This window comes from Oncorhynchus gorbuscha, linkage group LG18 (genome assembly GCF_021184085.1).
Source record: "Oncorhynchus gorbuscha isolate QuinsamMale2020 ecotype Even-year linkage group LG18, OgorEven_v1.0, whole genome shotgun sequence".
Classification (NCBI taxonomy): Eukaryota; Metazoa; Chordata; class Actinopteri; order Salmoniformes; family Salmonidae; genus Oncorhynchus; species Oncorhynchus gorbuscha.
In genome coordinates this window covers 48,707,008-48,820,509 of record NC_060190.1, presented here as the reverse complement: position 1 = coordinate 48,820,509, position 113,502 = coordinate 48,707,008, and the positions used below count along the sequence as shown (strand labels likewise).

The 113,502-nt window shown below is 44.2% G+C and overlaps 3 protein-coding genes across 7 annotated transcripts; 1 reads left to right on the top strand and 2 right to left on the bottom strand.

Moving 5' to 3' along the window:
• Nucleotides 1-10,313: 10,313 nt before the first annotated feature.
• cdkn1a (cyclin-dependent kinase inhibitor 1A) lies at nt 10,314-16,073 on the bottom strand. Of its 4 annotated transcripts, none has more exons than XM_046311772.1 (3): nt 15,973-16,073; nt 11,862-12,310; nt 10,314-11,699 (listed from the first exon to the last, which is right to left on the bottom strand). In XM_046311772.1, the coding sequence occupies exons 1-3, from the start codon at nt 16,041-16,043 to the stop codon at nt 11,644-11,646; spliced, it is 576 nt and encodes a 191-aa protein (XP_046167728.1). In that variant the 5' UTR covers nt 16,044-16,073; the 3' UTR covers nt 10,314-11,643. The 4 variants fall into 4 exon arrangements, with proteins under 4 accessions (XP_046167728.1, XP_046167730.1, XP_046167729.1 ...); XM_046311774.1 differs by lacking the exon at nt 15,973-16,073 and adding an exon at nt 14,753-15,067; XM_046311773.1 differs by lacking the exon at nt 15,973-16,073 and adding an exon at nt 12,915-12,993.
• A 7,635-nt stretch (nt 16,074-23,708) lies between these two features.
• srsf3b (serine and arginine rich splicing factor 3b) lies at nt 23,709-28,565 on the bottom strand. Its single transcript, XM_046312201.1, has 7 exons — nt 28,426-28,565; nt 27,635-27,699; nt 27,187-27,397; nt 26,589-26,729; nt 24,850-24,888; nt 24,492-24,578; nt 23,709-24,302 (listed from the first exon to the last, which is right to left on the bottom strand). Exons 2-7 carry the CDS (start codon nt 27,639-27,641, stop codon nt 24,275-24,277), a joined length of 513 nt encoding a protein of 170 aa, XP_046168157.1. The 5' UTR covers nt 27,642-27,699; nt 28,426-28,565; the 3' UTR covers nt 23,709-24,274.
• A 6,625-nt stretch (nt 28,566-35,190) lies between these two features.
• LOC124003344 (S-adenosylhomocysteine hydrolase-like protein 1) lies at nt 35,191-112,488 on the top strand. 2 transcript variants are annotated; one of them, XM_046311512.1, is made up of 17 exons: nt 35,191-35,651; nt 90,036-90,147; nt 90,243-90,386; nt 92,641-92,741; nt 98,208-98,310; nt 102,559-102,653; nt 102,795-102,901; nt 103,006-103,122; nt 106,149-106,212; nt 107,138-107,226; nt 107,592-107,662; nt 107,890-107,984; nt 108,163-108,261; nt 108,439-108,507; nt 110,876-110,954; nt 111,337-111,457; nt 111,708-112,488. In XM_046311512.1, the coding sequence occupies exons 1-17, from the start codon at nt 35,463-35,465 to the stop codon at nt 111,712-111,714; spliced, it is 1,662 nt and encodes a 553-aa protein (XP_046167468.1). In that variant the 5' UTR covers nt 35,191-35,462; the 3' UTR covers nt 111,715-112,488. The 2 variants fall into 2 exon arrangements, with proteins under 2 accessions (XP_046167468.1, XP_046167469.1); XM_046311513.1 differs by lacking the exon at nt 35,191-35,651 and adding an exon at nt 63,472-63,718.
• Nucleotides 112,489-113,502: the final 1,014 nt, after the last annotated feature.

Below are 113,502 nucleotides of genomic sequence, written 5' to 3'. Positions count from 1 at the left end.
TTGGCCATGTTCTGTTATGATCTCCACCCGGCACAGCCAGGGGAGGACTGGCCACCCCACATATGCTCTCTCTAATTCTCTCTTTCTTTCTCTCTCTCTCTCGGAGGACCTGAGCCCAAGGACCGTGCCCCAGGACGACCTGACATGATGACTCCTTGCTGTCCCCAGTCCACCTGACTGTGCTGCTGCTCCAGTTTCAACTGTTCTGCCTTGTTATTATTCGACCATGCTGGTCATTTATGAACATTTGAACATCTTGGCCATGTTCTGTTATAATCTCCACCCGGCACAGCCAGAAGAGGACTGGCCACCCCACATAGCCTGGTTCCTCTCTAGGTTTCTTCCTAGGTTTTGGCCTTTCTAGGGAGTTTTTCCTAGCCACCGTGCTTCTACACCTGCATTGCTTGCTGTTTGGGGTTTTAGGCTGGGTTTCTGTACAGCACTTTGAGATATCAGCTGATGTACGAAGGGCTATATAAATAAATTTGATTTAATTTGATTTGATCTATCCTGCCTAGTCTCCCAGTCCCTGCCACTGAAAAACATCCTCACAGCATGATGCTGCCACCACCATGCTTCATCGTAGGGATGGTAACAGGTTTCCTCCAGATGTGACGCTTAAGATGTGTCTTTTATTGAGGAGTGGCTTCCGTCTGGCCACTCTACCACAAAGGCATGATTGGTTGAGTGGTGAAGAGATGGTTGTCCTTCTCGAAGGTTCTCCCTCTGTGGAGAACCTTCGAGAGCTCTGGAGCTCTGTCACATTGACCATCGGGTTCTTGGTCACCTCCCTGACCAAGGCCCTTCTCCCCCGATTGCTGAGTTTGGTCAGGCAGCCAGCCAGCTCTCGGAAGAGTAAGAATGATGGAGGCAACTGTGTTCTTGGGGACCTTCAAAGCTGCAGAAATGTTTTGGTACCCTTGCCCAGATCTGTGCCTCGGCACAATCCTGTCTCTGAGCTTTATAGACAATTCCTTTGATCTCATGGCTTGGTTTTTGCTCTGACATGCACTGTCAACTGTGGGATCTTATATAGACAAATATTTCCAAATTTCCAAATCATGTCCAGTGAATTTAATATTCCACAGGTTGGGGTCTACCTGATAGTTTTCAGTCTGGTGTTTTCTGTAACGACCTTAGTGATCACAGTTTTACAGCCTGTGTTCGTAATGACTGGTCAGTCAAACGACCTGTCCTGATTTGTTATAGTCGCTTGCTAAAATGAGCAATCCTTCCTTCATGTCCTGGCCTCATGGCAATATTTTCAATGATATTGTTAACAAACACGCCACCATAAAGGAAATGAGAATTAAAAACAGATTTATCCCCTGCTTCGACCGTGATCTTGCAGAGTTCCTCAACCTCAAGAATTTTCTTTGGCAAAAGGCTCGGCACACACATACTCAGGCTGACTGGCTCGCATTCAGGCAAATGAGAAATAAGTGCACTCAGGCTTTCCGGAAGGCCAAAGTTAAAGTAACTATCTCTCTTTGTGGGGCTAAGCCCAAGAAGTTCTGGAAAATGTTTAAAGACCTGGAGAATAAACCCTCCTCCTCACAGCTGCCCATGTCCCTTAAAGTTGATGATGTGGTTTTTACTGACAAGAAACACATGGCTGAGCTTTTTAATCACCACTTCATTAAATTCCTATTTGACTCAGCTATGCCTCCTTGCCCGTCCAACATTTCCTCATCTCCCACCCCCTTCTTATTCTAATAATCGCGAAGCCTATCTCTGACCTTTTTAACATGTCTCTCCTCTTTGGGGAGGTTCCCATTGCTTGGAAGGCAGTCACGGTTTGTCCTTTATTTAAAGGGGAGATCAAGCTGATCCTAACTGTTATAGGCCTATTTCTATTTTTCCCTGTTTATCAAAAGTGTTGGAAAAACTGACTGGCTTTCTTGATGTCTATAGTATTCTCTCTGGTATGCAATCTGGTTTACACACAGGTTATGGATGTGTCACTGCAACCTTAAAGGTCCTCACTGATGTCACCATTGCCCTTGATTCATACAATGTGGTGCTGCTGTTTTTATTGACTTGGCCAAAGCTTTTGATACGGTAGACCATTCCATTCTTGTGGGCCGACTAAGGAGTATTGGTGTCTCTAAGGGGTCTTTGGCCTGGTTTGCTAACTACCTCTCAAAGAGTGCAGTGTATAAAGTCAGAACATCTGCTGTCTCAGCCACTGCCTGTTACCAAGGGTATACCACAATGGCCTGATCCTAGGCCCCACGCTCTTCACAATTTACATCAACAACATAGCTCAGGCAGTAGAAAACTCTCTCATCCATTTATATGCAGATTATACAGTTTTATACTCAGCTGGCCCCTCCCCAGATTTTGTGTTAAAAGCTCTACAACAAAGCTTTCTTAGTGTCCAACAAGCTTTCTCTGCCCTTAACCTTGTAATGAACACCTCCAAAACAAAGGTCATGTGGTTTGGTAAGAAGAATGCCCCTCTCCCCACAGGTGTGAGTACTACCTCTGAGGGATTAGGGCTTGACCTCATATAAGTACTTGAGAGTATGGCTAGATGGTACACTGCCCTTTTCTCCCTCCTCTTTCACCCCAGCTGACAAACTCCCTCACGACGCCAGGACAGCGGAGTCAATCACCACCTTCCGGAGACACCTGAAACCCCACCTCTTTAAGGAATACCTAGGATAGGATAAGTAATCCCTCTCACCCCCCCCCTTTAAGATTTAGATGCACTATTGTAAAGTGACTGTTCCACTCGATGTCATAAGGTGAATGCACCAATTTGTAAGTCGCTCTGGATAAGAGCGTCTGCTAAATGATTTAAATGTAAATGTAAACTAACCCTGATTCAGATGACCATCCTACCCATGCTAGATTATGGAGACATAATTTATAGATCGGCAGGTAAGGGTGCTCTCGAGCGGCTAGATGTTCTTTACCATTCGGCCATCAGATTTGCCACCAATGCTTCTTATAGGACACATCTCTGCACTCTATACACTTGTGTAAAACTGGTAATCTCTGTATAACCGTCACAAGACCCACTGGTTGATGACTATTTATAAAACCCTCCTAGGCCTCACTCCCCCTATCTGAGATACCTACTGCAGCCCTCATCCTCCACATACAACACCCGTTCTGCCAGTCACATTCTGTTAAAGGTCCCCAAAGCACACACATCCGTGGGTAGATCCTCTGTTCAGTTCGCTGCAGCTAGTGACTGGAACGAGCTGCAACAAACACTTAAACTGGACAGTTTCATCTCAATCTCTTCATTCAAATACTCAACCATGGACACTCTTAATGACAGTTGTGGCTGCTTTGCGTGATGTATTGTTGTCTCTACCTTCTTGCCCTTTGTGCTGTTATCTCTGCCCAATACTGTTTATACCTGTCATGCAGGTGAAAGAGGACCCAAACGCGACTTAACAGAAACAGAGTTTATTAATGTTCAAAACGGAATAACTGAAATCCTCTAGATTTGTAGAGGGGAAAACAACTGGAGAAGCTGCCACAGACTGCAGGTCCTTTTGGCGCAGGCCGTAGTCGACTGAGACACCTGCTCTTAACGCAGCGTCTGATGAAGGCACAAAACACGACAGGACAGGGTGATACACAATCACGAAAAAAACACGACAGGACAGGGCGAAACGCAATCACAGCATGGTGAATACAATACAAGGAACCGACGGAACAGGAACGGATCACAAAGGAATAAATAGGGAGTCTAATCAGGGGAAAGGATCGGGAACAGGTGGGGAAGACTAAATGATGATTAGGGGAATAGGAACAGCTGGGAGCAGGAACTTTGACAGAGAGAAGAATGAGCGAGAGAGTGAGAGAGGGAGGGGGAGAGAAGGATAGAACCAAACAAGACCAGCAGAGGGAAACGAATAGCATGGGGAGCACAGGGACAAGACATGACAATAAATGACAAACATGACAGTACCCCCCACTCACCGAGCGCCTCCTGGCGCATTCAAGGAACACTGGCGGCAACGGAGGAAATCATAGATCAAACGGTCCAGCACGTCCCAAAAGAACCCAACTCCTCTCCTCAGGACCGATAAAAACGATAAAAGGGAAACTAGGGTACTACTCTAAAAAAAAAAATGAGAACTAGGGACAGACTGAGACACAGCAAGGGCAGGGACAAGAACAGGAGAGATGCGATGGCAGGGAACAGACTGAGACCCAGCAAGACCAGGAGCAGAAGCAGAAAAAAAATTACCAGATTCTTCTGCGCGCAGTCTGAACACGCAGCCACGAAAGCGCGTGTCACGCTCCTGAGTCGGCCACCAAAAGCGCTGGCGATTTTGCATGAGTGCCTCGAACACCGGGATGACCAGCTAACTTGGCAGAGTGAGCCCACTGAAGAACAGCCAGACGAGTGGAAACAGGAATAAAACAAAAGGTTACTAGGACAACACATGCAAAAAGTGTGCGTGAGTGCTTGCTTAACCTGTCTTTCAATTCCCCAGACTGTCAACCCGACAACACGCCCATAAGGAAGAATCCCCTCGGGATCAGTAGAAGCCACAGAAGAACTAAACAGACGGGATAAGGCATCAGGCTTGGTGTTCTTGCTACCCGGACGGTAAGAAATCACAAACTCTTCGAGCGAAAAACAACGCCAACGAGCTTGACGGGCATTAAGTCGTTTGGCAGAACGGATGTACTCAAGGTTCTTATGGTCTGTCCAAACGACAAAGGAACGGTCGCCCCTCCAACCACTGTCGCCATTCGCCTAGGGCTAAGCGGATGGCGAGCAGTTCACGGTTACCCACATCATAGTTGCGCTCAGATGGCCTGGCGATGAGAAAAATAAGCGCACGGATGAACCTTATCGTCAGACTGGAAGCGCTGGGATAGAATGGCTCCCACGCCCTTTGAAGCGGTCGACAATGAATTGTCTAGTGACGTCAGGAGTAACGAGGATAGGATGGACGTTAAACGTTCTTTTAGAAGATCAAAAGCTCCCTGGGCGGAACCGGACCACTTAAAACACGTCTTGACAGAAGTAAGAGCTGTGAGAGGGGCAGCAACTTGACCGAAATTTTGAAACGCTCGATAGAAATTAGCTAAACCTAAAACCGCTGCAACTCGACACGTGACCTTGGAACGGGCCAATCACTGACAGCTTGGACCTTAGCGGAATCCATCTGAATGTTCATTGGCAAACTTCCTTATATGTGCTTTCTGAGCAGGGGGACCTTGCAGGCGCTGCAGGATATCAGTCAGCGGAAATAACGGAACCGAGAAAAGTAACGGAGGAGACATGAAAAGAGCACTTCTCAGCCTTTACGTAGAGACAATTCTCTTGGCGCTGTAGAACACGTCGAACGTGCTGAACATGAATCTCGAGTGACGGAGAAAAAATCAGGATATCGTCAAGATAGACAAAAACAAAAATGTTCAGCATGTCTCTCAGAACATCATTAACTAATGCCTGAAAAACAGCTGGCGCATTGGCTTGGACCGAACGGCAGAACCCGGTACTCAAAATGCCCTAACGGAGTGTTAAACGCCGTTTTCCACTCGTCCCCTCTCTGATGCGCACGAGATGGTAAGCGTTACAAGGTCCAACTTAGTAAAGCACCTGGCTCCCTGCAGAATCTCGAAGGCTGATGACATAAGGGGAAGCGGATAACGATTCTTAACCGTTATGTCATTCAGCCCTCGATAATCCACGCAGGGCGCAGAGTACCGTCCTTCTTCTTAACAAAAAGAACCCCGCCCCGGCCGGAGAAGAAGAAGGCACTATGGTACCGGCGCCAAGAGACACAGACAAATAATCCTCGAGAGCCTTACGTTCGGGAGCCGACAGAGAGTATAGTCTACCTCGAGGAGGCGTGGTCCCTGGAAGGAGATCAATACTACAATCATACGACCGGTGAGGAGGAAGGGAGTTGGCTCGGGACCGACTGAAGACCGTGCGCAGATCATGATATTCCTCCGGCACTCCTGTCAAATCGCCAGGTTCCTCCTGAGAAGTAGGGAGAGAAGAAACGGGAGGGATGGCAGACATTAAACACTTCACATGACAAGAAACGTTCCAGGATAGGATAGAATTACTAGACCAATTAATAGAAGGATTATGACATACTAGCCAGGGATGACCCAAAACAACAGGTGTAAACGGTGAACGGAAAATCAAAAAAGAAATAGTCTCACTGTGGTTACCAGATACTGTGAGAGTTAAAGGTAGTGTCTCAAATTTGATACTGGGAAGATGACTACCATCTAAGGCAAACATGGGCGTAGGCTTGTCTAACGGTCTGAAAGGAATGTTATGTTTCCGAACCCATGCTTCGTCCATGAAACAACCCTCAGCCCCAGAGTCAATCAAGGCACTGCATGTAGCACCCGAACCGGTCCAGCGTAGATGGACCGACATAGTAGTACAAGATCTAGATGAAGGGACCTGAGTAGTTTGCTCACCAGTAGCCCTCCGCTACTGATGGGCTCTGGCCTCTTACTGGACATGAATTAACAAAATGTCCAGCAACTTGGATAGAGGCACAGGCGGTTGGTGATCCTCCGTGTTCTCCTTAGTCGAGATGCTTTCAATCCTCCCAGCTGCATGGGCTCAGTCTCAAAGCCAGAGGAGGGAGATGGTTGCGATGCGGAGCAGGGAAACACCAAATGCGAGCTCTTTCCACGAGCCCGGTGACGAAGATCTACCCGTCGTTCTATGCGGATGGCGAGAGCAATCAAAGAGTCCACATCTGAAGGAACCTCCCGGGAGAGAATCTCATCCTTAACCACTGCGTGAGTCCCTCCAGAAAACGAATTGTAGCGCCGGCTCTACATGGATTCCACTCACTAGAGGCAGCAAGAGTGCGAAACTCAATGGAATAATCCGTTATGGACCGTTCACCTGGCATAAGGAAGCCAGGGCCCTAGAAGCCTCCCCACCAAAAACTGAACGGTCAAAAACCCGAATCATCTCCTTTTAAAGTTCTGGAATTTGTTAGAGCAATCAGCCCTTGCCTCCCAGATAGCTGTGCCCCATTCTCGAGCCCGGCCAGTAAGGAGTGAAATGACGTAAGCAACTCGAGCTCTCTCTCTAGAGTATGTGTTGGGTTGGAGAGAGAACACAATCTCACACTGCGTGAGAAAGGAGCGGCACTCAGTGGGCTGCCCGGAGTAGCAAGGTGGGTTATTAACCCTAGGTTCTGGAGACTCGGCAGGCCAGGAAGTAACAGGTGGCACGAGACGTAGCAGTTCAACCCTACTCTGGAACTGTCCAGAGAGGTCGGAAACCTGAGCGGCCAGGTTCTCCACGGCATGGCGAGCAGCAGACAATTCCTGCTCGTGTCTGCCGAGCATGGCTCCTTGGATCTTGACGGCAGTGTAAACAGCGTTCTGAAGTCGCTGGGTCCATTCCTTGGTCGGGATTCCTTCTGTCATGCAGGTGAAAGAGGACCCAAACGCGACTTAACAGAAACAGAGTTTATTAATGTTCAAAACGGAATAACTGAAATCCTCTAGATTTGTAGAGGGGAAAACAACTGGAGAAGCGGCCACAGACTGCAGGTCGCCTTGGTGGCGCAGGCCGTAGTTCGACTGAGACACCTGCTCACACGCAGCGTCTGATGAAGGCACAAAACACGACAGGACAGGGTGATACACAATCACGGCAAAAACACGACAGGACAGGGCGAAACGCAATCACAGCATGGTGAATACAATACAAGGAACCGACGGAACAGGAACGGATCACAAAGGAATAAATAGGGAGTCTAATCAGGGGAAAGGATCGGGAACAGGTGTGGGAAGACTAAATGATGATTAGGGGAATAGGAACAGCTGGGAGCAGGAACGGAACGACAGAGAGAAGAGAGAGCGAGAGAGTGAGAGAGGGAGGGGGAGAGAGAAGGATAGAACCAAACAAGACCAGCAGAGGGAAACGAATAGCATGGGGAGCACAGGGACAAGACATGACAATAAATGACAAACATGACAATACCCTGTTTTGTGCTGCTACCATGTTGTCACGTTGTGTAGCTGCCATGCTATCGTCTTAGGTCTTTATGTAGTGTTGTGTCGTCTCTCGTCTTGATGTGTGTTTTGTTCTATATTTTTAAATCCCAGCCTGTCCCCGCAGAAGGCCTTTTGGTAGGCCGTCACTGTAAATAATAATTTGTTCTTAACTGACTTGCCTAGTTATTAAAGGTTAAATAAAAGGTTGTAGAAAGATCAAGGATGATCAATGGAAACCTGTTTTCGCTTTGTCATTATGGGTAGATTGATGAGGGAAAACGCTTTAAAAATATATATATTTTAGAATAAGGCTGTAACGTAACAAAATGTGGAAAAAGTCAAGGGGTCTGAATACTTTCCAATTGCACTGTATGTATTTATTGTCAATTAACCAATTACACATATCTACTTTGTTTTACAATAAATAAGAATGTCTTAGTTGTAGCTATGAAAACACTATGTAAGCCTGTGCACCAACATCTATAAAAATAGGTGCACTTTTGGGGTAACGTATGCTGATATTTGCATAGCAGTGCATAAGGTGCTGTGAACATTAAGCAAAGCTATTAGTTAAGTTCGGAATGTTACCATACAGTGATGTTGTCTAACCACCATTCAAATTACCCATAGCAGCAGGATCAGCCATCATAACCATTATGCACCAATAGCTTACAGTTTGAGGCAGATAAAAACTTCAAATAGAATAGAGGCTATAGCTCAGTCAAAAATAGCTATGTTTTTGAGGACACAATCTCTCTGTTTAGATTCAAATACCATACAGGCACTTGTACCTGCTGTTGGCTACCTGAAAAAAATATTGTGCAATACTGCAAGAAAACTTTAAATGTTTCACTGCTTAACAGTGATATTAACATCAAGATAAAGCTGATACTTACAGTGAGGGGGAAAAGTATTTGATCCCCTGCTGATTTTGTATGTTTGCCCACTGACAAAGAAATTATCAGTCTATAATTTTAATGGTAGGTTTATTTGAACAGTGAGAGACAGAATAACAACAAAAAATCCAGAAAAACACATGTCAAAAATGTTATGAATTGATTTGCATTTTAAATGAGGGAAATACGTATTTGATACCCTCCGCAAAACATGACTTAGTACTTGGTGGCAAAACCCTGGTTTGCAATCACAGAGGTTAGACGTCTCTTGTAGTTGGCCACCAGGTTTGCACACATCTCAGGAGGGATTTTGTCCCACTCCTTTGCAGATCTTCTCCAAGTCATTAAGGTTGAGGCTGACGTTTGGCTCGAACCTTCAGCTCCCTCCACAGATTTTCTATGGGATTAAGGTCTGGAGACTGGCTAGGCCACTCCAGGACCTTAATGTGCTTCTTCTTGAGGAACTCCTTTGTTGCCTTGGCCGTGTGTTTTGGGTCATTGTCATGCTGGAATACCCATCCACGACCCATTTTCAATGCCCTGGCTGAGGGAAGGAGGTTCTCACCCAAGATTTGACGGTACATGGCCCGTCCATCGTCCCTTTGATGCGGTGAAGTTGTCCTGTCCACTTAGCAGAAAAACACCCCCAAAGCATGTTTTTACCTCCATGTTTTGACGGTGGCCATGGTGTTCTTGGGGTCATAGGCAGCATTCCTCCTCCTTCAAACACAGCAAGTTGAGTTGATGCCAAATAGCTCCATTTTGGTCTCATCTGACTACAACACTTTCACCCAGTTGTCTGAATCATTCAGATGTTCATTGGCAAACTTCAGACGGTCATGTATATGTGCTTTCTTGAGCAGGGGGACCTTGCAGAAACTCCTTCACGGCGTAGTGTGTTACCAATTGTTTTCTTGGTGACTATGGTCCCAGCTGCCTTGAGATCATTGACAAGATCCTCCCGTGTAGTTCTGGGCTGATTCCTCATTGTTCTCATGATCATTGCAAATCCACGAGGTGAGATCTTGCATGGAGCCCCAGGCCGAGGGAGATTGACAGTTCTTTTGTGTTTCTTCCATTTGTGAAAAATCGCACCAACTGTTGTCACCTTCTCACCAAGCTGCTTGGCAATGGTCTTGTAGCCCATTCCAGCCTTGTGTAGGTCTACAATCTTGTCCCTGACACCCTTGGAGAGCTCTTTGGTCTTGGCCATGGTGGAGAGTTTGGAATATGATTGATTGCTTCAGTGGACAGGTGTCTTTTATACAGGTAACAAACTGAGATTAGGAGCACTCCCTTTAAGAGTATGCTCCTAATCTCAGCTCGTTATCTGTATAAAAGACACCTGGGAGCCAGAAATCTTTCTGATTGAGAGGGGGTCAAATACTTATTTCCCTCATTAAAATGCAAATCAATTCATAACATTTTTGACATGTGTTTTTCTGGATTTTTTTGTTGTTATTCTGTCTCTCACTGTTCAAATAAACCTACCATTAAAATTATAGACGGATCATTTCTTTGTCAGTGGGCAAAAGAACAAAATCAGCAGGGGATTAACTACTTTTCCCCCTCACTGTATCTAAGGAAAGGTGAATGTCTGGCTTTGTGTTCAGATGTTAAATAGACTTTGTAAAAATACTTGAAAAGCTTGAAAGAACATAGCAGAGGTCCCTATCAACAAATTCCCAAGAGTATTATAGCAAGAAGCCCTAGTTAGGTAGAAAGGGGGGGACATTGGGTGGCAGGTAGCCTAGTGTTTAGAGCATTGGACTAGTAACCGGAAGTTTGCAAGATCAAAACCCTGAGCTGACAAGGTAAAAATCTGTAATTCTGCCCCTGAACAAGGCAGTTATAACCCACTGTTCCTAACCGTCATTGAAAATAAGAATTTGTTCTTAACTGACTTGCCTAAAATAAAAGGTGAAAAAAAAAAAGAGTGCCATTTCTATACAGGAGTTTGCATAATTTTATGCAGAGCAGTACCCTTCAAGTAGATTCCTATGTGTACATGTTGAGACACATATTTAAATAGTGAAATCTCATGTACAACAATACATACATTGGAAAGGAAGTGTTTGCAAATGACAGACAATAACATGATTCCTGGCCCTCTTCATGAGAGACACAGCATAATGAAAAAAACATCAATCCAAACATTTGGATATTTGAGCTGGAAAGACTGTTGAAGACTATTGTGTTGTTGTGGTCATTTCTTTCAAGCGTCCTCTCAATGTGACACCATATTATAGTAGATTCAAACTCAGCACCGTAAACAGTACGGTTTCATAATTTCAACATGTCATCAAAACAAGACGATTTATGTGTAGACCCAGAGGCATGGTTTCGATTGGTCTATGTCAGTGCTGTGGAATGCAGGACCTTAACTGTCCAGACTTAGATTTTTAAGTCTTCCTTACACTAAACGGTCATAAAGGTGCAGAGGATGTTCTTTCATGACTCACAAATGGTCATGGATGCACCATTAGAATGTCCCTCCTTACCACAGGGAGAACACAAGCCCCCTTACATTGAAATCAATTGTACATCGGTTAACCTACATGGATATAAAAATAAAACAGTATGCATCGGTAATGGATGCAATAAAATAGTTGGTTTCATTTTTCACTGCGTTTGTTTAGAGGATTGGTTATGTATTCCTCCTGGTAAGTGTACTGTATGCACTCAGTCTATTCAGCGTGTGGGTTCCTGAGAGAAGTAGTGCTTGCTGTGGTTTTGTCCGACTGTTGGCTCCCTGGCAGCTGTGACTGTGTCTCTGAAATCACCGGCCTGACTTAAGCGACATACCCACCACTCTCTTCTTGGCTTGGTAGAAATCTGCAGACACCAAACAATGTTTTATTAGCATTTGACTCGGTGTTCAAAACTTAATTGAAGTAAACCAGCAGTTCAACCCTAACAACTTATAAACCCTCCCCCCAAAATATCCCCTACCCAAAAAACATCCCCTACATCCACCCACCACACCAATCCTCCTACCTGTGAGGTTGGTCTGTTTTCTCTTCAGTTTGTTCTCGTTCTTGTCTTGCGGTTTCTCCAGGTTCTGGAGGTTGGCTCTGTACTTCTCAGGGGTGCAAGGGATGTTTTCCTTACCACGGTGCCATGGCCCCGCTCTGACTCTCCCTGTGGATGCTGCCGGCCCTCTGATCTTCTGTGCCTCCCCCTGACTCAACAGGCAGGGCAGGTAGAGGAGAGGCACCTTGGTGCCCGGTACCTCTTCCCACTGGAAGTCTCCCCCAGCCAGAGGCTTATCTGACAGGAAGTCGAAGCCCCAGCGGCGACAGGCGTCCTCCAGGTCTCTGCGCAGGGTGTCCTGGTACTCCTGCTGCAGCTGCTCACGGTCAACAGGGCCAAACAGGTTCTGCCTGGCAGGACTTTTCCCCAGAGAGATCAGGATGCGCTTACGACTGGCCATGGTTGTTCTGGTTCTAGATTGCAGGGGACACAGGGAGAGGATAGCATGGTTAGTTGACTGGGCACATAGAGCACAGCAAGAGGATAGTGGTCTGAGCCGCTGTCCAGGAAACAGTGACGTCATCAGTAAGATCATGTGAAAAGAAGTCATATCAAATGTATACACAGGATGTACTTTGAGTATGTCACACTATTGAGTCCCCTTCTTGAGTCTACTACAGAATAGCAAAACTATCTAAAAGCACTGAAGTGGTAAAAAAAACAAAAATCATGCAATGTTCCACTGCAACCAATCAGATACTTCTCTGAACATAGGTAAAGATGATAGCAAGAATGTATGTAAGACCAAGACTGTTTCTCACAGATTTAAACCTCAACTATTAAACTAACATAATGAAATTATCTTAATCACCCTATCACCAAAAACCATCAAACCAAAACAAATGAGTAAATGGCATCCTATAATTTGATATTCCAATATAAATTCAAAACCAACTATCAAACCATAATCACTTAAACAATACTAAATGTAACAAGTTGTATAGCCTACCACAACCAATAAAGAACTTACCATTTATGCACAAGTAAAACTCTCTCTCAAAAAAAATTGTAACTTACTTCATATGTGTAACTGAGGAACTGGACTGTGTATTGAGAACGCTGCAGTTGTATTTAACAGCCATCAGACAGTGATTCACAAAGCCTTCCTATTTTCCTGATCTAGTACATGTCTGGGCAAAGCTCTATGGACATGTAGAGACAAGTCCTGAACATCAACCCGTATGACTGTAGTACAATAACTACAAGGCACCAGTGTTCATCCATAATTTAAGAAAAACATATTTCATGTAATTACATAACTAGTCTGAATGTACCACTACTATCAACTGACACTATTGTCATGTTTCATAATTTTCTATCTATTTCCCTGTCAGACAATGGTTAAATAGGGGTTCAGGTGTGTTGAGTGTCAAATCCCAGCCCTCATATTCTTGCTCTATGACCACAGAGCACTCTCATGGTAAAGAACCTTCCCTTGCAATAACAAAGTCTACCCTAAGGGAAGCAGAGGCTTCTATTACTCCCTTAGGAGATAATTACACAAGCCGTATTTATGGAACTGTAAGCTAAATGTATACATTTTTGACAAGGAACCACATTCTTTACCATTCATTGCCATGCAAGAAAAATCAGTTCTATTATATTTTTTTTACACATACAGAGTTGCAAATGTATTATTTCCTTGAAGTGCATAATATGTAGGAAATGGGGGAAGATGGGATCACGGATATCTCCTACAATTACTCAATTGTAGGAGATATCCGGGATGGGGCCCTTTGAGACATGCAGGGGGAACTTTGCCAGATCAAACTGGAAGTAGATCTGGTACAGTCAGTCAAGTTATTTACACACAATTTCACTCAAAGCAAACTCAACCCCATCCCACAACATCCTCATGAGTTGGACTTTTCTGTTCTCATTTTGTTTTTAAAAAACCTGGGAGAGAAAATCATATCCCAAGGAGCTCCAAACTGCTGAGAAATCACCTGACAGGGTAGGCAGTCACACATGGGCAAGGCTGCAGAACACACTGGCCTGAAGTCATTACATGAGACATGTCTGAGAATTTGAAGGCATGCCCCATGACTAAGACATCAGTATAGTTAGAAGTTACATTACAAATCAGATTTAAGGCCTAGGCCTGTTTTTACATAACTAGACTCTGGGCGAGACATTAAAATCCCTGTATTATCCATTATCACATTACTGGGCATTTCTGTTATAAGTACTCAAAATCAAAAATACACTTTTCAAAATGTTAACTTATGTGAAGTGAACATATCAAACTGGGAGTTGAGTATGGGGTCGATGTGGGTCTAATCTTACAGTATCTTCATGATACCATGGCTGATGTCATTCAAAACAATACAAACAGAGTTAACTAGCTACAGTAAACGAATAGTCTACAAAAAAATGGTAAATATATGGAAACGTGACAGGAGAAACCCTTATTTCCTCTTTTCACGCAAAGAGCTCTCCGTTGACATCACTGAAAGGGGCGGATTCGAGTAAGTGGCGGGAGAAATACAGCAGACGCACATGACTTCAGAACCTGCCCACTTACTACTACACCCCACGTGAATCTGAAAATCGTTTGAACCCGTAACTGAGGAAATCAATACACACGGTTTCCAGTGGACAGATGTTGTTGACCCAGTGAAAAATGACAAAAATGTATGACTAATAAGCAAACACATTGTATCATTGACAAAAACGTATCTTATCAAACCATAGCCACCAACAGCAAGGTTAACTGTGAGGATGATTACAACTTGCATTCGTTCAGTTGTATGAAATAATACATTTCCATTGGTCTATAGCCTACAAATCGACAGGCCTTTTCAATTTACATTTAAAAAAAATAGCATGCATAGATATTTTAAGATTTTACTTACTAGCCGTCAGGCAAAGGTCCCTTTTTAGGTTTATGCGGGTTACTTTTTGAAGATCAAATGAAACAAACGACGTTAGCCAACGTTAAGTAAACTTTTTCTTAGCATACCAATTTTCTCAAAACGAAATCCTTGTTACACAACTAAATCAACTCAAACCCTCACGGATGGCTGCTTCTCTTTGCTCGATACCTTTCTCAGTGTTCTAGTGATGCAGAAGTGGGGTTTTATAGTAGAGAATGATAGAGGCCTCTAGTGGCCAAATGGCAAGTTTAACATCGGCAGCACCTTCCCCCATGCTTCAGCCATTTTAAAGTAGTCAAAGGCTGCGGTTCAGACTTATAAAAGACACACCCTCGTCCACTTTATTTATTTAATTTAACTAGGCACGTCAGTTAAGAACAAATTCTTATTTACAATGACGGCCTACAAAAAGGCCTCCTGCGGGACGGGGCTCGGATTAAAATATAAATATAGGACAAAAGAGGCAACACAACACTACATAAAGAGAGACCTAACACAACATAGCAAGGCAGCAACACATTACAATAACATGGTAGCGGCACAAAACATGGTACAAAAATTATTGTGCATAGACAACAGCACAAAGGGCAAGAAGGTAGAGACAACGATTCATCACGCAAAGCAGCCACAACTGTCAGGAAGAGTGTCCATGATTGAGTCTTTGAATGAAGAGATTGAGATGAAACTGTCCAGTTTTTATGCCCCTTGGGGGAATCCCCTTCACCATCTTGGCGGGCGGTTCAAATGATGAGACAAGCATGGTAAATTTGCAACGTAAGCCCCTCATCTTTAGTCGAATTTGTGAGTGTACTGTACAATTATCTTCACTTCGGGGCCTGAAACTCCTATTAATTCAATTCGCGACGATTGTACAACCGCTAAGAAAAGTCCGCCAAAATGTAACGTCAATGTCAATAGAGTCAACATACAAGTGTAAGTAAAAACGAATGTAAATAAATGAGAAATATGCTACCAATGCACATTACGGCACAAACACGTCTCGTAAAAGTAATGATGTTTTTGTTTGGTTAGCTTTTGGAAATTGTATAAATAAAACATGTTCCTTCTTCAGAAGTTCCAGCTAGGCAGGCTAACGTTATTTAGCTAGCTACCATACAGTGGGCGAATATTAATAATGATATATTTAATGTAAGTAGACATGCAATCATAATTGACTGTAGCGCATATAAAGCACTCACACGCTACCGGTGGCTGAAAACACAATCATCGCGTTGAACGATTGACGAATTTTTGGGAACGGGCGGTCCATTTAAAAATCTGTCCTTCCGTCCTTCCCTGCAAGTGTATACTCGTCAGACGTCATGATATGACAACAGAAGTGTACACTTAATTTGATGTCTGAGGGGATATGGTGTTTCTTTTAAGTGTTTTGACTGCAACCAAAGTAGTCAAATGGGTGGGGATTCATATGGGCCTCAATAGCGCTGCCCATGTTGTCATAGACGCTATAATGGCTGAGATCTAAAAATGAGTTTGGTTTTCACAAATTCGGGGGGAATGATCAGTGTTGCCAACTATTTTTCAGTGAGAATCGCATCTGGTTGCTTGATTTGGCGTTCGAAGTCGCTAGATGACCCAAATGCTGATCACACCGCCCGCGTCGGGTTCGCGAGCATTGCGAAAATACATTTAGAAATACATGTGGGTCATTCTATGAAAATGGTGCCTTTTTGAACAGCCAACTTTTACAAATAGTAATTCTTAAAAATAAAAAAAATCTTAGTCAGATAATAGTTAACCCCTTAACATTATAAATCAACATACATTACAGTTTGACATATTTATATTTTTTACCACATGACATAAAATGCTTGTGCTGTCTTTTTGTCACTGGTGTTACCTATATTTTAGATGACAATTCAGGCTTTCTGGAATCTAATTTCTGTTTTTCATTTTCATATATAATGAAAGACAGAAAATGTTAAAGATAATATTAAGAAATTGTTTGGATTAGTAATAATTTACTTTAAACATGCATCTGTAAAGTTCTATTGTCTGACACTTTTCCATTTATACTATAGTTTGTGTTGTAACATTAGAAATAGAGGTTGAGTCATCAAAATCGAATGATCATATCCTTAAAATGTTTACTAATGAATATAGCAACAGTTAGGTAGATACAAAAACCATATTTAATTAAATTGGGCAACTGATGCCAGATCACCAATATGCATACAGTATAATACCAATGACGTACCTTGTCAGCTCAGGGATTTGAACTTGCAACCTTCCGTTTACTAGTCCAACGCTCTAACCACTAGGCTACCCAGATATGTTTGTCTCTGCCATGTTATTGTGTCGTGTCCATCTCTTATCATCTCTGAGCCAATCTCCATTGCTTTCTAGCTACTGACAGCTTCTTTACTTGTAGCCAGTTCACATCTGCCACTTTCACACAGTCAGGTGCTCCTCCAAGTAATTCCAGATACTGTTGCAAATTTGAACTGATCTTTTGTTCAGTGGCTCTGGCATCAGACAGACAATCTGGTCATCCCCATACCAGTTGATATCATCTCTTGGGCTTGGCCAGTAGAACTTGTTGACACCATTTTTGTGCATGCACTTGACTTTGACATTATGTTCTTCAACCTCCAGTATAATGCCAGGGTATGGTTGTTCATTGTAGTTCACGATACACCATTGTCCCTGGGGTGAGACTTGATGACATCTGGGCGAAGTGGAGGTTTATACTTTTCCAACTTCTCTTCCAACTCCTGACGTTTTCTTCTGCCTAACTGTGCTTCTCTCCTGCGCACTCTCCGCCCTTGGATTCATTGTCTGTAAAGATGTAATATATAATTTGATTTGATTTCCAGTGTAAGATGCATGCAACATAGTACAAACATTAAATCCTACTCTGTCACGCCTATCCACAAAACTACGTAGCTTGTTAAAACAGTATATATCAATTCTCGTGCTATGTGACAAATATTATGTAGGCCTACTTAAAGGGATAGTTCATCTGAATTACGAAATTACATATTGGTTTCCTTACCGTGTAAGCAGTCTATGGACAAGGTATGACAGCAATCAATGCTTTGGTTTTGTGCCACAAATGTAAAAGATTTAGCATTTGAAACTGTGGCCAGATAAACAAAAGCATGGCTTGCTGTCATACCTTGTCCACGTGGACCCCACTTCACCATAGTTTTTCTACGCTTTATTCACCTCCGTGGCCTCTTAAGAGAGGCGACGCTCGCCGCCGACCTCGGACTGGGGACCCTAGCCACGGGTCCTGAATGGACGGGAGATTCCGGCAGCACCGGACGGATGGGAGATTCTGGCAGCACCAGACGGACAGGAGACTCCGGCAGCTCCGGAGTGAAGCAAGATTCTGGCATCGCTGGCATGACAGGCGATTCTGGCAGCTCCTGGCTGACTGACGGCTCTGGCAGCTCCTGGCTGACTGGTGGCTCTGGCAGCTCCTGGCTGACTGGCGGCGCTGGCAGCTCCTGGCTGACTGGCAGCTCCTGGCTGACTGGCGGCTCTGGCAGCTCCTGGCTGACCGGCGGCTCTGGCAACTCCTGACTGACCGGCGGCTCTGGCAGCTCCTGACTGGCGTGCGGCTCTGGCAGCTCCTGACTGGCGGGCGGCTCTGGCAGCTCCTGAGTGGCGGCCGGCTCTGGCAGTTTCTGACTGGTGGGCGGCTCTGGCAGCTCCTGAGGCGGGCGACTCTGGCAGCTCAGGACAGACGGGAGACTCTGGCAGCTCAGGACAGACGGGAGACTCTGGCAGCTCAGGACAGATGGGATACTCTGGCAGCGCTGGGCAGGAGGAAGGCTCTGGCAGCGCTGGACAGGCGGGAGCACCTGTAGGGAGGAGACGGAGAGACAGCCTGGTGCGGGGGGCTGCCACCGGAGGGCTGGTGCGTGGAGGCGGCACCAGATAGACCGGACCATGGAGGCGCACTGGAGGTCTCGAGCACCGAGCCTGCCCAACCCTACCTGGCTGAATGCTCCCCGTAGCCAGGCCAGTGCGGCGAAGTGGAATAGCCCGCACTGGGCTGTGCTGGCGAACCGGGGACACCATGCGTAGGGCTGGTGCCATGTACACCGGCCCGGGGAGACACACTGGAGACCAGATGCGCTGAGCCGGCTTCATGGCACCTGGCTCGATGCCCACTCTAGCCCAGCCGATACGAGGTGCTGCAATGTACCGCACCGGGCTATGCACACACACCGGGGACACTGTGCGCCTCACGGCATAACATGGTGCCTGCCCGGTCCATCTCTCTCCACGGTAAGCATGGGGAGTTGGCTCAGGTCTCCTACCTGACTTAGCCACACACCCCATGTGCCCCCCCCAAAACATTTTTGGGGCTGCCTCTCGGGCTTCCAACCACGCCGCCGTGCTGCCTCCTCATACCACCGCCTCTCGGCTTTCGCTGCCTCCAGCTCAGCCTGGGGGCGGCGATATTCTCCAGCCTGTGCCCAGGGTCCCTTGCCGTCCAGAATCTCCTCCCATGTCCAGGAGTCCTGCGATCGCTGCTGCTGCTGCCCGTTACCACGCTGCTTGGTCCTTTGGTGGTGGGTGTTTCTGTAACGGCTGTCGTCGGTGGAAGAAGGTGAGGACCAAGGTGCAGCGTGGTAAGTGTTCATGATTTTTAATAATCATCAAAACGGAACACTGAATAACAAATCAACAAAGAAACAACTGAAACAGTTCTGTCTGGTGCAGACACACAAAGACTGAAAACAAAGGAACTAAGGTCAGAATGTAACACCATCATTTTTGGCACCCTTGATAAAGATGAGTAAAAATGACTGTAAAATAAATAATTTAAATACTGAGCTATATTGCATGCTAAAAATTATTATTTTATATTAACACAATTGCTCAGAGAAAGAGATTTTGTGTAACATTGAATTTAAAAAACTCAAAAAGATAGGGGTCACAATTATTAGCACCTGTTTCAGTTCTCCAGCACTCTCCCCCTTGCGAGGATAACAACACAGCCTTTTTCAAACTGTTTTATGGGTTTGGAGAACACATGGGGAGGGATCTTAGACCATTCTTCCATTAAGAATATTTCCAGATCCTTGATATCCTTTGTTTATGAAATGCCCTCTTCAATTCAAACCACAGGTTTTCAATGGGGTTCAAATCTGGAAACTGAGGTTGCCATTGCAAAATGTAGATTTTGTGGTTAATTAACTTTTTATTTGTGGATTTTGATGTGTGCTTGGGGTTATTGTCTTGCTGGAAGATCCACTTGCGGCCAAGTGTCAGCCTCCGAGCAGAGGCAACCAGGTTCTTGGTAAAGTTGATGAAAATGTCCAGGTACTTGTCGTTGATGTTGTTGACTTTAACAAGGGCCACAGAACCAATGGAAGCAAAATAGCCCCCATAACATCAAAGATGTACCACCATATTTTACCACAGGCATATGCTTCTGTTTTTCAATGCCAAACCCAACACTGGTGTGCGTGGCCAAAGAGCTCAATTTACAGGTTGTCTGACCAAAGCACTGCCTGGAGTTTGGATTGGAACTGGTGCTATGGTCAGATGACATGAAAATAGAGCTCTTTGGCCAAATAAACATTACATTTTGGTATCTATGATGTACAATGTGTTCTCCATCACTTCAGACTTCCAGGTGGCTATTCTTAAAAATTGACAGTTTTTATAATAATGTATTGCACAAATGACTAGGCCACTTGGTCAAGTTATCATGAATGTTATCATGAATGGGTTAAACACTTACAACTCCACTAAATTCACATGATTTCGTAACAAAACTCTGAAACATAACTCTTTATGGACTCCCAGAAAGCCTGTAATACACTCCTGCTTTGTAATAATGGAGGGATTTCAACACAAGAACTTTGAACGTAACCACCAACTTTATGTATACACTATATACCTCTTGGGGATATCATTCAAAAACATAATGTTAACTTTCACTGCTATGCAGGTGACACGCAGCTGTACATTTTGATGAAACATGGTGAAGCCCCAAAATTGCCCTCACTGGAAGCCTGTTTTTCAGACATAAGGAAGTGGATGGCTGCAAACTTTCTACTTTTAAACTTGGACAAAACAGAGATGCTTGTTCTAGGTAACAAGAAACAAAAAGCTCTTCTGTTGTATCTGACAATTAATCTTGATGGTTGTACAGTCGTCTCAAATAAAACTGTGAAGGACCTCGGCATTACTCTGGACCCTGATCTCTCTTTTGACGAACATATCAAGACTGTTTCAAGGACAGCTTTTTTCCATCTACGTAACATTGCAGAAATCAGACATTTTCTGTCCAAAAATTATGCAGAAAAATTAATCCATGCTTTTGTCACTTCTAGTTTAGACTACTGCAATTCTCTACTTTCCGGCTACCAGGATAAAGCACTAAATAAACTTCAGTTAGTGCTAAATGTGGCTGCTAGAATCCTGACTAGAACCCAAAAAATTGATTATATTACTCCAGTGCTAGCCTCTCTACACTGGTTTCCTGTTAAGGCAAGGGCTGATGTCAAGTTGCTAATGCTAACCTACAAAGAATGACATGGGCTTGCTCCTACCTATCTTTCCGATCTGGTCCTGCCGTACATACCTACACGGACTATACGGTCACAAGACGCAGGCCTCCTAATTGTCCCTAAATTTCTAAGCAAACAGCTGGAGGCAGGGCTTTCTCCTATAGAGCTCAATTTTTATGGAATGGTCTGCCTACCCATGTGAGAGACGCAGACTCGGTCTCAACCTTTAAGTCTTTATTGAAGACTCATCTCTTCAGTAGGTCCTATGATTGCGTGTAGTCTGGCCCAGGAGTGTGAAGGTGAACTGAAAGGCACTGGAGTAACGAACCACCCTTGCTGTCTCTGCCTGGCCGGTTCCTCTCTCTCAACTGGGATTCTCTGCCTCTCACCCTATTACAGGGGCTGAGTCACTGGCTTACTGGTGCTCTTCCATGCCATCCCTAGGAGGGGTGCGTCACTTGAGTGGGTTAAGTCACTGATGTGATCTTCCCGTCTGGGTTGGTGCCCCTCTCAGGTTGTGCCATGGCGGAGATTTTTGTGGGCTATATTCGGCCTTGTCTCAGGATGGTAAGTTGGTGGTCGAAGATGTCCCTCTAGTGGTGTGGGGGCTGTGCTTTGGCAAAATGGGTGGGGTTGTATCCTGGCTGTTTTGCCCTGTCTGGAGGTATCATCGGATGGGGCCACAGTGTCTCCTGACCCCTCCTGTCTCAGCCTCCAGTATTTATGCTGCAGTAGTTTGTGTCGGGGGGCTAGGGTCAGTCTGTTATATCTGGAGTATTTCTCCGGTCTTATCCGGTGTCCTGTGTGAATTTAAGTATGCTCTCTAATTCTCTCTTTCTTTCTCTCTCTGAGGACCTGAGCCCTAGGACCATGTCTCAGGACTACCTGGCATGATGACTCTTTGCTGTCCCCAGTCCTCCTGGCCGTGCTGCTGCTCCAGTTTCAACTGTTCTGCCTGCGGCTATGGAACCCTGACCTGTTCACCAGACCTGCTGTTTCCAACTCTCTAGAGACAGTGGAAGCGGTAGAGATACTCTCAATGATTGGTTATGAAAAGCCAACTGACATTTACTCCTGAGGTGCTGACCTGTTGCACTCTTGACAACTGTGATTATTTGACCATGCTGGTCATTTATGAACATTTAAACATCTTGGCCATGTTGTTATAATCTCCACCCGGCACAGCCAGAAGAGGACTGGCCACCCCTCATAGCCTGGTTCCTCTCTAGGTTTCGGCCTTTCTATGGAGTTTTTCCCTAGCCACCATGCTTCTACACCTGCATTGCTTGCTGTTTGGGGGTTTTAGGCTGGGTTTCTATAAAACACTTTTGAGATATCAGCTGATATAAGATGGGCTATATAAATACATTTGATATATTATTTATATTCCAGACTCCGGTCCGGAATCCAATTTCCTGCAGTTCTATCCATTTTGCTATGGGGTTTTGTACTGTGTATTTACAGTAAACTGTATTCTCGACATAGTTCATCCTAATATGCAGTATATGAATGGTGTGTATAGACGGTATGTGAATAGACAAGGTTTGTATAGCAGTAGTTATATAGGATGAGCCATGACTAGAATACAGTATACAAAACATTAAGAACACCATCCCATTGAGTTGCGCGCACCCCCCCCCCCCCATTACAGCCTCAATCGGGGACTGGACTCTACAAGGTGTCTAGTGTTCCACAGGGATACTGGCCCATGTTGACACCAATGCTTCCCACTGCTGTCAAGTTGATTGGATGTCCTTTGGGTGGTGGACTATTCTTGATACACAGAGAAAACTGTTGAGCGTGAAAAACCCATCAGCATTGCAGTTCTTGACACACAAACTAGTGCGCCTGGAACCTAATACCATACCCTACCCTGTTCAAAGGCCCTTAAATCTGGTCTTGCCCATTTACCCTCTAAATGACACATAAGCAATCCTCATCTCAAGGCTTAAAATATATTTTACCTGTCTCCACCCCTTCATCTACACCGTTTGAAGTGGACTTTACAACTGGCATCAATAAGGGATCATAGCTTTCACCATTATTCACCTGGTCAGTATTTCATGGAAAGAGCATGTTTTGTACAATCAGTGTATGTGCAACTAGAGGCCATAAAGGCGAGCAGAAATGTATGCAATACAACAGTAAACTATTGTGGTGCATACAAAGAGCAACGGTTGTTCTAACAATGTTTGCTCAATTGTCTCATGTTTTCAGACCTCAAATTAAGGTTCACATAGCACATCAAATATACAGTAAGCACTGCCTAATGTCATGATGATGCTCAGCATTTCCCATTGATTTATGATTGAATAGTAGTCAGCGTTTTTCTTCTCTCTAGTTGCTTCAGGATGTCAACATGAGACCACCTTTGAGTTCAGTTTCATATTTTAGAATGAATCATTAATGAAAAAACTGCCACACAAGAAATGTAAGAAGCCTTTTTACAACTAGTTTAATTCAGAGAACATAAGTAGTACAAATATCAAGGAAAAGAAAAACAGTGGGCTATTGTAGTCAAAATAAGGGTGCCGTTATTTGCAAAGACAAACCTTTACCAACAGGAACTGGAAGAATAGTGGAAGTCCTAGAGGTCAATAGAAAACATATCGGTATATCAACCGACAATAGGATAGCTGACCATAGCCTTCCACCACATCCAGACACACTAATCTTGCTGACATGGAACATGACTTGAGCACTAGACTATTTAGAATGGTGTGTTCCCGTGAGCTGGTACTCATGGACAAATAGAGAACGCTTATAATGATTGATGAAATGGAATACTGCTTGTGGACAACTACGGTATGTCTTGGCATTAACAGGACTAACAACCATTTTAGTCATGCGTTACACCTGCATACCAACTTATTTACAAAATACAGAGGAATTGGATACCTTACATGTCACAGAGAAGCAAAAACGAAACCGCTAAAATATCCGTAAAAAAAAAAAAAAGTTCATTCATCTTCTTCGCCGTCAAACTCGACTGCCATGCATTTCCTTACTTTCTCTCCGTAGACCTGGAGCGGCTGCGAGGGGAAAAACAGTTAAGCCAGAGTGTTAATATAAACTTACCCTGGAGCATTCATGCACTTCCTCAGAAAGATGTTACACCATTGGCCTGTTACTGTTCCTTAAAAGCCACAACTAAAGTGGTTTCACTGTTGCTAAGATAATATTTTTTTGCTGTCTGTTAAACCCCCCCCCCCCCTGCTTACCTCCTTGATCGGGAAAATGATCTTGAGGGTTTGTGGTTCCTGTCCCGGGACAAAGATCTCTCCCTCTTCCTGTCTCTGGAGAGAGACCTGCATACAGAAGGAAAAAGAGAATTAACCAAATCAACCTGAATTTTACAGAGGCCCCTGTTGACAATGACAAGAGGATCTAATCATTGACAAGTTAGGAAAGCTGTGCTGGGTTGTGGTGTGTTAAGAGATCAAATACTTGTCAGAACCATACACAAGGTTCAAAATTGGGTCATTCAGTCCATGCTTCCATGAAAAGTAATCTGCCTTAATCTTACTTGCCCACAGTACGGCTGTTAACTTTTAGAATCTCTTATGGCTGTCAACATACCTGCTTCGGCTGCGGCTGAAGCTCCTCCTACGTGGGGATCTGGGGAGGGAGGAATAAGAGGATGTTAAAAGCAGAGTATGATACATTGGTGGCCCATTGATTCCAAACCCATCCAACCCCCAAATTACCCTGAACTCTACAGTCCCCACCAAAAACTGCCCCTCTGGGGGAACCAAGTTAATGTCTATTACACCCCCCCCCCCCCAAAAGGGATGGGAATGGGTGACTGCAGATAAGGCATTTGTAATCTGAAATTCAGTCATCGCCTCCCATAAAAGGCCATGGTTAGTTAATACTGCCAGCTGAGTGAATGACAAAAAAATGCTCCAGAAAGAGAAGTGCAATTATACCAAATGGGAAGGGGTAAGAAAATGGAGGGTTGTAACATAATTAATGAGCAAAAATTGGGTAAGAATGCTCTCAATGCTGCAGTAAATTCAAGGCTACATATTGAGCACAAGTGCAAAGCACACACAAGATGGGACCACTGCGACCTAAACCAGGGAAAGCACTGATCAGAAAAGCTCCTTTGAACAATTAGAAAGACCTTCACAGATTAATAATTAATGGTTTCTCAAAAATGTTCATTCCCCTTTAAATCAACGGATTACAGTAATGAGGGAGAAATATCAATCCTGTTTGATTCAAATAAAAAAGGATAACCTTTTTTAAAGCAGCTTTCTCTTCACTTTTAAATTTGTAATCAGCAGTGTACTGTATGAAGCAGGTAAAACTTACTAGTCGTTTGGTTTTCAACAAGCTAGAAATGACGAAGGGGAGGTAGACTGTAGGCCGGGTAGGCAGATTTGGCTGAAAAGGACTGGCCAGATGCTGCGAGGTGATTAGTTGGCTGGTGGATGGGGGCTGGCTGTGGATTTTTCCTGCTTTTATTGGTTAGCCGAGGGCTGCTGCTGGTAGGTTGCAGTGTAGACATTTGGGGACGTAAAACGCTGATTGGTCGGGAATGTGAGGAGGGCCGCTGCCGATTGGGTTAAAGTTGGAGGAGGAAGAGGCTGAGAACTGCATGCGCAGGAACCAATGGGCTGGTGCAACCTGACGACTGGCCATGTGACACGACATCAGCCAAGCTGATTGGGGCACGCTGGTCAATGGTCACATGATGCTGAAAGAGGACTAGTTGACTGACTCAGAGGGTGGTGAGAAGAGGCATGGTGATGACTCTGTAACGGGGTTCATTTTTATTAATATAAATGGTCAATAGAAAAAGCAACCTCAAATTGTAACAAAAACAACCAACCTAGCATCATTAAGCTTCCCTCCCACCCGGTTCATAGTGAGGTACTGGTTTGAAATATGAATCACCTACTTCCAAAACACGTTCAGTGCTTCAGGTAACAGTGAAAAGCTTGCAAGCCAAATTTAGAGAAAATGTGGTAGAGAAAACACAAATGTACTTATCACTTAAACTTGGCTTACAAATCAGCACACTTCACTTCACACTGTACCCACCCCCTGGATCTAAAGTACCCCGGAAGTCATTAAACAATGATAATGAAGATGAAAACTGCATGCCTTCAGCACCACATTACACTAACCACTGTAAAAGGGGTTATCAAACACTAGGTGCTAAACTATCAATATGGTGCAGCGAAACAGGAGATGCAGTTTGGAAAGAGGACAGGAACAAAACAAGTAGATTAACTAGTAAAAGGGACAGAAAGGGATTAGTAGTCTGTTGGGCATTGCTATCATAAAGCCCTGTATGGGAGATGGGTTACCTGCGCCTGGCGGGCGGGCTACCACGACGCCCACGATGGTCATCTCGAGGACGTCGGCTCCACGATGGAGGAGGACCCCGGTTGCGGGTGCGTTTCTCACCATTGGACAGCTCCACCCGCACACGGGAACCACTTAATGTCCTGTGCAGAGCAATACAGTGTTACCGCAGAGCATGCTGTTAAACAGTCACCAAAACATTATGTCATGCATGGCCTTGTTTCACCCCCTTTCAGGAAGTTAAATGGAGGCAAGTGGCAACAAAAATGAATAGGCAGTCCTTCCAAATATCAGAGTGGAAACAAATATCTCCAAGTAAACTAGGCTCTGTCATTAAGTTATTTTATACCAGAGTATAAAGCACATGTGGATCATTTGAATTCAGATGGACAAACCAGAAAAGCTACTTCAAACAGTTCTGGAACACACCTCTGAAATGATCTGCATTTATTTTTGTCAAATTATCAAGTGTATTGGCATGCAAATGATGCAAGGAACAAAAACGTGAAAAATGACCTCAATTTCCTGATTCTATCATTCAGTTATTTTTACACCAGAGGAACTTGTTCTTAATGTAAATGTAATGTTCTTAGGTTTTACCTTCCATCAAGTTCTCTCACTGCGTCGGTTGCATCCCTTGGATCTTCAAATTCCACAAAAGCAAAGCCTGGGGGGTTCCTAGCTACCCAGACACTGCGAAGTGGCCCATAATAGCCGAATGACCGCTCCAGCTCTGTCTTATTGCCATTGTTCCCCAGGTTTCCCACGTAGACCTTGCAGTCGAGAGGGCAATCTCGGTGCATGGCTGGATCTTAAAAAGAATATTAAACAGCATGTATGTTTTGCTTTCTAGGAATCATTATTCAAAAGGCAGCCTATCAGCAAATTTACTTAAGTTTAAAGGCATGCACCTGTAAAAAGAACCTGGGGCTCAATTGCATTCAGATAGACATGAACCAGAAAAGCTACTTCAAGCAGTTCTGGAACACACACCTCTAATTATGTGAATTGTATTGGCATGCAAGGAACAAAAATGTAAGTAAATTACCTCCCATTTCAACAGGCCTCAATTTTCAAAAGAAAAATTGATATTCCGCAAACGTGAATGAGAAACTGAAAGAAGATTTGTCCATTTAGATTTTCATGTCGTACACATTTCACACAACAACAATGTATATTCAAGTAGGCCAATAGTCTGTTCAAAACACCTAGATAAAAATAGTCCTCCACATACAATTAAACCCAGATTCAAACAGCCAGGTGTGTTTATAACAATCATTATGGTTGAATTTGAGGTAGGCAACAATAGGGCATAAATAAAGCCAGTGGTGTGGAAATGCATTGCGAGATTTCTTATTTCCGTGAAATCGCTAATTGGTTCTGCAATAACAAACTATAATAACAGGGTAAAACTACTAACTAACGTTAGTAAACGTCAATCACACCTCCAGCCTTTGTTCACATACGTTACTACGCAAAATGGAAGAAGGGGCCTTGCTGAGATAACCATAACCCTCAACATTTGCTGGCTCCCTCCCCAGTCCCTGTACTGACTAGTTCACCATTTGCACATGCCATGGCTACGTGTGAGAGAGTATAATTGCATAGAGTACAATTGCAAATGAACTGCAACATAATCAGTTACTTGCTGCGATACAGTTGGGTCTAGCCATTTCAGCTACTCGTTAGCTAACGTTAGCTACCTGAGAAACAAATGGCTAACTTGGGCCAGCTAGCTAATATGAATACAAGAGAAAGTTCGAATAACTATCAAAGAAACAATATTAACTGCTAAATAGAAATACGTGTCACATTTTGTATTATTTAGAGGTTATTTACCGTAACGTATTTTAAAACAAACACTGATAGTCGATTCGTTTCCCGTCCTTCGTCCAACCGCCTGTCTGTATCTGCAAGCTACAATAAAATGGAGACCGGAAATCTTTATGGATCGTGTGTACTATCTATCCGTCTTACGTAACTGACGGATATGACCTACTGATCAACTTTTTGACCTCAATCCCTCTGCCTCCCTTCACATTTTCGTTAATATCGTCTGTGGATATGGATATTGGGACGATGGGATATGTTGATTTACGGTATTGGTTCCACCCTGAGCTGTTTGGGGTTTCCACTAGTTATCACAGCGTTTTAGTCTTAATTTAAGGTTAGGCATAATGTTAGTAGTTTGGTAAACGTTAAGGTTAGGTTTAGATTAAAATTTTAAGAAGATCAATTGTAGAAATATGCAGGGTTTATGACTTTGTGGTTGTGGTAATTTGTGATTACCCCTGCATGGCCTTCTCCCCCATTGTTTAGTTCGCTTTCTCTGGTGAGATACATCCAGCCTCTTGCGAAGGACATTTACGAACCCAATACTTATTTTCCACCATAATTTGTAAATACATTCATTAAAAATCCTACAATGTGATTTTCTGGATTTTTTCTCTCTCATTTTGTCTGTCATAGTTGAAGTGTACCTATGATGAAAATTACAGGCCTCTCTCATCTTTTTAAGTGGGAGAACTTGAACAATTGGTGGCTGACTAAATACTTTTTGCCCCACTGTATATCACGTTGTCAAGGCATATGAACTAACAGGTTATAGAGCAAACAACATAATTATCACAACACATAGGTTGTAATATGGTTTGTTTTTCCTGGCTTGGCTTCCCTGGAGGTTTTACCCACACACCACTACTGAAGATCAGCCAAATTATCATCCTACCTGACTTCCAAAGGAATATAAAGACACATGTACAGTAGGATGTGACCTGCAGGACTTTTTGTCACATTCAAGAATTAAAAGAACTTCACCCACAGGTCAATTACACATTAGAAAGATCAAAAGGCAAGTCTGTTTGTGACAGCCCTTTCACATTCCAGTTAGTATGCAAGCTGCATCTGCTGACTGCCTATACTAAACTGTAGGAATGGAAACGGATCCACACTGCTTCTTGACACACTCCTCGCTTAACCCGGAAGCCAGCCACACCAATGTGTTGGAGGACACACTGTCGAACTGACGACCGCAGTCAGCTTGCCGGCGCCCTGCCCAACACAAGGAGTTGCTTGAGCACGATGAGTCCTCTAACCCGGATGACGCTGGGTCAATTGTGAACCATATGGGTCTCTCGGTCACAGCCGAGCTCAGACGGATGATATGCCTATTTGTTCAGCACTTTTGAAATGGACAAAGACAAAATTCAGAACATGGGCCGTTCTTACAGTTTTCTCCCTGTACACCAAGTCAGAAACGTAGAATAAATAACTGGGGCATATAAGCAAACAATGAAAGCTTTTACAATATTTGCTGATGAGATCTCTCCAAATCTGGCTATAGGCTACATGTGCACCACCAAGTCAGAATAGTAGACCTATAGTCTAAGTTCTGAGGGGGAGAGGGAACTAATTCTTAGGGTGAGACACATGGGCTACTAACAGCTTACTACACAACATACACTAATGATTACTTTCTTAGCTAAAGTATACATATATCCCTGGCATATTACATAATTTATGTAGCAGAATACAAGACATGGGCCTATTTTTGGACTCACAGTTGTTGTGCTGTGCTCACTTGTGGGCAAACTTTGTCATCATCTGGATTTATGGTGCTTTCAAGACAACTAGGAACTAGTTGAATCACAAGAAGAGGTTGAATCACAAGAAAAAGACCCGAGTTGCTGACTTGGAAATCCAAGTTGGATGACCGTTCAAAGCTTATTTTCCCAGTTGGAGCTACTTTTTTCCTCCATGTTCCCAGATATCTTGAACGCACTGAAGTCTGAGATTCCCAGTTGTTTTGAACCTGGCAGAAGTCATGCTGTATTGATAGCATGGCCAATGTATTCAACCTTTTCTGGCCCATGGTGTTTTGTGTGAATGTGTATCCTTTCAAGCTTGGAAAACAGACCCTTTCAGACAGATATTTTAAATCGTTAAACCCAAACTTGGACCACACACCCTCTCCACCGAATAGCAGGCAGTGAAAGCAAAATAGTGATTGCTTTGCATCGCAGTTAGCCACTGATTCCTTCCAAACCACTCATGGTTGAATTTGCCATTTCCGACTGGTTGTGTAATGTTTATGTCCAATGGCCTATTATTAGCACTAATACGTTTTATCTATAATTTCTCTTCATATGACAAGGATTGAAAATAATTTGCCAGTAGATTGTCAACGTGATTCATGATGACTGCTTGTCTAGCTAGCTAGCTAAGATTTTGATATAAGTGATTTGACATCATTTTATCTGTGGCCAATGACCTTGAGCCTTCTTGGACGGGCACTTCTAGTGTAAATCTATGGCAGGACCCAAGGGGACTTGAATTGCCTAGTTCTCCCTGAAGACCTCCACAAGTCTGGTTCATCCTTGGGAGCAATTTCCAAACGTCTGAAGGTACCACATTCATCTGTACAAACAATAGTATGAACGTATAAACACCATGGGACCACTCATCCGTCATACCTCTCAGGAAGGAGACGTGCTCTGTCTCCTAGAGATGAACGTACTTTGGTGCGAAAATTGCAAATCAATCCCAGAACAACAGCAAAGGACCTTGTGAAGGTGCTGGAGGAAACAACCACAAAAGCATCTATATCCACAGTAAAACGATTCCTATATCGACATAACCTGAAAGGCCGCTCAGCAAGGAAGAAGCCACTGCTCCAAAACCGCCATAAAAAAGCCAGACTACGGTTTGTAACTGCACATGGGGACAAAGATTGTACTTTTTTGAGAAATGTCCTCTGGTCTGATGAAACAAAAATAGAACTGTTTGGCCATAATTACCATCCTTATGTGTGGAGGAAAAAGGGGGAGGCTTGCAAACCAAAGAACCCCATCCCAATCATGAAGCATGGGGGTGGCATCATCATGCTGTGGGGGTGCTTTGGTGCAAGAGGGAATGGTGCACTTCACAAAATAGAGGGCATCATGAGGGAGAAAAAGTATGTGGATATATTGAAGCCACATCAAGACATCAGTCAGGAAGTTAGCTTGATCGAAAATGGGTCTTCCAAATGGACAATGACCCCAAGCATACTTCCAAAGCTGTGGTAAAATGGCTTAAGGACAACAAAGTCAAGGTATTGAAGTGGCCATCACAAAGTCCTGACCTCAATCCTATAGAACATTTGTGGGCAGACCTGAAAAAGCGTGTGTGAGCAAGGACCAAACCTGACTCAGTTACACCAGCTCTGTCAGGAGTATTGGGCCAAAATTCACCCAACATATTGTGGGAAGCTTGTGGAAGGCTACCCAAAACGTTTGACCCAAATTAAACAATTTAATGGCAATGCTACCAAATTCTAATTGAGTGTTTGTAAACTTCTGACCAATTTCTGACCCAGCTGAAGTAAATAATTCTCTTTACTCTTATTCTGACATTTCAAATTCTTAAAATAGGGTGGTGATCCTAACTGACCTAAAACCAGGAATTTTTACTACGATTAAATGTCAGGAATTGTGAAAATGCATTTGGCTAAGGTGTATGTAAACGTCCAACTTCAATTGTATGTGTATCAGACACACACCGTGTTTTCTCTTAGAGACTATTTTGAACTGAAGAAATGTGTTACCATGTTGTTTTATCCTATTGGGGATAGTCATATACTCTGTTATTTTGTAATGTATAATGTACACTGTAATTGTTTGTGTCAATTCTTTCATTATTAGTTAAATAGAGTAACTGCATTCCTTGTTTTACAGAGTAATTTGACTGACTAAATGCTTATAATTTAGAAGGTCTATTGGTAGTTGTTATTTACACTATACTGATACTGTTATGCAGGTGAATGAGGACCCAAAAGCGACTTGGCGAAAACAGAGTCTTTATTCCAGTAAAGGAAATATGCAATACTCCTAGACAAATCGGAGCGGTAAACAAAGCATAAAAAACTAATTCCACTCGTAGTGACGAGGACAGACTGGAGACTCGACCATAAACTGTAGGTTGCCTCGGGAAGGCACCGACCGTAGCAGACTCAGACACCTGCTCACACGCAGCATCTGAGGGAAACACGACACGACAGGGCGAGACAAAGACACAGCACGGTGAACAATATACAAGGATCCGACAGGACAGAAACGGAAGACAAGGGGAGAAATAGGGACTCTAATCAGAGGACAAGATAGGGAACAGGCGTGGAAAGACTAAATGAGTGAGTAGGAGAATAGGAACAGCTGGGAGCAGGAACGGAACGATAGAGAGAGGAGAGAGAGGGAGGGGGAGAGAGAGGGATAGAAAAAGGGAATGAACCTAATAAGACCAGCAGGGGGAAACGAACAGAAGGGAAAGCATAATGACAAGACAATATAAGACAAAACATGACAGATACTGTAGCATATTCTTGGATGCCACCTTGACATCTCTGATCTGCTTGCCTCAATGAATTAATGTGGGAACATTGGTCGCCAGAATTAGTCTCTTAATAATTGCATAACGGTGCAAGTTAGACATGTTCATTATAGTCATACTGAGTCAGTGATACAATTATTCGCTATCTTGCTAGATCCTCCAGCGACGCACAGGGCCTGTTACATTTATTTGTACAGAAAACCATGCAACCACCACTCTAATATAGGCCTACACTCAGAAAAAAAGGTGCTATCTACAACCTAAAAAGATTATTCCTCTGTCCCCATAGGAGAACCCTTTTTGGTTCCAGGTAGAAACCCTTCTGTGCCTAGGTAGAACCCTTTTGGGCCCCATTCCACAGAGGGTTTTACATGGAACCAAAACAAATTCTACTTGGAACCAAAAAGGGTTCTCCTTTGGTGACAGCAAAATAACTCTGTTGGAACCCCTTTCTCAAGTTTAGCCTGTAAGTTTACACCATTTCAGTCTGTACTCAAACATCTGCCTGGTATTCAATATAACATGCAACATAGTACCACCACCTTTAAAAGGTTTTCGTAAACCTCTGCTCAGACTTAAATAGCAGTGTTCCAAGAACCTCCACTATGGTTGACTGTAGTATCCTCAAACTGACAAAAAGGAGACACAAGAGGGTACCCCACACTCATTTTAGATCCCAATGGGTCTTTATTTTCATACTGCTCCCACTCTCATCACTATCTCCTTTGCCATCTTCTCACGTCTTTTCTTGGATATCCATCCACACACACACAACTGTAGGATCTTGTTTACATTTCTCACATTATAGGCATCCAGCTGAGGCCTTGGATGGATCATGTTGCACTGACATGGGCACAGGGGCATGTATATACAGTCATTTTTGTGTGGCTCCAAATTAGTTGAACAGGAGAAGAGGATTTGGTTGCTTGTGGAGGGAGATGTAATTTATCAATTAGATAAATAATACTAGCACATACAATCATATTATTGTAGAAGAGGCTATCCCAGACTATATTAGGATACCGTTATGATTTCGTTGGTCTTGTCAGGCATGATTTAAGGTCTTCATTTACATTTACATTTAAGTCATTTAGCAGACGTTGTATTGTTGACATCCAGTGGAACATCATTTCCCTTCTTCATTGAAATCATTTCCCTTCTTCATTGAAAAGTACTTATGCATCCCCCATTCAATTCAGCTCTAGTGTGAATGTGTAGGCCTAGTGACAGTGGAAAAAATGCACACAGTGGCATGTCGGGGTAGTGTATTACAAAGTAAAATATGTATATCCTAAAGCAATACGTGTGTATATTTTCATGTACAATTGAATTCATCCATGAAATGTTTTTATTAGCCTACTTGACACAGGAAATAATAATGTGCCTTCAACTCGTTAACAACAAAAAGTCATTATTTTCAAATAAATCACATTTGCTATATCAACACAGTAGGCCAAAATATATCCTTAAAAAAAAATATATATATTTTTTACCACAATTTCGTGGTATCCAATTGGTAGTAGTTACTGTCTTGTCTCATTGCTGCAACTCCCGTATGGACTCAGGAGAGGCGAAAGTCGAGAGCCATGCATCCTCAGAAACACAACCCAACCAAGCCGCACTGCTTCTTGACATAAAGCCCATCCAACCCGGAAACCAGCCGTACCAATGTGTCGGAGGAAACACCGTACACCTGGCGACCTGGTCATCGGGCACTGCGCCCGGCCCGCCACAGCAGTCACTAGTGCGCGATGAGACAAGGATATTCCTGCCGGCCAAACCCTCACTAACCCGGGCGACGCAATTGTGCACCGCCCCATTGACCTCCCGGTCACGGCCGGGAGTTGTTGATTGCAGGAGAGACATCCCAAGGTACCCGAATAGCACGGACCCTCTGGGAAAACGTATGAACTCCTCTATTCGACTGAAAGTCACGGTCACAACTCTTATTAGATACTATACCATCCCATGAGGTGTTGAGGGAAAGACAGATTATCTATAGATTGGACATAATATTTTCTAGGCCATTAGCGATAACATGAAATACACTTTATGACTTTCATTAACATGCAGGTTAGCCACAGGGTGGTACTGTTGCCTAGGTTTATTAACACGCAGCCGTCACGCAGACGTTAGCAAGGCGTTGGTCTCATGTCATGCCAGTTAGACTTTCAATGGCAGGCTATAGCCACACGGTGGTACGGTTGCATAGGCTTAATTTTGGCTCATATCACCCCCATAGCGCACATTTTCAGGTGACTGCTATGCAAAAAGACTGCAGCTTGGTGCACGCGAAGGAACTGCGCAGGCAACCAGCCGTTTTATGACAGCAATTGCTAAACTAGTTTGTAAAGATAAAATGGCCAACTAATATACCAAATGGTTTCTTCAGCTGCACAAATAATTCACTCTTCCTCAAAATACCGAACAGTTGGCAGCAACACTAATTCTGTAGCTAACTAGCTACTACCACGTTATAACTAATTTGTTGCACGTTTTCATTATTTATCGGAATGTCGGACACTCTAGGGGACGGAAAGTTGGAGCTGAAACAAGCCAGCAAAGAAGTAAAGGAGAGCGAGAACGTGGCGGAAAAATACTCAGCCATGACAGTGAGCAAGAACAGCGAAATTGTCATGGGTGAACTGTCAGTGTCGTCCGCTGCGTTTAGTGCGGTCCCTACTCACAAAACTGTCAAAAAGGTAAGACACATTAGCTATGTACGTATGTGTTTATTTTGCTACTTTTCTTATCTTCACATCATGTCCCATTCAGGATGTCCCATCTAAACATAACGTAATTCAATTATATTATTGACTTCGTTAGTAGCTTCTGCAATCCAACCATTTATTCTCAATGCACTTATAGTATTATTGCAGGTGTACACTTGGTGCAGTAACTTACGGTCTATGTCTGTCACCCACCCCCATAACCAGTGTTGATTTTAACATGTATATCTTGGTGGGGCAAACACATTTTTTAGATGCATGCCAGCAGAGCCACTACACGCGACACTAAACAATACATTAATTGCACTATAACGGTGACAAACGGTGCCCACAAACCGTTGGGGCCTACGTAAATCTGTCCCAACAGCAGAGCTTTCTTTTCAACACCATGGTGTGAATCATTACCACTGCTACATCTGGTTATCAGTGGAGCCTTGTCTGAGTGTATCAGCCTAATTTACTTCCTTTTTGCTTAAACAAATGTTGTTTCTAAGTGTAACAGAATCATTTTAAACCGTCCCCCCTCGCCCATGTGTGGGCCGTATGGGCCGTTCTTACGGTATTCTACCTGTACACCAAGTCAGAACCATAGGATAAATAAAGGGGGTATATAAACAGGCAATGAAAGCTCTTACAATATTCAATGTTTACATTTATCTATAACAGGATATAGGCTATGCACCACCAACAGTAGGCTAAGTTATGAGGGGGAAAGGGACCAAATTATTAGAGTGAGGCACATGGGCTTCTAACAGCTTACTACACAACATACTAGAGGTCGACCGAATATGATTTTTCAACGCCAATACCGATTATTGGAGGACCAAACAAAGTTGATACCGATTAATCAGCTGATTTATTTATTTGTAATAATGACAATTACAACAATACTGAACAAACACGTTTATTTCAACTTAATATAATACTTCAATAAAATCAATTTATCTTCAAATAAATAAGGAAACATGTTCAATTTGGTTTAAATAATGCAAAAACACAGTGTTGGAGAAGAAAGTAAAAGTGCAATATGTGCCATGTAAAAAAGCTAACGTTTAAGTTCCTTGCTCAGAACATGAGAACATATTAAAGGTGGTGGTTCCTTTTAACATGAGTCTTATATTCCCAGGTAAGAAGTTTTAGGTTGTAGTTATTATAGGAATTATAGGACTATTTCTCTCTATACCATTTGTATTTCATCAATCTTTGACTATTGGATGTTTTTATAGGCACTATGGTATTACCAGTGTAACAGTATAGCTCCCGTCCCTCTCCTCGCCCCTACCTGGGCTTGAACCAGGGACACATCGACAACAACCACCCTCGAATCATCGTTACCTATCGCTCCACAAAAGCCGCGGCCCTTGCAGAGCAAAGGGAACAACTACTTCAAGGTCTCAGAGTGAGTGACGTCACGATTGAAACGCTATTAGTGCGCACCCCGCTAACTAGCTAGCCAATTCACATCGGTTACACCAGCCTAATCTCGGGAGTTGATAGGCTTGAAGTCATAAACAGCTCAATGCTTGAAGCACAGCGAAGAGCTGCTGGCAAATAAAGGAAAGTGCTGTTTGAATGAATGAATACGAGCCTGCTGCTGCCTACCACCACTCAGTCAGACTGCTCTATCAAATATCTAATCATATACTTAATTATAACATAATAACACACAGAAATACGAGCCTTAGGTCATTAATATGGTAAAATCTGGAAACTATCATTTCGAAAACAAGACGTTAATTCTTTCAGTGAATCTAACGAGTGGCATTAGTCTAAATATTGCTGTTACATTGCACAACCTTCAATGTTGTGTCATAATTATGTACAATTCTGGCAAATTAATTACGGTCTTTGTAAGGAAGAAATGGTCTTCACACAGTTCGCAATGAGCCAGGCGGCCCAAACTGCTGCATATACCCTGACTCTGCTTGCACAGAAAGCAAGAGAAATGACACAATTTCCCTAGTTCAAATAAATTAATGTTAGCAGGCAATATTAACTAAATATGCAGGTTTAAAAATATATACTTATGTATTGATTTTAATGAAAGGCACTGATGTTTATGGTTAGGTACACATTGGTGCACCGACAGTGCTTTTTTCGTGAATGCGCTTGTTAAATCATCACCCGTTTGATGAGGTAGGCTGTGATTCGATGAGAAATTAACAGGCACCGCATCGATTATACGCAACGCAGGACAAGCTAGATAAACTAGTAATATCATCAACCATGTGTAGTTAACTAGTGATTATGATAAGATTGATTGTTTTTTATAAAGTAAGTTTAATGCTAGCTAGCAACATACCTTGGCTTCTTGCTGCACTCGTGTAACAGGTGGTCAGCCTGCCACGCAGTCTCCTCGTGGAGTGCAATGTAATCGGCCACAATCGGTGCCATTTGATTTGAATTTGATTTTCATTGTTTTTTGATTAAGATTGTTATGAAAACTTGAAATCGTCCCTAATTAATCGGCTATTGTTGTTGTTTTGTCACAAAACTGAAATTAGTCGAACTATTCGAATTTTAGCACCCAGGAATAGGCAAAGTGGAGAAACTTCACACACATACAAACACACCTTGAAAAAAACACAATTAAAGGGGAATTCCACCCTGGTTCTGCCACGGCATATAGTCATTACTTTAATAACAACATTACTTTTTTATCATTAACAAATACATGTATGCATATCTAGTCTGGGTGGGAAAGCCCCATGCCCATTTCATATTGGGTCCTACCTGCAACATCAGTAACACCTGCTGCAACATCACTGTACAGCTCTAATACTATATGGTCAGAAAGTGTGCAGGTGCCATGTCCTGTGTCACTAGTAACTTATTAAACAAGTGCCCTTTTTTATGTAGCTACTAAAACCTACTGACTTAGGTGTTTATCATCCATGGAAGGCAGAGGAAATATGGTAATAATAGTATTATATGAACTCAGAAAATCAGCTTGGATAGCATTAGAAAGACTACCCTGTACAATCTCACCTTCTCATGCGCTGAATAAACATTAGCTTGGAGTGCTCTCCTGCGTTAGCACCCAGAAGCAGCCTGGCATATTATGCAAGTCAGAGGTGCAATGTTACACTCAATGAATGCACACACACACGCACACTTGGTGGTTGTTATGCAACACTGGTTCGAATCAATGATTTATGTGTGCACTAGATGAATGACAGGGTTTTATGTATAAAAACCTTTAAGTACCTTTTTTAAATGATAATTATTTTTTTTGAAAGTATTAATGTCAATATCCCCACCAAAACAAAAAATACTTAAATGCATGTGATTTTGTCCTTTAAACATTTAAATTAAATACTGCAGAATTCCATTCATTCCTATGGAGGCCTGCTTTTCTGAGTGCCAGTATGGCTTCAAAGCCTCTCCATGGCCAAAACATAGCATCAGCAATCCAGGGTTTATACACATCATTGGTTGGAGTCCAGCAGGAAGTGAGTCTGAGAGCAATAGAAGTGGACTTACAATTTCAGAGTGAGAGCGAAAGGTTTTTGTTACATTTCAGTTTGTTCACACAGATTTATGGGCCTATTTGAAATGATAATTCCAATACAGTGTAGGCTTATTATTCTTTTGTAGAGAAAATGTAAGGACAGATACAGACAAGGAGCTATAGGTGAGCAGTTATGCTGGGACTTGACCGTAGCTCTGTGTGGGTGGTATTTGATATTTTATTAGGCTCCTCATTAGCTGTTGCAAAAGCAGCAGCTACTCTTCCTGGGGTCCACACAGAACATGAAACATAATACAGAATGACATAATACAGAACATCAATAGACAAGAACAGCTCAAGGACAGAACTACATAAAAACATTTTTAAAGGCACATGCAGCCTACATATCAATGCATACACCAAACTATCTAGGTCAAATAGGGGAGAAGCTTTTTGAGGTGTTTATCTGTTTTTTTTAAAAATCAGGTTGGCTGTTTATTTGAGCAATATGAGATGGAAGGAAGTAACATGCAAGGGCTCTATATAATATTGTACACTTTCTTGAATTTGTTCTGGATTTGGGGACTGTGAAAAGGCCCCTGGTGGCATGTCTGGTGGGATAAGTGTTTTTGCTAGTGTTCAGTGGGCAGTTATACAACACAACAGAGCCACTGTTGCACTTCTTAAAAAGAGCATACATCCACAAACTACCCCCTTTGACACTAGGGGGCACTATTTTTATTTTTGGAAAAATAACGTTCCCAAAGTAAACCGCCTATTTCTCAGCACCAGCCCGCTGGAATATGCATATAATTGACAGATTAGGATAGAACACTCTAAAGTTTCCAAAACGGTCAAAATATTGTCTGTGAGTATAACAGAACTGATATTGCAGGCAAAACCCTGATAAAAATCAAACCAGGAAGTGGCCTCTATTTTGAAAACTACATGTTCCATAGCCTCCCATTGCTCCATTTAAAGGGATATCAACCAGATTCCTTTTCCTATCGCTTCTTCAAGGTTTCAACAGTCTTCAGACATAGTTTCAGGCTTTTATTTTGAAGAATGAGTGTGAACGACCACATTGCGTAAGTGGATAGGTGGGGGCTCTCAGTGAGTTGTATGCAAAAGAGAAAGGCGGCCATTTAAACGTGTTAACCCTCGCAAGGCTGCAGGCCCAGACGGCATCCCCAGCCGCGCCCTCAGAGCATGCGCAGACCAGCTGGCCGGTGTGTTTACGGACATATTCAATCAATCCCTATACCAGTCTGCTGTTCCCACATGCTTCAAGAGGGCCACCATTGTTCCTGTTCCCAAGAAAGCTAAGGTAACTGAGCTAAACGACTACCGCCCCGTAGCACTCACTTCCGTCATCATGAAGTGCTTTGAGAGACTAGTCAAGGACCATATCACCTCCACCCTACCTGACACCCTAGACCCACTCCAATTTGCTTACCGCCCAAATAGGTCCACAGACGATGCAATCTCAACCACACTGCACACTGCCCTAACCCATCTGGACAAGAGGAATACCTATGTGAGAATGCTGTTCATCGACTACAGCTCGGCATTCAACACCATAGTACCCTCCAAGCTCGTCATCAAGCTCGAGACCCTGGGTCTCGACCCCGCCCTGTGCAACTGGGTACTGGACTTCCTGACGGGCCGCCCCCAGGTGGTGAGGGTAGGCAACAACATCTCCTCCCCGCTGATCCTCAACACGGGGGCCCCACAAGGGTGCGTTTTGAGCCCTCTCCTGTACTCCCTGTTCACCCACGACTGCGTGGTCACGCACGCCTCCAACTCAATCATCAAGTTTGCGGACGACACAACAGTGGTAGGCTTGATTACCAACAACGACGAGACGGCCTACAGGGAGGAGGTGAGGGCCCTCGGAGTGTGGTGTCAGGAAAATAACCTCACACTCAACGTCAACAAAACTAAGGAGATGATTGTGGACTTCAGGAAACAGCAGAGGGAACACCCCCCTATCCACATCGATGGAACAGTAGTGGAGAGGGTAGCTAGTTTTAAATTCCTCGGCATACACATCACAGACAAACTGAATTGGTCCACTCACACTGACAGCGTCGTGAAGAAGGCGCAGCAGCGCCTATTCAACCTCAGGAGGCTGAAGAAATTCGGCTTGTCACCAAAAGCACTCACAAACTTCTACAGATGCACAATCGAGAGCATCCTGGCGGGCTGTATCACCGCCTGGTACGGCAACTGCTCCGCCCTCAACCGTAAGGCTCTCCAGAGGGTAGTGAGGACTGCACAACGCATCACCGGGGGCAAACTACCTGCCCTCCAGGACACCTACACCACCCGTTGTTACAGGAAGGCCATAAAGATCATCAAGGACATCAACCACCCGAACCACTGCCTGTTCACCCCGCTATCATCCAGAAGGCGAGGTCAGTACAGGTGCATCAAAGCTGGGACCGAGAGACTGAAAAACAGCTTCTATCTCAAGGCCATCAGACTGTTAAACAGCCACCACTAACATTGAGTGGCTGCTGCCAACACACTGTCATTGACACTGACCCAACTCCAGCCATTTTAATAATGGGAATTGATGGGAAATGATGTAAATATATCACTAGCCACTTTAAACAATGCTACCTTATATAATGTTACTTACCCTACATTATTCATCTCATATGCATATGTATATACTGTACTCTACATCATCGACTGCATCCTTATGTAACACATGTATCACTAGCCACTTTAACTATGCCACTTTGTTTACTTTGTCTACACACTCATCTCATATGTCTGCTAAATGACTTAAATGTAAATGTATATACTGTACTCGATACCATCTACTGTATGCTGCTCTGTACCATCACTCATTCATATATCCTTATGTACATGTTCCTTATCCCCTTACACTGTGTATAAGACAGTAGTTTTGGAATTGTTAGTTAGATTACTTGTTGGTTATCACTGCATTGTCGGAACTAGAAGCACAATCATTTCGCTACACTCGCATTAACATCTGCTAACCATGTGTATGTGACAAATAAAATTTGATTTGGATTTGATTTGATTGTTACTCCCGGTCCTAGTGAAAAGCCAACTGTCCCGGTTGATATATTATCGAATAGATATTTGAAAAACACCCTGAGGCTTGATTATAAAAAACGTCTGACATGTTTCTGTGGACATTATGGATATAATTTGGAATGACCGCCCTTTCCGGTGGATTCCTGGGCATAACGCACCAAACTAACTGAGGTATTTGGATATAAAAAATGTCTTTATGGAACAAAAGGGACATTTGTTGACTAACTGGGAGTCTCGTGAGTGAAAACATCCGAAGATCATCAAAGGTAAACTATTAATTTGATTGCTTTTCTGATTTTCGTGACCAAGTTACCTGATGCTAAGTGTACTTATTGTTTTGTTGAGCGATCAATAAACTTACACAAACGCTTGTATTGCTTTCGCTGTAAAGCATAATTTCAAAATCCGAGACGACAGGTGGATCAACAAAAGGCTAAGCTGTGTTTTGCAATATTGCACTTGTGATTTCATGAATATTTTCTAGTAATATTATTTGACTGTGGCGCTATGCTATTCAGCGTTGCTGATGACAATTATCCCGGATCCGGTATGGGTGGTTAAGAGAGGTTAAAAGCGATACACTACTCTTGACACTTTGTCAGCCCGTCTGTTTTTTCTCTCTGCTGCACTAAATGTCACTGATCCCCTTAACCTATTTTCTCCAATCTTTCCATTCCCCTCTGCCCAAATCTCTCTAGTCTGTAGTTTATCCACTATGACGGCTTAGTTGTTGATTTTCCCTGCTGTAGTACCATTGGGAGAAATACATTCCACCTACCTGTAAATTGTTTCCATTCCTGAAAGCAGCAGTCTTTTTTGTTGTTGTTGTTGAATTTTATTTTTACGAATAGGGAGAGGAGCCACAGTACAGTACCCCCCCACCCTGACGCCGGCCTCGAGGACGACCCGGAAGGCGAGGCGCAGGGCGTTCAGAATGGAGGCGGTGGAACTCACCCAGCAGAGATGGGTCCAAGATGTCCCCCACCGGCACCCAACACCTCTCCTCCGGACCGTACCCCTCCCAATCCACGAGGTACTGCAGGCCCCCCAGGATGGACCGTACAGTGTACGCCAGACCCCCCTCGATGTCCAGGGGGGCGGAGGGACCTCCCGTACCTCAACGTCCTGCAGTGGACCAGCCACCACCGGCCTGAGGAGAGACACATGAAATGAGGGGTTAAGAGGGGAGCTGTAACCTATAACACACCTCGTTTATTCTCCTCTGGACTATAAATGGCCCAACAAACCACGGACCCAGCTTCCGGCAGGGCAGTCGGAGAGGCAGGTTTCGGGTCGAGAGCCAGACCCTGTCCCCTGGTGCGAACATGGGGGCCTCACTACAGTGGCGATCAGCGCTCAGCTTCTGTCGCCCACCGGCCTGTTTAAAGGATTCCTGGACGGCTCTCCAGGTCTCCTTTGAGCGCTGCACCCAATCCTCCACCGCAGGAGCCTCGGTCTGACTTTGATGCCACGGTACCAGGACCGACTGATAACCCAACGCACACTGAAACGGCGACAGGAGTGGCGAAGTGAATTCTGGGCCATCTCGGGCCATGGGACGAACCTTGCCCACTCTCTTTCGACTCTGTCACTACTTAGAGAACCGATCCACAACCACCAGGATCGTGTGTTCCCCTGTGACGGAGGAAGATCGGTAAGAAAGTCAACAGACAGGTGTGACCAAGGCCGCTGTGGAATGGGGAGGGGCTGTAACTTCCCTCTATGCAGGTGTCTAGGAGCCTTACACTGAGCGCACACCGAACAGGAGGAAACATAAACCCTCACATCCTTAGCCAAGGTGGGCCACCAGTACTTCCCCCTAAGAGCCCGCACTGTCCTCTCAATCCCCGGATGACCAGAGGAGGGTAGCATGTGGGCCCACCTGATCAATCTATCACAAACACCAAGCGGGACGTACTTCCGGCCCGCTGGACACTGCCTTAAGTGAAACAGCCGTTCACGCCCGCTCTGCCCTCGGGTGGGTGATCGAACACCGCCCGGAAGCGGCAGGTGAACTCTGGGTAATGGTCCCTCGCTGACTCCGGGCCCTCCCAGACCGCGTTGGCCCACTCCAGGGCTTTACCTGAAAGGCAGGAGACGAGGACGTTGACACTCTCCTCTCCCGAGGGAGTCGGGTGAACGGTCACCAGATACAGCTACAGCTGGAGCAGGAACCCCTTACACCCGGCAGCCGTCTCATCGTAGTCCCTCGGGAGAGCGAGTCGAATCCCGCTGGGGCCGGACGCCGCCAGAGAGGGTGGTGGTGCAGGATGGAGAGTGGCTGGAGACGGGGTAGGGAGGCCGCTCCTCTCCCATCTCTCCATTCTCGCCAACACCTGATCCATAGCTGTCCCCAAACGGTGTAATACCGCTGTATGTTGTTGCATGGACGGGGTGGGCGCGTCAGCTCCTGCTGACTCCATGATATCCGGTGCGGGATTCTGTCAAAACTCCCCAAGGAGATGTGGGTGTGGAGTCAGGCACAGTAGAAACAAGTACAGAATGAAAATGGTGTTTAATAAACCTGCTCAAAAATCACAGGACACCTGACTACAGCAGTAGCCATGAAACACACTCAGACACAGTCCAGGGAAAAACCACCTGTAAAACATGAACTAGCGAAAAACGCAACCCAAACTGACAGTAAACTAAAACAATCCCTCACAAAAACCCAAAGCAAATGTCGAAATGTCGAGATAAATAATTAACCAAAATGAAACCAGGTGAAAACAAAACAGACATAACCAAAAGAAAAGGAAAAAGGATCAGTTGATCTGTGGCAGCTAGTAGACCGGCGACGACGACCGCCGAGCGCCGCCCGGACAGGGAGAGGAGCCACCTTCGGTGGAAGTCGTGACAATATAATGCCTTGGATGACTAACAATGGAGAGACTATCAGAAACTGGGATTTCCTTGACTTTATATTTGCTGATGAAGTCACTATCTTAACATCCTTCTTGATCCTGTGACTTCCTTAGCTTCTCAACTCTTACCCTCTGGTGACTTATTGGTGCTGTTGGCTGTCAGCGACAGAAATATCATTACTTATCCATGAAAGAGTTGATACTGACTTCATCTGTCTTCTGTTAATCTAGCATTTCTTTCAAGAAACAGATGTTTTGTTGTTATTGGACCTTCATTTGTTTCTGTCGCTCAGTATGCTGGTCAGTGTTATCCATTAACAGATTTGAGCAATACACCAACTGAACCGTGTTACTAGCTTTTGTGGGAAAGTTTTTATATATGTGTGTGTGTGTGGTGTTCACATGTAGTGAGAGCAGCATAAGCTTGTTTGCCACAAATCAAATGTTATTTGTCACATGTGCTGAATAGAACAGGTGTAGTAGACCTTACAGTGAAATTCTTATTTACAAGCCTTTAATAACCAACAATGCAGTACCTAAATACCTAACAAATGTAAGAGTTAAGCATAACAAATAATTAGACAACACAGTAAATCACGATAGCGGGGCTATATACAGGGGGTACCGGTACAGAGTCAATGTGCGGGGGGGCACTGGTGTCGAGGTAATTATGTACATGTAGGTAGAGTTATTAAGGTGGCTATGTGTAGATCATAACAGAGTGGGGGTGGGGGCACAATGCAAATAGTCTGGGTAGTGCCGTGTCTTTGGCATCATTAAAAGTGAAGGCTGTTATTTTATCAAATCAATTCTCTGTAATTATTATTACGTGATTAAACTTGTCATGTTTTGTCTTATATTGTCTTGTCATTTTTGCTTTCCCTTCTGTTCGTTTTCCCCCTGCTGGTCTTTTTAGGTTCGTTCCCTTTTTTCTCTCTCCCTCCCTCTCTCTCTTCTCTCTATCGTTCCGTTCCTGCTCCCAGCTGTTCCTATTCCCCTAATCAATCATCTAATCTTTTCACACCTGTTCCGTATCTTGCCCTCTGATTAGAGTCCCTATTTCTCCCCTTGTCTTCCGTTTCTGTCCTGTCGGATCCTTGTATATTGTTCACCGTGCTGTGTCTTTGTCTCGCCCTGTCGTGTCGTGTTTCCCTCAGATGCTGCGTGTGAGCAGGTGTCTGAGTCTGCTACGGTCGGTGCCTTCCCGAGGCAACCTACAGTTTATGGTCGAGTCTCCAGTCTGTCCTCGTCACTACGAGTGGAATTAGTTTTTTATGCTTTGTTTACCGCTCCGATTTGTCTAGGAGTATTGCATATTTCCTTTACTGGAATAAAGACTCTGTTTTCGCCAAGTCGCTTTTGGGTCCTCATTCACCTGCATAACAGAAGGATCCGACCAAGGAATGGACCCAGCGACTACAGACGCTCGTAACACTGCCGTCGAGATCCAAGGAGCCATGCTCGGCAGACACGAGCAGGAATTGTCTGCTGCTCGTCATGCCGTGGAGAACCTGGCCGCTCAGGTTTCCGACCTCTCTGGACAGTTCCAGAGTCTTCGTCTCGTGCCACCTGTTACTTCCTGGTCTGCCGAGCCTCCGGAACCTAGGGTTAATAACCCACCTTGTTACTCCGGGCAGCCCACGGAGTGCCGCTCCTTTCTCACCCAGTGTGATATTGTGTTCTCTCTCAACCCAACACATACTCTAGAGAGAGAGCTCGGGTTGCTTACGTCATATCACTCCTTACTGGCCGGGCTCGAGAGTGGGGCACAGCTATCTGGGAGGCAAGGGCTGATTGTTCTAACAATTACCAGAACTTTAAAGAGGAGATGATTCGGGTTTTTGACCGTTCAGTTTTTGGTAGGGAGGCTTCTAGGGCCCTGGCTTCCCTATGTCAAGGTGATCGATCCATAACGGATTACTCTATAGAGTTTCGCACTCTTGCTGCCTCTAGTGACTGGAACGAGCCGGCGCTGCTCGCTCGTTTTCTGGAGGGACTCCACGCAGTGGTTAAAGATGAGATTCTCTCCCGGGAGGTTCCTTCCAGTGTGGACTCTTTGATTGCTCTCGCCATCCGCATAGAACGACGGGTAGATCTTCGTCACCAAGCTCGTGGAAGAGAGCTCGCGTCAACGGTGTTTCCCTGCTCCGCATCGCAACCATCTCCCTCCTCTGGCTCAGAGACTGAGCCCATGCAGCTGGGAGGTATTCGCATCTCGACCAAGGAGAGGGAACGGAGGATCACCAACCGCCTGTGCCTCTATTGCGGACTTGCTGGACATTTTGTCAATTCATGTCCAGTAAAAGCCAGAGCTCATCAGTAAGCGGAGGGCTACTGGTGAGCGCTACTACTCAGGTCTCTCCATCAAGATCCTGTACTACTATGTCAGTCCATCTACGCTGGACCGGTTCGGGTGCTACATGCAGTGCCTTGATAGACTCTGGGGCTGAGGGTTGTTTTATGGACGAAGCATGGGCTCGGAAACATGACATTCCTTTCAGACAATTAGAGAAGCCTACGCCCATGTTTGCCTTAGATGGTAGTCATCTCCCCAGTATCAGATATGAGACACTACCTTTAACCCTCACAGTATCTGGTAACCACAGTGAGACTATTTCCTTTTTGATTTTTCGTTCACCTTTTACACCTGTTGTTTTGGGTCATCCCTGGCTAGTATGTCATAATCCTTCTATTAATTGGTCTAGTAATTCTATCCTATCCTGGAACGTTTCTTGTCATGTGAAGTGTTTAATGTCTGCTATCCCTCCCGTTTCTTCTGTCCCCACTTCTCAGGAGGAACCTGGCGATTTGACAGGAGTGCCGGAGGAATATCATGATCTGCGCACGGTCTTCAGTCGGTCCCGAGCCAACTCCCTTCCTCCTCACCGGTCGTATGATTGTAGTATTGATCTCCTTCCGGGGACCACTCCTCCTCGGGGTAGACTATACTCTCTGTCGGCTCCCGAACGTAAGGCTCTCGAGGATTATTTGTCTGTGTCTCTTGACGCCGGTACCGTAGTGCTTTCTTCCTCTCCGGCCGGGGCGGGGTTTTTTTTTTTTAAGAAGAAGGACGGTACTCTGCGCCCCTGCGTGGATTATCGAGGGCTGAATGACATAACGGTTAAGAATCGTTATCCGCTTCCCCTTATGTCATCAGCCTTCGAGATTCTGCAGGGAGCCAGGTGCTTTACTAAGTTGGACCTTCGTAACGCTTACCATCTCGTGCGCATCAGAGAGGGGGACGAGTGGAAAACGGCGTTTAACACTCCGTTAGGGCATTTTGAGTACCGGGTTCTGCCGTTTGGTCTCGCCAATGCGCCAGCTGTTTTTCAGGCATTAGTTAGTGATGTTCTGAGAGACATGCTGAACATCTTTGTTTTTGTCTACCTTGACGATATCCTGATTTTTTCACCGTCACTCGAGATTCATGTTCAGCACGTTCGACGTGTACTCCAGCGCCTTTTAGAGAATTGTCTCTACGTGAAGGCTGAGAAGTGCTCTTTTCATGTCTCCTCCGTTACTTTTCTCGGTTCTGTTATTTCCGCTGAAGGCATTCAGATGGATCCCGCTAAGGTCCAAGCTGTCAGTGAGTGGCCCGTTCCAAGGTCACGTGTCGAGTTGCAGCGCTTTCTAGGTTTCGCTAATTTCTATCGGCGTTTCATTCGTAATTTCGGTCAAGTTGCTGCCCCTCTCACAGCTCTTACTTCTGTCAAGACCTGTTTTAAGTGGTCTGGTTCCGCCCAGGGAGCTTTTGATCTTCTCAAAGAACGTTTTACGTCCGCTCCTATCCTCGTTACTCCTGACGTCACTAGACAATTCATTGTCGAGGTTGACGCTTCAGAGGTAGGCGTGGGAGCCATTCTATCCCAGCGCTTCCAGTCTGACGATAAGGTCCATCCTTGCGCTTATTTTTCTCATCGCCTGTCGCCATCGGAACGCAACTATGATGTGGGTAACCGCGAACTGCTCGCCATCCGCTTAGCCCTAGGCGAATGGCGACAGTGGTTGGAGGGGGCGACCGTTCCTTTTGTCGTTTGGACAGACCATAAGAACCTTGAGTACATCCGTTCTGCCAAACGACTTAATGCACGTCAAGCTCGTTGGGCGTTGTTTTTCGCTCGTTTCGAGTTTGTGATTTCTTACCGTCCGGGTAGTAAGAACACCAAGCCTGATGCCTTATCCCGTCTCTTTAGTTCTTCTGTGGCTTCTACTGATCCCGAGGGGATTCTTCCTTATGGGCGTGTTGTCGGGTTGACAGTCTGGGGAATTGAAAGACAGGTTAAGCAAGCACTCACGCACACTGCGTCGCCGCGCGCTTGTCCTAGTAACCTTCTTTTCGTTCCTGTTTCTACTCGTCTGGCTGTTCTTCAGTGGGCTCACTCTGCCAAGTTAGCTGGTCATCCCGGCGTTCGAGGTACTCTTGCTTCTATTCGCCAGCGCTTTTGGTGGCCTACTCAGGAGCGTGACACGCGCCGTTTCGTGGCTGCTTGTTCGGACTGCGCGCAGACTAAGTCAGGTAACTCTCCTCCTGCCGGTCGTCTCAGACCGCTTCCCATTCCTTCTCGACCATGGTCTCACATCGCCTTAGACTTCATTACCGGTCTGCCTTTGTCTGCGGGGAAGACTGTGATTCTTACGGTTGTCGATAGGTTCTCTAAGGCGGCACATTTCATTCCCCTCGCTAAACTTCCTTCCGCTAAGGAGACGGCACAAATCATCATTGAGAATGTGTTCAGAATTCATGGCCTCCCGTTAGACGCCGTTTCAGACAGAGGCCCGCAATTCACGTCACAGTTTTGGAGGGAGTTCTGTCGTTTGATTGGTGCGTCCGTCAGTCTCTCTTCCGGGTTTCATCACCAGTCTAACGGTCAAGCAGAAAGGGCCAATCAGACGATTGGTCGCATACTACGCAGCCTTTCTTTTAGAAACCCTGCGTCTTGGGCAGAACAGCTCCCCTGGGCAGAATACGCTCACAACTCGCTTCCTTCGTCTGCTACCGGGTTATCTCCGTTTCAGAGTAGTCTGGGTTACCAGCCTCCTCTGTTCTCATCCCAGCTTGCCGAGTCCAGCGTTCCCTCCGCTCAAGCGTTTGTCCAACGTTGTGAGCGCACCTGGAGGAGGGTGAGGTCTGCACTTTGCCGTTACAGGGCACAGACTGTGAGAGCCGCCAATAAACGTAGGATTAAGAGTCCTAGGTATTGTTGCGGCCAGAGAGTGTGGCTTTCCACTCGCAACCTTCCCCTTACGACAGCTTCTCGTAAGTTGACTCCGCGGTTCATTGGTCCGTTCCGTGTCTCCCAGGTCGTCAATCCTGTCGCTGTGCGACTGCTTCTTCCGCGACATCTTCGTCGCGTCCATCCTGTCTTCCATGTCTCCTGTGTCAAGCCCTTTCTTCGCACCCCCGTTCGTCTTCCCTCCCCCTCACGTCCTTGTCGAGAGCGCACCTATTTACAAGGTACGTAGGATCATGGACATGCGTTCTCGGGGACGGGGTCACCAATACTTAGTGGATTGGGAGGGTTACGGTCCTGAGGAGAGGAGTTGGGTTCCGTCTCGGGACGTGCTGGACCGTTCGCTGATTGATGATTTCCTCCGTTGCCGCCAGGATTCCTCCTCGAGTGCGCCAGGAGGCGCTCGGTGAGTGGGGGGGTACTGTCATGTTTTGTCTTATATTGTCTTGTCATTTTTGCTTTCCCTTCTGTTCGTTTTCCCCCTGCTGGTCTTTTTAGGTTCGTTCCCTTTTTTCTCTCTCCCTCCCTCTCTCTCTTCTCTCTATCGTTCCGTTCCTGCTCCCAGCTGTTCCTATTCCCCTAATCAATCATCTAATCTTTTCACACCTGTTCCGTATCTTGCCCTCTGATTAGAGTCCCTATTTCTCCCCTTGTCTTCCGTTTCTGTCCTGTCGGATCATTGTATATTGTTCACCGTGCTGTGTCTTTGTCTCGCCCTGTCGTGTCGTGTTTCCCTCAGATGCTGCGTGTGAGCAGGTGTCTGAGTCTGCTACGGTCGGTGCCTTCCCGAGGCAACCTACAGTTTATGGTCGAGTCTCCAGTCTGTCCTCGTCACTACGAGTGGAATTCGTTTTTTATGCTTTGTTTACCGCTCCGATTTGTCTAGGAGTATTGAATCAAATCAAATCAAATCAAATTTATTTATATAGCCCTTCGTACATCAGCTGATATCTCAAAGTGCTGTACAGAAACCCAGCCTAAAACCCCAAACAGCAAACAATGCAGGTGTAAAAGCAATATTGCATATTTCCTTTACTGGAATAAAGACTCTGTTTTCGCCAAGTCGCTTTTGGGTCCTCATTCACCTGCATAACAAAACTAATCATGTAAATGGAATTAACTAGGAAGTCGGGGCACCAAGGAAAATCTTCAGATTACAAAGTTATAATTTTCCTAATATAACTCTTCAGATATTTTAAAATCTGATCAATCAGTCTTCTAATTAATGAATTATTCTCTACCTCAAGTTAGTCTCATTCCAAATGCCATTTGATTAGATGTTCAGGAGTCTTATGGCTTGGGGGTAGAAGCTGTTTAGAAGCCTCTTGGACCTAGACTTGGCGCTCCGGTACCGCTTGCCGTGCGGTAGCAGAGAGAACATTCTATGACTAGGGTGGCTGGAGTCTTTGTGTCATGTTTTGTCATTAATTATCATGTCTTGTCCCTGTGCTTCCCCTTCTATTCGTTTCCCTCTGCTGGTCTTATTAGGTTCTTTCCCTCTTTCTATCCCTCTCTCTCCCCCTCCCTCTCTCACTCTCTCGCTCTCTCTTCTCTCTATCGTTCCGTTCCTGCTCCCAGCTGTTCCTATTCCCCTAATCAATCATTTAGTCTTCCCACACCTGTTCCCGATCCTTTTCCCTGATTAGAGTCCCTATTTCTCTCCTTGTTTTCCGTACCTGCCCTGTCGGATCCTCATCTATAATTCACCGTGCTGTGTCTATGTTTTGCCCTGTCGTGTCGTGTTTCCCTCAGATGCTGCGTGGTGAGCAGGTGTCTGAGTCTGCTAGGTTCAAGTGCCTTCCCGAGGCAACCTGCAGTTCTCGATCAAGTCTCCAGTCTGTTCTCGTCTTTTCGAGTAGTATTATGCTTTTTGTTTTGTAAAGTTTCTTACTGGATTAAAAACTCTGTTTTCGCCAAGTCGCTGTTGGGTCCTCATTCACCTGCATAACAGAAGGATCCGACCAAGGAATGGACCCAGCGACTACAGACGCTCGTAACACTGCCGTCGAGATCCAAGGAGCCATGCTCGGCAGACACGAGCAGGAATTGTCTGCTGCTCGCCATGCCGTGGAGAACCTGGCCGCTCAGGTTTCCGACCTCTCTGGACAGTTCCAGAGTCTTCGTCTCGTGCCACCTGTTACTTCCTGGCCTGCCGAGCCTCCAGAACCTAGGGTTAATAACCCACCTTGCTACTCCGGGCAGCCCACTGAGTGCCGCTCCTTTCTCACCCAGTGTGAGATTGTGTTCTCTCTCCAACCCAACACATACTCTAGAGAGAGAGCTCGGGTTGCTTACGTCATTTCACTCCTTACTGGCCGAGCCCGAGAGTGGGGCACAGCTATCTGGGAGGCAAGGGCTGATTGTTCTAACAATTACCAGAACTTTAAAGAGGAGATGATTCGGGTTTTTGACCGTTCAGTTTTTGGTGGGGAGGCTTCTAGGGCCCTGGCTTCCCTATGCCAAGGTGATCGATCCATAACGGATTACTCTATAGAGTTTCGTACTCTTGCTGCCTCTAGTGACTGGAACGAGCCGGCGCTGCTCGCTCGTTTTCTGGAGGGACTCCACACAGTGGTCAAAGATGAGATTCTCTCTCGGGAGGTTCCCTCCAGTGTGGACTCTTTGATTGCTCTCGCCATCCGCATAGAACGACGGGTAGATCTTCGTCACCAGGCTCGTGGAAGAGAGCTCGCATCAACGGTGTTTCCCTGCTCCGCATCGCAACCATCTCCCTCCTCTGGCTCTGAGACTGAGCCCATGCAGCTGGGAGGGATTCGCATCTCGACTAAGGAGAGGGAACGGAGGATCACCAACCGCCTGTGCCTCTATTGCGGATTTGATGGACATTTTGTTAATTCATGTCCAGTAAGAGGCCAGAGCCCATCAGTAAGCGGAGGGCTACTGGTGAGCGCTACTACTCAGGTCTCTTCATCTAGATCCTGTACTACTATGTCGGTCCATCTACGCTGGACCGGTTCGGGTGCTACATGCAGTGCCTTGATTGACTCTGGGGCTGAGGGTTGTTTCATGGACGAAGCATGGGTTCGGAAACATAACATTCCTTTCAGACAGTTAGACAAGCCTACGCCCATGTTTGCCTTAGATGGTAGTCATCTTCCCAGTATCAGATTTGAGACACGACCTTTAACTCTCACAGTATCTGGTAACCACAGTGAGACTATTTCTTTTTTGATTTTTCGTTCACCTTTCACACCTGTTGTTTTGGGTCATCCCTGGCTAGTATGTCATAATCCTTCTATTAATTGGTCTTGTAATTCTATCCTATCCTGGAACGTATCTTGTCATGTGAAGTGCTTAATGTCTGCCATCCCTCCCATTTCTTCTGTCCCCACTTCTCAGGAGGAACCTGGCGATTTGACAGGAGTGCCGGAGGAATATCATGATCTGCGCACGGTCTTCAGTCGGTCCCGAGCCAACTCCCTTCCTCCTCACCGGTCGTATGATTGTAGTATTGATCTCCTTCCGGGGACCACTCCTCCTCGGGGTAGACTATACTCTCTGTCGGCTCCCGAACGTAAGGCTCTCGAGGATTATTTATCTGTGTCTCTTGACGCCGGTACCATAGTGCCTTCTTCCTCTCCGGCCGGGGCGGGGTTCTTTTTTGTTAAGAAGAAGGACGGTACTCTGCGCCCTGCGTGGATTATCGAGGGCTGAATGACATAACGGTTAAGAATCGTTATCCGCTTCCCCTTATGTCATCAGCCTTCGAGATTCTGCAGGGAGCCAGGTGCTTTACTAAGTTGGACCTTCGTAACGCTTACCATCTCGTGCGCATCAGAGAGGGGGACGAGTGGAAAACGGCGTTTAACACTCCGTTAGGGCATTTTGAGTACCGGGTTCTGCCGTTTGGTCTCGCCAATGCGCCAGCTGTTTTTCAGGCATTAGTTAATGATGTTCTGAGAGACATGCTGAACATCTTTGTTTTTGTCTATCTTGACGATATCCTGATTTTTTCACCGTCACTCGAGATTCATGTTCAGCACGTTCGACGTGTTCTACAGCGCCTTTAGAGAATTGTCTCTACGTAAAGGCTGAGAAGTGCTCTTTTCATGTCTCCTCCGTTACTTTTCTCGGTTCCGTTATTTCCGCTGAAGGCATTCAGATGGATTCCGCTAAGGTCCAAGCTGTCAGTGATTGGTCCGTTCCAAGGTCACGTGTCGAGTTGCAGCGCTTTTTAGGTTTCGCTAATTTCTATCGGCATTTCATTCGTAATTTCGGTCAAGTTGCTGCCCCTCTCACAGCTCTTACTTCTGTCAAGACGTGTTTTAAGTGGTCCGGTTCCGCCCAGGGAGCTTTTGATCTTCTAAAAGAACGTTTTACGTCCGCTCCTATCCTCGTTACTCCTGACGTAACTAGACAATTCATTGTCGAGGTTGACGCTTCAGAGGTAGGCGTGGGAGCCATTCTATCCCAGCGCTTCCAGTCTGACGATAAGGTTCATCCTTGCGCTTATTTTTCTCATCGCCTGTCGCCATCTGAGCGCAACTATGATGTGGGTAACCGTGAACTGCTCGCCATCCGCTTAGCCCTAGGCGAATGGCGACAGTGGTTGGAGGGGGCGACCGTTCCTTTTGTCGTTTGGACAGACCATAAGAACCTTGAGTACATCCGTTCTGCCAAACGACTTAATGCCCGTCAAGCTCGTTGGGCGTTGTTTTTCGCTCGTTTCGAGTTTGTGATTTCTTACCGTCCGGGTAGCAAGAACACCAAGCCTGATGCCTTATCCCGTCTGTTTAGTTCTTCTGTGGCTTCTACTGATCCCGAGGGGATTCTTCCTTATGGGCGTGTTGTCGGGTTGACAGTCTGGGGAATTGAAAGACAGGTTAAGTAAGCACTCACGCACACTGCGTCTCCGCGCGCTTGTCCTAGTAACCTCCTTTTCGTTCCTGTTTCCACTCGTCTGGCTGTTCTTCAGTGGGCTCACTCTGCCAAGTTAGCTGGTCATCCCGGTGTTCGAGGCACTCTTGCGTCTATTCGCCAGCGCTTTTGGTGGCCGACTCAGGAGCGTGACACGCGCCGTTTCGTGGCTGCTTGTTCGGACTGCGCGCAGACTAAGTCGGGTAACTCTCCTCCTGCCGGTCGTCTCAGACCGCTCCCCATTCCTTCTCGACCATGGTCTCACATCGCCCTAGACTTCATTACCGGTCTGCCTTTGTCTGCGGGGAAGACTGTGATTCTTACGGTTGTCGATAGGTTCTCTAAGGCGGCACATTTCATTCCCCTCGCTAAACTTCCTTCCGCTAAGGAGACGGCACAAATCATTATCGAGAATGTGTTCAGAATTCATGGCCTCCCGTTAGACGCCGTTTCAGACAGAGGCCCGCAATTCACGTCACAGTTTTGGAGGGAGTTCTGTCGTTTGATTGGTGCGTCCGTCAGTCTCTCTTCCGGGTTTCATCCCCAGTCTAACGGTCAAGCAGAAAGGGCCAATCAGACGATTGGTCGCATACTACGCAGCCTTTCTTTCAGAAACCCTGCGTCTTGGGCAGAACAGCTCCCTGGGCAGAATACGCTCACAACTCGCTTCCTTCGTCTGCTACCGGGTTATCTCCGTTTCAGAGTAGTCTGGGTTACCAGCCTCCTCTGTTCTCATCCCAGCTTGCCGAGTCCAGCGTTCCCTCCGCTCAAGCGTTTGTCCAACGTTGTGAGCGCACCTGGAGGAGGGTGAGGTCTGCACTTTGCCGCTACAGGGCACAGACTGTGAGAGCCGCCAATAAACGCAGGATTAAGAGTCCAAGGTATTGTTGCGGCCAGAGAGTGTGGCTTTCCACTCGCAACCTTCCTCTTACGACAGCTTCTCGTAAGTTGACTCCGCGGTTCATTGGTCCGTTCCGTGTCTCCCAGGTCGTCAATCCTGTCGCTGTGCGACTGCTTCTTCCGCGACATCTTCGTCGCGTCCATCCTGTCTTCCATGTCTCCTGTGTCAAGCCCTTTCTTCGCACCCCCGTTCGTCTTCCCTCCCCCTCCCGTCCTTGTCGAGAGCGCACCTATTTACAAGGTACATAAGATCATGGACATGCGTTCTCGGGGACGGGGTCACCAATACTTAGTGGATTGGGAGGGTTACGGTCCTGAGGAGAGGAGTTGGGTTCCGTCTCGGGACGTGCTGGACCGTTCACTCATTGATGATTTCCTCCGTTGCCGCCAGGATTCCTCCTCGAGTGCGCCAGGAGGCGCTCGGTGAGTGGGGGGTACTGTCATGTTTTGTCATTAATTATCATGTCTTGTCCCTGTGCTTCCCCTTCTATTCGTTTCCCTCTGCTGGTCTTATTAGGTTCTTTCCCTCTTTCTATCCCTCTCTCTCCCCCTCCCTCTCTCACTCTCTCGCTCTCTCTTCTCTCTATCGTTCCGTTCCTGCTCCCAGCTGTTCCTATTCCCCTAATCAATCATTTAGTCTTCCCACACCTGTTCCCGATCCTTTTCCCTGATTAGAGTCCCTATTTCTCTCCTTGTTTTCCGTACCTGCCCTGTCGGATCCTCATCTATAATTCACCGTGCTGTGTCTATGTTTTGCCCTGTCGTGTCGTGTTTCCCTCAGATGCTGCGTGGTGAGCAGGTGTCTGAGTCTGCTAGGTTCAAGTGCCTTCCCGAGGCAACCTGCAGTTCTCGATCAAGTCTCCAGTCTGTTCTCGTCTTTTCGAGTAGTATTATGCTTTTTGTTTTGTAAAGTTTCTTACTGGATTAAAAACTCTGTTTTCGCCAAGTCGCTGTTGGGTCCTCATTCACCTGCATAACACTTTGACCATTTTTAGGGCCGAGCAGTTGCCATACCAGGCAGTGATGCAACCCGTCAGGATGCTCTTGATGGTGCAGCTGTAGATCCTTGTGAGGATCTGAGGACCCATGCCAAATATTTTCAGTCTCCTGAGGGGGAATAGGTTTTGTCGTGCCCTCTTCACGACTGTCTTGGTGTGCTTGGACCATGTTAGTTTGTTGGTTATGTGGACACCAGGGAACTTGAAGCTCTCAACCTGCTCCACTACAGCCCCGTCGATAAGAATGGGAGCGTGCTCGGTCCTCATTTTCCTGTAGTCCACAATCATCTCCTTTGTCTTGATCACGTTGAGGGAGAGGTTGTTGTCGTCCTTGCACAACACGGTCAGGTCTCTGATATCCTCCCTATAGGCTGTCTCATCGTTGTCAGTGTTCTGGCCTGACACTGTTATGTCATCTGCAAATGTAATGATAGTGTTGGAGTTGTGCCTGGTCATGCAGTCATGAGTGAGCAGGGAGTACAGGAGGGGACTGAGTACACACCCCTGAGGGGCCCCTGTGTTGAGGATCAGCGTGGCGGATGTGCTGTTACCTACCCTTACCACCTGGGAGCGGCCCGTCAGGAAGTCCAGGATCCAGTTGCGTGAGGTGTTTAGTCCTGGGGTCCTTAGCTTAGTCATGAGCTTTGAGGGCTCTATGGTGTTGAACGCTGAGATGCAGTCAATGAATAGCATTCTCACATAGGTGTTCCTTTTCTCCAGGTGGGAAAGGGCAGTGTGGAGTGCAATAGAGATTGCATCATCTGTAGGTCTGTTGGGGCGGTATGTGAATTTGAATGGGTCAAGGGTTTCTGGGATAATGGTGTTGATGTGAGCCATGACCAGCTTTTCAAAGCACTCATGGCTAAAGATGTGAGTGTTATGGGTCGGTAGTCATTTAGGCAGGTTATCTTAGTGTTCTTGGGCACAGGGACTATGGTGGTCTGCTTAAAACATGTTGGTATTACAGAGTCAGACAGGGAGAGGTTGAACATGTCTGTGAGTATAACAAAACTGATATGGCAGGCAATCCATCCAGATGTTTTTTCCCAGTTTACCACTGATTACAATGTCTGTGGCTTTTTACAATGGCAATGGCTTTTTTGGGATATAAAGTAAACTTTATCAAACAAAATGACTATTTGTTATGTAGCTGGGAACCTTGTGATTGCAACCAGATGAAGATCTTCAAAGGTAAGTGATTTATTTTATTGCTATTTCTGACTTTCTGCTTGGTTGGACATGTATGTAATGCTTTTGTGTGCGGGGCGCTATCCTCAGATAATTACATGGTGTGCTTTTGCCGTAAAGCCTTTTTGAAATCTGACAAAGCGGCTGGATTATCAAGAAGTTAAGCTTTTAACTGATGTATAACACTTGTATTTTCATGAATGTTTAATATTACGATTTCTGTATTCTGAATTTTGCGTTCTGCAATTTCACCGGATGTTGTCAATGTGGGACGCTGGCGTCCCAATGAGCCGTAAGAAGTTAATACATGGTTGACAGACAAGTTCCTTACTTTCTCCCCCTTCCTCTTGCCTCTTCCATTTTAGCAGTAATGCTGCAATTATTTGGTTGTAATTTTGAGTAGAGCAGACATTTTCATATATTTTTGTTAGCTCCATGTGTGACAACACAGTAATGTAAAAGTTGTGTTTTTTAATGATCCAATACAAAATATAATACACTTGTTGTAATGTCGTTCTTCGTTTGTAGAAAGAGAGTCGGACCGAAATGCAGTGTGGTGGTTACTCATGACTTTAATGAAAAAAGTGACACATGAAATAACTATACAAATTCGAAAACAACAAACGGAACGTGAAACCTAATACAGCCTATCTGGTGAAACTACACAGAGACAGGAACAATCACCCACAAAATACAAAGCGAAACTCAGGCTACCTAAATACGGTTCCCAATCAGAGACAACGAGAATCACCTGACTCTGATTGAGAACCGCCTCAGGCAGCCAAGCCTATACAACACCCCTACTCAGCCGCAATCCCAAATACTACAAACCACAATACGAAAATACAATAACATAAACCCATGTCACACCCTGGCCTGACCAAATAACATAACGAAAACACAAAATAGAATGACCAAGGCGTGACACTTGTCATAATTTGGTTGTAATCCAGAGAGGTTAGAAACATTATCTAGATCCTCTGAGGCTGTGGAGGGTTCCTGAAACCTTTACTCTTCAGTTGTAACACACACTCCCTCCCTCACACGCACTCTCTCTCCCTCACATGCACTCTCTCACACGCACTCTCTCTCTTTCATAACAATCAGTAATCTGCCTTTTTGGATGCTGATTATGGCCGATTACATTGCAATCCATGAGGAAACTGTGTGGCAGGCTGACCACCTGTTACGTGAGTGCAGCGTCAAAAGAACCTTGTGGCAGCAAGGAGCCAAGGTAAGTTGCTAGCCAGCATTAAACTTATCTTATAAAAAACAATCGATCTTCACATAATTACTAGTTAACTACACATGGTTGATGATATTACTAGGTTAACTAGCTTGTCCTACGTTGCATATAATCCATTCAGTGCCTGTTAATTCATCATCGAATGACAGCCTAATTCAACTTGATGAAACGGGTGATGATTTAACAAAAGCGCATTTGCGAAAAAGCACATTTGTTGCACAAATGTACCTAACCATAAACATCAAAGCTTTTCTTAAAATCATTACACAGAAGTATATATTTTTAAACCTGCATATTTAGTTAAAATAAATACATGAACTGTTTCTTCCTCACAAAGACCGTAATTAATTTGCTAGAAATGTACAGAATTATGACATAACATTGAAGATTGTGAAATGTAACCGCAATATTTAGACTTAGGATTGCCACCTATTTGACAAAATACGGAATGGTTCCGTATTTCACTGAAAGCATAAACATTTTGTTTTCGAAATTATAGTTTCCGGATTTGACCATATTAATGACCAAAGGCTTGTATTTCTGTGTGTTTATTATAAGTCTATGATTTGATATTTGATAGAGCAGTCTGACTTAGTGGTGGTAGGCAGCAGCAGGCTCGTAAGCATTCATTTAAACAGCTCTTTACTGCATTTGCCAGCAGCTCTTCGCAATGCTTGAAGCACAGCACTGTTTATGACTTCAAGCCTATCAACTCCCGAGATTAGGCTGGCAATACTAAAGTGCCTATAAGAACATACAATGGTCAAAGGTATATGAAATACAAATGGTATAGAGAGAAATAGTCGATGCGTCATAATTCCTATAATTACTACAACCTAAAACTGCTTAGTTGGGAATATTGAACCACCAGCTTTCATATGTTATCATGTTCTGAGCAAGGAACTTCAACGTTAGCTTTTTTACATGGCACATATTGCACTTTTACTTTTCCCCAACACTGAATTTTTGCTTTATTTAAACCAAATTGAACATGTTTCATTATTTATTTGAGACTAAATAGATGTTATTTATGTATTATGTTAAGTTAAAATAAGAGTTCATTGTTCCTTCAGTATTGATGTAATTGTCATTATTACAAATATATATATATATATATATATATATATATATATATATATATATATATATAAATCGTCCGATTAACCGGTATCGGTTTTTTTTGGGGTCCTCCAATAATCGGTATCATAATCGGTCTAATCAAAACACCAATAGTGCTAGGCTGTGAGAAATATCACTGATATAATTATTCTGAAAGAAAGCTTCTAAGAACTAGTGTTGCACGGTATACTGGTAATATCATGTTACTAAGATGTCATGATACTTATGGTCCCAACATTTTAGGATACCGTAGTATTTCATATGATATTACCACATTTTCCAGCTCGACTGATTTAAAGAACCTGTTATAAGTGTCTGTTAGAAAATGTTCATAAATTCAGTTACATTTTTTAAGCAACAGACACTTACATGGCAGTTGGATATTCCCCAGTGAAGCATGAAGTGTGCTTAAATAAAAGTTCCCTTTGGTATGGTAGTACGTTTTATTATGGTTTATATTGTAAAGAGGTCACTGGGGTCACTGCTGATCCTCATCATAGAGGAGCATGGTGATTTAGGTGCGGGTACTATTGGCCCACAAGTGACTTTTTCGGGGACCCCAAACAAATACATAAAGAAATATTTTGCTGAATTTTAGTCTAATTTAGCGGCCAGGTGCGGGTACTATTGGCTAATGGAATTAAATGGCTAATGACTGACTGCTCATTCTAAAACCACACTGGTGGTGGTGTTGGTGAACAATTTGGTGTAAGTAGGATGGGTCAGAATAGTGGGTATTTTTAGGCTGGACCATATCTGTGGGCCTGGTCAGATCTGCTGCGGTGCTTTTAGGCTTATGGAAATAGGCTTTAATTCCCTTTCAATCCTTTTTATTAGCCAATGACCTCAGGCTCAATTAGCAAGCAGCCACAGCCGGGATTTCACAGGATGGAAAGGGGCACCAAACTTACAAAATCGAAGGGAATGGAACATTAGCAGAGAGACTGTGAGAGGGAACAGATCCAGACTGAGACAATACTGCAAACAGGGAAACGACTCAAGTTAAGGACAGAAGGAGAGAGGAGGGAAGTGGATTGGTCAGGTGGCTGATGGTGGGGGCTACGGTACGGCCCTCTTTTGCCCTCCTGGAGTGGATATTGCAATGATAACAGATGCTGAACGTAACAGCCAGGAGAAGAGCTTGAGCACTGGTGAGGGATGAACGTGGAGCCTGTACTGCAAGTGGGGGGTATGGAGCTACAAGCGGGAGCCATGGCTCAGGCACACAGACACAGGGTGAGTGAGAGGGTGAGGAGTAGTTCTAAGCACTGCTCCATAAAAACCCTCTATGACTGAGCCATGCAGCCTGACTGTGTCTCACTTAGGAAGATAAAATAATCAGTAATTTTATATTTGCCTTTTTTTCAGCTCAGTTAAAAAAAATTCAAAAGGTTGTGAACTTTCAACACCCTTAAGGTGATATGAGTCACACTGTAGCAAAGTTACAATGCAACCATTTTAATGCTAACTTGCTCAGTTTTATTGGTAAGGTAGATAGAGAATCTCCCCTCTAAGCATATGCTGTCAAATGTTTTTCTTTGCATTTGATAGAGGTCAGCTTTCTGAAAGAGTATTATGGATGTGTACTGAATTTTGCTGTTGTGCTGTCCCGGTTCTCTACAAAAATGAAGTGGATAATTGACTGAATGCAATAGGGCAGGGTTAGGCAACTAGATTTAAACTGTGGGCTGGAACGTAATTTTAATAATTTGCACACTGCAAATTGAACACAAGTAAGCCCAAAAAGAGATTATATTTGAAAAGAATAATTTCATAACTTGATTACATTGACACAATCACATCTATTTTTATTTGTGGGAATACTTGGCAACAGATTTCCTAAATTAGACTAAAATTCAGCAAAATATTTCTTTATGTATTTGTTTGGGGTCCCAGAAAAAGTCACTTGTGGGCCGTTATTGGTCCGCGGGCCGCCTATTGCCGACCCCCTGCAATAGAGAGTATTATGGTGGAAACAGTTCTTATAGCCGACAAGAACTTTCGAACGTCAGATTGGCAGTTACCTCAATTCCGGCTTCAATTTAGACTCCTCTGCCCTGGGCTTTTTCTGTAATTACAACCCAATTTTAGGGGTATCAAGAGGAAACACCTGCGTTAGAGGCAAGAGAGGGGGAGTTCTGGTGAGATTAAAGCAAAGGTAAAACTGGCCACCTCTTCCGTCTAGTCTATTGGCCAATGTACAGTCACTTGATCATAATATGATTGACCTCTAATTGCGCATTTGCTACCAATGGAACTTGCGTAACAGCAAGTATTTCTGCTTTTCTGAAACATGGCTTTTGAACAAGATATCCGCCATGGCAATCCAACTCAATGGATTCCCCATTCTCCGAGCGGACACGACAGTGAAGTAAGGGAAATCGAGAGAGGAAGAGGGGTTTGCCTCTTCATCAACAACAACATGGTGTGCTGACTCGAGCACAGTGGACCCATTGTTCACTCATCTTGGAGTACCTGATGGTCAAATGCCGACCCTTCTACCTCCCGAGGGAATTTTAAGCTGTTATTGACTGTTGTATACATTCCACATTCCATTCCATTTAACGAACTGTACAAGGCTATAAACAAGCAGGAAAATTTCACCCAGAGGCTGCTTTCCTTGTTACCAGCGATTTTAGTTATGCGTCATTAAGACACGTGATGCCCAACTTCCATTAACATGCTTTCTTTGCCACTAGGGGTGATAAAGTCAGAGACCACTGTTACTCTACCCACAAGCAAGCATACAAGGCCCTCCCTCGTCCCCCATTCTGCAAATCAGATCATGACTCCGTACTCCTGCTTCCTGTTTACAAGCAGAAGCTCAAACAGGAAGTACCCATAACTCTCGCCTTTGAGAAATGGTCATCAGAATCAGAGATTATGCTACAGGACTGCTTTTGCTAGCTCTGACTGAAATATGTTCTGAGGTGCCGCCGATAGCATCGACGATCTAACAACCTCCGTCACTGGCGACATTAGGAAATGCATTGTCGACGTTGTCCCCACTGTGATGGTTTACTGCTTCCTCAATCAAAGCCCTGGATTAAAGATGCACTGCAGAAATCTCTCTGCCATTTCCTGGTTGTTAAGGTAGCTAAAATTCTAATATTTCGCTTAATTTCAGTTTGTGACAAAGGCAAGCATAGTGTAGAGAATCATTGTTCCTTCTAAACCACTGTGAAATATATATTTTCCATAACCAACAATATTGTATTTTCAGCTGTTTGAAGCTGATGTCCAAACCGAAAGTAAAAGATGCAAAAACTAAACTTAAGAACAGGAAGTATAGAAATAATGCGCATAGAACAGATTTACCGCTTCTTGCTTTCAATGAGAATGAAAGATCTGTCATGTTCTGACCCTAGTTCTTGTGTTATTTGTTTGTTTTAGTTGGTCAGGACGTTAGTTGGGTGGGCATTCTATGTTTTGTGTTTCTAGGTTGGTTTTCTGTGTTTGGCCTAGTATGGTTCCCAGTCAGAGGCAGGTGTCGTTAGTTGTCTCTGATTGAGAATCATACTTAGGTAGCCTGGGTTTCACTGTTGTTTTGGTGGGTGATTGTTTCGTGTCTGTGTTTGTTCGCCACATGGTACTGTTTTGGTTTTGTTCATGTTTATTGTTTTGTATTCATTGAGTGTTCAGTTTATGTTTTAAATAAACAACCATGGACACTTACCACGCCACATCTTAGTGTACAAGATCTATAACTCACATTTCTATGTGATCTATTAACTCACAACAAAACGTTACAAATTGCAGCTTTAACACAGAGGTTGTTGCTAAACTAAAGGACAGGGCTAACGCACATAAGGCTATCGTAGACAACCCTGAGGCTACTGCTGAGGACTACGACTTCCGCAGAGTCCTCAAATGAGCAAAGGGACAGTACAGAACCTAGGAGGCTCATGGTTCTCACCCCCTTCCAAAGACATACACAGTAATTATGACGTCCTCCAGCCTATCGGAGCTCTTGCAGCATGAACTGACATGTTGCCCACCCAATCAAAGGATCAGAGAATGAATCTAGTACTGAAAGCCTAAGATGCAGCTAGCTAGTACTGCAGTGCAAAATAATGTTGTGAATGGTTGACTGAGAGAGAAGACAATAGTTGAACAGTTTTTGAACAAATTAATATCTTCCAAAATGAAGAAGTAAGACATCTCATCATTTTATTTCAGTTTCACTTGCTTAGCTAGCAAATGCAGCGAGCTAGTTTAGCATACTCAAACACCCTGCTCAAACAGAGGGATGCTATGTTAGCTAGCTGGCTATGACTATCCAACACAACACTGGAACTCTTCCAAGTCAAGGTAAGCTTTTGGTTTGACTCATTTATTGGCACTGCGGCCCGCCAGTGTAACTGCTTACTTGACTGTACACTAACTTTACTGCATGATTGTAGCGGGTTGACTAAAGCATTAGTTCTATTAGCTATGTTGACTATGATGTTACTTTAGCTAATATAGTGACAAAGATGTAGGCTATGTGTAGCAGTTATGATATGATTTGGCTTGGAAAGTTTTTTTCGTCTGGTCACTTACAGCCAATGTGTTGTGCATTGAAGTCCACAAGCGATGGGACAAGGTGAGTGGAGGAGAGTGCATAACGTTAGATGTGAGAAGGAATACAACGTGGCTGCTATGAAATTGAACTGTGTTTACGTGTGATCAGGGGTGTATTTATTTAGCCGATTCTGTTGAAAAAAAAACATTCTTAAAAGGAAGCAAACTGAACAAAACAGGGATGAACATACCTGAATTTGTCCAATAGAAACTATTTTGCAACTGTTGGACTAATGATTGCACCCTGTATCAGCTAGATGCAGGTAAGAGTGTGCAATCCGGTATTGAATGTTTCACGGTTTGTCCATGTGTCACTGTCACCTCATATTTTTCTCTCGACCTGTTTGCACCAACGTTTGTAACTTTCATTCATAGGCTAGGTTGTAGCAACCAAATTTGAGTATCATGTAGTAGCCTAAACCTATCGCTGTTACATTGAACTGATTGAATGGGAAATTAATGAGCCATCCAATAAACTGGCCATGCTCATTAAGAAAAAATTATCGCCCTCCCTCATCTTAAACGGCACTGACCGCCACTGGTATAGGAATATGGTGGAATGATATTACACAGGCTTTGCCGCATGTGGCAGGGGCTCCAGTCCATTACGGATTACAAAGGAAGAACCAGGCATGATCTGCCCAATGATGCCTTCTACCAGACGAACTCAATGCATTTTATGCATGCGTCGACAATGAACACTGTGGTGTGTGTGAAGGCCCCACTGACCCAGAGGGCTGGGTGATCTTGCTCTCCAAGGCCGACTTGAGTAAGGGCTTTAATCAGGTCAACACTCGCAAGGCCACAGGGCCCGACTGTATTCCGGAGCACGTTCTCAGAGCATGCACAGAACACTTTCAGGCATATTACCGGTCATTTTCATCCTCTCCTTGTCCCAGTCTGTAATCCCCACATTTTAAATTGACCACCATCATTCTTGTTCCAAAGAACTTGTGACTCCTGCCCTGTAGGACTCTCATCTGTAATCAGGCACACATCAACTCCATCATCCCAGACACCCTAGACCCACAATTTGCATTCCCACCCGATTGATAGACGACACAATCTCAATTGCACTCCACATTGCCCTCTCCCAACTAGATAAGAGGAATAGCTATGTGAGTATGCTGTTCGTTGACTACAGCTCAGCGTTCAACACCATTATCCCCTCCAAGGTTGTCACCAAGCTTAGGACCCTGGGACTGAACACCTCCCTCTGCAACTGGATCCTGGAGTGTCGAACCGTCTCCAAATGGTGAGGGTAAGCAACATCACCCCTGCCACGTTGACCCTCAACACGGGGGCCCAACAGGGATGTGTGCTTAGTTCCCTCCTATACTCCCTGTTCACCCACGACTGCGTGACCACGCACGACTCCAACAACTCCAACAACAACCTCTCCATCAACATCACTAATGCAAAGGAGCTGATCGTGGACAACAGGAAATGGTGGGGGGTGGCACGCCCCCATCAACATTGCTGAGGCTGTAGTGGAGTGTGTCGAGAGCTTCAAGTTCCTTGGTGTCCAAATCAAAAAGGACTTAAAATGGTTCACATACATGCACAAAGTAGTGACGAAGGCGCTGGTTCTACAGCTGCACCATTGAGAGAATCTTAACTTGCTGCATCACTGCTCGGTGTATGGTAACAGTACTGTCCTCGATCACATGGTGATACAGAGGGTGGTGTGGACAGCCAGGTACATCACTAGGGCCGAGCTCCCTGACATCCAGGACCCCTTTCAGGCAGTGTGAAAGGAAGCCCTGGAAAATTGTTAGACTAAAGCCATAAACTCTTTGGGCAAGGGGTACCGGTGACTCCACACACACTCGCACACTCTGAAATACAATCATCATATATGTTATGCTGCTACTACTCTATCAGATATCCCGATGCCTAGTCACCATACTCCTATACATTTCCTACTAGGATGGAACCTAGTAGGAAATCGACTAAACGTGTTGAACTTAATAGAAAATGCATTAATTTTCCCAAGTTAATCATAAGACATATGAACTAAATGCATTAGTGATTTGTATTTTCCAACAACCTTCTGAAAATGTGTTCTTAACTGACTTGCCTAGATAAATAAATAAAACATTTAAAACATTTCGGAAAGTATTAAAATAGATTCAGTAAAAATTGTTCCTCATCAATCTACACACAATCCCATAATGACAAAGGTTTTGGAAATGTTAGTACATTTTATAATACAAAATGTAAAAAACGTATTTACATAAGTATTCAGCCCCTTTGCTATGAGACTCGAAATTGAGCACCGGTGCATCCTGTTTCTATTGATCATCCTTAATGTTTCCAGAACTTGATTTGAGTCCACCTGTGGTAAATTAAATTGATTGGACATGATTTGGAAAGGTACACACCTGTCTATGTAAAGTCCCACAGTTGACAGTGCATGTCAGAGCAAAAACCAAGCCATGAGGTCGAATAAATTGTCTGTAGAGCTCAGAGACAGGATTATGTCGAGGCACAGATCTGGGGAAGGGTACCAAAGTTCCACTGTGGGGTTGGGAGAACCTTCCAGAAGGACAACCATCTCTGCAGCACTCCACCAATCGGGCCTTTATGGTAGAGTGGCCAGACGGAATTCACTCCTCAGTAAAAGGCACATGACAGCCTGCTTGGAGTTTGCCAAACGCCACCTAAAGGACTCCCAGACCATGAGAAACAAGTTCTCTAGTCTGATGAAACCAAGATTGAACTATTTGGCCTGAATGCCAAGTGTCATGTCTGGAGGAAACCAGGCACCGCTCATCACCTGGTCAATACCATCCCTACGGTGAAGCATGGTGGTGGCAGAATCATGCTGTGGGGATGCTTTTCAGGGCCTGGGAGACTATTCAGGATCAAGGGGAAACATGAATGGAGCAAAGTACAGAGATCCTTGATAAACCTGCTCTAGAACGCACAGGATCTTAGACTGGGTGCGAAGGTTCACCTTCCAACAGGACAACGACCCTAAGCACACAGCCAAGACAACACAGGCTTTGGGACAAGTCTCTGAATGTCCATGAGTGGCCCAGCCAGACCCCGCACTTGAACCCGATCTAACATCTCTGGAGAGACCTGCAAATAGCTGTGCAGCGACGCTCCCCATCCAACCTGACTTAGCTTGAGAGGATCTGCAGAGAAGAATGGGAGAAACTCTCCAGATACAGCTGTGCCACGTTTATGGCGTCATACCCAAGAAGACTTAAGGCTGTAATCGCTGCCAAAAGTTCTTCAACAAAGTACTGAGTAAAGGGTCTGAATACTTAGGTAAATGTGATATTTTTATTTGAGTTTTAATACATTTGCAAAAATGTCTAAACCTGTTCTTGCTTTGTCATTATGGTGTATTGTGTGTAGATTGATGCGGGGAAACTATTTAATCTAGTTTGGAATAAGGCTGTAACGAAAACTAAATGTGGGAAAAGTGAATGGGACTGAATAGATTCTAAATGCGCTGTAGATGGTAAGTAGGTAAGTAACACTTTCCCAAAAACCTTCTCAAATAAATGTTAACTACAAAGTAACCTATTCCTACCTGGCAGAATTATAGCATGATTATTTGTGTCAAGTGATTATTTGCTCCAACTCAAGTGGTCTCCTTGTGTGGTTTAGGCATTGTTGTGGACTTAGAATGTCCAATTTGGTTGTTTTTCTATTTAAAAAGTCAGATTTTTTGAGAGTGAAATCCTAAAAACCAGAAATGGAAACCTGGAAAACTAAATGAAGAAAATGGAATTTGGGGAAAATGTTTTTATTTTATTGGTCCTACCTATTGGTAATTTATTCTCTATACCGACACAATTGTTTGGGGAATGTTCTTGTGCAAAATGGTTAGAGCAATTTGCCATTGATGAGTGAAAATCAAACAAGACCTTGGTCTGAAGTTCATTAATGGTCCCACTGCCCTCAATCCATGTAAAGACCCTCTGGCATGCTAACATTCAGTACATATCCAGCGTCCCTCTCTGGCCTCCAGCCGCCCTCTCCCTCTCTGGCCTCCAGCCGCCCTCTCCCTCTCGTCCCCCTCTGGCTTCCAGCCGCCCTCTCCCTCTCGTCCCTCTCTGGCCTCCAGCCGCCCTCTCCCTCTCAACCCTCTCTGGCCTCCAGCCGCCCTCTCCCTCTCGTCCCTCTCTGGCCTCCAGCCGCCCTCTCCCTCTCGTCCCTCTCTGGCTTCCAGCCGCCCTCTCCCTCTCGTCCCTCTCTGGCCTCCAGCCGCCCTCTCCCTCTCGTTCCTCTCTGGCTTCCAGCCGCCCTCTCCCTCTCGTCCCTCTCTGGCCTCCAGCCGCCCTCTCCCTCTCGTCCCTCTCTGGCCTCCAGCCGCCCTCTCCCTCTCGTCCCTCTCTGGCCTCCAGCCGCCCTCTCCCTCTCGTCCCTCTCTGGCCTCCAGCTGCCCTCTCCCTCTCGTCCCTCTCTGGCTTCCAGCCGCCCTCTCCCTCTCGTCCCTCTCTGGCCTCCAGCCGCCCTCTCCCTCTCGTCCCTCTCTGGCCTCCAGCCGCCCTCTCCCTCTCGTCCCTCTCTGGCCTCCAGCCGCCCTCTCCCTCTCGTCCCTCTCTGGCCTCCAGCCGCCCTCTCCCTCTCGTCCCTCTCGTCCCTCTCTGGCCTCCAGCCGACCTCTCCCTCTCGTCCCTCTCTGGCCTCCAGCCGACCTCTCCCTCTCGTCCCTCTCTGGCCTCCAGCCGACCTCTCCCTCTCGTCCCTCTCTGGCCTCCAGCCGACCTCTCCCTCTCGTCTCTCTCTGGCCTCCAGCCGACCTCTCCCTCTCGTCCCTCTCTGGCCTCCAGCCGACCTCTCCCTCTCGTCCCTCTCTGGCCTCCAGCCGCAGTTTAACATGCTAATGTTCTCACTGGATTCTTCAAATACTGGGGAGATTATCCCACATTAACCTCTGGCTCTGTTTAGACTTCCCCAGTAACTGCATGTAGAATGAAGAGTGGGTCAGCCAAACATGTCTTGGCTATGAGGGGGGTCACTGCCAATAAGAGATCTATTAGGTCACTACACTCTATATCCTTCTGTAAACTGGTCATCTCTGTATCTCCATCACAAGACCCACTGGTTGATGATTATTTATAAAACCCTCTTAGGTCCATCCCCCTTTCCTCCTATCTGAGATATCTACTGCAGCCCTCATCCTCTACAAACAACACCCGTCCTGCCAGTCACACTCTGTTAAAGGTCCCCAAAGCACACACATCCCTGGGTCACTCGTCTTTTCATTTTGCTGCAGCTAGCGACTGGAACGAGCTGCAACAAACACTCAAACTGGACAGTTTCATCTCAATCTCTTCATTCAAAGATTCAATCATGGACACTCTTACTGACAGTTGTGGCTGCTTTGCGTGATGTATTGTTGCCTCTACCTTCTTGCCCTTTGTGCTGTTGTCTGTGCCCAATAATGTTCGTACCATGTTTTGTGCTGCTACCATGTTGTTGTGTTGCTAACTTGCTTCCATGCTGTGTTGTCATGTGTTGCTGCGATGCTATGTTGTTGTCTTAGGTCTCTCTTTATGTTGTTGTCTCTCTCTTGTCGTGATGTGTGTTTTTGTCCTATATTTTTATTTTTAATCCCAGCCCCTGTCCCCGCAGGAGGCCTTTTGGTAGGTAGGCCGTCATTATAAATTAGAATTAGTTCTTAACTGACTTTTTCCTAGTTAAATCAAAATATCAAGGTTGTAGTTTTCTAAACACTGGGAGCTATCAAAGACCCAAGAAGCTATAGGACCTTTTTGCTAAGCATAGGCTATTTGTGTTCATCCTGAGCAGAAAGGGGTTTATATCTTAGCATTGTTGTGTTGTGTGACATGGGTGAGGTTTTATTTTGTCATGATTTATAACACATTACCTGGAATTGTGACACCACCAGCACACATGCACAATCCCTGTGATGAACCAGGTGTTTCTCATGTGAATCTGGGTTTTGTAATTTAAATATTTGTTTGTTTTTTCTTCCGTTTTTTTCTTCAACTTTAGTTTCAATTAGTTTTCAGACTTGATTTACTCGTTTTTATTTATACTGAACAACAATATAAATGCAACATGCAACAATATCAATGATTTTACAGAGATACCATTCATATAAGGAAATTGGTGAATTTAAATAAATATATTAGGCCCTAATCTATGTATTTCACATGACTGGGCAGGGGTGTGGCAATGGGTGTGCCTGGGAAGGCATAGGCCCAATCACTTGGGATTCAGGCCCACCCACTGGGGCTCAAGGACCCGGCCAATCAGAACAAGTTTTTCCCCACAAGGGCTTTATTACAGATAGAAATACTCCTCAGTTTCTCCAGGTGGCCAGATGTGGAGGTCCTGGTCTGGTGTGGTTACATGTGGTCTACTGCCAAATTCTCTAAAATTACATTGTAGGCGGCTTATGGTAGAGAAATTAACATTCAATTACCTGGCAACAGCTCTGGTGGACATTGCTGCAGTCGGCATGTCAACTGCACTCTCCCTCAGCTTGAGACATCGGTGGAATTGTGTTGAGTGACAAAACTGCACATTTTAGAGTGGCCTTTTTACTGTCCCCAGCACAAGGTGCACCTGTGTAATGATCCTGCTGTTTAATCAGCTTCTTTTTATGCCGCAGCTGTCAGGTGGATGGATTATATTGGCAAAATGTTCACTAACAGGGATGTAAACACATTTGTGCACAAAATGTGAGCGAAATAAGCTTTTTGTGCATATGGAACATTTCGGGGATATTTTATTTCAGCTCATGAAACAGGGGACAAACACTTTACCTGTTGCTTATATATTCTTGTTTAGTATACTTTGTTTGATTTAAAAACATTTAATTACATTTTAATATTTGGTTTTAGTGTTGGGGACAGAAAGTAGCCAATGCGTGGGAGGCTAAGGGCCATTTGTAGGCCTATGTTTTGTTTTTTTGTGGGGTGGGTGTCACTTCGTGCCACTGGGGGGCAGTAATATATAAGGTGATGGACCATAGACTTGGATAGACATAACATCTGTATCTGTGTCATGATGGCGTCTGTGAGAGCATGGGCAGCGCCATTGAGACCATCTCCATTTTGAAATAGCCAATTTCCTTCTTCACAAGTAAAACTCAATGGCTGATCCATCCTGATGACCCTGCTGTCATAAATACAACCGGGTCATCAGTTCATGCCAACCGGGTCAGGAGGGATTAGCCAATCAAGTTGGAAGTCCTGCCCAGTTGACTAAATCAAAATGGTGACAGTTCTCAATGGTGCTGACCATGCTAGCACAGGCTTTTGGACACTAATGGTTTCCTAACCCTCTCCTAGCCCCCCCCCACAGACATTTCACATTTTTGTTTTAACCTTAAACTGACACACCTGACTCAATTAGTCCTCAAGCCTTTGACTAATTGAATAAGGTGTGCAAGTTTAGGGTGAAAATGTGCAACGTCTACAATTTTCTACATTGTAGAATAAACGTGAAGTCATCAAACTATGACATAGCGCACATGGAATCATGTAGTTACCTAAAAAGTGTTTAATAAATCAAAAGATATTTTAGAATCTTCAAGTAGCCACCCTTTTGCCTTAATGACAGCTTTGCACACTCTTGGCATTCTCTCAATCAGCTTCATGAGGTAATCACCTGGAATGCATTTCAATTAACAGGTGTGCCTTGTTAAAAGTTAATTTGTAGAATTTCTTCTTAATGTGTTTGAGCCCATCACTTGTGTTGTGACAAGGTAGGGATGGTATACAGAAGAGGGCCCTATTTGATAGACGACCAAGTCCATATTATGGCAATAACAGCTCAAATAAGCAAAGAGAAACATTCCATAATAACTTTAAGACATGATGGTGAGTCAATAGGGAACATTTCAAGAACTTTGAAAGTTTCTTCAAGTGCAGTTGCAAAAACCATCAAGCGGAATCATAGGAAAGGAAGACCCAGTTACCTCTGCTGCAGAGGATAAGTTCATTAGAATTACCAGCCTCAAATTGCAGCCCAAATAAATTCTTAACAGAGTTCAAGTAATTTAAACATCTCAAAATCAACTGTTCAGAGGAGACTGCGTCAATCAGGCCTTCATGGCCGAATTTCTGCAAAGAAACCATTACTAAAGGACCAATAAGCAGAAGAGATTTGCTTGGTCCAAGAAACACAAGTAATGGACATTAGACCGTTGGAAATCTGTGCTTTTTTCGGATGAGTCCAAAATTGAGATTTTTGGTTCCAATCGGCATGTCTTTGTGAGACGCAGAGTAGGTGTTCGGATGATCACTGCATGTGTGGTGCCCAGTGTGAAGCATGGAGGAGGGGGTGTGATAGTGCTTTGCTGGTGACACTGTCTGTGATGTATTTAGAATTCAAGGCACACTTAACCAGCATGGCTACCACAGCATTCTGCAGCGATACGCCATCCCATCTGGTTTGTGCTTACTTGGACGATAATTTGTTTTTCAACAGGACAATGACCTAACACACCTCCAGGCTGTGTAACCCAATTGAGATGGTTTGGGATGAGTTGGACCACAGAGGTGAAGGAAAAGCAGCCAATAAATGCTCAGCATATTTGGGATCTCCTTCAAGACGGTTGGAAAAGTATTCCAGTATTAAATATGGTGGAAAGACACTCTCTTGCTCATGTTTACACCAATCCAATGTTTTTATTAGTAGATGTAGGATGAATCAAGTACTTTTTATCTGACAAAGAGAGGAAAAAACAACAAATTATGTCATGGCACATTTAACATGTTATGTTTATGTAATATTAAACATGTATATCTCACTATCCCTTTCAAATAGGTTTAATAAAAACATAGGCAATACAATGTTTCTTCACAAATCTATCAGTTCAGAGAGGTGGTCGTTCGGTTTCTCAAGCCTGATGACAGTTGTTCACTGACAGTTGTTCACAGACAGTATTCTCTATCTCCACGAACGGTTGGAATGCAGGGGCAGAAACCAGTGCCACAGTGCAGATAAACCGCCATCCTTTGCCTGCCAGAACTGGAGAGGTGACGCCGTGAACATGCCCCCATATACCTTTTCCGGGTATTTCCACAGATCACACGGGACACATAATGTCCTGCCAGGTTGACCCTCCGGCTGGACAGTGACCTCAGACAAAATCACAACCTCAGGAGGCTATTTTTCTGAATCAATGTTGTTGAGATGCTTGCTGAATTTATCGTATTGGCATCTTCCTGGGGTCCTGCGGCTCCACGGCTGTACTCTCTGAATTTGCTGAAGTACAAAAGACTCCGCTTCCCTCATCAGTGGCTCCATTTCTGTTGAGCGAAGTGCCAGAGAAACACTTGGATCCATCAGGCAAGCTGCTGCAGGGGTGGATCAAAGATGGCTGCAAGACGATTCAGTATGCAGTGGTGTAAAATACTTAAGTAGTACTTTAAAGTATTTCAAGCATTACAAGCATTTCATAAGTGTCAAAGGCTTTTATTGACAATTACATGAAGTTGATGCAAAGAGTCAATATTTGCAGTGTTGACCCTTCTTTTTCAAGACTTCTGCAATCCGCCCTGGCATACTGTCAATTAACGTCTGGGCCACATCCTGACTGATGGCAGCCCATTCTTACATAATCAATGCTTGGAGTTTGTCAGAATTTGTGGGTTTTTGTTTGTCCACCCGCCTCTTGACGATTGACTAAAAGTTCTCAATGGGATTAAGGTCTGGGGAGTTTCCTAGCCATGGACCCAAAATATTGATGCTTTGCTCCCCGAGCCACTTAGTTATCACTTTTGCCTTATGGCAATGTGCTCCATCATGCTGGAAAAGGCATTGTTCGTCACCAAACTGTTCCTGGATGGTTGGTACCATTCTTTATTCATGGCTGTGTTCTTAGGCAAAATTGTGAGTGAGCCCACTCCCTTGGCTGAAAAGCAACCCCACACATGAATGGTCGCGGGATCCTTTACTGTTGGCATGACAGAGGACTGATGGTAGTGCTCACATTGTCTTCTCCAGACAAGCTTCTTTCCGGATGCCCCAAACAATCGGAAAGGGAATTCATCAGAAAAATGACTTTACCCCAGTCCTCAGCAGTCCAATCCCAGTACCTTTTGCAGAATATCAGTCTGTCCCTGATGTTCTTTCTGGAGAGAAGTGGCTTCTTTGCTGCCCTTCTTGACACCAGGCCATACTCCAAAAGTTTTCGCCTCACTGTGCATAAAGATGCACTCACACCTGCCTGCTGCCATTCCTGAGCAAGTTCTGTACCGGTGGTGCCCACGATCCCGCAGCTGAATCAACTTTAGGAGGCGGTCCTGGTGCTTGCTGGACTTTCTTGGGTGCCCCGAATCCTTCTTCACAACAATTGAACCGCTCTCCTTGAAGTTCTTGATGATCCGATAAATGGTTGATTTAGGTGCAATCTTACTGGCAGTAATATACTTGCTGTGAAGCCCTTTTTGTGCAAAACAATGATGACGGCACACGTTTCCTTGTAGGTAACCATGATTGACAGAGGAAGAACAATGATTCCAAGCACCACCCTCCTTTTGAAGATTCCAGTCTGTTATTCAAACTCAGTCAGCATGACAGAGTGATCTCCAGCCTTGTCATCGTCAACACTCACACCTGTGTTAACAAGAGAATCACGGACATGATGTCAGCTGGTCCTTTTGTGGCAGGGCTGAAATGCAATGGAAATGTTTTTAGGGGATTCAGTTAATTTGCATGGCAAAGAGGGACTTTGCAATTAATTGCAATTCATCTGATCATTCTTCATAAAATTGTGGAATATATGCAAATTTCCGTCAAACAAACTGAGGCAGCAGACTTTGTGAAAAATGTATATTTGTGTCATTCTCAACTTTTGGCCACGACTGTACACTCCTTAAGAAAATATTGTAATTTTGACTCCATACATTTTCCTTGATGCCCAAAAGTACTCTTTACATTTTGAATGCGTAGCAGGACAGGAAAATAGTCAAATTCATGCACTTGTCAACCGAACATCCCTGGTCATCCCTACTGCCTCTGATCGGGCGGACTCACTAAACACACATGCTTCATGTGTAAATGATGTCTGAATATTGGAGTGTGCACGTGGCTTTCTGTAAATAAAATAAAAAAACAAGAAAATGCCATCTGGTTTGCTTAATATAAGGAATTTGAAATGATTTAGACTTTTACTTTTGATACTTTAGTATATTTTAAACCAAATACTTTTAGACTTACTCAAGTAGAATTTTGTTGGGTGACTTTTACATGAGTAATTTTCTATTAAGGTATCTTTACTTTTCCTCAAGTATGATTGTTGGGTACTTTTTCCACCACTGTCAGTATAAACTGACCATCCTACCGATCCTCGACTTAGGTGATGTCATCTATAAAATAGCCTCCAACACTCTACTCAACAAACTGGATGCAGCCTATCACAGTGCCATCCGTTTTGTCAACAAAGCTCCATACACTACCCACCATTGCGATCTGTACGCTCTCGTTGGTTGGCCCTCGCTTCATACTCGTTGCCAAACCCACTGGCTACAGGTTATCTGCAAGTCTCTGCTAGGTAACGCCCCACCTTATCTCCGCTCACTGGTCACCATAGCAGCACCCACTCGTAGCACACGCTCCAGCAGGTATATCTCACTGGTCACCCCCAAAGCCAATTCCTCCTTTGGTCGTCTTTCTTCCAGTTCTCTGCTGCCCATGACTGGAACGAATTGCAAAAATCTCTGAAGCTGGAGACTCACATCTCCCTCACTAGCTTTAAGCACCAGCTGTCAGAGCATTTTACAGATCACTGCACCTGTACTTAGCCTATCTGTAAACAGCCCATCTATCTACCTACCTCATCCCCATACTGGTATTTGTTTATTTATTTTGCTCCTTTGCACCCCAGTATCTCTACCTGCACATTCATCTTCTGCCGATCTACCATTCCAGTGTTTAATTGTTATATTGTAATTACTTCGCCACCATGGCCTATTTATTTCCTTAACTTAGCTCATTTGCACTCACTGTATATAGACTTTTTATTTTGTTCTACTGTATTATTGACTGTATGTTTTGTTTATTCCATGTGTAACTCTGTGTTGTTGTATGTGTCAAATTGCTACGCTTTAACTTGGCCAGGTCGCAGTTGCAAATGAGAACTTGTTCTCAACTAGCCTACCTGGTTAAATAAAGGTGAAATATTATTTGTTTTTTTTAAATACATGCGCAGCGCTTACGCAGTGACTTCAGTAGGACCTGTGCCAACTGTTTTGGAACACTAGTTCACTGCAAGTGTTTCTCAAGTTTACAGGTCGCAATTGTAAATGAGAACTTGTTCTCAACTTGCCTACCTGGTTAAATAAAGGTGAAATAAATTTTAAAAAGTTTAAAAATGCACAGCACCACATAAGACAGCAACTGGCTGTCAGCTTGAAGTTGGTCGTTGTGGATTTCAAACGGCTCCAACGACTTCAGAATGTGCTCTGGCTTGGCCCAGTCATGCTCCGTGCTTGCCCTCAGATTTCCTCCCTTTTATCTAGTGATAGTGATGCACAAGCTAGACCTATTTGAAACCTCGGCATCTACTGGCAATATTTACCCGTCAGATTCAGAAGCTTGAAAACCCCATTCGAAATAAAGCTTAAACACCATTTTTAGATTTTTTTTGGTTTAAAAGGAAAAAATAAACAATTTGATGGTTTTATTTTAGTTTGTTTTACAGACAACGATAATCGTTTCAGCATATGTATATATATATTTTTTCAAATATTTTTATTAAACACACAAGAATGGTGTATAGGTATACATGACAGGTATAGAATTCTTATCTAAACATAAAAGAGCATACAGGAACAACAAGACCCAGAGTTCTGGGTGCAGAACAAATAATACAGAACACGACATACAAAACAAGGACACGTAGAAAGAAAGAGGGAAGATGTCCCCCCTACCCCCCCCCCCCCATCCCCTATCCCCCCCTTCCCCCTCCCAACTGCTTGGGTGGCAGGGCCAGCACATGCTGCCCAAAGGTAGATTAAAATATTACAATTGAGAGTGCGTTAATAAGTACAAATTCACAGCGCCGACTCGTCCAAGTAGGAGAGGAAAGGCTGCCAGATTTTATCAAATGTTGATAATTTATTGTTCAGAATATATCTAATTCTTTCTAAGTGTACAGTGTTTGCCAATTCACTGAGCCATAATTTGGTAGAGGGCGCTTCCCTCCTTTTCCAAAACAACAAGATTAGTGTATTTGCCCGAGATGAGACCATACGAGATTAGTTGTTTTTGGGGGTTGGTTAATCCATTTAGGGACTCAGATACTCCCAGGATTATCAGAAGCGGGTCTGGATCTATTGAAGTCTCCAAAACTTCAGAGAGGATCCTAAAAATTCCACACCAATAACCATGCAAGCTAGAGCATAGGGCAAAGCAGTGGTGTCATGCAGGTGAATGAGGACCCAAAAGCGACTTGGCGAAAACAGAGTCTTTAATCCAGTAAAGTAATTCTACAAACATAAGACATAATTCCACTCGTAATGATGAGAACAGACTGGAGACTCGATCAAGAACTGCAGGTTGCCTCGGGAAGGCACTTGAACGTAGCAGACTCGGACACCTGCTCTCCACGCAGCATCTGAGGGAAACACGACACGACAGGGCGATACACAGACACAGCACGGTGAACAATAGACAAGGATCCGACAGGACAGGAACGGAAAACAAGGGAAGAAATAGGGACTCTAATCAGGGGAAAAGATAAGGAACAGGTGTGGGAAGACTAAATGATTGATTAGGGGAATAGGAACAGCTGGGAGCAGGAACGGAACGATAGAGAGAAGAGAGAGAGGAAGGGAGAGAGAAAAAGGGGAACGAACCTAAAAAGACCAGCAGGGGGAAAACGAACAGAAGGAAAAGCAAAATGACAAGATGATATAAGACAAAACATGACAGTACCCCCCCCACTCACCGAGCGCCTCCTGGCGCTCTCGAGGAGGAACACTGGCGGCAACGGAGGAAATCATCAATAAGTGAACGGTCCAGCACGTCCCGAGACGGAACCCAACTCCTCTCCTCAGGACCGTAACCCTCCCAATCCACTAAGTATTGGTGACCCCGTCCCCGAGAACGCATGTCCATGATCCTACGTACCTTGTAAATAGGTGCGCTCTCGACAAGGACGGGAGGGGGGGGAGGGAAGACGAACGGGGGTGCGAAGAAAGGGCTTGACACAGGAGACATGGAAGACAGGATGGACGCGACGAAGATGTCGCGGAAGAAGCAGTCGCACAGCGACAGGATTGACGACCTGGGAGACACGGAACGGACCAATGAACCGCGGAGTCAACTTACGAGAAGCTGTCGTAAGAGGAAGGTTGCGAGTGGAAAGCCACACTCTCTGGCCGCAACAATACCTTGGACTCTTAATCCTGCGTTTATTGGCGGCTCTCACAGTCTGTGCCCTGTAACGGCAAAGTGCAGACCTCACCCTCCTCCAGGTGCGCTCACAACGTTGGACAAACGCTTGAGCGGAGGGAACGCTGGACTCGGCAAGCTGGGATGAGAACAGAGGAGGCTGGTAACCCAGACTACTCTGAAACGGAGATAACCCGGTAGCAGACGAAGGAAGCGAGTTGTGAGCGTATTCTGCCCAGGGGAGCTGTTCTGCCCAAGACGCAGGGTTTCTGAAAGAAAGGCTGCGTAGTATGCGACCAATCGTCTGATTGGCCCTCTCTGCTTGACCGTTAGACTGGGGATGAAACCCGGAAGAGAGACTGACGGACGCACCAATCAAACGACAGAACTCCCTCCAAAACTGTGACGTGAATTGCGGGCCTCTGTCTGAAACGGCGTCTAACGGGAGGCCATGAATTCTGAACACATTCTCGATGATGATTTGTGCCGTCTCCTTAGCGGAAGGAAGTTTAGCGAGGGGAATGAAATGTGCCGCCTTAGAGAACCTATCGACAACCGTAAGAATCACAGTCTTCCCCTCAGACAAAGGCAGACCGGTAATGAAGTCTAGGGCGATGTGAGACCATGGTCGAGAAGGGATGGGGAGCGGTCTGAGACGACCGGCAGGAGGAGAGTTACCCGACTTAGTCTGCGCGCAGTCCGAACAAGCAGCCACGAAACGGCGCGTGTCACGCTCCTGAGTCGGCCACCAAAAGCGCTGGCGAATAGACGCAAGAGTGCCTCGAACACCGGGATGACCAGCTAACTTGGCAGAGTGAGCCCACTGAAGAACAGCCAGACGAGTGGAAACAGGAACGAAAAGGAGGTTACTAGGACAAGCGCGCGGCGACGCAGTGTGCGTGAGTGCTTGCTTAACCTGTCTTTCAATTCCCCAGACTGTCAACCCGACAACACGCCCATAAGGAAGAATCCCCTCGGGATCAGTAGAAGCCACAGAAGAACTAAACAGACGGGATAAGGCATCAGGCTTGGTGTTTTTCCTACCCGGACAGTAAGAAATCACAAACTCGAAACGAGCGAAAAACAACGCCCAACGAGCTTGACGGGCATTAAGTCGTTTAGCAGAACGGATGTACTCAAGGTTCTTATGGTCTGTCCAAACGACAAAAAGGAACGGTCGCCCCCTCCAACCACTGTCGCCATTCGCCTAGGGCTAAGCGGATGGCGAGCAGTTCGCGGTTACCCACATCATAGTTGCGTTCAGATGGCGACAGGCGATGAGAAAAATAAGCGCAAGGATGAACCTTATCGTCAGACTGGAAGCGCTGGGATAGAATGGCTCCCACGCCTACCTCTGAAGCGTCAACCTCGACAATGAATTGTCTAGTGACGTCAGGAGTAACGGGGGATAGGAGCGGACGTAAAACGTTCTTTTAGAAGATCAAAAGCTCCCTGGGCGGAACCGGACCACTTAAAACACGTCTTGACAGAAGTAAGAGCTGTGAGAGGGGCAGCAACTTGACCGAAATTACGAATGAAACGCCGATAGAAATTAGCGAAACCTAAAAAGCGCTGCAACTCGACACGTGACCTTGGAACGGGCCAATCACTGACAGCTTGGACCTTAGCGGAATCCATCTGAATGCCTTCAGCGGAAATAACGGAACCGAGAAAAGTAACGGAGGAGACATGAAAAGAGCACTTCTCAGCCTTCACGTAGAGACAATTCTCTAAAAGGCGCTGTAGAACACGTCGAACGTGCTGAACATGAATCTCGAGTGACGGTGAAAAAATCAGGATATCGTCAAGATAGACAAAAACAAAGATGTTCAGCATGTCTCTCAGAACATCATTAACTAATGCCTGAAAAACAGCTGGCGCATTGGCGAGACCAAACGGCAGAACCCGGTACTCAAAATGCCCTAACGGAGTGTTAAACACCGTTTTCCACTCGTCCCCCTCTCTGATGCGCACGAGATGGTAAGCGTTACGAAGGTCCAACTTAGTAAAGCACCTGGCTCCCTGCAGAATCTCGAAGGCTGATGACATAAGGGGAAGCGGATAACGATTCTTAACCGTTATGTCATTCAGCCCTCGATAATCCACGCAGGGGCGCAGAGTACCGTCCTTCTTCTTAACAAAAAGAACCCCGCCCCGGCCGGAGAGGAAGAAGGCACTATGGTACCGGCGTCAAGAGACACAGATAAATAATCCTCGAGAGCCTTACGTTCGGGAGCCGACAGAGAGTATAGTCTACCCCGAGGAGGAGTGGTCCCCGGAAGGAGATCAATACTACAATCATACGACCGGTGAGGAGGAAGGGAGTTGGCTCGGGACCGACTGAAGACCGTGCGCAGATCATGATATTCCTCCGGCACTCCTGTCAAATCGCCAGGTTCCTCCTGAGAAGTGGGGACAGAAGAAATGGGAGGGATGGCAGACATTAAGCACTTCACATGACAAGAAACGTTCCAGGATAGGATAGAATTACTAGACCAATTAATAGAAGGATTATGACATACTAGCCAGGGATGACCCAAAACAACAGGTGTAAAAGGTGAACGAAAAATCAAAAAAGAAATAGTCTCACTGTGGTTACCAGATACTGTGAGAGTTAAAGGTAGTGTCTCAAATCTGATACTGGGAAGATGACTACCATCTAAGGCAAACATGGGCGTAGGCTTGTCTAACTGTCTGAAAGGAATGTCATGTTTCCGAGCCCATGCTTCGTCCATGAAACAACCCTCAGCTCCAGAGTCAATCAAGGCACTGCATGTAGCACCCGAACCGGTCCAGCGTAGATGGACCGACATAGTAGTACAGGATCTAGATGAAGAGACCTGAGTAGTAGCGCTCACCAGTAGCCCTCCGCTTACTGATGAGCTCTGGCCTTTTACTGGACATGAATTGACAAAATGTCCATCAAATCCGCAATAGAGGCACAGGCGGTTGGTGATCCTCCGTTCCCTCTCCTTGGTCGAGATGCGAATACCTCCCAGCTGCATGGGCTCAGTCTCTGAGCCAGAGGAGGGAGATGGTTGCGATGCGGAGCAGGGAAACACCGTTGACGCGAGCTCTCTTCCACGAGCTTGGTGACGAAGATCTACCCGTCGTTCTATGCGGATGGCGAGAGCAATCAAAGAGTCCACACTGGAAGGAACCTCCCGAGAGAGAATCTCATCTTTGACCACTGCGTGGAGTCCCTCCAGAAAACGAGCGAGCAGCGCCGGCTCGTTCCAGTCACTAGAGGCAGCAAGAGTGCGAAACTCTATAGAGTAATCCGTTATGGATCGATCACCTTGGCATAGGGAAGCCAGGGCCCTAGAAGCCTCCCTACCAAAAACTGAACGGTCAAAAACCCGAATCATCTCCTCCTTAAAGTTCTGGTAATTGTTTGAACAATCAGCCCTTGCCTCCCAGATAGCTGTGCCCCACTCTCGAGCCCGGCCAGTAAGGAGTGAAATGAAGTAAGCAACCCGAGCTCTCTCGCTAGAGTATGTGTTGGGTTGGAGAGAGAACACAATATCACACTGGGTGAGAAAGGAGCGGCACTCCGTGGGCTGCCCGGAGTAGCAAGGTGGGTTATTAACCCTAGGTTCCGGAGGCTCGGCAGGACAGGAAGTAACAGGTGGCACGAGACGAAGACTCTGGAACTGTCCAGAGAGGTCGGAAACCTGAGCGGCCAGGTTCTCCACGGCATGGCGAGCAGCAGACAATTCCTGCTCGTGTCTGCCGAGCATGGCTCCTTGGATCTCGACGACAGTGTTACGAGCATCTGTAGTCGCTGGGTCCATTCTTTGGTCGGATCCTTCTGTCATGCAGGTGAATGAGGACCCAAAAGCGACTTGGCGAAAACAGAGTCTTTAATCCAGTAAAGTAATTCTACAAACATAAGACATAATTCCACTCGTAATGACGAGAACAGACTGGAGACTCGATCAAGAACTGCAGGTTGCCTCGGGAAGGCACTTGAACGTAGCAGACTCAGACACCTGCTCTCCACGCAGCATCTGAGGGAAACACGACACGACAGGGCGATACACAGACACAGCACGGTGAACAATAGACAAGGATCCGACAGGACAGGAACGGAAAACAAGGGAAGAAATAGGGACTCTAATCAGGGGAAAAGATAAGGAACAGGTGTGGGAAGACTAAATGATTGATTAGGGGAATAGGAACAGCTGGGAGCAGGAACGGAACGATAGAGAGAAGAGAGAGAGGAAGGGAGAGAGAAAAAGGGGAACGAACCTAAAAAGACCAGCAGGGGGAAAACGAACAGAAGGAAAAGCAAAATGACAAGATGATATAAGACAAAACATGACAAGTGGAGTAGTGTACCCTGCGTAGCCTGACATTTATCACATGTAGGGGATGTGTCAGGAAATATCCTATGCAGTTTAGTTTTGGAATAGTGTAATCTGTGTAATACCTTGAATTGTATGAGACGATGTCTGGAATTAATGGAGCATGTGTGGATATACTCCAAGCTCTCTTCCCAGTCTGCCACCGAGATGTCAGTCCCTAGTTCTTCCTCCCATTTTGCCTTGATGGCATCAGTAGAAGGTGTGCTAACAGATTGAAAAGCATCATATAGACGCTATATCAGTTTATCTGAGGTGGGGTATATTTTTATGCATCCGTCAAACATGGAAGGTTTAGCATTCCCAAATGTTGGGAGGTGTTTTCTAACGTAGTCTCTAATTTGTAGGTATCTGAAAAAATTACTTCTGGGAAGATTATAAGTTTCCCTCAGCAACTCAAAGGAAGCAAAGGTCCCTTCTATGTATAAATCCCCTATGGTACTTATCCCCAACTCTCCCCATCGCTCAAAGGTGTTATCAAGGTTAGAAGGGACAAAGGAGGGATTCCTGGCGACAGGGAGCATGAATGACATTGGTCTAAGCTCAAAGTGGACTTTAATTTGCTTCCAGATTCGGACTGTGCTATGTATAATAGGATTGTTACAATAAAGTGACATCTCCAGATTGACAGGCGACAAAATCACAGCGCCAATAGAGAAGGGGTGACACTCCTCACGCTCCATACTAAGCCAGCTGGATGCCGGGAGTACGTCATCCAACAGAAACGTAACAATGCGGAGGTTAGCGGCCCAGTAATAAATATAAAATTTGGGAGAGACAATCCTCCTTCCATCTTGGATTTACAGAGGTGTTTTTTACCTATCCTGTGTGTTTTATAATCCCAGATGAAAGGATTGATTATTGACTCCAGTTGTTTATGAAAGGATTTAGGTATGAATAGTGGGATGTTCTGATATAGGTAGAGCAGTTGTGGGAGGAAGACTATTTTAATGGCATTAATTCTTCCGAGCAGAGAAATTGGGAGATTTCTCCAAAATAGTATGTTTGCTTTGAGTTTTTGTATAAGAGGGGGGAATTTATCTTTAAATAGTAAGGAGTATTGTTTGGTAACTACAATTCCTAGGTAGGTAAATTTTTCTGAAGATAACTTAAATGGGAGATGTTCTAGCCAGGAGGTATTTTGCGACCGTATGGGCATTAATTCACTCTTGTTCCAATTTATTCTGTATCCCGAGAAGGTACCAAACAAATTGATCACATCAAGAATAGCTGGGATACTAGCCTGGGGTTCTGTTACATAGAGGAGGATGTCATCTGCGTATAGGGAGATCTTATTTAGAGTATCTTTAGTATTATAGCCGTGTATTGCTGCATGAGATCTAATCGTCTGAGCGAGCGGTTCGATAATTAGGGCGAAGAGCATAGGCGACAGCGCACAACCCTGCCTTGTCCCCCTGTTAAGGTTAAATCGGGGCGACAATGATTGGTTAGTGAGTATTCTGGCACAGGGGTTCCTATATAAAAGCTGGATCCAATTTATGAACCTATCTCCAATATTAAATTTCTGTAGGACCTTGAATAGATAGGGCCACTCAACTTGGTCAAAGGCCTTTTCGGCGTCAAGAGATATGACGGCAAGGTCCACGTTGGGTAACCTCTGAGAATACATAATATTGAAGAGGCGCCTGAGATTGAAGAATGAGTTTCTGTTAGGGATAAAGCCGGTCAGATCCGAATGGACCAATTTGCCAATTAAAGTGCTAAGCCTGTTAGCCAGAGTTTTTGCTAAAATCTTTTGGTCTGTATTAAGGAGAGATATTGGTCTGTATGACCCTACCTCTTCTGGATCTTTACCCTTCTTATGTATAACTGTAATGAACGCTTCGTCCAAAGTAGAAGGGAGAGCTCCATCCTCATTGGCCTGAATCAACATTTTGTGCAGATATATAGAGAGCATGTTGCTGAATGTTTTATAGAATTCACCAGGGTATCCATCTGGGCCCGGGGTCTTGCCACTCTTTAGAGATTTAATTGTTTCTCGAATTTCATCAAGAGATATTTCCTTATTCAGGAAGTTAGAATCTTCCTGGTTCAGGGCAGGAAGATTACAGTCCTCCAAAAATGTTTGCATAATTAAGGGGTTAGGATCCGCTTTAGATGTATATAGAGTCTCATAAAACTGCCAGAATCTGTCATTGATGTCTTTGGGGGAAGAGAGTAATTCCCCAGATGCAGATTTAACCCTGTGAATCATTCGGTCACTCACATTTTTTCGAAGTTGTCTGGCGAGTCATTTGTGTGATTTGTCACCAAACTCAAAATATTTTTGCTTGGCATAGAGAAAAGATTTAGCAATTTTAGCTGAGAGAATCTGATTATATTAAAATTTTAAAGAGGTCATTTTTTTATGTTTCTCCATAGATGGGTGGCTAGCATTCTCCCTATCCAGTAAGTGAATTTGTCCCTCTAGTTCTTCCAGTTTTCCTCTGTTTTGCCTACTTTTGGCAGCCTGAAAGGAGATGATACAGCCTCTCAGATAAGCCTTCAGTGTCAAAGAAAAATGTAATTTGGTCTTTAAGATATTCACAGAATGTTGGTTCTGTGAGGAGCTGAGGATTCAACCTCCAGACCCTCTCGTTTGGTACAATGTCACCCAATCTCAGGGAGAAGGTGAGTGGACTGTGGTCCGAGATTATAATATCATGATACCTCACATTACAGGTATAGAGGAGTAGTCTAGCATTCAACAGAAAGTAGTAAATTCGAGTGTAAACCTTGTGAACATGAGAGTAAAAGGAGTATTCCCTACCCGTAGGGTTAGCGATCCTCCATATATCAAATAAGTTTTTAATTTTTTATGTAGGTATTCAAGAATTCGCTTGAATAGGAGGTAGGGGTTCGCCGGGTAGAGGATCTATCCAAATATTGGTCTAGCACACAGTTAAGGTCACCTCCAATGACCAGGTTAGTATGGGAGATATCTTGAATCAGGGCAAGGACTCTTTTGAAAAAAGAGGGGTTGCCAATGTTTGGCCCATAGATATTTAGTAGAGTTACTGAGGTAGAGTGGATTTCTCCTATTGCGATCACATACCGACCCTCTTTAACCGCAATCGTGGTTTTATGTAGAAAGGGAATTCCTTTCCGTACCAGAATCGCTGTGCCTCTCGTTTTGGCAGAGAAGTTAGAGTGATACACTTGCCCCACCCACCTACACTTAAGTCTGCTATGAGAGTTATTCTTCAGATGGGTTTCTTGCAAAAATATAATATCAGACAAGAGTGCTTTCAAGTGGGCTAGGACCTTGCCCCTCTTAATTGGTTCGTTTAAACCCTTGACATTCCAGGAAGTGAATGTAAGCCCCGCCCTCCTCTCGTTTGTAGTTCCTATGGTGGCTTGCATACCATGTAACTTGATAAAAAGGTAAGAAAGCGCACCAAACCATCACGATCAGCATATGTAGCACCTACACCCGAGCAGTATCCAACCCACCCCTCCCCCCCTGCAAGCACCTTTACTTCCCACCCTGTTCCCCTAATTTCCCCAACACTTACCCCCCCCATCAACCCACATTTAACAGGCATGTACAAACAGGAGAGAAAAAAAAGGAAAAAGGAAAATAATAAACACATTGTCTGGCCGATGCCAAAAAAGCACGGCCAGACAAGGGATTGGAACAAAAACCTACGGGATGATAGCTCTCCAGGAAAAAGGTTGGAGAGTCCTGCTTTATAGGCCTACTTCTTGTTCCTCAAAAACTATAAAACTGGCCAACTGGACACACCATGGAAATTGTACTTGGAATAATAGCCTTGCCAGTTCAGTGGAACTCTTATTTCTATGCTAAGCCTCTTCTAAGGTGCAAGATGTCACACACCACTAAAGATGGCTTTTGAAGTTCCTCTGATCTGTCAAGGTGTAACGATCGGGGTGTAGTTGGTGCAAAGTCAGGAGCAGGAAACAGAGAGTTCAAGCTAGTGCTCTTTAATGCACACACGGCGAACATAGGCCACCCCACAAAACACTGGGCGCTCACAAAAACAAATGCCCCAAACACGGGGACTAAAACAGTCCAGCAAAACCCGCGAACAGGAAAAAACACGTTCATCTCAAACATGCACAAATGTCACACAAACAATCACACACAAAGAACAGGCGGGCCGGCCCAACTAATCACCACAATACATAACAGGTGTAACCAATAAACAGGCAAGGAGGGGGAGGAAAGAATCAGTGGCAGCTAGTAGGCCAGCGACGACGACCGCCGAGCGCCACCCGAACGGGAAGGGGAGCCACCTTCGGTAGGAGTCTTGACGCGGTGTTAGCGCGCGGCTCCAGCAGTGCGCTGACACCGGCCTCGAGGTCGACCCGGAGGGCGAGGCGCAGGGCGATCCGGATGGAGTCGATGGAAATCCCTCAACATTGACGGATCCAAAATGTCCCCCACCGGTACCCAGCACCTCTCCTCCGGACTGTACCCCTCCCAGTCCACGAGGTACTGCAGGCCCCTCACCCAGTGTCTCGAGGAGTTCAGAATGGCCCGTATCGTGTATGCCGGGGACCCTCAATGTCCAGAGGGGGAGGAGGGACCTCCGGCACCTCACCGTCCTGCAGGGGACCAGCTACCACCGGCCTGAGGAGAGACACATGAAACGAGGGGTTAATGCGATAATAGGAAGGGAGTTGTAATCGATAACACACCTCGTTTATTCTCCTCAGGTCTTTGAAGGGCCCTACACACTGCGGCCCCAGCTTCCGGCAGGGCAAGCGGAGGGGTAGGTTTCGGGTCGAGAGCCAGACCCTGTCCCCCGGTACAAACATGGGCGCCTCACTGTGGTGGCGTTCAGCACTCCTTTTCTGCCGTCCACTGGCTTGTTGGAGGGATTCCTGGACGCCCCTTCTGGTCTCCTTGGAGCGCTGCACCCATTCCTCCACTGCAGGAGCCTCGGTCTGGCTTGGATGCCATGGTGCCAGGACCGGCTGGTACCCCAACACACGCTGAAATGGGGACACGTTAGTAGAGGAGTGGCGTAGTGAGTTCTGGGCCATCTCAGCCCAGGGGATGTATCTCGCCCACTCCCCTGGCCGGTCCGGGTGCGCCAACACGGGTGCATCCATGAACAGCGCCTTCAACCTGTTGAAAGCTCTGTCCGCCTCTGCTGACCACCGCAAAAGCACCAGACCCCCTTCAGCAGTGAGGTAATGGGAGCCGCTACCTGGCCAAAATCCCGGATAAACCTCCAGTAGTAGTTGGCAAAACCCCAAAAGTGCTGCACCTCCTTTACCGTGGTCGGCCAATTACGCACGGCCTTAATGCGGTCACATTCCATCACCACCCCCGAGGTGGAAATGCGATAACCCAGGAAGGAAACGGCTCGTTTGGAGAACACACACTTCTCAGGCTTGACCTATAGGTCATGCTCCAGCAGTCTACCAAGCACCTTGCGTACCAGAGACACATGCGCGGCGCTGGTGGCTGAGTAGATCAGAATGTCATCGATATAAACAACCACTCCCTGCCCTTGCAGGTCCCTGAGAATCTCGTCTACAAAGGACCGCCGAGCGCCACCCAAATGGGAAGGGGAACCACCTTCGGTAGGAGTTGTGACACAAGGCTATTATTCCAAGTACAATTTCCATGGTTTTTCCAGTTGGCCAGTTTTATAGTTAGAAGTGACTTCACTTTTCAATTAACAGCAATATTTTGGGTTACATAACATGTTTATTTTGGATTCCATGCAATAAATATAGAAGCTCATCTTTTCAAGATAGTACACTGACACACATCAAGGTAATCCTAAGTAACTATCACACTTCACTCTCTCCTCTCCACTTTAAGACAAGGCTGCATGTAAACAAACTAGGCCACAAGCACATACCCAATTCAGCTCCAAAAGCACACCACAGTGGTTTATCTGTGAAAGCATTCAACATTCTAGTGCTCTCTCAGAATAAGGAATCTGTTAATTTCTATCTCAAGGCTGACATACATATATACTACACCTCTGATGTACATATATATTACCAATGGAATACCATTAGGCTACTGTTACATGGAAAGTATTGTTATTCTTATAGGTGTAGGGTGATTTCTTGAGACCAGACCTTCTAATCTTTTGATCCATGTTTCAAGTGAATTGAAGTTAGGGATGTATAAATTGTACTCTCTTTTGCTCCTTCAGCAAATCCAGTTTGTGGAAGACAAGCAAGAGTTCAGCAGGTTTCCTACCAAGGCAGGACGACGCTCCCTGTCTCGATCGATCTCTCAGTCATCCACCGACAGCTACAGTTCAGGTACTATACACACACAAACACACACATGCACACAGCTATGAATGTATTGCTTGACCCCTTTCTTGCTGACTTTTCCTATCGGTCTGATTTCCCAGCTGCGTCCTACACAGACAGCTCTGACGATGAAACTTCACCACGGGACAAAATACAGGTCAATTCCAAGGGCACCAACGACTTCTGTGTGAAGAACATCAAACATGCCGAATTTGGTCGCCGCGAGATTGAGATTGCAGAACAAGGTAGGATAACATGGTTCTGTGACCTGTCACCTCTCACACAAAGAACAATACAAGACAATCAGTGACCAGTGATAAACCTCAACATCCCAAGGGTGCTCCCAGGTATAAGTACTGGTTGTTGGTTATTTAAAGCATGTTCTTGAAATTTGCTGTCTTATGGCATGAATCTCTTAGGCGACTCAATGGGTAAGGGTCTTTGATCCTAGGTAATATCGGGAAATGTCAATTAAACCACTGCTGGCGTCAATCAGGTTGCAATGAGCAACAAATACATTTCTGTGAACAAGGGACAGTAAAGTATATTTACATCTAAATATTGCTCTTGCCAGGACTTTGGGTCTGTTGCGCGGAAATGTACTAGAGTCTCACCCTCCAAGGCAAGGATTGGCCAAGTCAGATTGACAGAGACACTGATTGGAGGGGAGAGTCTGTCATGAGAAAGAACAGCATTGCTCAGTTCTGTGCATAACTGAAATACTCTAGCAGCTAGAGTCTAGCTTGTTATCTGTATTAAGATTGTTATTTAGATTTAGATAGATTGACCTCAACCAGTCTGCAGATATGGCTTCTGCTTTAAGGGATACAGAAACGACTCCTGTGTCGTATTATTAGGCTTTTCTCTGGTTTCGCTGATCAGTCATTCGAAGTGCAACTACATCACATCAGAGAGAGAGAGAAACATAGTGAGCTCCAGAAGTGTTGGGACCGTGACACATTTTTTGTTGTTTTTGGCTCTGTACTCCAGACTTTGGATTTGAAATTATACAACGACTATAAGGTTAAAGTACAGACTGTCAGCTTTAAGTTGGGTATTTTCAACTATTTAGAAATTACAGCACTTTTTGTCATTGGCCCCATTTTAGGGAACCAAAAGTATTGGGACAAATTCATGTGTATTGGGACAAATAAAGTAGTAACGTTTTTATTAGTTGGTCCCATATTCCTAGCACGTAATGATTACATCAAGCTTGTGACTCAAACTTGTTGGATGCATGATGAGTGAGAAAGTTAGACACACGCATATCATAACCCCAAGACAGGCTAACCTCTCACCATTACAATAACAGGGGATGTTAGCATTTTTTTTTTTTGGGGGGGGGGGTGTAGGATATTTATACCTCTAACTTTCTCCCTCATCATTATTCACAATCCATTTGGTCATGGTAACATCCCACATGAATGTAGAAGTGTTTAGAAACATTATATTCTTATTTACAATAAAAGTGACTCCAGAATGATTATTCTTTACCATTAATTTCTATTGGGCACGTAATAATCTGAAACACAACCAAAACAACTAGCAGAGTAGAGTCATAAACTTGATGTAGCATGCAGTGACTATGAGTATGGGACCAAATACTTACCTATTTACTACTTTAATACACATATTCGTACATTTACTTTTGAACCCCTAAAATGGAGGGGGGGGGGGCAGAGACTATGTACAAAAAGTGCTGTAATTTCTAAATGGTTCACCCGGTATGGATGAAAAAATGACCTAAAATGAAAGCTGACAGTCTGCACTTTAACCTCATAGTCATTGTATAATTTCAAATCCAGAGTGGTGGTGTACAGAGCCAAAACAATAAAACGTGTCACTGTCCCAATACTTATGGAGCTCAATGTATTATGCAGAAAGATCTAATATTGTTTACAGGTTCAGACACCTTTGATGAAGTTCTCATTCTATCATTCTTGTGTTTAATTTCAGACATTACTCCCCAAATCATTTAGATTCGATGTGTTGTCCTTGACCTAAATGTTTTGTGATATGCAGCAGCATTGCAGATCTGACGTGGCTGTTGTTACAGACACAATGTACAGCCATCCTTTGCTGGAAACGGGACATAATAAATTGAGCACTGGGATTAATTGTTACAGTGTAAGGATGAGTAAGTGTATTTTATTGGTGTCGCGTTGCAGCTTAATCTACACCCATAACACTGTCAGCACAACCCCAGAGCTTGATATGGAGTGTTCATCCTCTAATGAATTGGCAGGTTGCAGATGGCATTGCTTATTTTAGGGCATTTGATTTTATGGAGCTAAGAAGGTTCTGATGCAGGAAATTATTTGAGACCCTCAATTATAGTCAGACCACTTTTCTGGTGTCTACTCTGAATGTGGCTATCAAGTTTTAGGATCTCTTTCTCTCCCTCTCTCTCGCTCCATCTCCTTTGCTCTCTTTATCACCCCACTTTCTCACTCCCTTCTCCCTCTCTCTCTCGGTCGCTTGCTCGCTCTCTCCTCACAGATATGTCAGCATTAATCTCGCTCAGGAAGAGAGCCCAGGGAGAGAAGCCACTTGCTGGGGCTAAAATCGTTGGCTGCACTCACATCACTGCCCAGACTGCAGTAAGATAACTATCCCTGTCTTACCTATCATAAAGCCAAGGCTACACGGGGACATCTTTCTCCTAATGAAGTAGGATTTGAAGGTTACAGAGGCTTCTTCAGTAACCAAGTTGGCCCTGTTGTTTACACTAACTTACACTGTTTCCATTACCCAAGCTTTGCTGCAGTGAAATATCTCTCCCTTACTTGGGCTACATACCCAAATATCAGTGCCATGACTGCAGTATGATCTTTCTTCCAACAGTATCTCTACTGTACCTAACTACCACTGCTCTGCTACATTTTGCTCTGTGACTAAAAATGTTAGCTGGCTCATCTCATGACAGTCCATAAATAATGTACAGCGTCTCTAAAGCCTTGTTCACATTGGCGGTTTGAAGTGACTCAAATTCTATTTATTTGCATATCTGATTTGAATCTGTTCTTTTTCCTGCAGTCTGAACAGCCAAAAAGCACATGTCATCAGATATTTCAAGCCACATTTCAAACCACCTTCGTATCTGATTCCTGGCCATGTGACTTGTTTGAACAGTCGAATCTGATTTATTTGTCCTGAAGTGGTTTTTAGACTGTTATTCAGCATATCTTTTCGCTTGCTAGCTACTCTGTTGACAATTTGACAAGAACATGTGGTAGCAAACTAGCTTGTTAATTGTTTTCAAACAAATGAGTGAATGTGTTAGAAGCTTAACAGCTACCTAGTTGGCCGGCTGCTGTGGCTAGCCAAAAATCTTATCCTTTGAGACTTTAAAAGTGTTCTTTCCCTAGGATTTTGGACATTCAAAACAACTGGGAAATGTCCATGGCAGGCATTGTTGTCACCTTAGCATGCTATATAACTTCTGAGTGATAGGAAGCACAAGCGCAATCACCAATCAGCCTACACCCCAGCACACTCACACATGTTGTTACTATGACAACTAGTGTAGCCTTGTTCGCAAATGACTGCTCTCTGGACTCGCATCCGATTTGGTCACTTGTAACTTACTGTTTGGACAGTCAGTAGTCCAAAACATATTTTAAAAACAAAACTGATTTGAGCATTAAGGCCTGCAGCGTGAACAAGGCTTTATACCCCGTTAGTGTCTAAGATTTAATATATTGGTGCTGTTAATATGCTATTATATATTTACAGTGTTAGTCAAAAGTTTGGACACAGCTACTCATTCAAGGGTTTTTAATATTTTTTACTATTTTCTACATTGTAGAATAATAGTAAAGACATCAAAACTATGAAATAACACATGGAATTATGTAGTAAGCAGAAAAGTGTTAAACAAATCAAAATATATTTTCTATTTTAGATTCTTCAAAGTAGCCACCCTTTACCTTTGAACACAGCTTTGCACACGCTTGACATTTTCCCAACCAGCTTCACCTGGAATGCTTTTCCAACAGTCTTGAAGGAGTTCCCACATATGTTGAGCACTTGTTGGCTGCTTTTCCTTAACTCTGCAGTCCAACTCATCCCAAACCAACTCAATTGGGTCGAGGTTGGGTGATTGTGGAGGTCAGGTCATCTGATGCAGTACTCCATCACTCTCCTTGGTCAAATAGGCCTTGCACAGCCTGGAGGTGTGTTGGGTCATTGTCCTGTTTAAAAACAAATGATAGTTCCAGGACCTTAGGATCTTGAGCGTGGCTGAGGTGCACCCGTGACCAACTCGGTAAGGTCTACAACAGGTGTAGACCTTACCTTGAAATATTTATTTACAAGCCCTTAACGAACAATGCTGTCACGAGTCCGACCGAGGGTGTTTCCCCTATCTGGGCTGGTGGAGCTCGGCGGTCGTCGTTACCGGCCTATTAGCTGCTACTGATTGTTTTTCCTCCCTCTCCTTGTATGTTTAGTGGTAGCACCTGTTCATGTTAATTAGTTTGTCTTTATTAGACAGCCGGCCCGCCTGGTTGTTGTGCGGGATTATTTCATTGTAACCTTTGGCTCTGTTGTAAAGGTACGTGTTTGTGCCTGGTCGTGATTTTTTCCATTGTATTTTTTGATTCCCTGTGTTTGGGAACGTAACTTTTGTGAGCACCCTGTGGTGCGTTGGTGCTATTAAAAGATGCACAGCATTGAACTCTGTCTCCTGCATTTGACTCCACACCCACGACACCCGGAACATTACAAATGCAGTTCAGCCAACGGGTTTCTCCACGCATCGCGCCGACGGAAACCAACGTCTTTCTGATAAGAAGAGTGGCGGGGGCGTATGCCTCATGACTAACGAGACATGGTGTGATGAAGGAAACATACAGGAACTAAAATCCTTCTGTTCACCTGATTTAGAATTCCTCACAATCAAATGTAGACCGCATTATCTTCCAAGAGAATTCTCTTCGATTATAATCACAGCCGTATATATCCCCCCCCAAGCAGACACATCGATGGCTCTGAACGAACTTTATTTAACTCTTTGCAAACTGGAAACCATTTATCCGGAGGCTGCATTCATTGTAGCTGGGGATTTTAACAAAGCTAATCTGAAAACAAGACTCCCTAAATTTTATCAGCATATCGATTGCGCAACCAGGGGTGGTAAAACCTTGGATCATTGTTACTCTAACTTCCGCGACGCATATAAGGCCCTGCCCCGCCCCCCTTTCGGAAAAGCTGACCACGACTCCATTTTGCTGATCCCTGCCTACAGGCAGAAACTCAAACAAGAGGCCCCCACGCTGAGGTCTGTCCAACGCTGGTCAGACCAAGCTGACTCCACACTCCAAGACTGCTTCCATCACGTGGACTGGGACATGTTTCGTATTGCGTCAGATAAAAATATTGACGAATACGCTGATTCGGTGTGCGAGTTCATTAGAACGTGCGTCGAAGATGTCGTTCCCATAGCAACGATAAAAACATTCCCTAACCAGAAACCGTGGATTGATGGCAGCATTCGCGTGAAACTGAAAGCGCGAACCACTGCTTTTAATCAGGGCAAGGTGTCTGGCAACATGACCGAATACAAACAGTGCAGCTATTCCCTCCGCAAGGCTATTAAACAAGCTAAGCGTCAGTACAGAGACAAAGTGGAATCTCAATTCAATGGCTCAGACACAAGAGGCATGTGGTAGGGTCTACAGTCAATCACGGACTACAAGAAGAAACCCAGCCCAGTCACGGACCAGGATGTCTTGCTCCCAGGCAGACTAAATAACTTTTTTGCCTGCTTTGAGGACAATACAGTGCCACTGACACGGCCTGCAACGAAAACATGCGGTCTCTCCTTCACTGCAGCCGAGGTCAGTAAGACATTTAAACGTGTTAACCCTCGCAAGGCTGCAGACCCAGACGGCATCCCCAGCCGCGCCCTCAGAGCATGCGCAGACCAGCTGGCCGGTGTGTTTACGGACATATTCAATCAATCCCTATGTTCCCACATGTATCAAGAGGGCCACCATTGTTCCTGTTCCCAAGAAAGCTAAGGTAACTGAGCTAAACGACTACCGCCCCGTAGCACTCACTTCCGTCATCATGAAGTGCTTTGAGAGACTAGTCAAGGACCATATCACCTCCACCCTACCTGACACCCTAGACCCACTCCAATTTGCTTACCGCCCAAATAGGTCCACAGACGATGCAATCTCAACCACATTGCACACTGCCCTAACCCACCTGGACAAGAGGAATACCTATGTGAGAATGCTGTTCATCGACTACAGCTCGGCATTCAACACCATAGTACCCCCCAAGCTCGTCATCAAGCTCGAGACCCTGGGTCTCGACCCCGCCCTGTGCAACTGGGTACTGGACTTCCTGACGGGCCGCCCCTAGGTGGTGAGGGTAGGCAACAACATCTACTCTCCGCTGATCCTCAACACGGGGGCCCCACAAGGGTGCGTTCTGAGCCCTCTCCTGTACTCCCTGTTCACCCACGACTGCGTGGCCACGCACGCCTCCAACTCAATCATCAAGTTTGCGGACGACACAACAGTGGTAGGCTTGATTACCAACAACGACGAGACGGCCTACAGGGAGGAGGTGAGGGCCCTCGGAGTGTGGTACCAGGAAAATAACCTCACACTCAACGTCAACAAAACTAAGGAGATGATTGTGGACTTCAGGAAACAGCAGAGGGAACACCCCCCTATCCACATCGATGGAACAGTAGTGGAGAGGGTAGCAAGTTTTAAGTTCCTCGGCATACACATCACAGACAGACTGAATTGGTCCACTCACACTGACAGCGTCGTGAAGAAGGAGCAGCAGCGCCTCTTCAACCTCAGGAGGCTGAAGAAATTCGGCTTGTCACCAAAAGCACTCACAAACTTCTACAGATGCACAATCGAGAGCATCCTGGCGGGCTGTATCACCGCCTGGTACGGCAACTGCTCCGCACTCAACCGTAAGGCTCTGCAGAGGGTAGTGAGGTCTGCACAACGCATCACCGGGGGCAAACTACCTGCCCTCCAGGACACCTACACCACCCGATGTTACAGGAAGGCCATAAAGATCATCAAGGACATCAACCACCCGAACCACTGCCTGTTCACCCCGCTATCATCCAGAAGGCGAGGTCAGTACAGGTGCATCAAAGCTGGGACCGAGAGACTGAAAAACAGCTTCTTGTCTCAAGGCCATCAGACTGTTAAACAGCCACTACTAACATTGAGTGGCTGCTGCCAACACACTGTCATTGACACTGACCCAACTCCAGCCACTTTAATAATGGGAATTGATGGGAAATTATGTAAATATATATCACTAGCCACTTTAAACAATGCTACAATATATAATGTTACTTACCCTACATTATTCATCTCATATGCATACGTATATACTGTACTCTACATCATCGACTGCATCCTTATGTAATACATGTATCACTAGCCACTTTAACTATGCCACTTTGTTTACTTTGTCTACATACTCATCTCATATGTATATACTGTACTCGATACCATCTACTGTATGCTGCTCTGTACCATCACTCATTCATATATCCCCTTACACTGTGTATAAGACAGTAATTTTGGAATTGTTAGTTAGATTACTTGTTGGTTATCACTGCATTGTCAGAACTAGAAGCACAAGCATTTCGCTACACTCGCATTAACATCTGCCAACCATGTGTATGTGACAAATTAAATTTGATTGATTGATTTGAAACAAAAGGGGAAAAAATCTAATCAATCAAAGAATAACACAAAACATTTACATAACAATAACACGGCTATATACAGGGGGGTACCGGTACATGATTCCATATGATTTATTTCATAGTTTTGATGTCTTCACTATTATTCTACAATCTAGAAAGTTGTAAAAAATAAAAACCATTGAATGAGTAGGTGTCCGAACTTTTGACTGGCACTGTATATACAGTAGGCTAAATATATTGAATGGTCTGCTCTCTTTTGTGTTCTGTATTGCCCATTAGCTATTTATGATACAAAATATTACCTGTACATCTCTGTATTGTTCTTGTTCCTTGTTCCTCTCATTCAACCTCCTCGCTCTGCACTCAGGTGTTGATTGAGACTCTGGTGGCACTGGGGGCCCAGTGTCGCTGGACAGCCTGTAACATCTACTCCACACAGAACGAGGTGGCAGCTGCCCTCTCAGAGATCGGTAAGTAGAAGCTTTCAACATGACTACTTTACAGCTTTGTTACAGTAATAGCTTCTATGTGGAACAGAATGAGAGACTGACTGCACTTCATAAGAGGTTTTTGAAAGTTGTGTTTCATCACATTCATATTAATTGGCACTATTTCTGCATAATATACATGAACTCGTATTAATATGTAATTCATTACATGAGCGGGCTAAATGTTGGGGGTGATTTGCTTCCCTGTGCCGTTTGAAACTAAAGAGACATTTTGGAGATGTTCTCAATAAAGTCCTGGAAAGCACAGAGAACATCAGACTTATTATTATTATTATTATTATTATATATTATCAGACTTGCCCTCTCGTCAATGAACTACAGCACCAAGACACGCAGATCTCTTAGGTTTCTGGGTGTTTGTTAAGTATATATGTGTTTCCGTAGCGGGATCTTTTTTTCTTTTCACAGCCTGTTAGCCTGAGCAGTTCACAACAGATTCAGACTGCATTACAGTAAATATCACCAGTCACAAAGCTCAAGCTGGGAGAAGAACTGGTGCATAGGCTGTGGGCTGATTAACTTGTCCTACAAACACAGTATCCTCTGACCATTTATACAACCCACTCTCAGCAGTGTTGACATTTTCTACGTGTGAGTTATGCCAGCAATCTTCATACCGTACATACAGCAAGCCTGCCAGAAACTTACTGACTTGACCAGATGAAGGGAGTAGATAGATAGTTGTACGTAGGTATATACAGTGCATTTGTAAAATATTCAGACCCCTTGACTTTTTCCACATTTTTTCCGTTACAGACTTATACTATGGATGAAATCGTTTTTTTCTCCTCATCGATCTACACACAATACCACATAATAACAAAGTGAAATAAAAAAACTGAAGTATTACATTTACATAAGTTATATCACAACCAGGCTGTATCACAACAAGCCGTGATTGGCAGTTCAATACTGCGGCGCACAGTAGTCGTCTTGAGTTTGGCCGTTGTAGGCCGTCATTGTAAATAAGAATCTGTTCTTAACTGACTTGCCTAGATAAATAAATAAAAAATAAATAAAGGTATTTACTCAGTACTTTGTTGAAGCACCTTTGGGAGTGATTACAGCCGCCAGTCTCCTTGGGTATGACGCTACAAGCTTAGCACCTGTATTTGGGGAGTTTCTCCCATTTCTTCTCTGCAGATCTTATCAAGCTCTGTCAAGTTGGATGGGGAGCATCATTACACAGCTATTTTCAGGTCTCTCCAGAGATGTTAGATCGGGTTCAAGTCTGGGCACTGGTGGGGCCACTCAAGGATATTCAGAGACTTGGCCCGAAGCCACTCCTGCGTTGTCTTTGCTGTGTCGTGGTCCTGTTTGAAGGTTAACCTTCGCCCCAGTCTGAGGACCTGAGCCCTCTGGAGCAGGTTTTCACCAATGACTTCTCTATTTTGATCTATTCATCTTTCCCTTGATCCTGACTTGTCTCCCAGTCCCTGCCGCTGAAAAACATCCCCACAGCATGATGCTACCACCACTATGCTTCACCGTAGGGATGGTGCAAGGTTTCCTACAGATGTGACACTTGACATTCAGGCCAAAGGGTTCAATCTTAGCTTCATCAGACCAGAAAATCTTGTTTCTCATGGTTTGAGAGTCCTTTCGGTGCCTTTTGGCATACTCCACGTGGGCTGTCATGTGCATTTTACTGAGGAATGGCTTTTGTCTGGCCACTCTACCATAAAGGCCTGATTGGTGGAATGCTGCAGAGATGGTTGTCCTTCTGGAAAGTTCTCCCATCAATCCTGTCTCGAAGCGCTACGGACAATTCCTTTGACCTCATGTCTTGGTTTTTGCTCTGACATGCACTGTCAACTGTAGGACCTTTATATAGACAGGTGTGTGCCTTTCGAAATCATGTCCAATCAATTGAATTTACCACAGGTGGACAGGTGGTACTGTATAACATGTTTCTAGCTGTATGGACATATGGGACGAGTAGCATGGCAGAATAATCATAGAGCTTTCAAAATCTCCCCACTCCTCTAATTCAATAGCAGGGCTTAGGATGTGTTTTTTTTTTTTTTTACCACTTTATCTTATGGTAATTATATTTTTACGTAAGCCTTCCCTTTCCCACATCATTGTGTAAAGCGACATCTGTCACAGTATCTATTTCTAATAAACAGTTGCTCTTTATGGAGCTGTCCTCTGGCAGCTTCTGTTTCGGCCTGCCTGCTCTGCTCTCTCTGGGGTGGAAATTACCAGAAGGCCTTCTGTCCTGCTGCAGTTATTACCTGATGTCTGGTCCTCTCCTAAAAATCACTGGATAACAGCTTTAGAAACAAGATACCTAGCTTATTATCCCCTCTTGGTTTAAAGAACAGACATATCCTTGTACATCTACAGAAAAGACAGGAATGCTTATGGGGTGTTGTATATATTCAGAGCCATATTCCAGTAAAGCTTAGAGAGGATCTCATGTCAGATGTTGTTGAACTGTTTTAGTCTAAAGCCTCTTCTTTTGGGGTGCTGCTGTTGGCCACCAAGTAGGGATTAACATGGGTAACCGGGATCACTTCACATTTCCAGAAGAAATGTAATGACGACCTGGAAATGACTGACATTTTCCCCAATGTTGGCACTAATGCAATGTCACAAAATACACAACTTGCGCAGCAACAGATTAGCAAAAAATAAAATGGCTCATTATCCAAACAGGTTTTCACATGGAAGCCTTTAGCCCAGCGTATTTACTTCACACAAAGTTACCATAGATTCAAAGCAGACGCATAATTGACACTGCTGACCCAAATGTACTTGGTAAACCCTACAACAAACCCTTACCCGTTAGATTAAATATCAAGGTATCTTAATTATTTACACTCTTCATCTCCCCATTATTCATGTCTGTTATAAAAAGATGTTCTGCGTTTTTGACACAAGTTAACATTTTAGTCATTTAGCAGACGCTCTTATCCAGAGAGACTGACAGTTAGTGCATTCATCTTAAGATGGCACAATGTGAAAACCACATTTTACTGTCATAGTAAGTACATTTTACCTCAAAGTAGCTATCAGCACTCCCATCTCCATTTACTCAAGCAAACAACAAAATGATCTTTTAAAAAGTTAATAAACAACATCTTATTGAACGGCAGGGACTATAAGGGGAGACAAACACACAATTTTGTTGTTGTATTGTTTTTATATTTTAAATTTGTGACTGTCCGGATCTATCCGTGTTTTGTTACTTGTTCTTTTTTTTTGTGGACCCCAGGAAAAGTAGCTGCTGTTTCTGCTGAAGCTAATAAATAAATACGCATATGGAGGGCTTTACTCAGGCCCTCTGTTTCTGCCATGCTTATAACATCATAATGCAGGCTTTATAACACAATGTTAAATATTCAAAGGTTAGGTCAGTTCACGACAATTGGTCATGACACAAATAGCAGTATAGTGACACACATACCAGTATAGGTGAATAGGCCTACAGTGAAGCTCACCCCGATAAACTAGTGTAGCTTAAATCCTACATGACTGTTCAATACTGATGTCAATACTGGTAGTTCTGGCTGCTATTGACACCCGTTTCCTGAGTGATTTATGAGGGCGTGAAGTGGGCTTTAATGGTAGAGAGCTGAAGTGTTTAGTAGGGCCGGGATGATACCAGAATTTCAATATTCTTTCCATGGAAAAAATGAAAACACGAAGCAGACATTACTCTTTGATCATTAAAAACCTGCTGTATGTAAATTATTGTGTGCTATAGCTTGGAAAATAATACATGTGACTCTGGATGACAACATAATGTTTGTTTCCAACATTAAGGCTGTTTTCCTAAAGAAGATTAATCCACTTTGTGTTTTGTTTCCTTGCCACGATACCAACGAGTATCGTCCCGGCCCTGGTGTTTAGTGAGCAGGGTTATGTAAGTCTACCTGGAGGAGCCTACAGAGGCAGGGGCTGATCTAGGCTCTTTGGTGTTGTGGATAGACTGTTGTGCAGGTCCAGATGTCTAGAGTTAAGCTGCAGTTCGTTATATTAATGACTTTACAACAGATTATACGGACATCAAGCACCGTGTGTTCAAACGTCATCGGTTCTGCTCTCTCTAGAATGAAGGGTCTTGTTAATGGCTCAGGACCCTGTGCTGCTGTTTAAAAAGGGCCTTAGCTTCTATATTTGTTGCGACATATGTCTGATCCGGAGAAATATTGTAATTTCTAAACCCCTTTTATTCCCCCAACTACCTTGTTATTTCTGCAGGTGTGGCTGTTTTTGCCTGGAAGGGGGAATCGGAGGATGACTTCTGGTGGTGTATCAACAAGTGCATCAACATGGAGGGGTGGCAGCCTAACATGGTACCCATAGAACTCTTGTCAATTACCCTCCTTTAACAGCAAGACAAACGCCCTTGTTGACCATTTTGTGTTACTGATATGTGTTTGCGTGTTGTCACTGTTTGTTGAGAATGTTATCTCTTGTTGCTGTGTCTGTGGTAGATCCTTGATGACGGAGGGGACTTGACTCACTGGGTGTATAAGAAATACCCCAACGGCTTCAAGAAGATCAGGGGCATTGTGGAGGAGAGTGTGACTGGGGTCCACAGGTGGTTTTATTTCTGATTAAAATACATTCTCAATCATACATGTTCATAAGACCAACAGGTAACTCTGAGCTTAGTTACTTAGTTACTTTCTCTTTGCCTTAAAGGTTGTACCAGCTGTCCAAAGCAGGCAAGCTGTGTGTGCCAGCCATGAATGTAAATGACTCTGTGACAAAGCAGAAGTTTGACAACCTCTACTGCTGCAGAGAGTCTATCTTGGATGGGTAGGTGTTAAATGTACCTTTCAAGCATACAAGTGAATGTTCCCTCGCTTCGACACCTCACTGCTCTTTGTGCATACACTTGAAGTCGGAAGTTTACATACACCTTAGCCAAATACATTTAAACTCAGTTTTTCATAATTCCTGACATTTAATCCTAGTAAAAATTCCCTGTCTTAGGTCAGTTGGGATCACCACTTTATTTTAAGTTGAAATGTCAGAATAATAGTAGAGAGAGTGATTTATTTCAGCTTTTATTTCATCACATTCCCAGTGGGCCAGACGTTTACATACACTCAATTAGTATTTGGTAGCATTGCCTTTAAATGGTTTAATTTGGATCAAACATTTTGGGTAGCCTTCCACAAGCTTCCCCCAATAAGTTGGGTGAATTTTGGCCCATTCCTCCTGACAGTCAGGTTTGTAGGCCTCCTTACTTGCACACGCTTTTTTAGTTCTGCCCACAAATTTTCATTGGAAGTATGCTTGGGGTCCTTGTCCATTTGGAAGACCCATTTGCGACCAAGCTTTAACTTCCTGACTGATGTCTTGAGATGTTGCTTCAATATATCTACATAATTTTCCTTCCTAATGATGCCATCTATTTTGTGAAGTGCACCAGTCCCTCCTTCAGCAAAGCACCCCCACAACATGATGCTACCAACCCCGTGCTTCACGGATGGGATGGTGTTCTTCGGCTTGCAAGCCTCCCCCTTTTTCCTCCAAACATAACGGCCAAACAGTTATATTTTTGTTTTATCAGATCAAAGGACATTTCTCCAAAAAGTGTGATCTATGTCCCCATGTGCAGTTGCAAACCATAGTCTGGCTTTTTTATGGTGGTTTTGGAGCAGTGGCTTCTTTCTTGCTGAGCAGCCTTTCAGGTTATATCGATATAGGACTCGTTTTACTGTAGATATAGATACTTTTGTACCTGTTTCCTCCAGCATCTTCAAAAGGTCATTTGCTGTTGTTCTGGGATTGATTTGCACTATTCACACCAAAGTACGTTCATCTATAGGAGACAGAACGCGTTTAATTCCAGAGCGGAATGACGGCTACATGGTCTCTTGGTGTTTATACTATACTTGTACAGATGAACGTGGTACCTTCAGGCATTTGGAAATTGCTCCCAAGGATGAACCAGACTTGTGGAGGTCAACAATTTACTTATTTTCCCATGATGTTAAGCAAATAGGCGTGTTTCCTCCAGCATCTTCACAATGTCCTTTGCTGTTGTTCTGGGATTGATTGGCCCTTTTCACACCAAAGTACGTTCATCTTTAGGAGACAGAATGCATCATCTTCCTGAGCAGTACGACGGCTGCGCGGTTCCATGGTGTTTATACTTGCATACTATTGTTTGTACAGATGAACGTAGTACCTTCAGGCATTTGGAAATTGCTCCCAAGGATGAACCAGACTTGTGGAGGTCTACAATTGATTTCCCCATGATGTCAGTGAGTTTGAAGGTAGGCCTTGAAATACATCCACTGGTACACCTCCAATTGACTCAAATGATGTCAATTAGCCTATCAGAAGTTTCTAAAGCAATTTTCTGGAATTTTCCAAGCTGTTTAACGGCACAGTCAACTTACTGTATGTAAACTTCTGACCCACGGGAATTGTGATACAGTGAATTATAAGTGAAATAATCTGTCTGTTAACAATTGTTGGAAAAAGTACTTGTGTCATGCCCAAAGTAGATGTCCTAACCGACTTGCCAAAACTATAGTTTGTTAACAAGACATTTGTGGAGTGGTTGAAAAATGAGTTTTAATGACCCCAACCTAAGTGTATGTAAACTTCTGACTTCAACTGTATATATAATATTTAACTATATGTCTGTTTATTTTGTGGATCAAATACTGTAAATATATATCTCAAATATAGTACCTGTCAAAATTTTGAACGCTCTCATTCAAGGGTTTTAATTTTGACTATTTTCTACATTGTAGAATAATAGTGAAGACATCACAATTATGAAATGACACATATGGAATCATGTAGTAACCAAGAAAGTGTTAAACAAATCAAAATATGTTTTCTATTTTAGATTCTTCAAAGTAGCCATCCTTTGCCTTGATGACAAATTTGCACTCTTGGCATTCTCTCAACCAGCTTCAACTGGAATGCTTTTCTAACCGTCTTGAAGGAGTTCCCACATATTCTGAGAACTTGTTGGCTGCTTTTCCTTCACTCTGCGGTCCACCACATCCCAAACCATCTCAAGGCAAAGGGTGGCTACTTTGAAGAATCTCAAATATAAAATCTATTTTGATTAACACTTTTTGTGGTTACTACATGATTCCATAAGTGTTATTCAACAGCTTTGATGTCTTCACTATTATTTTGCAATGTTGAAAATAGTATAAATTAAGAAAAACCCTGATTGAGTAGGTGTGTCAACTTTTGACTGGTACTGTATGTGTATATATATATGTGTGAGTTATTTATATATATATATATATATACATATATATATATATATATATATATATATACATATATATATATATACATATATATATATATATACATATATATATATATATATACATATATATATATATACACATATATATATATATATACACATATATACATATATATATATACACATATATACACACATATATATATATATATATATATATATATATATATATATATATATATATATACATACACACACACACACACACACACACACACACACACACACACACACACACACACACACACACACACACACACACACACACACACACACACACACACACACACACACACACACACACACACACACACACACACACACACACACACACACACACACACACACACACACAATAGGCCAATACATCAGGCTAACAACATGGCCTGTGTGATCCAGTGGCCTGGGAAATTGCTTTTATGGACTGCTACTGCCCACTTCACTCTTTCTGGAGTTTCAACTTAACATAGAAAGGCCAACTTCCTGTATCTTAATGTTTCCCCTGTCTCTATCTCCATGTTTCTGTCTGCAGCCTGAAGAGGACCACAGACGTGATGTTTGGAGGAAAGCAGGTGGTTGTCTGTGGTTATGGCGAGGTAAGGGGGTGTCATGGAAATTCTACACAGGGACATTCGGAAGTCAATCCAAAATGCATTATTCTTTATTATCAGCGTGCTGGAGAGGTTCCAACTAACTCAATGCAAAGTACACATGTCGTTCAGTTGCTCCACCCGGGGCAGTTCCATTTACATTTAAGTCATTTAGCAGACGCTCTTATCCAGAGCGACTTACAAATTGGTGCATTCACCTTATGACATCCAGTGGAACAGTCACTTTACAATAGTGCATCTAAATCTTAAAGGGGGGGGTGAGAAGGATTACTTATCCTATCCTAGGTAGCTAAATATTTGCATGATTTAGCTTATTTATAATTAATTAATCATTAACATTTGCTTCATTCATGTGACGACCAATACTGGGTCATGCACGTGACAGACCAATACCTCATAATGCTTCTTCTCTCTAAGCTGAGACCTTAAAACTGAGATATCCCTTTCTCTAAAATAGGTTTTGGGCGTACTGCCAAATTGCAGATACTGTTAGTGAGGATTCGTTCAATCAGTCACTTGAATGAACACAGAGATTGGTTATTAGAATAGCACACATTTTTTACTTCCATCACAGGGTTTTCATATTGTATATGTAGTTATGTTTGAAGAGACTGTGTTTCTGCTGGCTACGCTAAACCTGCTATAAAAAACATGTGCACTCTGTATAATGATAATCACCTATACAGTACATACTTGTACATTTATATACTGAAGAGTTCGATGCCATGTTATGCTAAGTTATTGTATATTTAGTCTAAAGTAATCGGCCTCTATAGAGTTTTTAATGTGGACGTCAATGTTTACTGATATGCATGTTCTTTTGTGGGTCCATTGTGGCCTATTCTGTTGATTGAGGTCAATGTGATGTGATCATATTATGTAATTCTAATGCGATATGCTCTCCCTGCAGGTTGGGAAAGGTTGCACTGCCGCACTGAAAGCCATGGGATCCATCGTCTACGTCACAGAGATTGATCCCATTTGCTCCCTGCAGGCCTGGTGAGGGACAGGAAACTGGAAGCAGAAAGTGCCAAATGTAGAGCACTGCTGACCCAGAGAAATGACACCATGAATTAGACCATAAAACCCTCTGGACAGAGGAGTCTCTCTGTCCTGCTCTAAGATTAACCTTTGAAACAGAAATTCTCCATCAAAATATAAACCCGAAAACCTGAACTGGCTTTCATCATTAGGATAACATGATATAAACTAGATGGCAGCATACTAAACCTTTTAAATACAACAATAGAGCCTTATTAGTTGAATGGCACTCGTAGACCAGTACTAACCAACTCTACTGTAGGCATAGCACCTGTCTACCTCCATCTGTTCTTACTAACCCGTCTCTCCCCATGTTTGAACAGCATGGATGGCTTCAGGGTGGTCAAGCTTAATGAGGTCATCCGTCAGGTGGACATCATCATCACATGCACTGGTAAACAACATCAAACTACCTTACTTATGTAATCAACTTTCTGTACAGGGGACTGCTTTTATATGGAAATACATGAATCTATGGGCTTCCAGTACATGCCTGTCACGATCAATATATGCATTGACATACATACATGGCCCTCTGTATCATCTAATCGAGAGAATTTGTGCTGCCAAGCTCTATTTTGTTGGATGTTTTAGACTGGTGTTTTTCCTGTGGTCTCCTAGGGAATAAGAACGTGGTGACCAGGGACCAGCTGGACCGTATGAAGAACGGCTCCATCGTGTCCAACATGGGACACTCCAACACTGAGATTGACGTGGTGAGGAACTTTAACACAACACAATTGTGACTACTGTAGAATGTAAAAATCAACAGAGCCTTTCCAGGGAAAATGAAGTTCATGATTGTTTAAAATGTACTGCATATTAAGACTTTTAGTAGTGTGCTTGAGAGTGCATAGTGTGTTGGTCTGCTGATCTGTGTGACCTGCTCCCCAGGCGAGCCTGCGGACCCCAGAGCTGACCTGGGAGAGAGTGCGCTCTCAGGTGGACCATGTCATCTGGCCTGATGGCAAGAGGGTCATCCTGCTGGCCGAGGTGGACACACACACACACACACACACACACACACACACACACACACACACACACACACACACACACACACACACACACACACACACACACACACACACACACACACACACACACACACACACACACACACACACACATATACTACCACATAACAAGTAAAATGTTTCTCTCCCTCAGGGTCGTCTTCTGAACCTCAGCTGCTCCACAGTTCCTACCTTCGTCCTGTCAATCACTGCCACGACCCAGGTAATACAGACACTCCCCACAGTAGCTAAAAAGCAGCTAGAGTAGTGCTGCAGATAGCAATCTGTGGGTTTACACTGCCTTCAGAAATGATTCATACCCCTAGACTTTATCCACATTTTGTTGTTACAGCCTGATTTGGACACTGATAATTGGAATGCTGTGGCTGTACAGTAACATGCTATACGTGATGTCAGAGTTCAGGGTCTCTGCCTCAACTCTGTATGGGTTTTGACTGACAGCCATTCTGAACTTTAGCACCTTGTGCATCAACAAGTTACCCCCATCCAGGGGCATTATGTGTAACAATTGTTTAATGATAAGTTCAATATTAAACTCTATTGGACCAGTTCGGTTCGGGTGAATTGAAAACCACACAACTGAATAATTTAGGAAAAGAATGCCGGCTTGTATTTGTAAATAAAAAATACTTACAAAATAATGTATCACCTTGAGTAAATATTGATATGTGAAATTTGTACAATGAGCTTGTAGCGGGGTGCGTAATTGGCGGCAGAGAAGTCAGGCGCAGGAGAGCAGAACTGGGTAATAACCCGATATTTATTAAGCAAAACCAACGGCAACCAGATAAATGGGCACAAAATAACCCGTCGTGCTCATGGGGAACGTGCACAAGCACTACAATAAACAATTCGCCAGAAGTTGTGACAGAGATCAATATGATTGAAATACATCAATAAGTACAATACTTAGATATCGGCCAGATATGCCTATAATTTGCTAGGGTGCACCCAACTCTATCTTAATCTGAGAATCTCTGATGTCAATGTTCAATAGCAATACAATAAACATGAATCCACAGAAAAACACAAACCAATTCCCAAATACTGACTGATTCCATCGTAGTGATATATAAATGTGAGTGACTGTGCCTATCAATAAACACTGTAAGGTGTTTAAGTGTAGCATGTGCTTATAACAATCACACTGCAATGTCTTGCAAGAAAAATCCTATCACACCGTAGTATGGCAGTGCAAATGTAGTGTTCTCCAAGGAAAATAAATCTTTGCATTCAAATCTTCTTATCGATGTCCTGGGTTCGGCGGCTCGCCATCATTGGTGGAACTGAATCCATACTCAAAAAACATGACCAAATCCTGGCGTCAATCTTTCCCTCAATCCCTTCACAGTACGTTTGTATAGAGAAGTGAGTGTTAATATCCAGTTCTCTCCTTTTAGTTCAGATTCATACAACTTGATTTTTAACTTAGTTTTTCTTCCATGGAATGGCAGGAGCTCTTCACGTTCCGTTCTAGCTCTTTTTTTTTTCAGCATGTTGGCGCCGACTGGTGTATAACGTGAGGTTAGGAGAGGGACAAAGAGAATATTGAGTTTTGATTGGCTCAAAATAAACTGCCTGTCATGCAGCTTCTGACAGCTGATTTGTAATACCTGTCAACTTAAATATCAATATCAATAGCAATATAGTATAATATGATTGGTTACTGGAATCTCACTAGTAACGATAAGTGTTCAACATTAGTTGACCTGTGTTACACATGCACCCCAAAAATGGGAAGGGGACAAGGTACGTTAGGATGTCTGGGTGTGTGGTCAGGAGAGGGGCTCCCCCCTCCGTCTGGAAGTTATAGCTTTTTTCTGCAATCTAAAGCCATAATCAATATATATATATATATATATATATATATATATATATATATATATATATATATATATATATATATATAAAAACGTTTTATTTTCTCTATATCTAAGCATACCTCTTGAGCTGTCTGTATCCTCCTGCCTGATGGTAATTTGTTTAAATAAACAATGTATGCTTCTCTGCATCACTGGTAAACAAACAATGGGTAAAAGATTGAAAGTTATGTGAGTCTTCAGTACATGTAGTAATTGCTTACTTTTCTAAACTTTACCAACCTTGCCAGCTAAGTTAGTTAGCTGGCATGCTAGTTAGACAAGCTAGTTACTCTAACTTGATTGATAACTAGCTACATTTCAGGCTATCTGGGCTAAAGCCATCTTCATAAAATTGCTAGGTGACTAGTAGTATTACAGAGAAACGACTACAAAAACATTTAATAAAATAACATGTTTTTTTATGACGTTGAACATGTTTCTTTATGACACGGTTGAAATAATGTGAAGTCAAAAGTAGTTACACAAATCAAAATAATATAATATAATAATATATGCCATTTAGCAGACGCTTTTTTTACGTATGGGTGGTCCCGGGGATCGAACCCACTACCCTGGCGTTACAAGCGCCATGCTCTACCAACTGAGCTACAGAAGGACCACGAGGCACCTAATTGTTGTAACGACCCATCTATTCTTGAGTTTGTGTGTATACTAATGATTGTGTATTGTGCACCATTTCTCCAACAGGCTCTGGCTCTTATTGAGCTGTACAATGCTCCAGAGGGCCGCTACAAACAGGATGTATACTTGCTTCCCAAGAAGATGGGTGAGTAATGGACAGCCCTTATACCCTGCCATGTTTGGCGCGTTACAAGGAAATACAGATAAATAATGTCTGTAGTGGTAGTTATGATTATGTTATGATCTACCTAGCTACACAACACAATTCCTGCTTTGGTTGTTTTATCCCTGTCTCTGTGGACATAATACTGTTTCACAAATGCCTGTTTTGGACAAGCTGTGCAAACCACTTTCACTAGTCTCTGAGGCCCTACTTATGCCATCTGGTGATGGGAATGAGACATTACAAATCAATTCTGTAACTTTTATTTGGTATTCAAGCATACAGACACAAATATTTGTTGAATACAATTATAAAAACATAGCTTATTACTTCTATAATTGTATGTGTGTTGTGATTGTCTCAGATGAGTATGTTGCCAGCCTGCACCTGCCCACCTTTGACGCCCACCTAACGGAGCTCTCAGATGAGCAGGCCAAGTACCTGGGCCTCAACAAGAATGGCCCATTCAAACCCAACTACTACAGGTACACCTTTCCCTGCTAACATCCCTTTAAATGTCACCAAAATATCAGATTTATGTCAGATTTATCTTCATTTTTGCATTTCATCCCCACAGCCACAACACAACAACATCATCCCCCACAGCCACAACACAACAACATCATTCCCCACAGCCACAGCAAATGTTCTTATTGGTACAATCAAGTTAAGTAGAAGGTTTTTATAACTTCAGTACATACATTTGACTAATATTTTCATTTTTGGTATTCATAGGTATTAGCTTGCATGAATGGACCACAACTCTGCACTCCTTGACTTGGACAAGGCCTGGATAAGATAATGAAATATATATATATATTAAGCTCCTATTCCTTCATCTTCTACAGTAGGTGTTACCCTGTTTCACTTGCTGTTTTGTGTGTTTAGTTTCACCATTAGTTCTGTAAATACACACTCTAACAAACCAACATACAGGACCCCACTGGCCATCAATGACCAATTGAAAGTACAGCACCTAAACTCAGCTGTCTGCTTGAGATATTTATATACACGTCTGATTTCATTCCCACTCTCCAGTAGAATAGACATTTTTCTGATGTGTTATTTGTAGTTTGATAGATCTTTATTATTGTGCCAATTGATTGTGTAGGGAAGGGGATTGTTGTAATTGAGATTTATATTTTCTGTCTGCATTGATGTCGCTCTTCTCAAATAATTACATTCCAGCCAAGGGAACAGGGAGAAATGGCCTCCACACTAGAAAGACTCAACCTCAATGTCCCATTTAAAGGCATTGTCACATTTCCTGCTGGACCATGTGTAGATGTTTTCTACCAGCTTGTCATTTTACTGATCTCTATCTCTCTTCCTCTGAAACAGAACTGAGGTTTTATTGAAAATGTGAGTACCTGTACTGACTGTACTGTATTGGGGCAGCAGGTAGCCTAGTGGTTAGAGCGTTTGGGCCAGTAACCGAACGGTTGATAGATTGAATCCCCGAGCTGACAAGGTAAAAATCTGTCGTTCTGCCCCTGAACAAGGCAGTTAACCCACTGTTCCTAAGCAGTCATTGTAAATATGAACTTGTTCTTAACTGGCTTGTCTAGTTAAATAAAGGTTAATTAAATGTATTTATTTTTTAAATAGACTAAAGGGCAGACATACAGTATATGATTTTATTTGAATAGTACATGTGTGCATGTACAGTACAGAAATGCAATTATCTTCACTAACAACATTTATAAGTGTAAGATACAGAAAGGTATGTGCAACCAGATGAGTGACTATCCAATCTGGCACTGGTTTTGATTGAGTCTCACATGGTAATAACACTGGAATGTGTTGCATTGTAGGAGTCTTATCAGACTTACAAGGACAATAGTGCATTGCTATTTCTCTATTCCTGGTCTAAACAATGTGGAATTAAGTTTATTGACGTGATTTATTTTAAATACAGTAGTTGGCTGATTTTAGTATTGTTATTACTAGTAGTAACTAGTATCCCTGTTTGTGTGACGTGAATCTGTTTTTCACTTAACGTTCCTGATCACCATGTTGTCCTTCTGTCTGTTCTCTGCATCCATACTTGCCTGTTTTCATGTCACCATCACACTGAAAGGTCAACTCCATAAGGAGAGTGGTTATTCAGTTGAGTAATGTTGTGTTTTAGTTCCACCTGCTGATGAATATTACACAGGTTAAATCATCTGTATGTATTACCGGTGCATTTAAAATGACATGCACTGTCACTCTGGTCTGGTAACATGGGACACTGAGTCGGTTGAATACAGACCACATCTGTGTGTACAATTTTCAGTGTTTTCTGTCCTTCCATTTTAGCTGTGTGAAACAACAGATACTGTTTTATTTGTATATAAATTAGCAGATGCAACTGTGAGATAAAGCGCTTTCTTCTTTGCACTACTCTTTGCACTGCTTAAAGCTGTTGAGCATTTACAACCAAGGACATATGCGTGAGAAGGACATTGTTGGAGGGGTATTGGCGTCGTAACTTTGGTTACTGGTCAAGTGACAGTGCCTTGTGACCCATCTGATACTGCACATATTC

Coding starts and splice junctions, on each gene's coding strand:
- LOC124003344 (XM_046311512.1), top strand. CDS start 35,463: ATGTCGGACACTCTAGGGGACGGAAAGTTGGAGCTGAAACAAGCCAGC. Junction 102,902..103,005: donor AGTGTGACTGGGGTCCACAG/GTGGTTTTATTT, acceptor TTTGCCTTAAAG/GTTGTACCAGCTGTCCAAAG. Junction 108,262..108,438: donor GGGTCATCCTGCTGGCCGAG/GTGGACACACAC, acceptor TCTCTCCCTCAG/GGTCGTCTTCTGAACCTCAG.
- cdkn1a (XM_046311772.1), bottom strand. CDS start 16,043: ATGGACCGCCCGTTCCCAAAAATTCGTCAATCGTTCAACGCGATGATT. Junction 12,311..15,972: donor TTTTCAGCCACCGGTAGCGT/GTGAGTGCTTTA, acceptor CCTGCAATCTAG/AACCAGAACAACCATGGCCA. Junction 11,700..11,861: donor AAAACAGACCAACCTCACAG/GTAGGAGGATTG, acceptor TGGTGTCTGCAG/ATTTCTACCAAGCCAAGAAG.
- srsf3b (XM_046312201.1), bottom strand. Junction 26,730..27,186: donor GTGAGAGAACTTGATGGAAG/GTAAAACCTAAG, acceptor TGCTCTGCACAG/GACATTAAGTGGTTCCCGTG. Junction 24,579..24,849: donor TTCAGCCGCAGCCGAAGCAG/GTATGTTGACAG, acceptor TTCTGTATGCAG/GTCTCTCTCCAGAGACAGGA.